At 40.6% G+C, this 132,154-nt stretch overlaps 3 protein-coding genes across 10 annotated transcripts; 2 read left to right on the top strand and 1 right to left on the bottom strand.

Moving 5' to 3' along the window:
- Positions 1-21,553: 21,553 nt before the first annotated feature.
- htr1b (5-hydroxytryptamine (serotonin) receptor 1B) lies at positions 21,554-22,909 on the top strand. The gene has a single exon (XM_061696333.1). It carries the CDS (start codon positions 21,758-21,760, stop codon positions 22,907-22,909), a length of 1,152 nt encoding a protein of 383 aa, XP_061552317.1. The 5' UTR covers positions 21,554-21,757.
- Positions 22,910-42,722: 19,813 nt separating this feature from the next.
- impg1b (interphotoreceptor matrix proteoglycan 1b) lies at positions 42,723-75,757 on the top strand. 4 transcript variants are annotated; one of them, XM_061696769.1, is made up of 19 exons: positions 42,723-43,153; positions 49,867-50,085; positions 51,711-51,877; positions 52,702-52,730; positions 53,145-53,179; positions 53,277-53,323; positions 53,396-53,545; positions 55,520-55,578; positions 55,988-56,172; positions 56,252-56,383; positions 56,465-56,632; positions 56,796-58,309; positions 59,200-59,289; positions 64,034-64,253; positions 67,929-68,139; positions 71,881-72,066; positions 72,149-72,332; positions 73,871-73,954; positions 75,148-75,757. In XM_061696769.1, the coding sequence occupies exons 1-19, from the start codon at positions 43,084-43,086 to the stop codon at positions 75,229-75,231; spliced, it is 3,834 nt and encodes a 1,277-aa protein (XP_061552753.1). In that variant the 5' UTR covers positions 42,723-43,083; the 3' UTR covers positions 75,232-75,757. The 4 variants fall into 4 exon arrangements, with proteins under 4 accessions (XP_061552753.1, XP_061552752.1, XP_061552754.1 ...); XM_061696768.1 differs by having other exon boundaries at positions 56,252-56,632; XM_061696770.1 differs by lacking the exon at positions 59,200-59,289 and having other exon boundaries at positions 56,252-56,632.
- Positions 75,758-76,932: 1,175 nt separating this feature from the next.
- On the bottom strand, positions 76,933-128,563 carry myo6b (myosin VIb). Of its 5 annotated transcripts, XM_061696166.1 has the most exons (33): positions 128,397-128,563; positions 123,363-123,502; positions 115,500-115,569; positions 115,347-115,420; positions 114,839-114,968; positions 114,261-114,366; positions 114,031-114,086; positions 113,850-113,947; positions 113,593-113,757; positions 111,401-111,481; positions 109,777-109,957; positions 109,260-109,404; positions 107,893-108,050; positions 106,886-106,977; positions 106,482-106,554; positions 104,151-104,278; positions 100,764-100,859; positions 100,210-100,380; positions 99,022-99,060; positions 98,839-98,932; positions 98,113-98,243; positions 97,929-98,006; positions 97,714-97,843; positions 97,055-97,145; positions 96,163-96,313; positions 93,464-93,672; positions 93,300-93,378; positions 87,008-87,168; positions 86,785-86,835; positions 83,178-83,281; positions 81,177-81,311; positions 79,550-79,768; positions 76,933-77,566 (listed from the first exon to the last, which is right to left on the bottom strand). In XM_061696166.1, exons 2-33 carry the CDS (start codon positions 123,477-123,479, stop codon positions 77,367-77,369), a joined length of 3,813 nt encoding a protein of 1,270 aa, XP_061552150.1. In that variant the 5' UTR covers positions 123,480-123,502; positions 128,397-128,563; the 3' UTR covers positions 76,933-77,366. The 5 variants fall into 5 exon arrangements, with proteins under 5 accessions (XP_061552150.1, XP_061552151.1, XP_061552152.1 ...); XM_061696167.1 differs by lacking the exon at positions 86,785-86,835; XM_061696168.1 differs by lacking the exons at positions 76,933-77,566; positions 79,550-79,768; positions 81,177-81,311 and adding an exon at positions 81,872-82,954.
- Positions 128,564-132,154: the final 3,591 nt, after the last annotated feature.

Here is a 132,154-nt window from a genome sequence, read left to right as displayed (position 1 = left end):
CATCTGTCTCACAATTCAGAAGTTGTGGGTTCAGTTCTGGGTTCCAACCTTCCTCTGTGGTGTTTGCCTTTTCTCCCCGTGCCTGTGTGTACGGAATACTCGGAGACAACCCACACAGGCACTCTGGTTGTTTGTCTATATGTGTCCTGTGATTAGCACACAACCAGTTCAAGCTGTACCCTGGCTCTTGCTCAAAGTCAGCTGGGATAGGCTCCAGCACACCTGCCACCCTAGTGAGGATAACCACTGGAGAGAACGGATAATACATTTCTGTAGAATTTATTTGGTGAGAGCTGCTCCTGAACTGAAATGTCGTAGAGTTATTCAAATGAAAAAAATGTACAATTCTCGACTTGGAAAATTGAAAAAAATAAAATAAAAATGGATTCTTGTAGTACCCTACTATCATAATCCTAATTGCTAAAATGCTAACCTGCTAATAGTCGGTATCCTAACGTATAAGACGCTAGCAACCTGAGTAGCATAAGTGCCAAGACAAATCATATTTGAAATCTTTCCATGTATTCAGGTACTATTTCTAATGAGATCTGATAAAATGCTAGCATGCTAATCGTTTCTATACGGCATTCAGAAAATTGGCATCCTGAGTAATGAAAGCACCAAGGTGGCCCTGGACCCCACACACTTTTCCAGCGGGATGTGACTGCCAGATCTCCAGGGCCGAGGACTGTTCCCCCCACCTGCTCCCCACATAATTCCTCATCCCAGGACTCATCACCTCATACTCAGCAGGTTGTTCCAAGACTGCAAACCCCAAGGAATCCTCACAGACAGAGGAAACGACCGGGCCCCCTCAGGGATTCTTTTTATGACCCCTCGGGACAAAGGTCTTTGTAAGGGGGGGGGGGGGGGGGGGGGCGTGTAGCAACCCTGCATATTGTTCTTGAGTTCTGTGGTTTCCAATTGTCTGGGGGGCCATGAAGGTACTGGTGCGCGTTTAAGGGGAAGTGAGGAGACGAATGTTGGGGGAAAGGACAGTTGGCTACCACGTTCGTTAATGTTGGTTTGGCGTGACTACGGCCCACAGTAATCATTTTGTTTACATTAAAGAGTTGTTGCTATGCCACTGCTTGTTTTGATTCTTTCTGCAATGAAGTGAAACACTTGAGGCCCCGTGCCTCATAGGAGTGGACTTTCTGAGAGCAGCCCGCTGTGTGTTAGACCTAGGGGAGAACACTCTGGCTTTTCCGGGGGGGGGGGGGGGGGGGGGGGGGGGGGGTCCTATAGTGCCCTGCGATTGGCTGGGGACCGGTTCAGGGTGTACCCCGCCTCCCGCCCCGAAGATAGCTGGGATAGGCTCCAGCAGCCCGCGACCCAAGTGAGGAGAAGCAGTAAAGAAAATGGATGGATGGATTGATCATTATATCCCCTTACATGGGAAAACAACATGTGCAGGTGAAGTCACCGTAAAGCTTAAATACACTTGTTAGCTGTAAAATATAATATTGGAGGAAAAGATACAGATTTAACATAATTTTACCCTTTTTTAATATGGAAATAACGTCAGTAAAAGTCAAAGTAGAGTTTAGAAAAGTGTTTAAACACACTTGTTGTCTAGATAATTGACGGTTGTTGTTAAAGTGCGAAATGAATCAAACTGTGTTGAAATGAGTTGAGTATGAAGGTAATATTTCAGGACAAAAATCTTGATTTAATATCATTTTAACCCTTTTTTAATTGGGAAAGCAATATCAGAAAAAGCTAAAGTGTAGCTTAAATTTGTTTTTAAACATGTCTAAGCTATACTTTGTGGTTTTTCCAGAAAATTATGTTAAAATGTTGACTCAATATTTTTCTGTCCAATGTTATATTTTTATGTCCATAAAGCGCATTTAAATACACATTTTGACGTCCCATGTATATATTAATATATATTTCCTATATCACATCCCTTTTTAGGCTCCTGGGTGTGCTGGAGCAAATCCCAGCTGACTTAGGGTGAGAGGTAGGGTACACCATGGACTGGTAAAAGTTAAAGTATATCTTATTAGTGTGTCTAAATACACTTGTTGGTTGTGGAATATAATATTTGAGATAAAAATATTAATGTGGCATCATTTTAACATAAAGTGCTTTATAAGTAAAGTTGATTTGAGTCTTCAATGAGAAACAAATAGTAAAATTCTAAGTACAGCTTTGAAGTATGATTAATTTCAATGAGTTTTCTGGCTTTAAAAACATAATAGTGGAAAGAATATTGATCAAACATCATTTCAACCTTTTTTTTACTGCGAAAATATCATCAGAAAAAGTCAAAGTAGAGCTTAAACGTGTATTTCAAATCAACTATTGACAATACAAATGTAATATTAGGGGTGACAATCCAAATCCATCTGCCTTCAGACTTTGTAGTGTGAGACATCACTGTGCAGTCACAAATGAATTGTGCGATAATAACACAACAAACAGCATTAGCGTCGGAAAAACAGAAACGGCAAGAGCTGGAGCTCAGCTGTCAGGGAGTGAAATGAAAAGCAATAAAAGTTGACAATATAATACGTGCACACAGGAGGTGCGGAACACCGACAAGTGACAAGTGAAAACACTTGTGTGCAATCAAGTTGGCATGCATCACTGCACTGAGAGCCTGGGCTTCAATTCTGTGACAAATCTCATTGGTAGCAAAAGGCAGGAGTGATAAACTGAAACACGTTTATATATTTATAAACAGGAAAATGTGTTTGTCCCTAAGTCCCTAGCTATTTGTTGTTTGCACATTCAATTCTCAAGACTTATGCGTACGCCATCGAGAATGATGAATTAAATGCACATAATTTTAGTATGTCATATATTAATTTTGCAATTTAAGTTGAAGTGTTCGATGTTGGAAAACCACGGAGGTAAGGCTATGCAGTGACCATAAGCGGGGCCCTGTCTGTGTCCAACACCTGATGCCGAGCTCAGGCTACACAAATGTATGTATGTAATGTTTTGACCCGAGAGAAACGTCGCAAACGTTCACTGTCGTGGTCGATCATTTGTGTTATGACTCCCCGATCGAGCCTCGATACCAGTGTAGTGTGACATAATCAACGATTGCCATTCTGGCGTCCAGGGCACCTCATGACCACGACGCAGAAAGTTTGGCGTGTCAGAATGTTTTTATTTTTTATTTTTTATATGAGGCTACATTCAAATATTGCTAGCAGTTTGAAAACGGCATATTGTCTCCCTGCAAAGGGCCGGTATTTTGCCAAACCAACTTTTTCTAGTATTTGGGATGTAATATCGTCTCTTTGGTTCCTCAGTAAACATGTGAAGTATGAATTAAAATCGTCCACGCATTCCTGAGTTCCAGACATTTTCCTGCCGACAGGCCTGAAATCAGGAAAATCAGCTTATCTACATCACTAGAAAAACTCCCCCTTCCCTTTTCGCTCCCCAGCGCTATCAACATAACAAACACGTGTGCTCTCACAAGTGGGTCTTCTACATGGAGTCAACCAATCAGAGGAAAGGAGGCGGTCTTCGCCAAATATGGACAAAGTGGATAAAAAACTGAACAGAAGTAGCTGTCAGAGGTGCCTTTTCCGGACATGCGTATGACAAAACCAAGGTGTTTTTCTTTAAATATAATTGACACTATTGTAGAGTCACTCTATGGAGGACCTTTAAGTAACATTAGGTTTTTCTATATGAAAAAAAAGTTTATTTTTATGTAAAAAAAATTCCCTAAGTCTTTTCGATCCGAGAAATTGTCTAACAAGAGACAGAGGCTAGAGATTGAGCAGGTTCTGATCACAAAGAATGAATTAGAACAAATACACAAATTAATTTTTGAGCATTTCCCAGGAGAGAATGGTCACTGGTCTGGCCTTGGTTTGGCCTGCAGAGGCTGATGTCATGTCTGGATTTGTTGTTGGACTGGTATACAAATTAGTCGAGTTGAGTCATATCCAGCTGCGGGTGCTTAATTTGTATTATTTCCTGGCGACTCACCCTGCACCCACGTTTGGTTTATGTGTGGGCTACTGTACTGTACATACTTCACTTTCTCCCCAGCATGTGTTTAGAAGGTTTTAATTTAAGTCCTGACAGTTTGTGGGAACCTGTGCTTTTACCATGGCTTTCATCCGTGTCTCCTGTTAAGGTGGCTTCTTGCAACAGCTGGTCCTTGTCTCTTTCTTCACTGTGACCTAATCTGATTCAGTGCCACGCTTCTTAGGTTGATGTCACACAACTTGAGGCTAAACTGGTAAATCCAATAGCAATGGAGTCCCAGCTTTTTGTGGACATCATAATTTTTTTTCAAAAACAATCTAGCTGGAAGATACACAGAAAAGACAGTAGTAAGTTAGCTCAAAATGTGGTAAAGTTTGTGGGCTCCCTCTAAGGGTACATGGGAAAACAATCATTGTCTAAGTGCAGTTCAGTTGTATTTAACTTTGATGTTTAATACATTTGAACCAAATCATTATTTAAGTATTTTTTCCCACGATATTTAAGTGATGTGTTAATGATCAAACTGTGCAGAATACCATAGTGGCTTACAATATTATTAAATATACTCTTTGGAAATAACATCTCTGTCCTGTTTTTACTGAACACGTAGGCCTACTACGCTTGTGTATTTTGTAAACTTGTCATTATGATGGGACTATATTGCGGTTTTACCTGTAATATTTGACTAATAATGTTTTCATTTGACTTTAATTACATATTTTTAATTTGTTACTGTATGGTTTTTTTACATTTAATAATCTCTAATAAAAGGGCTTAACAGTATTAAAAAAGCCTTTACAAATAGAATGAAAATCAGTTTTATATGTTTATTATTGTGGTTGCAGATACTGAGAGCTGTTTGTTTACCTTACCGTAAGAGGGCCGCAATATGAAAACCCTCTCAATATGATGCCGTTATTCTTCACCATGGCAACCACAATAATACATCTACAGTTTTTTCAGTGAGTACCTTTCTGACACTGTCACATGTGCAATTCAATCCATGAGAAATGACAGGAGGAAAGGCCGACTCGCTCACATGCGGAAGGCGATGCATCGGTGTTGTCAGTAGATGATGCGCTGTGCACAAAGCCTCCTTTTACCCAACAGGCAAGCTGTAGACACACATGGCAGCTTGGTCACCATGGAGACCTGCAGGCTTTAGTAACTCGTGGGTAAGAAGCCAAAGCCTATTGAGTGGGAGCCGTGCCTCCGTGAAATACCGAGTGCACCAAAAAAAAAAAAAAAAAAAAAGTTGTCGTCCACTCCCTCCTCGCCTTAATATATATTGACAAGCTTTGCATGAGTGGAGCATTGTCACTGTTCTTGGCTGGTGTGGCAACAGACAATGTGAGCGGGTATACAGAATGCGGTGGTGATAACCACTGGCGACTTGAATATGTCAGTGGACCTCATATCTGTCTGCCTGTGCCTCGATCAGATTCACCAAAATCGCATGAAACCAGCGGTCTTCCCTGCAGTTAAACATGGTCTGAGCGTTTACTTCCCGCTACCTAATTGTCACTCTGCCAGGTGCCTCTCAAAGGACACACCCTCATTAAACTTGGCCCCTACCTTGGCGCAGACCGGTCTGCCATTTTGGCAAACACATACAGCGAGCGTTGCGCTTGCACAAAAATCGGAATCCGTCAGCATTTGACCCCGCCACAGATCCGCTGTATATGAAAATAGAGCCCTCAATTTAAAGTTCAAAAGTGATTCATATTGCAGATGCACCTTGCATATCTAATTTTTTTTTTACTTTGTTAAATGGCACACAAATGTAAAAAGAAGTTAACCTGGAGTAAAGCATTAAAATAATAAACTCTCTACCTGAACTTTGGTGACATCTTTTACTGCTTTGAGTAAAGATGTAAGAAGCATATGATGTTTTTGACCTTTTACTGTGATGTGAATCTCAGTATTTTCCTCATTTGGGTATCGAAATGACTAATAAAAACAAGTTTTCTGAATAAATAAACAAATATTTATTATGTACTGCCTGCTGAAAAATAATAAAACAAGGAACCGACAACATACAGTACAGTGATGGCAGAACTATATATTAAATCCGTTATATATATATTAAATAAAAAATGTCAGTTGGTTGTGTTGTTTTAAATTATTTGTCAGTATATATGAAAAACTGATATAAAAGCTCAAATAAAAATTTTGAATAAAGTTTTCCTTTTTCAGTTACTGTAGATATTGTTGTGGTTTTCTTACAATACTGTAGATAAGTTATTGCGCATGCATCGTGATTTGGTAACGTTGGCAAAATACTTTGATATTGAATGGTGAGTTACTCTCTCCCACGTACTTTGAGTTGTTTATCTTCTCCACATTCTTCTTCTCTTGACAGCCCTTGTTGAGGCTACTCCTTCTTTTGGAATAAGCCAAAAAAAAGGGCCTTTTGTTGACCTGTTTATTCTTGGTGCTAAAGAGGCTGACATTTCACTTGCTAAATATTAAGTTAAAAGCAATGTGGTCCCTCTGGGAAAAGCTTACAAAGTCATTTTAGGACCAAACACAAAAGTACAGTGTAAGGTCAGGATTCTTCTCCCTTGTAGTTGGACCACGTCTGCATTATTTTTAACATGCTTGCAGTCAGAAAGCAAACTGCATGCAGAATCCAATGGAAAAACCAAAGTAGGCGACACACTCTTGTGGAATCTTGGAGGAACTAAATAAGCTACATTTGCACTTAGGTTTACAAAAAGACTACCATACACCCGAGGTCAGTAATGTCAAATGTACGGCCCGTGGGCCAGAACCAGCCGATCAGGTGGCCCAATCCGGCCCGTGGGCATTGTTCTTCCTGTCAGGGAACTTTTAGTTCATTTATACATATGGACTTTTATTTTGAAACTTGCTTTTATTTTGACACAAGCACTGTAGAACCGGAAGTGCTCTGACTCGCGTGACGTGACATGCACGTAACTGAGAGAAAGAAATAAAAGATCGGCGCGGGTGGACCCTTGAATATATTTTTCGCGTCACACTACAGACCGGCTCCAAGTTTTGATACCCCCTGTTGCGTACTGTCAGGTTTAATTGCGTTCACCCCGTTTTACTACGGCTGACTCGGTTTCTCATTTGCGCCGTGACTTTCCATGGCAAATGTTTTGACACTTTCAAGAGCTTGCCGGGCATCTACGGCAATCACCGCCTGACATGTTTGTCCATCTCGTCCCCCTACTTTGTCACGACCAACCCGTTTTGTACACGGTGGCGCGTGACCGCTGGGAACGTAGTGTAAAAAGCCTAAGCAGTAGCTGGCTGCTGCATTAAGGTTTGTAAAACAATTATCTGCTCCAGACGTCTGCACACCATTTTTCAAATGGAAACCTTTGTTACATTAATGATGAACATAATGTAAATGGCTCTTTTTTTTTCTTTTTTTTTCTGGAGCAGGTTTGGGAAATATCTTTCCTATTTGGGGCACCATCAGTTTTAATCGATTTTTCCCCCCACAATTTTTCTTTAACATATCTCATCATTTTAAAAAGATGTAATCCGTGCTTATCAATGTTTTTCATCCCATTGCAATTGTGTATTTCAGGTATCCCTTGATGAATTAGATTTTGTTAAATAAACCCCTAAAAATGTCCCCCCAAAATGCACAATGTGGTTTATTGAAACAAAATGTGATACGCAGATTTACCGAAACTACAGGATTAAGCATGGAAGACATCCACCGTCACATCACACATCGATAAGTTCATGCACAAGAAATGTATGGAGACAAGGACAGTGTTAGATAAAAGGAGGCGTGGATGACCAAATTTAAAAAAGCATCAAACAAACAAATGGAAAACTTGATATACTTCTCATTTTGAAGTAATTTCCAAATATGTGTCAATTAATTTGCTTTTGTAATAAATGTATTAAACTCTAAAGAGAGTTTATGGACACTCTGTACATTAAAGGTCTCATATTTTGGATAGTTAGACCTCCATCGAGTGACACTCTAGCATGGACTGGTCAATTAATAAAAAAAAACACTTTGGTTTTGTCATACCAGTGTCCAGAAAAAGGCCCTCTGACAGCTACTTCTGTTTGAACCAGTTTTGTTTCCGCTTTGTCCATATTTGGCTAAGACCGCCCCCTTTACTCTGATTGGTTGCCTCTGTGTAGAAGCTCCACTTCTGAGAGCGCACGTGTTTGTTATATTGACGTCACTGGCTCGGGAGCGGAAAGAGAAGGTGCAAATCTTCGCTAGCGACGTAGATAAGCTTGAGAAATTCGAATGACCTGATTTCAGGCCTTTCGGCAGAAAAACGTCTAGAGCTCAGGAATGCGTGGATGATTTCGATTCATATTTCACATTTTTACTCAGGCACCATAGAGCCAATATAACATCCCAAATACTAGAAAATGTTGGCTTGGTAAAATATGGTACCTTCAATGTAATATATGTGTTGCAACAATCAAACAAATCTATCCATCCATTTTTCAAAGTCTGGTCACCAATTGCAGGACACATAGGTCAGGACACATACCTGTATAGACAAACAACCACTCGGATTCACACCTATGGACAATGTAGAGTTTGGTTTGTTTGTTTTTGGAATGTGGGAGGAAGGGGGAATCCCCAGAGAAATTAAGAGAACATGCAACTTCCATAGAATTCCAATCCTGAACCGCAGTACTGTGGCAGGCATGCGAACCGCTATTCCATCATGCATGGAAAATAAATAAGTAAATAATGTTGTGTAATACTGATGGTGTAGTGGTACACTCGCCTGACTTTGGTGCAGGCAGCCTGGGTTCAGTTCCCACTCAGTGACGGTGCGAATGGTTGTCCGTGTCTATATGTGCCCTGCGACTGACTGGCGACCAGTTCAGGGTGTAGTCCGCCTTTCGCCCGAAGTCAGCTGGGATAGGCTCCAGCGACCCGCGACCCTAACCAGGATAAGCGGTGTTGAAAATGGATGGATGGATGTTGTGTAATAATATAGTGAATTTGAAAAAATCAATTAGACTGGGAATCCTACAGTATTTTCTTCTATGACAAAAAAATCAATACAGCTGTAGTGTGCCTGGCTTGCGTGAGCTAATTTCAAGTGACAATACAATACTGGGTGGCACGGTAGCCGACTGGTTAGAGCGTCGGCCTCACAGTTCTGAGGACCCGGGTTCAATCCCCGGCCCCGTCTGTGTGGAGTTTGCATGTTCTCCCCGTGCCTGCGTGGGTTTTCTCCGGGCACTCCGGTTTCCTCCCACATCCCAAAAACAAGCATTAATTGGGGACTCTAAAATTGCCCATAGGTGTGACTGTGAGTGCTGTATTGTGTGTTTGTATCTGCCCTGCGATTGTCTGGCAACCAGTTCAGGGTGTACCCCGCCTCCTGCCCGATGATTGCTGGGATAGGCTCCAGCACGCCCGCGACCCTAGTGAGGAGAAGCGGCTCAGAAAATGGATGGATGAATACAAAACTGACTGAAAAACAGAACTTTTTTTTTTTTTTTACATTCATAATTTGATCTTCCATCCTTCCATTTTCTGTACGGCTTATCCCAGCTGACTGGTAAGCCAATCACAGTGCACAGATAGACAAAAAAAAACCAACTAAGAATCTACATCTACATTACGACAGTCACACATGGACAATTTCATCTTCAATGAAGTCAACAGGCATGTTTTTGGAATGTGGGAGGAAAAAAAACATACAAGCACAAGGAGAACATGCAAACTGTGAGGAGCTGAGATTTGAACCCTGAACCTCAAATTGTGAGGCAGATGTGCTAACCTCTCATTCACCATACTGCACTATTTTGATCATTTGCTTGATGAAACATAATGCTTTTATTGACTCAGTATCCATGACCAGGGTGTGTGTTTCTTTGGTGATGTTGAAGTGGGTGCGTGGGTTCAAAAGTTTGGGATATGCTGACCAACGAGCTCAGTTTTTCAGGTGTAAACGCCAACCTTATTCCTCACCTTCTGGCCCAGAACTGATGTGTGATTAGCACACGCCTGCACATCCTGCGTCAGTGCTCTCGTGTGTGCCAACACACGTATGTCATCAGTTGCAAAATGTGACAGCCTATTCTTGCGGGAGGCTGCAAATCAAGCCTCATCTCACGTCGCTCGTATGATTGCGTCTAATTTCGCTCGTACCTCATTGCGACGTGGCATTTACAATGTTTGCAGCATGTGCCGTTGGGTAATCTCCTATTAATTGCTAAAAGGAAGCCATCTGTGGTGCTGTGGTTGATTTCTGGGAATGTTTAGACCTCAAAATGGATAATGCAACCAATTCTGGTTGATTGCCACAATGGTACCACCACAACAATAGGGCCATGGCTTTGATAAATCAATTCCATGCTTTTGCCTCTTTCTCGCCTCCAGCTCGTGGAAACAATCAGCAGTCGGTTTCCCATCTGACCATTCTGCTACGAAATGGACTCAGTCTTTTCCGCACAAGCCGTAACGGGCCCGGCTGCAGTAACACGGCTCATTTCCCGTCTCGTATTCCCTAAAGGGGGATGAAGTTATGCATCACGCTTGGCTTGTGAGATGTGCTTTTGACCTTCGTCTTATTAGGTGGCCTCTAAAAAGTAACACAAGTGCTAATCTACCACTAGCAGACGGTCAGCAAGGCCTTCTCTGTTGCCCTAAACATTATCAGAAGCAGTGACCAACATTTATAGCCTAAATTCTAATATTTGTTTCATTCGTTGTTTTAATTTATTCCCAACAGTCTTTTCTCTTTATTTTGTATCATTTAACTTGCCTGCACTGCTCCTAGCATGTGTGTGTGGATGTAATATTTTTTCCACCAATCAGATTTCAGCCTCTCTGTTGCCATGTCAATCTAATGGTGGCATCTCGGTGCCAAGTACGGAGGTTGCCAAGTATGGAGGTTGGACTAAGGAGTGGAGCTTCATTTAGTCAGGTGATAACATTCTCTAATAGAAAAAAAGTGCTTTGGCACCTGTAGGCAATTCTTTTTTTGGTGGGCATCAAGTACTCACAGATTGTTTTGCTATTCACGGTGAAGCCCCCTAATCAACCCAAAATCCCTAATGAATCGCAGGGGTTCATTGTAGTGCTGGCCGATGTAACTTCAACTGCATTGGCAACGGGATTGTTTCTTTAACCAATCAGATTTCAAATTCGTCCTCAGAAGCGTCATAGAGGACCAGCTCACTGGCATTTTTCGGGCCTCTAAATTGATTGGTCAGAGCAAAACACGTCTGTCGTGAGCTCCACATCCATCCATCCGTTTTCTGAACCGCTTCTCCTCACTCGGGTCACGGGCGTGCTGGAGCCTATTTCAGCTATCATCAGGGCAAGAGGCGGGGTACACCCTGAACTGGTTGCCAGCCAATCGCAGGGCACATACAAACAAACAAAGCATTCGCACTCACAGTCACACCTACGGGCAATTTAGAGTTGTCAATCAACCTACCATGCATGTTTTTGGGATTTGGGAGGAAACCGGAGTGCACGGAGAAAACCCACGCAAGCACTGAGAGAACATGCAAACTCCACACAGGCGGGGCCGGGGATTGAACCCCGGTCCCTCATGAACTGTGAGGCAGACGCTCTAACCAGTCGTCCACCGTGCCACCTGATCTGCACATAATAATCAGCAACTCGGATGAGTATGATGTACTTGTATGATGATTCTGAATTGCTCCAGTATGTGGCACAGCTGCGTGCTGTTAAATGTGTTAAATTATTGTTATTATTATTTTTTTTTGTGGTATTGATGTTTTTTTTATAATTGCGATGTGTTAGTGGTGGTATTAAGAAGTAGTTTAAGTCGGGTAAGTCTCCACTGAAGTGTTCAGTTACCAAATATACTGCCGGCTGCTGTAATCTACATTCAGGGGGTCATCTGAAAATTGGGGCACTGCAAAAAGTGGAACACAGGCCCTTTTTACTCTATCATCATCCCATCTGGAAAATTAGACCTCAACCCCCACACACACACAAAAAAAATATTCGTTCACTTCTAAAGCCGTTATCTTTCGTGTGACACACTTTTAGCAGGCGGATTGGCGGAGCACAAGGCACCATATGCTACCGGACCGGAGCTGGGCCATGCTGCACTGGGGCAGTTCCTGGAACTCAACATCTGGCCTACATTTGTGCCTGACATTGTGACTTTAATCCTTCAGAGAGCGCTCCCTCACACACATCATAACATGGCAATCCTAGACAACTGTTAAAATATAGTAGAACCGCCAAAAGTCGACTCGTAATTGTTGCTATGTGGCACTTCAACAACGGAGTGCGCCATATGCGGCATAAATACACAAATGAATAAACTTCTTTTTACACTTGTGTGACAGTTAGGGAGACTTTAGCAGCCATGTTGACAATAACATGGGGAAAAAAATCTAAAGAACTCTCCGCTATACTGGACACATTTGACCTCTTTTAACATATTAACAGTCCAACCCACACTTAAGGTCACATCTTGGACCTGGTCATATCTGAGGATGTTGAAATTCTATCAATTGACATTGAGGATATGGCTATTTCTGACCATTTTTGTGTATTCTTTGAATTACAGATTATTCCAAACATTCAGACAACCTCTATGTCTATTAAGAAAAATTACATAAATGAGAGTACCGCCACCAAGTTTATGGAGACCATAGCTGTGCCACAAACTGTGAATGCTGAGACAGTTGATGAACTTTTGGATAATTTCACCTGGAAAATCTTAAATGTCATGAATGTTGTCGCTCCTACTAAAACTAAGACAATCTTGAGGCGACCAAGAACACCGTGGAGGAGCACAATAATGGTAAAGACCTCTAAATCAGTGTAGGAAAGGAGAACGTAAGTGGAGAAAAACTAAACTCCAAATTGACTATGACCTCTGCAGACAAAGTCAGGAGTTAGTCAGGGCTAGAGAGCAGCACTTTTCTGAAATCATCAGTAAGAATTTCAACAATACTCGCACTCTGTTTGCTATGGTTGACAAGCTCACAACCCCCCCGAATCAGATAGCTCCAGTACTGCGAACAGCAGATAAATACAATAAATTTGCTTATTTTAGTGAAAAAATAAAATCCATCAGGTTAAATATCAGCACATAATACATCTGAAGCCACCCAGGAAAAACTCTATTACCGTGTCGGAATTTGATACAGTTGACCAAAAAACTAGAGAAAAAGGTTCAGCAGCTGAAACCATCAACGAGCTGTCTTGACTCAATATCCATCCATCCATTTTCTGAGCCGCTTCTCCTCACCAGGGTCGCGGGCGTGCTGGAGCCTATCCCAGCTGTCATCAGGCAGGAGGCGGGGTACACCCTGAACTGGTTGCCATCCAATCGCAGGGCACATAGAAACCTACAACCATTCGCACTCACAGTCATGCCTACGGGCAATTTAGAGTCTCCAATTAATGCATGTTTTTGGGATGTGGGAGGAAACCGGAGTGCCCGGAGAAAACCCACGCAGGCACAGGGAGAACATGCAAACTCCACACAGGCGGGGACGCGGATTGAACCCCGCACCTCAGAACTGTGAGGCTGACGCTCTAACCAGTCCTCCACCGTGCCGCCTGACTCAATATCATCTGACTTTTTCAAAGCTATTGCGAAGTCGGTGCTAGCTGATTTGTAGCAAATAATCAATTGCTCACTTCAATCTGGCGAGTTTCCTAAAGCTCCTGAAGTTGCTGCCATTAAGCCTCTTCTAAAAAATAGAACGCTGAATGCTTCCATGTTAGCAAGCTATAGACCCATCTCAAATCTCCCTTTCATAGCCAAGATTGTTGAGAAAGTTATTTTTAATCAACTCAGCAATTTCTTGAACTTAAATGTACTCCATCCATCCATTTTCTGAGCCGCTTCTCCTCACAAGGGTCGCTGGAGCCAATCCCAGCCATCATCGGGCAGGAGGCGGGGTACACCCTGAACTGGTTGCCAGCCAATCGCAGGGCACATACAAACAAACAACCATTCGCACTCACATTCACACCTACGGGCAATTTAGAGTCTTTAATGAACCTACCATGCATGTTTTTGGGGTGTGGGAGGAAACCGGAGTGCCCGGAGAAAACCCACGCAGGCATGGGGAGAACATGCAAACTCCACACAGGCGGGGTCGGGGATTGAACCCCGGACCTCAGAACTGTGAGGCAGACGCTCTAACCAGTCGTCCACCATACCGCCACTTAAATGGACTTTTTGACAAATCAGGTTCAATCAGGTTTCCGAACTCATCACAGTACAGAATATGCTCTTATTAAAGTGCTAAATGATCTAAGGTTTAATACTGACTCGGGAAAGGTGTCGATTCTGGTCCTGTTGGACCTCAGTGTGGCTTTTGATATGGTAGATCATAATATACTGCTGAACAGGTTGGAAATGGGGGTAGAACTAAATGGAACAGTCCTTAAATAGTTCAGGTCCTACCTGGAGGAAAGGAGTTATTTTGTAACCATTGGAAGTGTTCAATCTCAATGAATGGCAACGACCTATGGGGTTCCTCAATGGTCAGTTCTTGGACCCATCCTGTATATACTACCCTTGGGTCAAATTCTTCAGAACTTTAATGTTGACTATCATAGCTATGCAGATGACACACAATTATATCAAGCAGTGTCTCCGGATGACTACAGTACAATTGAGGTGTTGTGTCAAAAAAACTGTCTAAAACATATAAAACTGGATGAGCCAAAGTTTTCTTCAATTAAACCACAACAAAACTGAGATAATTGTTTTTTGGCAATAAAGAAAAGAGGATTGCTGTTAGTAAATACCAGGAGTCACTCTCTTTAAAAACCAAAGACCAAGTCCGAAACCTTGGTGTTCTGATAGATTCTGACCTGACCTTCAACAGTCATATCAAATCCATCCATCCATAAATTTTCTGAGTCGCTTCTCCTCACTCGGGTTGCGCTGGAGCCTATCCCAGCCAACATCAGGCAGGAGGCGGGGTACACCCTGAACTGGTTGCCAACCAATCGCTGGGCACATACAAACCAACAACCATTCGCACTCACAGTCACACCTATGGGTAATTTAGAGTCTCCAATTAAGGCATGTTTTTGGGATGTGGGAGGAAACCAGAGTGCCCGGAGAAAACCCACACAGGCATGGGGAGAACATGCAAACTTCACACAGGTGGGGCCGGGGATTGAACCCCGGTCCTCAGAACTGTGAGGCTGACGCTCTAACCAGTCGTCCACCGTGCCGCTCATATCAAATCAATTACTAAAATATCAAATCAATTACTAAAATTGCCATCTACCATCTTCTACCAACATATCCAGAGTGAAGGCTTGCATGTGTCAAGCAGACCAGGAGAAGCTCACCCATGCTCTTTCTCAAGTAGTAAATCCACACACTAATTGAAAAAAAAACAATATGTGTAAGTGTTTTCGCCACACTTGCCACGTTCAGCCTCCTAGCTCTGCCCCCAGTCGTCATGGTAACGAAACCTGTTCTCGACATTGGCCCCGCAGTAGAGGTGGCGGGGTGAACATCGGCTCATGTGATGTAGCCCTCTAAATCATAATGGAATCGTGATCTGTCGAGATGACCACATAGTAGAATCTCACTTTAATAGCTATATTTATGATTTGTGATGTGAACCTGCAGAGAATCACAGCCTGACTGAATCATCTTCTCATTTCTTTTTTTGGTTCATCAGTTTCACTTTGTACCAGATGCACTGTGCAGCTGCACAGAATGTGAATGATGCTTTAAAAACAGCCAGCTCAGGACTTCTAGAAAAAACATATGGACTAACCAAAAATGCCAGGTGGTCAGAAACTGTGTCTTCAGACAAATGATATCATGATGCTATTTGAACTATTTGTGAAGGTTTAAGATTAGATAGACATTCACGGAACAATTCATTCGGTAATCCTGCACAATGTAACACGTTTTGAATGACACTGATCGAGAGCCCTCTACATCCATCGTCCATCTGTCCGTCATTCCATCCATACATACATACATACAGTATATCATCCATCCATCCATCCATCCCATAACCCAGGTGACTTCGGGCGAAAGGCAGACTTCTCCCTGGAGTGTTTGCCAGTCAATCTCAGGGAATATGTAGCAGGAGACGACCAGTCACTCACATTCACACTACCACTAAGTGGGAACAGAACCCACATTGCCCCTCACCTGTAGCTAATGTAAGGTAACAAAAATCAAATGTATATCCCCTTTTGCTGTAGTTAAGAAGCACATGTTTTCATCTTTTACATGCTTATTAACAACTTTTGTCCCTTGGTCTCATCACAGTAGTTAACACGGCAAGGATATGCCGCAGCAGGACAGACATATTGCCTGGGGAGCAGTTTTTGGGTCCCGCAGCCATCGGTGTAAACTGATATCCCCAGAGTGACAGGTGGCAATCTGTTCTATGCTCAGTGACATACTGTAGTGTGGATTGCAGATTTTAGCCCCCTAGACTGTGGACCTGGAGTTCTTTGGCCTCTTTTGCCCATACAGTATTCAGCCTTTTTTTCTTCTTCTTCTTTTTCTACCCTTTTGGCCACTGTAGTAAAAGTGTGTCAAAACAAAGCAGGGTTAGAGTGCATTGTCACAAGTCACGTCACGTTTGTGTGTCAGTCTGAAATGGAAAAACCCGCTACTGCGGATCTGTACTTGGAATTACCTCCTAGTCGCTTATAGCCATGATGTACGTAGACTCTTAAATGGGTCGGGTGTGGAGTGCGAAGAGGAGTGCAGAGAGCAGCAGCAGGGGATTTTCGATTGGGCTTGTCATCATTCGCTTCATGGTTCAACTGGAGACTATGCCATTTGAATTTAAGCGAGCGATACACTCTGGACTGTTCGCCAGTCAATCGCAGGGCACATGTAGAGAAACAACCATTTTATGGACAATTTAGAATCTTCAATGAACTCAACTCGCATGGAAAGTGGGAGGAAGCCGAAATACCCAAAGAAAAGTCACCTAAGCACAGGAGGAAATGCAAAGTCCACACAAGTAGCTGATATTCGAATGCAGAATCTTTCAACTGCGAGGCAGACGTATCAACAACTAGTAATTGATCCTTTCTGGTCTTTTTTTTTTTTTTCCTTGTGAAATTTTGCTTTGGGGCAAACACCTCACACCACATTACCGACCACCGGCCCAGCGCATGCATGCTACCACACTGTGCAGCTTTGGCCTAATTTTATGTTCAGTTTGTGGCAAGTTTAACAACAGAAGCTCTTCTCCCATGAAAGAATCCAGTGCAGTTATTTCCCCCACTAATCAAGATATACGCTATAGTGACTAAATAAGGGGACACTACATCACAATGGAATACATTCATCAATTAATCTATAAGGCATTAAGAATAAACTCCTTAATGTTCATCTTCCCAACACGTTTTGGACTATTGCATGCTTCTATTTTTTGGGGGAACAGTTTTGAAAAGGTCTTTTTTTCTGTTCCAGCATGTACAGAACAAAGTCTATAATGGCCTGATTGGATAAGTTTGGTGTTGAAGAATTTGAACACTGACATCGAGTACATCAAACGCTTTTAGAGTGAGAGTTAGGCCCTTCTAGGGTCCAACATAGAGGCAAATGGGGGGCGAGTTTTTGTTTTTTGTTTTTTTGTTGTTGCTATTTTACTCCTACTTTCTTTATTCACTACTGTTTTCTTTATTGTATTCTAATTGTGTTGTGTCCTAAAACCTTTGTACATATGTCAAATTTTGGAAATGTAGGAACGAAGTAAGAGCTTTGAACTGTACCTGTAAGGTAGTATTGCTCAGAAAAATCTCAAAATGTTCGGGAAGTTTACAAGACTAAAAATAAGCCTTTCAGAGTCAGCGGGAGATAGGATAGATAGGATATGTAGTCTGCGACTGTGCTTTGCCCAAATGTGCCCAGAGATGAAGTGTGATTACACAGAGGGGTGCGCAGTTGTCTGAGAAAATGTTGCTGCTGCTGCTGAACTGAATTGTAACCTAAAAATATAATAATAATCATTGGTAATAAGACATCTTTGAATGCAAATAAAGTATCACACTGAGAGCTTTTGTGTAAACTTAACATTTGTTTATCTGCATTTTCATGGAGAGGGAACAGAGTTAGAGCAAGCTGATGGCAGAGGCCAGCGGGCAAGACACAGGGGGACATTGCATGTTTTTGGGTGTCGGAATAAAGGTGTGAAAACAGAAAGTGGATGCTGTAAGAGTGGCTCTGCCACACATCCACGGTGGGTCGGGGACTACAATCGTGAACTCACAGGAGGGTGCACTGACTGTTTCGCAGCATAACAATGCACAAGGGAGCTCATTCATAGGTGCTCAATGCAAATCATTATTTGCAACCAAATCTTCAGCTTTTACTGTTTCTGTCTGAGACCCTTATCTACTCATTGACATGCAAACATGGCCCTCTTCTCTTGTCATCATTCTACACGAGCACCTATTTCCAACATACTGCCATTACCATATATTTCATTCTCAGCCTTTCGGTCTTCTCTCTGCATCTGGCAGTTCTGACTTTTCACGATCTCTTTGTAATAGCCTTTTGTAAGACAAGGAACATGTATGGTCACGTCAAGTCTACTACAAGGCAGCAGAATCATTTGATTCACCTCAGCCAAGTAACAAAGGATAACTAAGTTAATGATAACAATAATAGTAATCATGAAGGAATATCATAAAAGTGTTAGAGATGTGACTGTTAATTTGTAAATTGTTATGCACTGCCCCTTCTTTAAAACAAAATATTATGTACATAAACATACAGTGTGTGAGTTAAATATTAAGTATATTGATAGTTGTATTTGTTGTTTCTAATTTTAAAAAACTCTTTCAGTAGATTGTGTATTTTCCCTCTAAAATAATAATTTTTCAAGGATTTTAATGAGGTGCTTTTAAATGGGGCGCCACGGTGGACGACTTGTTAGAGCGTCTGCCCCACAGTTCTGAGGACCGGGGTTCAATCCCCGGCCCCGCCTGTGTGGAGTTTGCATCTTCTCCCCATGCCTGCGTGGGTTTTCTCCGGGCACTCCGGTTTTCTCCCACATCCCAAAAACATGGGTGGTAGGTTGATTGAAGACTCTACATTGCCCGTAGGTTTGAAAGTGAGTGTGAATGGTTATTTGTTTATGTGTGCCCTGCGATTGCCTGGCAACCAGTTCAGGGTGTACCCCGCCTCCTGCCCGATGATAGCTGGGATAGGCTCCAGCACTCCCGCAACCCCAGTGAGGATAAGCCGCTCAGAAAAATGGATGGATGGATGGATGGATGGAGGCTTTTAAATGGCTGCAAACAAGACGGCTCAGGGGCCTGACTTATCAACTTTGCGTACGCATGGAGTGATTGGTCAGATTTATTTGGTCGTACGTCATTGTAAGCTTTTGTGCATACTATACACTTTTAGCAAGAATCCTGCACACTCTTTAATAAGTGAGGCACCAGGAATAAACAGCACATCTTTTTACAAAGGCCAGACATTTCATAAGGTACACCTACACATTCGAATGAGAGCCAATACTTTGTATCCTCTTCAAGGAGACATATTATGCCTTTTCTCCACGGTTTAAAACCACTCCCAGGTGTCTAAATAACTTGTGCGTAGCATTCTTTAGTGAAGGCCCCAAGGATCAAGTCTTATAGTGCACTCAACGCCCCCTAATTTGTGCCGCGCTGAGATTGTCTGGGTTGAGGGTGCTGTCTCCCGCAAATGATCTGGAAATAAGCAGCTCAGTCTTTGTTTAGTTGGTTGTTTAATTTCACACTGGATGGGTAGGTTGGCACTCCAGGGACATATTTAACTAGTTTTTATACAAACAATAAAAAGTACATTTTCCATAGTACTGTATGTCCCATTTAAAGAAAATAACACCCAATTAATTATTATACAGTATAAACAAAAAGGTAACTAAAACTCTAGAAGAAAAAAAAACACCTCTCAGTGTCATGCAAGGCAAATTACAACAACAATACACATTTAGGTGTCAGTCAAAACTCATTATTATTGTGTTTGTGAAGGAAGCCTTTTAAATCCAGCTCTTGTGCAGGCATACCTAATATTTTGTCCACTGAGTATCGACAGCACAGTGTCCTGTACATGTGGTCCATCTGAGCCTGTCTTTTGCCACGTGGATGCTTTCCCTCCAAACCGTACCATTTCCAGCCGTGCCCTCACATGGCATCGGCATGTTCACAGCCTGGTGTCACTGAGCCATTACTAACATCAGCTCCAGCCGTTTAGGTGCCCAAAGCAGCCAAACTCAAATGTGTGAGCACCAGCTCCTAAATTCACCATGCATGTGTGGAAAAGGAAGAGCGAGCAGGGTGATTCAAGGCTACACGGTGACCGCCGACACGCTTTATGTTCGGGTCTTACTCATGGCTTTATTATTATGGCGTGTATTTTTCTGATAATAAGCTGGTGAGTCAAGGATGAGTCTATTTACCGATGGTGCTGGTGAAGGCCCTTGACACTACAAAAACTCCAAAAGTGTCTTAAAAAACATATATTTGACGGACTACGATCACAATTCAATAACTGAGGTTCTTGTTTTCTTGTACTTTACAATGAAGACACACTCGGAGCTTTTTTCTTGAAAACTGAGCCTGGCAGAGCTGTCAATCCACCCTTCCGCCCGTCCATCCAATCATCAATATAGCCATCCAGATTGAACTGATGACTGACCAATCCTTCCATCCATAACCAAACACCCATGAACCCACTCGCTCAACTGACTCACAATCTGCCTACCTACTTATCCAAACTAACCAACAGAATGACCAACCATCCAGCCATAACAAAGCATCAATATGTCCATAGTCCCATCCACTTACCCAACCAACCAACTGTTCTAGCCATGCGCTCAAACACTCCCCTAAGTGACTGGTGGCCTGTGATCCAATCCTTGATTTGGGATTTCCTCACCTGGATGCTTTGTACCCAGCCTCAGATCCTTAGGTCATTACATCATTATTTTCAAGCTGTATGCGTGTGCGTGCGTGTGTGTCTGTATCCCTCTAGACTAGTGGCGGGACGGATCGATTTTAATATAAGAAAGAAGCACTTTGAGTTGCATTTTATGTATTGAAAGCGCTGCATGAATAAAGTTCGACTTGATTTGAAGCAACCAACCAACCAACCATCTATCCATCCATCCAGTTAAAAATCACAGCAATGACCCTTGAGCTCTGCTACCTTAGTCAACTTGTGCCATAGGTCATTCAAAAATAATCCAATTTTTGCATAGACACTGGACATGCACCATACACTTGAGAGTTTGAAGCACCCTGTGAAGAAAAAAAAACACACACCCTGCAAGCTATAAATCAAATGAAAGCATCGCAAAGCTATTTTTCCATCATCATTTGTAAACATTTTGTATGCTTTTAAACAATTCATGATACAAGACAAGGCTCTACTAAGATATTATTAACACGCGCATACCTTGTAGGAGGTGTGATTGGCATCCTAAAGTGACAACGTCCACGGGCGCTATGACCCAGCAGACAGTCTGGCCCTTCATGGAGACATCAGTTGATGTCACAGAATGTATAAAAAGCAGCACTTTGAGGCTCGCCTCGTCAGTCACCCTCTGCGGGGGCCCAAGGAGGCGCGCGTCTGGAGAACCTTTCACCTTCCATGCGGATTATGTCCCTCACTCGTTGGCGCGGCAGCACATCAGCAGCGTGCGCAGCCACGATGAAGAGTGGTGAATTTTTATCCCCGCGGCGGGGAGTGGATTACAAGTAAAAAAGCCGAATGATTCGTGCCATGGCGTTAAGGAGGACACTTTCTTTGAATCCCCCCCCCAAAGTGCGAGAGGCTGGGCAGAATATGAGCCAAGAGTGACCAGAGAAGTGATGGAGGGCGCCGGTCAAGTGGAGCCCAGCCTGCCGGTCAACGCCTCCAACATCAGCCGGCCCGAGGATGCGTCCGAGGCGGGCTGGGGCGCGCACAGCCTCGCCTACCAGATCGGCCTGGCCTCGGTCCTTTCCGCCATCACGTTGGCCACCAGCCTGTCCAACGCTTTCGTCATCGCCACCATCTCCCAGTCCAAGAAGCTCCAGACGCCCGCGAACTTCCTCATCGCCTCGCTGGCCGTCACCGACCTGCTGGTGTCCATCCTGGTCATGCCCGTGTGCGTCCTCTACACGGTCATCCACGAGTGGACGCTCGGCCAGGTGGTGTGCGACGTGTGGCTGTCGTCGGACATAACCTGCTGCACGGCGTCCATCCTCCACCTGTGCGTCATCGCCCTGGACCGCTACTGGGCCATCACGGACGCAGTGGAGTACTCGAAAAAGCGCACGCCGGGGCGCGCGGCCGGCATGGTGGCCACCGCCTGGGTGATCGCCATCTCCATCTCTCTGCCGCCGCTCTTCTGGAGGCAGGTCAAGGCGGACGAGCTGACCAGCTGCAGCGTCAACACGGACCACATCTTCTACACCATCTACTCCACCTTCGGCGCCTTTTACATCCCCACCCTGCTGCTCATCGTCCTCTACGGGCGCATCTACGTGGAGGCGCGCAAACGCATCCTCAAGCAGTCTCCCAAGAAGAAGAAGAAGGCGGCGGGCAAGAGGCTGACCACCGCGTACTTGCAGGCCACGGGCTCCCCCGGTTCCAATGCCTCCACCAGCCCCTTGCAGGGCGGGAGGCACGAGGCGCCGTCCTGCAGCGACACCAACTCCTCCACTAGCGACAACCAGGTGAAGGTGACTCTGTCGGACGCTGCTTTGGAGAAGAAGCGCATCTCGGCGGCGAGGGAGAGGAAGGCCACCAAGACGCTGGGCATCATTCTGGGCGCCTACATCGTGTGCTGGCTGCCCTTCTTCATCTACACGCTGGTGGTGGCCGCATGCGACGCCTGCGTCATCCCGCAGCTCTTTGACTTCTTTACCTGGCTGGGCTACCTGAACTCGCTCATCAACCCCATCATATACACCATGTCCAACGAGGACTTCAAGAAAGCGTTCCACAAACTGGTGCTCTTCAGATGCTGCAGAGGGTGATCCTTGAAATTGTTTTTGTTTTTTTTTGGAATATAAGCACGAGGCCATAAATAACAGTTCAAAGCCATGGCGGGTGTAGAGGATTAGAAGAAAAAAAAGAGATTCCTATAAGAGGGAATCCACGGATTCATTTATTACATTGGATATGACATTGCTGGAATCATGCACCTGGGAAAAGTACATTTATTTACTAAAAAAAAACCCATCAACATCATTGCAGGCTGACTCTTGTCGTCATGCATAAAAAGACACCAAAAAGGCCACCAAAAGAAAAAATGCATAATCTAACAGATACGCATTTAAAAAATAGAAATCTCCCTTAACAAAGATAATAATGCTAACCTTTGTGTATTAATTTAACAATATTTTTTCTTATTTAATCTATTCTTTTCTATAATGTATGATTTTTTAAATTTTATTTAAAAATTCTTAAATCTAATTTATTTATTTATATTTCTGTTTTTAATCCCTTACGGGCAAATTCTATTTCCACCTAACGTGTAATAATAATTGCATTTATTTATTGTTGAGGTTTGCAGTGTGGTGGGCATACGCAAGTGTTTTTCTCACAAAATCTAATGACACAAATGCATTCAAAATATTAGAAACACAATCAAAATAATACACATTTAGTCAAAAAAGGAGTTAGCTTTATTATTTTTTAAAAAGGCAGAATTATTAGTATTCCTCTTGTATTGGATCATATTAAATCAGGGGTGGGAAACCTATAACTCGTGGGCCATACGTGGCCCGCAAGAGCATTCCATCCGGTCTGCCATGCAATTCTAAAAACAATTAAAACCTCAGCTGAACTGTTATTAAAAAAAAACAACAACCTGAAAACATATATAATAATGCTTAAAATATATAATAATAAACATTTGTTGGAGCATTGTATAAGACTTCATAGTCAATGAAATGGCTGGCCCCTGATAGGAAGGAGGTTCTCCACCCCTGCATTCGATCGTGCGGTGCATCCTCATCGTAAACTTGCGTTGTACAGTTTTGAATCAGATTGTGTATGTGTGCGTATTTTCAGATCACTTTTGATATCATGCTTCTTATGGTTTCAAATGTCACACAGATAAGCTGTGTGAGCTGCTATAGTGTGTGTCTGCAATGTGATGTTTGACCTCCACAGACACACACACACAAACACACACGCACGCACGCACGCACAGACACACACACACACGGATTGATCTCTTTCTTCTCAGAGATGCTGTGCAATAAAGTATTTCAAGTATTACTTTGGCCTGTTCCATGAGTTGTTGTGGGTACGCAGGTCATGTCTGAGTTAGCACCACAGACAGACATAATGCATTTTCCTTTATTTATATATGGACATTGTAATAAATTATGATTAATAGAGCAAGCTCCCAATATGGGACATTAAACTTTGCAGAGCCACTCATTTGCTCGTGGTTTTCACATCACCTTGTAGTCTGATACATCGGAGAAACAACGACAACAACAGGGAGAAATTATAGCTTACATCGGCAATAGTAACTTACATCACCCAGGAAAGGCTGCTCATGACGCCAACACACACACACACACACACACACACACACCTAGACGCACACACACACACACACACACAGACGCACACAGGCGTATAAAGGCGTCTTATTCGACTCTTCATGAATTCGCATAAGGCTCCTCGTGCGTTAGCAATGCACCTGAACAATGAACCGACAGATGTTCCTAACACCATTTTGGGGGATTGACTTCAAGCTCACGCTCCTGCAATCTAATACTGGATAGGATACAAAAATATATGCTTTTATGCCTGGAAAATTAATTCATGCCCAAATAAGGCCATATAAGCAATAAACAAACATATGCGATTTAAATGTTCATCCTTTGATTGTGGACAAACAACCTTATTTCACTAAATATCAGAGATTTTGCAGCATTGCGTTTTAAATAGGAATTGAATAGTCAGTAGAGACAGAGTGAAACAATATACTGTACTGTGATGTCATTTTTATTATGAATGAACTATCTGACAAGCAAGCCATGTAAACATTATAATCTGTATATGTTTTCCATTATGAATGCAATTTTAGAATTAAAAGTTAGAGCAGCAGTGGCCACAAACACTTATGTAGGTAGCACCAATTCGGTAGGCTCGGCCAGTGCTGAAGATTGGGTCGTGGTGGTTCCTGATGTATTGAGCTAAGATCTTGTGGCATCCACCTTGCACCATTGCAGCAAGGTGCTCAAGCCTATCGCGGCCCTAAGCTTAGCAAACCGCCAGGACAGAGAAGCCAAGGAGTTAGCGACACCCCAGTGCCGAGAAACCACTTGGAACCTAGAACCCCCCACCCCACCACCACCAATGCAGCCGAAGCCCTCAGGCACACCGCAAGGGTGCTGGGTTGGTCGGGCCCTAAGGTACACTAACCCTAGGCCTACCACCCGTATAATTAGTACTTTCCGTCCAGTCACACTTACCAAGTCCCAGATTGGCAGATATGACCTTCATGAATCTCCCTGTGAGGACTGCAACGAGCCCTCTGTTGACACGGCATTGCTAGAACAAATACATGAATTACAGTGCCTTTTTCCTCTTAGTGCCATGGCCTGCTTTGCTGCTTTGCATGGAGTGAAGGGCGCATGCCGGTGTTAATGATCACAACACATGGATAATGGAGCCATAAACTATGTCAGCACTCAATGCAGTTTTGGTTAACAGGTTTTATAGTTTTACCTGATGGTGGTGGCAGGAAGCCCTGGAGTCATTCATCACCAGAAATTGAAAATATGCGGTCCCATCTGCTATAAATAAATTGCTCCACCACGGTGAGAACAATTGACCTTGGCATGCGGTGGAATGAGTCAGCAGGTTATCTATTAAGCGGACCAAGAAGGTAAGAAGATTGAACCATTTAGGACTGTCAAACTAACTTTTTCTCATCAATATCATCATTTAATTGCACTGGATTCAATCAAACTGTTGCAGATTTTTGTGACGATTGATCAACTCGTTTCCACTTTTAAATCCTTCTCCCTGGGAAATGAATAAAAAAAAAAAGACTAATTGAAATCAATACCTATTATCAGAAGCCCAAATCTCTTCTCTGCCTTTTCAAACAGTATGTGGCTACAGCAGGGGCTAACGTATGATGGATGTCACCCACAATGCACACTTTAGCTTATTAATTAATATTCATGTGTATAATGTGCACACTTCAATGGACACGTGTGCGCCAAAGGTGCTTTTAAAAGACCCCCGGCACCTCACGTTAGCGCTACTTGTCGCCCATGAAGACAATATATGTTCCTCTGCTTTTTTGAATCACACAATTGGACACGCTGGATGTGGCTTGCTGTAAAGGATCGCAGTTATAAAGAAAAAAAATAATAATAATAAAAAGAAAAAAATCTCACAGCTATATTGACCCACTCGACAGGCCATTGCCCGTGTTTCCGCTTGTGGGGGCGCCTACGCTGCACTACAAGGAGCTCACAGCCGAAATGTATCACATTTCACAGCCACTCACACGTCCAAAGGCACAATGCCATAAAACTTGTTATGTGGATATGTGTGGCATAGTGGTGGAGGAGCCATAATGGCCACCTTGAGAGGAAAAAGCAGATTCTACTTGGCTATATTGGTCCAACAACTAAAGTTGTAACTTTATCATCAATACATATATATTTTTTTTATTTTTAGCAAACACAGAAAAATCAATTTAATTTATTAGAATTCAATACATTTTTGTTTTACCTTGTTTCAAGAATGACATAACCTACAGTTCTTTAATTGTGTTGTATTGTGAAGACACTGTATTCGATTATTTTTCTTTCCAGTGGATAGAAAGATTGTAAATTCTTTTATTAATTATTTTATTTGGAATGTCCTGTAACAATCACGTGTGTCTGACATAAATGGCAATACGAGATATGGCCAGACATGCAGCAAAATAATTTTAATTGTATATTTGTGTGGCTCCTTAAAGTTATGGCTCTTTACTTACACTACTCACAAAAAGTTAGGGATATTCAGCTTTTAGCTGTAATTCCAGGATGAACCTAAAGTGACGTACAACACTGCACAATGACCCAGCCTTACCCGAATTAAGTGGACCATCGCAAAATAACTTACTCCTGGCGACTCTTTACCGCACACCAAGTCATTAATTATTGCATTATTGCAGATCCATCGGCATGCTGCAACGGAAAAATTACCACCCTGTATCGGATTTTAATGCTCCTCATACAGTAACCTGTACTGTATTATTTTGTATTAAACCACAAAAACATTGCTTTGTTGTCAAGGAAGAAGTGGACGGCCACAAAAAAAAAAAAAAAAAGATAAAGGTCATAGTGATGATATTTCGGGAGGCTGTTGGGGAATCATTGATGGCTCCATTTAATGATTGCATCCGTGCATTTTGGCGACAGATACTCTTCATGCATTGTTTTCTAGCCACAAGTACAAATGAAATTATAAATATAATTGAGTATTATTGTCAAACACAATATACTGTGTATATATATATATATATATATATATACATTTTCTACCGGGTCGAGGGGGTAGTAGCTTTAGCAGGGACGCCCAGACTTCCCTCTCAGATTTGGAGGTGCTGATTCTCATCCCAACCTTCACAGTCTGCTGCGAACTGCTCCTGCGCCAACAGAACCACATCATCTGCAAAAAGCAGCGATGCAATACTGAGGCCATCAAACTGGACCCCCTCTACGCCTCGGCTGAGCCTAGAAATTCTGTCCATAAAAGTTATGAACAGAATCGGTGACAAAGGGGAGCCTTGGCGCAGTCCAACCCTCAGCGGGAACGAGTCCGACTTACTGACTCTGACTCCTGTCGTACTCTGAATGTTGTTAAAAGACAAAGTGATGTAACACAGTGGTAAACATAACCGTGTCCCAGCTTTTTTGGAACGTGTTGCAGCCATAAACGTCCAAGTTAATAATTATTTGCTAAAAACAATAAAGTTGATGAGTTTGAACATTAAATATCTCGTCATTGTAGTGTATTCAATTAAATATAGGTCGAACATGATTTGCAAATCATTGTATTCTGTTTTTATTCATGTTTAACACAAGGTCCCAACTTCATTGGAATTGGGGTTGTAGTTCATTCGGACCTTCACAGAGGAAAAATAATATATTACAGACAAAAGGAACAATGAGCTGTCTTGTTCTTTTCTGCCATTGAACGCAGCCCCACTTATGGGTCAAGCTCACAGTTTCATCCTGAACTGCTTTAAAATGCAGAGCGTTGACTCCTCCGCAACATGGAAGACAGCGCGTCAAGAACTTGCCCTTTCTCACACAATGCAGAATAGATTGAGATTTAGATGCTAGAAGTTAAAACGAGAGTAGAACAGTGTGGCAAATATAAGAGTGGGTTAGCGTTGTCACGCACTTACGTACAAGTAAAGTATGTACTGTAGCTGTTGCATAGTTATTGTACATTCTTAGTATGTACTAATTCCTAGTGTGTATTGTACAGTATGTGCATACGATGGCGTCTTTGGAAAAAGATCAAAATAAAACATCAGACGGGTGGACTTGGACATGGCGGAGAGCCTGCACGAATAGCAATGAGGGCTTTCCCTGCACCTTGAGGCTCCATTTACATATTGTCTATTAACCTTTTGATATTAAGTATGAAGAAGGTGCATTGAGACGGAAACCCGACGAGTGTGTTTGTAATTTCTCAATTTCACATGCAATAACAACACCAAATGTCACAGCGGCTATTAGCATGAAATTTGCTTGACGCGAGCCTAATTCGGCGCTCTCCTCATCGGCCTCCAAAGCCTCCAGCTTGTTGTCAACGCGCATTTTCCGTGCCGCCCGCAGACGTCCTGCTGCTGTCAGATGCTTTGACACAGGTTTGGTTTTTGGAACAGCTTCAGGGGCGCTTTACCTGGAAGACACTACATTTAAAATTCATCATCCACTGCATCAACATCCATTGTTGGTTTCGTTGATTAAAAATCACATTGATTCCTCCTGTGGATCCTCTTGTAACAATTTTTATTTGCACTTTCCATCATGGTTACTTTTTCAAGGTTCGCTTCGTGTCTGCTAAGCTTCTAGAAACTAATTTTTATGGTTATGAAGAAACAACTCGTGCTCGCAGTGCGACAAAGCAATCAAGACTCGACGAGGAGGGAAAAAAAATCATTTGATACATGCATGCAGGGCATGTGAGTCATGAAAAGCCTGCTAATAGCGTAAAGAAATGCTGTTCTTTTATGTGACAAAGTCATCGCTGAAGGTTGGATGAGGATCAGAAGGGACAAGTGGCTAGTAAGCATATACGGCATGGACAAAAGTATTGGGACACAAGCCACTTTCTACACATACTGGAACCTCCAAGGTCAAACACGATCTTTTACAGTTGTTCTTATTTTAAAAACGTTTTCCCAGAGGAAATAATGGAAAGGAAATTCCTCTGTGCCAGGGTCAAATTTTCATAAATTACACAGGGTTATAATTTTTTTTTTTGGGGGGGGATACGTTTATTTTGTGACATTATTGGCTGATTTTTGGAAAGATTTCTCATCAAGATAGTTTTTAAGAGAAAAAAATATATAAGCACAAATATACCAATATAAGCAAGCTGTTGATGCAGTAAGCAATGGAACAACACAATCTTCTTTCCATGGCATGGTATTATGTCCTGTACCATGTTACTATATTGTATTTCATTTAGTTAAATTGTATGTGACACTGATGGAGATCATCCTTACCACATAGTCATATTCACCTTTGATAAGCTGCCACTCACTTCGAGCTCTTTCTCAGCTTCATGTGCTACGCGTCCCCGCTCCTTGCTATTACTTTTCCCATCCGCCCCTCTGCTTTTATGTGCCTGCCTCCCTTTCACGACATCCTGCTTCTTCACTTTTTCCTCCTCTGTTGGCCCATTGTCCTTCACTTGCTTCTTATCACCACCACACACATCAGCTTTGCTTTACTCCACGGTCCTGCTTGATGAAATGAACCCTGCCCACTGGGGATATTACACACTGGATAGCACGATTCATGGCTCCGTCTTCTCTCTACCTGCACAACACCGCCTCCTCCTCCTCCTCCTCCAACGTCTCCTTCAATAGATGCCGAAATCCCTTCAGGGCCGAGACGTGAGTGTTTCATCCACCTGTGGTCTGTATTATAAGCAGCGAAGGATATGGGTCCTCACGTGAGCCCCATTCAGGCACCCGTGTGACGGCTTTGGGCCACTTATTTCCTCATCATAAAGCATCTTGTCACTGAACCGTCTTAATCAGAGGTTCTTCAGCACAAATTTCCCCGGTGTCACAATTAATGTCATCTCTGGGATCTCATTTTCCTCCTCGTAAAATAGTGTCTCTTATCAGGTTAGCTTGACATGTGCTTGCGTGTTGGTTTTCATAAGCTCTATAAGGTTGACATACATTAGAATGAATATCTCTCAAGTTGATGCTGTTTTGATTGGATTTGGTTTTAGAGGCTCTCTGTGCTTTTTATGCAACACAAACTCAAAGTACGCTGTGTTGAGATCATCATCCATCTGTCTTAATAGTAGATGCCAGGAAAGCCAATCTCCCAGTACGTTTCCAAATGTATGCCATCCACGCCAAGTGCATGCATCATCCCAAACTCGCCCCTTGTCGGAGGTCTCCTTTTGTTAACGCGGGGTGCACACATACTGATAATTGGGCCTAATTAAAATTGAAGGAATGTGAGGTCCAGGGAGGATGAAGATCTGAGAGAGTGGGAGGGTACAGCAACGTGAAGGAGATCAGCAAGATATGGTGGAGTGAGGTTATTGATGGCCTTGAAGGTGCAGATCAGTATTTTATATTGGATGCAGCACTGGACAGAGAGCCAGTGGAGTTGCAGGGCTGAAGTAATCTGGTGAGTAGAGGGGTCCTTGTGGTCATATGCGCGACAGAGTTCTGGAGAAGGTGTAGTTTTTGTAGTGACTTGTGGGGGAGACCAAACAGGAGACAGTTGCAATAATCCAGGCCGAGAGTGACGAGGCTATGAACAAGGAAAAAAAAGCAGTGTGGCGGGTGAGGGATGGCCGGAGGCGATTTATGTTTTGTAAGTGAAAGTATGCAGAATGGGTAATGTTGTTTATGTGTGCTTGGAAGGAGTGCTATCGAGGATGACACCCAGACTCTTGAACTGAGGGGAGGGGGAAACAGAGGAATTATCAACTCTAATGTAAACATTTTTACAATTTACAATTGTGTCTACCGTGTAGGATTTCGGTTTTATCACTGTTGAGTTGTAGAAAGTTGAATGAGAAACAGTGTTTGAGTTCAGAGAAGCAGTCAGTAAGGGAGGAGGTAGTAAGTGTGGCGGTGGGCTTGGTGGAGAAGTACAGCCGGGTGTCATCTGCTTAACAGTCAAAATGTACGTTGAATTTACAGAAAATATTACCAAGAGATACCGATGGAGGTGAGTAGATTTTTTTAGGTGTACTTTTATACTTCTAATTATTGGGTTAGTTTTATTCTAAGTGGTTATGAGAAAGAAGTTAGAAGAAAAGTCACTTTTTTTTCAAAGAAGTCGAACTTCATTGACAGTAATGTATAATGAAATGTTTTTTTCTTTAAGAAAAAGTTGAAATCTTGTGAAAAAGTTGTAATGAGAACAAAAAAAAAGTTGTTTTATAGAAAATAGTGAAAACCTGGGAGACAAAATCTTATTAGAATAAGGCTGTCAGCTGTCATCGGGCAGGAGGCGGGGTACACCCTGAACTGGTTGCCAGCCAATCGCAGGGCACATACAAACAGACAACCATTCATACTCACAGTCACACCTACGGGCAATTTAGAGTCTCTAATTTATGCGTGTTTTTTTGGGATGTGGGAGGAAACCGGAGTGCCCGGAGAAAACCCACACAGGTATGGGGAGAACATGCAAACTCCACACAGGCGGGGCCGGGGATTGAACCCGGGTCCTCAGAACTGTGAGGCTGACGCTCGAACCAGTCGCCCACCGTGCCGCCAGAATAAAGTTGTTGATTTTGCAAAATACCTTTTTGGTGAATGTTTTGTATTTTTAATGCATAATAATACAATTTGATATGATTATTAGGTGGGGCTAACAAACAAACAAGCAAACAAAGAAAAACAAAGAGGCTGCTGCAGCTAAGTGTGATTGTGGAGGATAATACTGATACACAACAAGATACAATATTAACATTTGCCTTTATTTTCTTCATTAATAGATATATTATTCAATATAATATTCAAATTGTGAGGATATGTTTCTGTGTCTTTGTCTGTCTGTCCCAGATCAAATCTACAATGATACAAGTACACTACCCAAGTTTTTTGAAAGATGGAATGCATGACAATATGTGCATGTTTCCTGGTATTCCTTTGATCGAAAGATAAGAAATAATCAAAGTTAAATTTATGGGGATCCTTTTCTGGAAGGATGTCATACTCCCACCCTGGGAACATCTCTCCCAAAAAAGAATCTCATCGTGAGCCGCTACTCATGCACTGCCACTCTGCTTGAGTCATGTAAAAGAAAAACTCCCGAATTTTGATATTAGCATAATTGTTTCTTTTTAAAATAAATTGATTGACAACATGCTGGAAGAGAACCTTAAGCAAATGACTCACTCCACTTTGCTTGCTTGTGGCCTTCCAGGCGGGGAACAGGCCAGCAGAAGCATTATAAGCCATTTAATTGCCTCCTGCTTCCTGACGGTTGTCCATTGATACATGCTTCCACTTTTGATACTTATCATCCACTTAACAGGCTGCCAGGCCGGGCCTTACCACTTGGGGGCCGATTGATCAAACAGCTACTACTCTTATGAGCAGATCTTCATCACAGGTTAAGGGAGATTAGGACAATCCTCACGTACAAAGTAAAGTAGCCGAGGTGTCGATGTTGGCACTTTAACGCCACACGGTTGATGACTGTTGATGCCACAAGCAGTGAAAGTGTGGATTTCCCTCGCTGGACTTTCCCAAAGAGAAGCGTTACGACAATCACGGCTATATGAGGCCGTTAGCCTCCTCTTCTCCAATTTGGACAACTGTGACGTCACTGCAACGCCATCGTTACAATACAGAGGTAGACCCTCAGTACGGAAACACAATTATGTTGGCAATTATCTGAAGTTGCATCGCTACAGTGTACTTATGTAATATGCTTATATAAAACTTCCGGAAAAGGGTAACATTTTAGGAAATCGTCAAAATCTTACCAGAATAAAGTCATAATATAAGAAAAAAGTCATATTCTTTGAGGAAAAAGTATTTTTATTATGAGTGTAGTCACAAATGTAATGTAAATAAGGCACTCTATTATGTTATAATGAAAATAGAGATATAATTTGATATATCTTGTGAGATGTAATGTATGAAGAAAGTTCCATTTTTAAAACATAAAATTAAGAATATTATGAGAAAAAAATCATATTTTTTTTATCAAGGAAAAAGTTTACATCATGATAATACAAAGTCTTTTTTCCCTTTTTTTTTACATGAACTCATACATTGACAGAAAATATATTTTCCCCCCCAAGTATAATATTTTGATCCTGCGAGAAAGTCATATTATTACAAGAAAAAAAAGTTTGGTTTCCTAGGACAAAATAGAATTTCTGAGTAAAAAGTTAATATATGAAAAATATCAGCGTTGTGAAAATTTTATGAGACTTTTTTTTAAAATTGTATCTTGGAAAAGTCACAATGTTTCAAGGATAGTGTTGTAATTTGAATAAATAAATGAATACATTTATGTATGTATTTGTAAATGAATACATTTATATATGTATATATTTATATATAATATGCCTCAAAGTTCAAAGTTCTAGCCTTCCTGTGTGGGATTTGCATGTTCTCCTAGTGCTTGTGTGGGTTTTCTCCAGGTACTCTGGTTTCCTCCCACATTCTAAAAACATGTTTGTTAGGTTCATTGAAGAAGAATTGTCTGGAGGTGTGAATGTTGATTGTTAATGTTTTTTTTCCCCGTCTGTATGTGCCCTGCGATTGGTTGTCAATCAGTCCAGGGTTGACCAAAGTCCAAGCCCAAAGTCAGATGGAATAGGCTTCGACACACCTGCGACCCTAATGAGGATAAGCAACATAGAAAATGGATGGATAATACCACTAGTACTACTACTACTAATACTATTACTACCACTAATAATAATAAATGGTGGGGCAGAAGGTTCTAGTGCCTTTGGTACTCTAATGAAAGGACAAGAAAAGTCTGATAAAAGTTTTGAACCCTGAACGGCAGAATGGTGAGGCAGGCACTATTCCACCATGCAGCACAGATAAATTAAATCAAATTCAATTAAATGTGTACCCTAGGTCTAGGATTTCCACATTGTCACTGCAGCAACAAATAAATAAAAGGAAATCAATCACACAAACTACCCCCAAAGTGCCGAAGGCGCACCGCCATCACTCTTCCCTGCCTACCATGCATCTCCATTGTTCTCAGCGTAGAGGATTTCATGCAATAAGTATTGTGCATTGCAGTGTAAGATAATTTCTCCTTTGGAATAAATAAAGTACAACAAATAGAATAAAATCCAAATGCAAAGCTACAGAGGAGGGATGTAAGCACTTAAAGAATAATAGCACATGGAGGCATTTGCAACAGTGAAATAAGTCCTCCTGACAGATGGCAAAGTGGCCTCTGTAATTGCATTATGATTCAAGTCGTCATCCTGCATGAGAAGGCAACGTTTGTCGGCATCAAATCGTGGTTCAGCTTCACGTTTTTTTGTTTTTTTTTTCAATGGCAAAATGAATGCACTCCAATTAGGTCGTGTTCATGCGAAGTTGAATGAAGTAAAAACAACGACGCAGCACGAGTGTCGCGTTTGCACGTGAAGCCCGCGGGCCGAGTGATATTGTTAATCCTCATCTTTGACTTCATCTTGACTCTGATCCTAATCCTGAGAGATGAGGGTCACTTTTGTGTACTTGATGTACACACTGCACTAACTGTGTTATGTACAGTATGCTCAGCCAGGAATGCAGCAACATCTGACTTCTCGGGAGGAACATATACCGCACTTTGGTGCTCAAGTATTTGGACAGTATGTACATCCACACAATAAATTTGAAAAAAAACAATCAAGATGTAAAATGTCAGTTTTAATTTAAGAGGTTTCACAAAAACATGCTATTTGTAAATTACAGACATTTGATCCCGTATACCTTCACTTTCAGGGGCTCCAAAGAATGAAAGCGTACAATATAGTTGCTTTCCTTGGAATTTGTATGTATTTTTTTCCAACGAATAGATCATCAGACCTCTGCTATTTGCAAATTTCCCCGAATGCTGTAAATAACACTCCCCTTAAAGTGAACATAATTGTCTATATTAATAGTCTAACACTGGCCCTTAGGCAGCGCTTGTTTGTGGCCCCTGAACAGTTACGGCCGTATGTGAGATGGGCAGTGCTCAGAGTACTTCACTTCGCACACCTCAGTGCATAGTCGATCAATCCATTCATTGTGTATGTGAGCCTGGATGAGCGTGGGGTGGGCACCTGTCGCGTGGCAGGCGCGCCCAAATTCAAAAATGTTTTCCTTCACTCTGTATTTTAGTTGGGTCAGCACGTTTTATACCGGGACCCCTCTCCATGCCAACGATACTCAGACAGCCTGTTACTGGGTCACTGAGTTCACTGCCGTGACTTTCACTGACACTTTTACATGTGTAGGAGCCTAGATTGCACGAAAATGACATGTTTCAAGTTCACTGGTAAGAGAAAAGTGGACAGTGAAAATCAACAATTCAAAGAAAAATGGACTGAAGCATTTGCATTCATTCTCCTTCCAACCAGCAAAAGACCACTGTGCTTAATATTCTAGGAGGCTGTAGTGGCGATGAAGATTTCCAGTTTGAAATAGAATTTTGAAATGGAGCATAGGAATTTTGAAGCGACATTTACTCAAAATTCAGAGGTATGAACAAGAAAAATAAATGCACTTACATTTTATCGTCGTATCAGACTGCAAGCAGGTGCAACAAAAAGCAACTGAGTGTTCACTTGTGGGCAAGTCCAAGAAGCCAATCTCAGCTTCCATCCATCCATTTTCTGAGCCGCTTCTCCTCACTAGGGTCGCGGGCGTGCTGGAGCCTATCCCAGCTGTCATCCGGCAGGAGGCGGGGTACACCCTGAACTGGTTGCCAGTCAATCGCAGGGCACATACAAACAAACAACCATTCGCACTCACATTCACATTCACATTCACATTCACACCTACAGGCAATTTAGAGTCTCCAATTAATGCATGTTTTTGGGATGTGGGAGGAAACCGGAGTGCCTGGAGAAAACCCACGCAGGCACGGGGAGAACATGCAAACTCCACACAGGCGGGACCTGGGGATTGAACCCGGGTCCTCAGAACTGTGAGGCTGACGCTCTAACCAGTCGCCCACCGTGCCGCCCAATCTCAGTTTCAAAAGTAATAAAAAGTATGTATGGCTAATGTGATGGAGATAATAGGCTGAAGGCAAACCAAAAGCGAAAATGACAGCAAAAATTAACTAATCCCCCCTCTTAGATTTCACAGCAATCAGATGCACTGAAGTATTGACTGGTGAGCTATTTAAGCAGCTGTGTGGTGGAATGAAAAACGCAGATTGCATTTCCCTATCTTTGGTTAAGTCCACTGACACCAGTTATAATTCTCAGCTGATGGGGTTTATGAGGCACAGTAGAATCCTGCTATTTGTAGGGGATTTGTAGGGGAGAACTGTGAATAGAGAAAATCCATGAATAATGAATGCGCATTATAATTGCGTTGAAAATTTTGTTGTTGTCGTTTTAAACCTCAAAATTCTGGAATAAATAGGGATTAACAGCAGTTTAGCATTTTGGGGGTTGGTTTTCCCACAAAAAAAAAAAAATAAAAAAAAAAATAAAATAATATATATTTTTTTAATTGGAAAAACATTTGAAAAAAATTGAAAGATTGGATGAATAGATGAATCTGTGGGTGCCGAACCGCGAATATACGGGGTTGCACTGTATAATGATGAGTCACAAAGGGAGTTTGTTGGGCACATCAAAATGATAAAGACATTTCATTTTAGTTTGTATTTTTGTGGTTGTTTTGAATAAAACTGACATGTTTTGAATATTACAATATCATCGCATATGCCCTAACCGACTTGAAATTAATAGACCTTTGACTCATTGAAAAACTTATTTCTAGCCCTTCAAGATTTGTATTTGAATAGGCTACTCCTGCTCTAATCCACAAATATACCACAAACTATGATTGCAAAACATTTTAATAGCATTTCAAATGCTTACAAACATATTCAAACACAACTGTACTGGTGCCCCTTAAAATACAGTACAATAACCAGTTTACAGGTTAACATACAGAAACAATGTACAATACCTGTGCATAAACATTAAGAATAGAGCTATGCAGGGTTGCTACAGCATCTTTCTATCTATCTATCTATCTGAGTCTTCCGAGAAGTGTACTTGAGAATGGTGTGCTTGTTTACGTTTATGTACTTACTGTATTTGGCATATCAAGTCTGCACTAAGTAGTTCATTTAATCTAGCTTCAACTACACTAATATTGAACTTCTTAGTTCATGTTGATGACATCATTCTGTTACCTGTGTGGCGTATATTACCAAGTAATGGGTACAGTTAAGCTAATGCTCTTTTTGTATTGTGGATAAGTGATATTCCTGCCACTTGGCAGCTCCTGAAAGTAACTAAAAAAGTTACTTGTAATCTAACTTCGTTACGTTTAAGATCAAGTAATCAGGCAAGTAAGTATGTTACTTTTTCAAGGTAACTGGGGCAACACTGAAATATAGTAGTGCAGTCTGGAGCAAAAAAATGAACATTTGACTGATAGCAAAGCAAAGGAGTTACAGTACATCGATGGTCCCGGCGCTCCTGAAGGATGGAGCCACAGCAAACACTGGCACTACCATATTTATCCCACTGTCAATCACAAATCTAACTCTCTGTTAGGCGGAGTTTCAGCCTTCTGCTTTCCGCTACAGAGGTTTGGTTGAGTGGACAACTACTTAGATGTTTATTTGGCGTGTTTACAGCTCACGGTAACCACTCATTGTTTCAACGAAAGAGATGATACAATACAATAATGACTGAATTTGGGGACAGTATGTTGTCATGAAAATAAATGAATAATTTCAAAATCGCGAATAGGCAAATTTTCCGTGAATAACAGAGGATGGTTCCAGAAAAATAAATAAATCTGTGAATAGGTGAAAACGCAAATGCAGAACCACCAATATGTGGAGGTCCACTGTACTGTGATCATCCCTATACTATTAATGACATCATGCTGCTTTAAGTGTTGTTAACACAATTAAATGATTTATAACTTTGCAAATGCTGACAGAATGTGTTAATAATGGTGAAGCGCGTCTAAACCCCAACACCTAACCTTGATATTTATTTATCAGACATAGATTGATATTTGTCATACGTGAACTGCTTTCCTAAAGGTCCCAAATTATATAATAAATATTTTTTTCTGTTTACAGGCAACATCGTAATGTAATGAGAAATATAGAAAAAAATATTTTGCAGCAACATGGAGTAAAAAAAAAAAAAAAAAAACTAGAAAACTAGAAAAAAAAACTAAAAAATAGACAAGAATGTCATTTGTCCATCCATTTTCCATAGTGATGGTTCGTTAGTTAGTAGTTAGTAAATTAAACAGCATTCAGCAAGTCATTTTTGTTTTTTCTTTACAACAGCGTAATGTAATAAGAAATAAGTTTTTTTATGAAAGCTTAAAAAAAAAGTTTTTTCATAAATTACATAAATAATCCGCCGGCACGACTGGTTAGAACATCTGCCTCACAGTTCTGGGGACCGGGGTTCAAATCCCGGCCCCGTCTGTGGAGAGTTTGCATGTTCTCTCCGGTGCCTGGGTGGGTTTTCTCCGAGCACTCCGGTTTCCTCCTACATCCCAAAAACATGCATGGTCGGTTAATTGAAGACTCTGAATTCCCCATAGGTGTGAATGTGAGTGCGAATAGGTTGTTTGTTTCTATGTGCCCTGCGATTGGCTAGTGACCGGTTCAGAGTGTACCTCGCCTCTCGCCCGAAGATAGCTTGGATAGGCTCCAGCAGCCCGCGACCCTAGTGAGGATAAGCGGTAAAGAAAGAAATAGAATGAAATAGATAAATAATCCCAAATATTTAGACATTTCGCACATGTCTAATAGAAATGGAAAAGGTGGGCACAGGTGGAGACAGGCTTCAGCAAAGAGACGTGGAATGTGGGATGAATTTCAGAGACTGTGGAAGCTTCAATTGGACGGAAGTGTGATTGATGATCTCGGTAATGGGGAAGGGACCAATGAAACACGGCGGGAGTTTCCAAGACTCTGTCTGAAGTGGGAGGTCGTGAGAAGAAACCCAGACAGATTGGTCCACCTTGTATTCGGGTGTCAGTAGCGATGACTGTGATGTTCTTCAAGGGAGCAGGAGAAAATGAGAATGTCATCCAAATGGACAAAAACAAACTGGTTCAACATATCACGGAGGAAGCGGCTCAGAAAATGGATGGATGGATGGATGGATATCATTGAGACCACGGTAGTCGATACATGGGAGAAGAGTGGTGTCTGTCTTTTCAACAAAAAAGAAGCCGGCCCCTACTGGAGAAGAGGAAGGTCGTATGAGTCCGGAAGCCAGAGAGTCATGGATATCGTCCTCCTTTGCCTTTTTCTCAGGTCGGGAAAAGTTGTAGAGACGGCTGGAAGGAAGAGGGGCCCCCGGCAGCAGATAAATTGCGCAGTCATACGGGCGGTGGGGTGGGTAGAGAAATGGCCAGGTCTTTGCTGAACACCGGAGAGAGATCATGGTATTCTTCAGGGACTCGGGAGAGGTCAACGGGCGTGGAAGAGGGTGGTGATTTATCAGGGGGCGGTATAGCTGAGAGCAGGCAGCGTGAGTGGCAGTGATGGCCCCATCCGGTGATGGCTAAGTGTGTCCAGGCGCTGGTGGGGTTGTGTTTTTTCAGCCAGGGAATTCCGAGGACTAATTGGGTATCAGGGGAAGGGATAACAAAAAGTGAGATGTTCTCACGGTGATTACCCGAAATGAGCAAGGTGAATGGCTGGTGGGTAACAGGGGAGATGATTCGGCCATCCAGGGCTGTGACTTTCTTCGGGGACGGAAGTGGTTGGAGAGGGATTTGGAGCTGGTGAATTGCTTCATGAATGAAGTTGTCATCGGCACCGGAATCTATAAGGGCAGTAAGGAGGTTCGTGACATATGCTACTTTGGAACGTTCGGTGGGATAACTGTACGGTTGGAGACTGAATAAGAGTGAGCAATTAAGAATAAACTGGCTACATGCCCCTAGGCCCCCGGAGTAGGGCTCGGGCGGAGGGACATGAGGTTCTTTGTACAGGAAGCGGGGTGGCTCGGAGGCTGCGTGCTCGGGAGGAGTACTTACAGGGGGTTGAATGGATTGCATCTTTTGGGAAAGGAGGGAGACATGTTGCGAAAGGGAGTGTTTCGGTGATTTCTTGCAGGTTTTTGTCCTGTCGTCCAATGTGGGCGCCTTGGAGGGTTAGTGCGTTCTTCAGAGCCTCCGGAGTTGCCGGGTCTATAGTGGCCTAAGTATTCTGTCACGTATGGGGAGTAGCTGGATCCGAGAGCAGGCGGAGGCAGATGTAAAATGATGAACAGTTTATTGAGGAAAGGCTATGGAGGTGGTCCTGGATGCGTTGGCAGGCGGCGGCGGCGTGGACAGGTGCCAGGCAGTGGACAGAACAGGCGGCTTGGTGGCAGGAGTGACGAGTGTCAGGAACACAGGGGAGCACTGGGAATGAGGAGACACAAGAGTTAACAAGGGAAGCGAGGAACAGTATAGCTTACTTGACATAAGGTGGGCCATGGTGCCGCTAGGAGAGGCTGCAATACTTAGGTGAGGATTTCCAGGAACAGCCAGGCTTATATACACCGGTGGTGATGAGGCTGATTGAAGACAGGTGCTGAAAACAGAGAGGGGAGGGGAGAGAGAGAGAGGACACTTAGCGCCCTCCTGGCTCCAATAATGGAACTGCAGGGCAGTATATGACACTACTACTACTATTGCTACTACAACTACTACTAATGCAATTGATGAACATAAACAATAAGGTAAAGAATAAAATTATTTGCCTGTTTGTATTTTATGGTTTAATCTCCACATCATAAGAAATCTGTATACAATACAAATATGAAAAGAAATACACTTTAACTCTAAAATGAAGGCTATTTAAAAACTATTTTATGGACAATCTTTGGGCTGAAAGCTAGAGGAAAGCTGTAAAAAGTGAAAAAGAGATAACATTACACCAAAAAAATGCAATACACCGTTAATACTGTTTTGTAATTTTCTGTATTTAGTTTTTAGTTATATTGTTTCTTTTATTTATTTATTTAGGTTATTTTAGGTATGGGGTTAGCACTTTTATCTCACAGTTGAGATATTCTGGGGTGTATCGCAATATTTACGGGTACTCCAGCTTCTCCCCGCATTCAAATTTAATGACAATAACATACGTGTTAGTTTAATTGAAGATTCAAAATTGTCTGTAGTTAAGAATGTGAGTGTAAATGGTAGCTCGTTTATATTTGCCCTGCGATTGGCTGCGGACGAGTTCACGGTGTACTTCGTTTCTCAAGCAGAGTCACCTGGGTTAGGTTCCAGCTCACGTGCGACAAGCTCCGAAAATGGCGAGACACACACATCCAGACTTACAAGTAATATAATAAAACATGCACGTACAAACAGTCCTGCACGCGCGCACACACATACTCGCCACACTATTGAATATTGCTTCACAATGTGTCACGCATCAGCCTTTGCTGGTTCCAAATTGAGATTAGTGTGTCAGAAAAGTGCCAGGAGGGATCAGGCTGCTCTTGAAGAGGCTTATTTACAGCAGCAATTTGTTAGCAACTAACATGAGCGGCTAATCCTCTTCACAGCAGGAGATGAGGGGAGGGCGGAGACTTGCCACACGGAGACTTCCCGCCCTGATACGCCCCAACGACAGCCGAGGCCGCACGCCAACACGTTTGTGTCGCTCTACCAAAACCGAAACTGTGGCTGGAGAGCGATGACGTTCCACATTGTTGTTGTCTGTCATTTAGCCTGTGACATGACAGAACACCTAGACAAGAAAAGTAGTTTCGCAAAGGGATGACGGATGGATGGATCTATTTCACTGAACACCGATAAAAGCATGTAGACTGGGAAGTTTCACTTTTTGGTATTATGAGAGGGGACATTCATTCATTCATTCATAAATTAGAGGGAATCCACAGCAAATATTTGGAAATGAAGAAGCCTTTTGGTTTAAAGGTTGAACGTCTTCAACAAATAAGAACAATCCAGTGGCTGTTAGCGATAACAGATGCTAGCATGTTGTTTTAAAGGGGACTGGCACAGAGAAAGGATGAAAACAGCAATAAGAAAAGACAGCAATGGTAATAACACCTAAAGTGGAGAGAAAGGAGCCTACAAAAAGAGATAACCATTAGCTTCAAGTAGGAAAGTGCAAGAATCTGTTTTAAATGGACTTCATCCAGCAGAGGTTCCAGCATGCAACACCTTGTAGCTCACACGGTCTTCTAAGCCACACGTTTGGTTGTGTAAGGAGCGGGAGTAAAGCTCATTGTGTGCGTGCATAAAGAGAGGCCTTCTGTCCTACTTTGCTCCGCAGTTTGTCTCAGCAGGACCAGGGGACAGGCCGGAGTGGGCAGCGCCATTGAGCAGGTTGTTTGGAACTGGCCCAAACGTGTGCTCAGCTGGCAGTGCTCGCTCGTGTCCAGAAGGTGGCTAACGGGATGAGGCCGGCCGGCCACGTGGCGGATTACGAGCAGCGAGAAGAAGGTAAAGAGATTAGACCCGAAACGGAATCTGCTGTTTTAACCTCATCACGGTTGCCGCTCTGACGGGAAGCGGCCTGAACTCGAGCCTGGATTCCGAGCGTGCCCCACCCCGTCTCTCCTCTTTCCCCCCTTTTGTTGCCTCTGCTCGTCCATCCATGCGGCCGCAGCTCCCGTCCACCGGGATCCGACCGCGGCACCCAGAAACGTAGACCACAACTTGAACGGCACTAATGAGGACACTTATACACACTCTGCAAGAGAAGACATCCTGGAGATCTACCCCCTCGGAAATTAACCCACCATGTTTTTTAAATTGGGACTATTCTTCTTCATTTGGTGTCTGCTCGGCCTCCAAGCAAGCCAACTTAAAGGTAAGACTGCCTCAAAGAGTACGTTTGCTCGTTTTTGGCAAATAGTTTGCATCGTTTTCAGAGGAAGGTGTGAACATTCAGTACCTACACAATCTAATGAATCTAGTTGATCAAACCATTCAGTCTTTACATAGACATTCATGTTTTGATAGCGAGAGGTAGGGATCCATCTCCCATGGTGTCAGAAGTGGGATCCATTGGATGACTGGTAATTGATCATTCTGATTTTCCTGCCAAGATAGCGAAAACCACCTTAAATTTTGCAGTTTTATTACCTTTGGTAAGTTCGATTTGAGTGTGAGTCATTGTGAGCCAGTCTAAACTGTAAATCAGCGATGAAAGTTAATGGAGAGTTTCTGCTAATAATGAAAGATAAAAAGAGAAATAAAATGTGAGGAAAGAAAATTATATTATACTGGTGTATGACAATAAAATAAGGGGAATAGCCTTGTAATGCAATATGATACATTTCTGTCTTTACAATTTAAAAATGATTTTATTTTGTTACTATGCAATGCAATAATGTTCTTATTGCGGTTGTATATTGCAGTAGTTTAGAACTTTACTGCATTGAATCGAGAGTTGTTTTTCATATTTAGGATTGTGGCACTATAACGATAAAGTGCCTTTGTTGTGCTCATCAGACTCACTCAGTAATCCTGAAAATGTAGTAGAAATAATAAAACACTGAAGCTTTATTTTAAGTGGCCAAACATTTTCAAATATACCAGCACAAAGATAATTCTCTTAACATGTTTTCCCTTCATTATATACCATTTATATACATGAAAATGCTGTGACAGAATAATATCATTGCAAAATAAAACTCTTACTCTTATGTATGGAAATTTTCATCATATTGTTGATGTTGTCAAGCTTAACATGTCCACTCTGTCATCGTGAAATGTCAATTGATATCAAAACCTTTCAGAAATGCAAAATATATTCTTAAACAGTACATAGCCAGCTTGCTAACAGAATCATGTTGCTAAGTGAAAGGCTACCATTAAAGGCAAACATTAGCCAAAAATTGTCAGCAAGCTCACATATTTTGCTGTTTGCGTATACATTGTCTGCTCTGAGTTAATTTATAAAAGAGTGGGAGCTTGACCAATATGCATTTCTAACAGCATAACATCTACGTAATACCATGAAAATGAAGTTTAATGGAAAAGCTAAACTTCATGTCGAATGCCCTTCCTGACGCAACCCACCCATTTTTATCCGGGCTTGGGAGTGGCAATGGCTGAGAATTGGTGCACTATATTGTTTTTATTTATTTTATCTTTAAGTAACATTTTTATGATTGTAAGTAAGTAACATTCTTATGATTGTTAATAACAAAATACATAAAAAGCATTTAATTATAAGTGCCTTTTAAAACAACTTTCCAGCACAGGTTAAACAAAAACAACAGATAAAATATGAAAAATAAATGAAAAATGATAATTAAGTAGAACATGTCAATATAAAAAGATGGAGTGCACATTTTTATTTCATTACAGGGGAGGAGCAAAATATCAGAACTGTCATAGTGTAATGCAGTGAAGTTGCACATCAGTGCAAACTACAATCACAATAATAATTCACTAAATAATGCCAATCAATGCTGAGCAAAAGGCAGAATATTTGATACCGCTCATGTGTTGAGAGGTTGCAGGTGTACCTAATGTTTTGGGCAGTGGTATTTACTAGCACGATCAAGGGCCAACACTGCGGAATGAAATTAGAACATTTTTAATTACAGCACAAAAGCTAGTTGAAGCACACAAGTTTTCTGCATGAACAAAACAAGTGGCTCTGTGTGCGTAGATAGTAAAATGTGATAACATCTAGTGTCTTGATTGGTGTGATGTGCCCGCTTGAGCTCATTATGCCAAAGGAAACAAAAACCATTCTGTTCCCGGCGTCACAGGACGCTAATCTTTTTTGGCTTGTAACTCCGCCAGGCGGCCTCGTGTGCCTGCGTCCGCCATTAAGGCCTCCCATCCCTCCTCCCCACTCTCATCCCCGTGGCTGAGCATGTGCACAACAAAACAATAACAACAAAAAAACACCCTCATTTGAAGGTTGTCTTATCAAAAAAGAAAAAAATCATGCAAGACCACCTTTAATGCTAATACTTCGTCAAATTAGCGTGTTTTGCCTGGAGCCAAAAGACAGGGGCTGGTAGCCCAGATGAGAATCCATCCATAATTTTTCATTACATTTTTCTAGAATTTTTGTTCTTATTAGGGCTGCGGATGAGCTGAAGCATGTCCAAGCTGACTTGAGGTGAGAGTTGAGGCATATAATATAAATGAATACAAATTCAATAAATGTGCAGGTCGGGTCTAACATTCCCCATTGTGACTGCAGCCACAAATAAATAAATGGAACTCCACACAGAGATGTTCCAACAGAGATTCAAGCCCCGATCACCTGACTCTGATACTGACAACCACACCGCACTGAATGTCATATCTATTATGATATTTTTTCTTTAAAAAAAAAAAAAGCCTAAAAACTGTTTTTGTAGAAAACAAAATGTAAAGAAAAAGTAGCCAGAACAGAAGAAAAAAAAAATCATGATTTTGTGAAAAGAAGTTGTAATGATATGAGGGAAAACATTTTTTTTCTTTAAAATAAAAATCTACCGCTTACAAAAACAAAAATGCTTATGTTTTAGTTGAAGGGTACTGCTTTGAAAGTGCTTCATGATTAAATATGATTTGATTACTGTGTAGGGTAGCCGAGCCCACAGATTCAACCCCACAAATGCTCCCTTACAACAAGCACAAAAGTGTGACCTGTGGCATCCCCTGATAATGATTCTTTGAAAATTCTTGGCTTGAAACCATTTCTGATCTGGATTTGTGAGCGCGTGTTTGTGCAAGGCAATGTACTCACCATTGTCCATTGCCTTTCATACATGATGTCAAGGACGTCAATAATACAATACACCGTGCTCATGTACTGCAAAGACATGGGGGGGGGGGGGGGGGGGGGAAGAATTGAATGAAGAGACAAAATGGGCATCAACAAAAGTTTAGTTCATTGGCCAATGTTCCCTCACACGGCATGTCAGAGGTGCACTATTCACTTTCCCAATGACATGCCGCTGCTCATTCACGTGGAAATCTGAAGGACGTGCTTTGGAGTGTCGATCTTCAAGGCTGACGTAGGGGGAAAACACACCCACGCAGCATCCTTTCTCTCTAAGTCACATTGGGAAAATTTTTATCGGCTTTCCTTTTCACCCGATGAATTAGCAGAATGATGCTTGAGAAAAATATTGTCAGAATCAGAATCATCTTTGTGACCTTGTGTCCATCACGTCATGTCAGAACTCTGCACAAACCTTAGGCAGCCTTAGTTTAAAAAAAAAATCGTTTTACATATTTTAGCAGTGCTGTGAGCCTGTGATCACATACAGTACAAAAAAACATTGCCAGTGTGCATTGAATGCAATTGAATGCAATCAGAAAACAAACAAATATCTACACAAAAAACAAAAATTACACATACTGTAGTTGCTGTATATTTGTACTGTATATATTCCTAAGAATCTGCATGACAAAGTGAACTAGTGTCTAACAAATAGACACAATGAAGACCAGTCCACGGTATACCTCGCCTCTCACACAAAGTCAGTTTGGCTACGCGGCAGCTCAACCGCGACCCTAATGAGGATAGGCGCAATAGGAAATGGATAAATGAATGGATGGAGGAAGGCAAAATACCAACTGAACAAATTGAACCTTGAACGCTCAGGTTGCAGGTCGGATTTATAAACAATTTGTCCGTTAGAAAATGATGGAAATAATATATATAATATTATAATAATCTATTCCAGGTTCAAACCTTGGACATCATAAAGCCTTTAATAATGTCATAAGAAGGACAAAAAATTACTCGGATATTAATATAAAAACAAATAAACAAAAATTAAAACAATGCATCCCATGAAACAGTGGCCACTATAAAGCCTTTAATAACTAGATGTTACAGACATTTTTAATGGAATATTTGCATTTTCTCAAATGATATAGTTTTAAATTTAATGCTCCATCATTTCATGCACCTCGGTGTCACATCCTTAACAGTTAATAACTATTATTAAAAATGGACATTGAAATGGACATTGAAATCAGAATCAGCTTTACTGGCCAAGTATGTTACAAGACACACAAGGAATTTGTCTAATCTGTTCTAGGGTCAAACTCTCGCACCATAATAAATGTAAAGGCATTTTCGGTCGTTGTTTTCACACTAGTCTAAAACAAGTCTATTCATCAATTTTAGGCCGATATGCAACATTTTGAGTAATAAGTTAACCACTGCAAATTTTGAAGTGTAAAAACAAGAAAACAATAGTGCTAGTGGATTTTTTAAAATACTGTTAATAGTAAAACAAAAACAACAATCTACCTGAACTTTACACAAGTTACAATGTGTATTGCTGGATTTATTAAATCCTGTATCGGTCTGTTTCCTAGAGCTGTGTCCAGTCTAATGTCAAAGTGAATTTTGTGTAGAAGACCATTAAAACAACAAAGCTAGTGTTCATCTCAGACGTTTGCACAACACAATCTGAGTGCTCTGTGCTCCACACTGTTTGTCCACTGTCTCCACATGAGCGTGCATGAGTCCATCTCGCTTGCCAGATTCTAAAGAGGATCACGTTGCAGAATTGATCTCTCGTTTTATTTTCCTCCTCCAAAACAACAAAGAACAACAACACAAAAATCTTTCGTTTTCTGCAAGCTTGTTTGGTAATCCATAGGAGGCCCGTTTGTTATATGGGTCTGATGACTTCCTGTCTGTGTTTGGGGGCTCATAAATCCTGGCTTATTGTCTTAAGGATCACTCTGAGGCCACCTGGCATCACAATGAAGGCTTTTCTTCTCAAACAGCTCGGGTGCAATACCGACAACTTGTGCACTGGCTTGTGTAACAGTGGCGAATTAGCTTCTGCTCGTACTCGCCGTGCGAGCTGAGGTCTACTGTACGTGGGCACGTGTCGCACCTCGTCCGTGCCCACATGTTGGTGTTATGCGTCATATTTGTTGATCTTCATAATCTCTCTTGGGCACTGGTTGTTCATGTAATCCAACCGTATGCTGTCGACTGGTTATTCCAGTGACATTTGACATTCATCATAATGATTGACATGTTTCTGGCCAGCGAAGAAGTACTACTGGTAATGACTGACAATTACAGCAGTAATGACTGACAATTACAGCAGCTGATGACAAGAATTGTGTTGTAGAACTGCTATTGAAGGTGCGGCCTCAAGACATCTTAATTTGTATCCTTATCAGCATAATGTTAGTAATTTGGCCAATGAAGCGTTAATGACACATGACTATTGTTGTTTGGGATTGACAATGAGTTCTGTCAAAGACCACGCAATAACGTGTTGAAGAAATGCTGATGAATGTGGGGACAAAAGAAACATTTGGAATCAGAATCAGATGTTTGTTTTATTTGTCATTTGTGGAAGCACCGCATTGGAAGACAGTAATAAACAAAATAGAACGCGCAAGAGCAGCAATAAAACTTGGAAGGAGAAAACATGGCCGCTTGTGGAAAAGGCTAATAATCGCCTTACAGAAGGATACATTACCATACAGAATAAATTACCAAAGAGAACAAAAATTATTCCCAGGCTTACAACACCTGCAAGATACAGTGCCAGACAATAGACAAATCATTTGTATTTCATTGTGAGTTGTTCTGGCTACGCACGACACAGTGGAAGAAACTCTCAGCAAAACGAGAGGTGGATCATTTAATAGAATGGGAACGTTTGCCTGAAGGGAGAAAAACAAAAAGGCTGCCAGCAGGAAGACCTGTAGGGTTATTTACGATACTTAAGGCATGAGACCAAAGCCTGGCACAGTATGTATCATTCAGTTCGGGCAGATCGATGCCGGACGTTCTGCGTGCGAGGAGCACAACTCTGTCAAGGGATTTCTTCATTTACAGTGCAGCTACCAGACCACACGATGATTGAGCTAGACAGGATGCTCTCAATTACGCATCAATGCGCTTTGCAAAATATGACGATTCAGATTGCGTTCCTTCAGTCTACGTAGGAAAAAAAGCCATTGTGGCTTTATAACAATGATTACTTGTGTTTAAGTAACGGTTAACAGCGAAAAACTAAAAATTACTCACCATCTTGATCTCAGTGACGGGATGTTGAGGGGCAGAACAATCAGGTAATCAAGTACAGGAAGCGAAAAAGCATTCGTATTCAGACTGATAAAATACTGAGTGAAGTGTACAGTAGACTGGTCAATGAAGAGTGAATGCCATAGCTAACCAATAACTAGTGCTGCCTTGAGTGACTGACAATTGGACCAGCCAATGATGGTCTCCACAGTAAAAGACCATGCAAGGTGATCAGTGGCGGTAAAGTGTGTGGTCACACAGGACAGCACGGCTGATGGCATGATGGCTTGAATGCACTTAATGACTGGAGGTTTTACAGCTTTTTTTCAATTGGGGGGTTGTGGGGTTCCAGATGGAAGTCTTCCAACCTCGAAATTCTTTGTCTATTTGGGCACCTCTTAACAACGTTTGGGAAAATGTATAGGGGGACATCTGTTGTTGCCCACCAAACCACATTTGGATGCCCCCACCCCTTTGTATGCTACTGGTAAAAAGTGCTACATAAATTATATGTATTATAGAATTACAAATATTTCTGTCCCTCCTCCTTTCAGACATCCAGGATCATGGTATTTCTGGACTCAGGGATGTGAGGTACCGGCACTTTTTAGAAGCCTCTAGAACAACTAAATACAACAGTCACAAAGTAAGAGCCAGCGAGGATGGATATCGGAGGAAGAGGTCGACCATTCTCATGACTGGTGTCAAAGTATGTCCCCAGGAGTCCGTGAAAGCTGTCATCGGCAGCCATCGAGCGTACTACAAGCTCCGAGGTATATGTGGTCATTTTTTTCCTTTTTTTTGAAAAATTAATTTATTATTTTTCATTTTATTTCATGTATTTATTTTGAACATTATATTTGTCATTAAAATTTATTGTGTAAATTGGTGTTGTTTTCCTTTTGGTCAGTGTTGCCTTTCACCTCTTGATCTTTAGAAAACCTTTGAATAACCAATCATCTTGCAGATTGCCCTACCGAGCTGTGTCCCTGCCCTGTGTGTTCTTGTTTTGCTTCAAGAAGGTTGCTGCCAGGCGGCACGGTGGCCGACTGGTTAGAGCGTCAGCCTCACAGTTCTGAAGACCCTGGTTCAATCCCCGGCCCCGCCTGTGTGGAGTTTGCATGTTCTCCCCGTGCCTGCGTGGGTTTATCTCCGGGCACTCTGGTTTCCTCCCACATCCCAAAAACATGCATGAATTGGAGACTCTAAATTGCCCGTAGGCATGACTGTGAGTACAAATGGTTGTTTGTTCCTATGTGCCCTGCGATTGGCTGGCAACCAGTTCAGGGTGTACCCTGCCTCCTGCCCGATGACAGCTGGGATAGGCTCCAGCACGCCCGCGACCCTAGTGAGGAGAAGCGGCTCAGAAAATGGATGGATGGATGGAGGTTGCTGCCAAAAGTCAGCCTTGTCTTTTAGTTGAGTCGTTTTTGTCAAGATGTGCTCGCACTTTTCACCAAAAATCTTTAAAAAAAAAAAAATCTTATATTTAAGAAGAATACAGATTGTTAGCTTCTGTGTCGTGCCTGTCTGATCCCAACGCATATATGTACATTCCGCCCATCAATGTTCCCATACAAACAGCTGCAAGTGCTGTACTAAAACAAGAAGAAAGATGACTTTGGCGTTGTGGCCATTATTGCTGCATGCAGAAATGAATTTGCCAGAGAATAAAGATGGTGTTGGACAATTTGGACCATGTAGGCACAAAAAGACTCCATCGTGTTTGGGATATTTATATTGATAAAGATATGCAAATGCAGCAAATTAAAAACATGAAGAAGTCGAACTTTATAGAATTGGACCAACTACTTTTAGTATATTATTTATATTATTATATTTTGTTTGGAGTTATGCTCAAGCACTTTTAGGAGGAGTTCCAGTCTGTTCTGTGGATTTACAGATGTATAATTACATTAATGAATATATGAATAATGATCAGAATGCAATAATTAATCCAAAGTAATTAATTCTCCCTTTTCTCATAAAATTTATGCATATTGCACATAATGTTTCGGTGCTACAATTTTCTCACGAAGAAAACTGTAAGAAGATATGAGATTATTTCATAATCACACATTTACAATTGATACTGAATGCCAATAAAGGTTGGAAAATAGACCTGTGCAATCAAGTTAAAATAAATCATGGTCTTATGGGCAACAATTCCTTTAGAAGTATAAAAAGTGTGCACGTCCGCAAAAAATATTATTTTTTTAAATCAGCTTTTTAGTTTCTTACAGCATTCAGTATTTTAGGATTGAAGTGGCACCTTGCAATCTTATTTACCCAATTGTCCTTGCAAGAGTGCTCCTAATCGGTCAATTGTCCGAAAATGGTCCCCTTCTGCCCGCCCCACAAATTTTCACCAGAATTTATGTCTGGGCTTTCTTTTCAGTTTGTCAGGAAGCCATTTGGGAGGCCTTTCGTATCTTCCTGGACAGAGTACCAAAGACAGAGGAGTACCGATCGTGGGTTTACACCTGCCAACATGAAAACCTCTGCATGGACGACCTGGCTCAGAATTTCAGTAGTTCTCAGGAGCATCTGGACATGGTGGCCCGAGTGAGTGCTACTTTACTTTACTTACTGTAAAAAATAAAAAAGTTAATACTATACAGTCACATTTTTCATTAATACACAATTTTGCCAAAAGTAATTGCTCACCTGCCTTGACTCGCATATGAATTTAGGTGATATCCCATTCTTAATCCATAGGATTTAATATGACATCAGTCCACCCTTTGCAGCTATAACATATTAAACTCTTGTGAGAAGGCTTTCAACGTTTAGGAGTGAATTTATTGGAATCTATGACCATTTTTCCAGGAACATATTTGTGAGATTATACACCGATGTTGGACGAGAAGCCCTGGTTCTCAGTCTACGCTCTAATTCATCCAAAAGTGTTCAATAGGGTTGAGGTCAGGATTGTGCATGCCAAGTCAAGAAATGTCACATAAAATTCTCTCATCCGTGTCTTTATGAACCTTGATTTGTGCACTGATGCACAGTCATGTTGGAACAGGAAGGGGCCATCTCCAAACTGTTCCCACAAAGTTGGAAATGTCCAAAATCTCTTGCTAAACTGAAGCATTCAGAGTTCCTTTCACTGGAGCTCAGGGGCTAATATTTTTACATGCATTTTATTTTTCCTTCTTGTTTTTGATAAAAACAAATAAAACAAAACTTTGCCTGTTACAATTATTTTTTAAATGTTCTATTAGATCCTAATGAATTGCAAATGTGTTGAACTTAAATGTTAAGTACAACTGAACTGCACTTAAGGGGTGATTTTCTCATGTACCCCTACAGGGAGCTTGCACACCATTAGTGGTACACATACCACACTTTGAGAATCAGTGATCAAACGTTTGTTTGTCTTTCAGAGAGTGGCCGAGCAGGCTGAACTTGAAGGGTACGTGCATGTTCATCTTCTTAAGTACCTTTTTTGTTTGTGTTTGTTGTCATTTATTTAAGGTTACTTTTATGTTTCGGTATGTACATTGACCAAGTAAGACTGATGCATTTAGTTTTTTTAAAGTACAGTTTTCTCTGATGTTATAAGAATACATGTACTGTATCTTGTTGGTTGTGTCATCAAATGTTTTATACCTTAACCCATACATTTCAATACTTATTAAATAATAAAAAATGTAACATCCAAACTATTGTTGTACATTATGGAGTAAGATGTCTTATTTAAAAAAATGTGAAGCATGTGGTGTCCATTTTAATTTAAGTTTATATTACCAAATATGTTTTTTTGCTTAATATTTTGCTTTTGTAAAATGTTCATGTTCTAATGACTATTATCTTGTCGTTTTACCAGTGTGGTAATGGAAACACCAGAACCGGGAGTGGAATGTGAGTTAAAAAGAAGTGAGCTGATGACTTACCAATAAGTGTTTTTAACATTGGTTGACTAACTGTATGTTAACTTGCATATTTAATTTGGTCTCAGGTACCTGGACCCCAGCGGTTATTCTCATTCCAACAGAAGATGATATGGTATTAAAACCATTTCAGCTTTATTTTTTAAATGAAAACAGTTTCTCTCAATAACAACTTCATCTTTGCCAGATAAAAGAGGAGCCAAACTTGATAAAAGACAACTACGGGGAGTACATTGTGGAGTTCAATGCCACCATTGTGGAGCCATCATACATCGAGCTGATGCATGACCCCCAGGCAGCTGATGCTGATGACATCACTGGAGAAATAACCGAAAAGGTACGATCTCATGAGGGATCCACAGATTTTGAAAACTTTAGTCTACCTATTAAACTATTTGGATAAATTTGATTCTTGCAAGAAGCATAGAATTGTCCAAACTATCAAACAGTTGCAGTCTGACCTAAATAAATGTCACTTGATCTTCAGGCTATATTGGCCTTGCTTTGTAGACTGTAGCTACTGTATGACCTGGACTGAAACCAAGTAGCTATTTTCCCTTACAGCCACAACGGGATGGCTGAGTGTGTCCACTTTACTCTTGGCCCAAACACATTCATGAATCTATGTCCACAGGTGGTCCTGTGGCCTGCAAGCCAGAAGGTTAGGTGTCGGGCTAATTATGTGAATAAGTACTCCAGTGTCACCTGATACTCTCACTGGTGAGCGAAGGATACCATCTTTGACATGATTTAATACCCTATCAATTCAGATTTTTAGCCTTTGGCAGTGCAGCGCTTCGGGTGGACTGTAAACTCATTGATGTATTTGGGCCACACATCTCTTGGCAAGCCCAGCGTTGCTATGGAAATGGAAGCAATCAATTAGAGGCACTGACACGGTAGTGATAGTTCCATGCTGGGAGTTCAGATTTGGGGGAGGGGTTAGGGGAAGTAGGGGAGTTGGATTATCGGCATTTCTGCAAAGAAGTGTTTTTAATTGGGTTTTAAATCAGTGGAGTGATTTAGAGCTGGAAGATGTTGTCTTGATTGGGGCAGCAATGTCAAAGGCAATGTCATCCCTGAGTTGCTGTGTTTGGTCCCAGTGATAGGGGTCAGAAGGTTTATATCAGATGGTGGTGTGTTGGGGTGTCACATTGGAGGAACTCCTTGAGGTATTGGCGAACAAGCTTATATGAGCCTGTGCTGTACAAAGAGCAAATGAATATGTTGGAAGATGCTTTTAATGTGTTCTGGGATTTGACGGTACTACATTTCAGTTAGGTACTTTATTTGTCATAGGGACAGTAAAATTAGTTGTCATTATTTAACCCATCCATGAGGATTAGTGGGCATAATCCAGATTTTGTGTCAGCATCAGCACCTTGTTTAATGGCTGGAAGTGAACGCTAGCCGTTATTAGTTGTGCCCAACAATTGACTGGCCACCGGTCCAGGGTGTACCCCACCTCTCGCCCATAGTCAGATGGAAAAGACTTCCTGTTACCCGCGACCCTAATGACTACAAGCACATTAGAAAATGGATGATTGTTTAGTTTAATCAAAGGGGGACAGATATTAGCAGTTATGATTTTAGTGGAGCTGGAAATCTGTGGATCATCAGTATCATAGTCCATAAGAAATGTCCAAGGGGAAGCATAGAGTTGAAGATCAGAGGGGGGCCAAGAACTGAAGTTTATGGACACTGTGAGTAACTGAGGCTGAGGAAGATGTGCAATTACTGATGGAAAGTTAAATCTATCCAAGATATAGGATCAGTTAGTCAGATTAAACATGATTAAGTTTTATCCATCCATCCATCCATTTTCTGAGCTGCTTATCCTGACAAGGGTCACGAGAGTGCTGGAGCCTATCCCAGCTGTCATCGGGCAGGAGGCCGGGTACACCCTAAACTGGTCTCCAGCCAATCGCAGGGCGCATATAAACAAACAACCATTCGCACTGACAGTCACACCTACGGGCAATTTAGAGTCTTCAATTAACCTACCATGCATGTTTTTGGGGTGCGGGAGGAAACCGGAGTGCCCGGAGAAAACCCACGCAGGCACGGGGAGAACATGCAAACTCCACACAGGCGGGGCCGGGTATTGAACCCCGGTCCTCAGAACAGTGAGGCGTCTGTGGCACAGTGGACGACTGGTTAGAGCTTCTGCTCTAAGAGCTTCTGCTCTAACCAGTCGTCGACTGTGCCGCTGACTAAGTTTTAAATTTATGAAAACAATAGTACGGAGAAACTTTTTAAAACATATCTAGTTGGATTGTATTTGAGTTTATGCCTCTTCTTCTTTTGGTAGATGCTTCATGCGCTTAAAAAAATTCCAGGATTCAAAGAAATTCGCATGTTGGGATTCAGGTGAGTTTATCGTGGTTTTATTAAAAGTTAAATAGTATCAAGCTTGCATTGTAACTAATGATTAGTACAAAAACACAGTGAATATAACAGAATTGGTGCACACATACAGTATGATATTTGTTCCCGAAATACACTTCGTAGGGGTTTGTTGAATTGTCAATGTAGCCCATTATCCCAAAACAGTCTGTCACCTTCCCGTGGTATGGTATGGTATGGTATTGGAGCAATTTATTGTCAGATCTCAATGTGTGGAACATACAGAGGGCCAAAATTACTTTTCTAAGAGGCAACTGCTACAAAAACACTTTAAAAAACAAACAACAAACAAACAAAAAAACTTAAAACATCCATTCATACATGCTCTTTTTTGTATGAAGTTTGTGGCTTTGTGACTTGTTGTGTGCATCAGCTCAGAGGATGTGATTGTGCACTATGCTGCGGTCTTTGATGGAAACACTGAGCTCAGTGATGACCCAGAGACTCCAGACGGGCAGACGAATATGAATGCTCCTAAACTGAGGCACATGATAGTGAAAGCTTTCCAAAAAGAGCCATCGCTTCTGCTGGACATCCGGAATCTAACCTTTCAAGCTGGTGAGCACAATTTTCACATTGTTCAAGCAGAGCTGCTGAAGAAAAAGTTTAATCTATTTTTTTATGTGTTTCTTCTCAGTAACAACAGCTTACCCAGATGCAGAGCTCAGCATGTACACCACTGGGAGCGGGGATGTCATCAAGGTTATGGAAGAGGACAGCACCTCAAAGTTCTTCCCCACAGTGGCAGCAACCGAAAATACCTTTGAAAGTACCAAAATCCAACCTCAAATACACACCGCTGTGCCTTCCGAACTGACCACCCTCCCAGAATCCACCTTTGCACCCACAGCCCTCAATGAGGCGCCAGTGGCAGCAGCAGTGGAGGAAGCGTCTGCAGGTGATCCGTCAGGGGAGATGAGTGATGTACCCCCTCCAACTCCAGCACCAGAAGCTATCCTAGAGCAGGAACAAGAGGTGGCGGTGAAGGACACAGGTCCATTGGAAATTAACAGTGGAGGTAAGCCTTTAATCAGTTTATTTGAATTTTTTTCATTTTAACCATGTGTATTTCAACACATGAAATACACATGGTTAAAAAAGCCAGAATTAGCCAGAAGGCTAAGTTAATAATTTCTCTTAGGGTAAACACTAAATTAAAGTCTTTTTTTTCCTTTTGCTAGAATCTGAAGGGGCAGACACAGGAGAGAATGATTACTTAACCTCGTCACCACCAGACTCCCATTCTGAAATAGTGATCATTGATGAAGCTCACCTCTCTGGCACAGAATCTGCATTGCTGTTTCATGAGGATGCAATTATAGGCATGGAACCAGAGCTCGACATGCAGCCCATATCGTCACCTGCAGACAAAGGCGATTCCCCCATAGAAGTCACAAATGAATTATCAAGCATTGCCTCCACCAACGCCCCAACCGAAGTCTCCAGTGGAGCCAACAGCAACTCTCCCAATGAAGTTTCTATTGAAGTACTCAGCAAAATCCTTAATGAAGCCCCCAGCGAGGCCTCCAACAAAGTTTCTAATGAAGTCTTTAGTGAAACTCCCAGCGACATCCCTACCAAGAGCTCCAGTAAAGACCCTAGTGATGTTCCTAGTGTTGTCCCCAACAAGGTCTCCAGTGAAGCCCCGAGTGAAGCCTTCATCAAGCTCCCCAGCATAGTCCATGACAAAGTCTCCACTGAAGTACCCAGTGAATCCCCCATGGAAGTCCCCAGTGCAGTCCCTATCAATGTGCCCAACAAGGTCTCCAGTGAAGCTCCTAGTGATCTCAGCACCAAGGTCCCCAGTGAAGCCTCCGGCGAGACCCCTAGGGAGGTTCACGACAAAGTCTCCATTGAAGCCCCCGATGAAGTAATTAGTGAAGCTCCAGGTGATGTCTCCACAGAATCCACCAGGGAAGCCCCCAGCATTGTCCCCAGTGCAGCCTCCATTGAAGTCCCCAGTGAAGGCCCCAGTGAATCATCCAGCAATGTGCCCACTGAAGTCTTCAGCGAGGCCCACAGCGGGCCCCAAGTCGAAGTCTCCAACAATGTCGCCACGGGAGAGCCCATCATTACCCACAACAAAGCTACCAGTGAAGCTCCCAGCAAGGACCACAGTAAAGCCACCAACGCAGTGTCCAGTGAAGCCCCCAACATTGTCCCCACTGAACTTCCTAGTGAAGTCTCCAGCAAAGTCTCAAGTGAAGGTCCCATCGAGGTCTACATCCAAGTCTCCAACCCAGTCCCAACAGAAACCCCCAGCATTGTCTCCAGTGAAGCCACCAGTGAAGTATTCAGTGAGACCCCTGGGGAATCCCCCAGCCCAGGCCCCAGTGAAGGAGAAGGAGCTGATTCTAGTGGAGGACACAACGGTGTCACCCCAGCCTTGGCGGACCTTCCTTCAGAAAACTCCAACATCCAAGACGATGTAGAGCCGAAACAGGGTGGGACAGAACTGACTGAGCCTCTGGAGATGGAAAGCAGTAGTGTTAGATACCCTTCAGAGGCTGACGAGCGGTCCACAGCTGCCCCAGCCTCAAAACAAGCCAGCACTCCCATAATGGCTGCGGTGCAGCAGAGCAGAGAGTTGGTGGTTTTCTTTAGCTTGAGGGTGACAAACATGATGTTTTCTGATGACCTGTTCAACAAGACCTCCCCAGAATATAGATCACTGGAGAATACCTTTCTTGAGCTGGTAGGTACACAAGCTTTTGTGCTGGATGTAATATTGATGCATACTACCTTTTGGTATTTTCTTTTATGAACACATCAGTGTGATGAAAATGTTTATTTACTATTTGACGAGGTCATTGGAGCTTAATATAGACTTTGTGAGGATGCACTTTGTAGCAAGCCTTATCCTCACAGCTGCCAATCGAACCAAACATATCGTAAGACATTTCAATTTTTTCCTCAAATTATATATATATACTGTAGATTTCTTTTATAAAAGTTGCAAAGTATGATATGGTGGTGTTGTTAAGCAATGGCCAAATTCCTAATAGTGTGCTGTTGCCACCAAATTATATAACTATTGAGCACTGGACCGTAACAGTGATTTACAGTAGGAAAAAAGGCACAAAACTCAATAAGAAACTTGTTTGTTTTCATTTTGTCTTTTTACTTCGTGGCTGCCCCTACAGTTGTGAAGTACACCTACTTTTTCTACGGTGTTGAAATGCAAATTGACTGTGGCAATCATTTATTTGCTGACAAAGACCCAGTCCAGAGCTGAAAGAAACTAAAGAAGCCAAGCCAATGAATGTACATGCTAAACACTAACAAAACTTACATAAACATTGTGTGATCATGTTAGCATGCATATCAAAGTACCGCCACAACTCCTGACAGTGACGTTAGCACAGACACTAGCGCTAATACAATAGGAGCAGTGTCCTGGCTGGTTCAAAATATTTTAGACTACTACTGCAGATGACTTGGGGTCGGTTCTGTCTTGTCATCTCATTACAAGCCAGCGTTTCAGCACAAATGACTTAATAACTCTTATTTTAAGGTCAAAGGATTACTTAGTTCAAGTCAAGTGTTGGAATGAACAAGGTCTTCATATAATTGTGTTTCACTCAGACTCAACATTCTGGGCCTAGAAAGCTGCCAAATCCTGGAGCATCCAGTAAATCTGGGCCTAGGAGACAGACGACTTTAGCCTCCATACCGGTATTTTTCTTCCATATTGGAACTCACATGTGTGACGTCTCAGAGAGAGCGCAAACCTTTCTACCTAACACACCTTTCCTAACTCAGTATGACAAATTAAAGGCACACTAACACACTTTTCACCGTAGAGATCACTGTAGCTGCTGACATTTTTTTTTTTATCTAGCTTTGGTTCGTCCTGAGTGTGTTGGTGTTTTTCTTTTTCTTTTTTTTTGCCTTAATTCTGTCTTCAGCATATAGAAACATGTTTGATCAACGGTCTCTGTTATATGTAATATAAATATATGTATATATGTTTTAATCAAAATCATCTCTAATCCTCATTATTTGGCATGCTACATTGTGATTTTTAACCTGTGTGCAAATGAGAATGAACAAGAAATGTGAAAGCATGCTGATTTTTCATAATTCGCAAATATTCATTCAAGCTCCAAACCAAATAGGGGGCAGCACACATTTTGTTGCAAGACAAAATAATGAGAAATAATCACAAAATTTATGTTACAAAATAAACTTTTAAAAAGATTATTGAGGCTAATAATCTCTACAGATCATGCATTTTAAAAACCGTATGTATACATCAATACAAATGAATTTAACTTGCTATGCTGGCTTTTTAGCCTAAACATAGCTAACCCATTTTTCATCAATCTGGGAGATCAAATGAGCAGAATTTAGACTTAAATGGCTCAATATCTTATATGAAATAAAGCTATTTTTTTGCAGTTGAATTTCACTATAATGCAGTACAGTATGATTTATTTGTTTTTGTTTTTGCAGGGGGTGGAGTGAAACGTGCTCAGATTTGTTCCAGTGTATCATAACATTGATGTGTTGGGGCCTTATTAATAATAAGGAGTCATGTTCTTGCGATAGATTAGTAGGATTTTGTGAAAATAGTAATGCACTGTAATTCCAATAATGTCAATTTGTGCATTCAGTGCAAAATCGTAATCTTTTTATTAATAAATTGTTTGATTCCTATTCCTAAGACCATAACCATTTTCAAAAGATGGCTAAAATACAGCACTGCTTGTCCGCCATTTGGAGTAAGTCAGACATTACTAGCATTCAGTCATTCATCTTCCGTTCCGCTTATCCTCACTAGGGTCGCGGGCGTGCTGGAGCCTATCCCAGCTATCTTCGGGCGAGAGTGGTGGGGTACACCCTGATCTGGTTGCCAGCCAATCGCAGGGCACATATAAACAAACAACCATTCGCACTCACATTCACACTTTATTTATTTAACAATTTAGAGTCTTCCCTTAATAGATGTTTTTGGTATGTGGGAGGAAATCAGAGTGCCCGGAGAAAACCCACCTCGGCACGGGGAGAACATGCAAACTCCACACAGGCGGGGCCGGGATTTGAACCACGGTCCTTACAACTATGAAGCAGATGTGCTAACCAGTCGCTCACCGTACCGCCATTACAACCATATTTCCTTAAATAGTGTCCGTTCCTTTAATAGCATATTTTTCTATAATATTTTTTAAACTCCATGACATAGATCTGCATCTCCATCTGTAGTTGAGTAATGCCACTATTAGTAGAAATACATTATTAATATTGAATAGTTGTTATAGAAAAGAAATTGGTGCTTGAGATTTAGTACTATTATTATTATTATTATGGTTATTATAATAACCATTAGGAGTGAGGGTTCCCATCCTTTATATGTTTTGGGGTGCTAAAGGTGTGTTGTTTGTTGGTGTTTGGGGTTGCAAACCGGCCCACGCACTGTAGTCTGAATCACGAGACCTTGGCTTGCCTTAGTCATTGTGGAGGTTTGTCATTTGTGCATGCTAAGAAGCTTTCTGTTATTCAGGTCAGTTCCTGCCCTACACACATACTGTGTACACACACACACACACACACACACACACACACACACACACATTACAAGCTGCTTTTGTGCCATGTGTGGACATCTGCATGCATGTTGGCACACTCTACCCCATGAGTGCTTGTTTAGATATGAAGACAAACATGATGTAAGTTCTAATGTAAATAAAGGTGAACAATTGTTACTGGTTGAGGCTTTTGGCTGGTGGAGCATTTGTTGAGTCACTCATGTGGGAGAACATACAGGACTTTATATCTATAGTAATCAGCACTACCAGAGAGCGTAAACCTCTGAGGGCCACACAATCCGATTTGTTTGAATTGGGTAACAATACTACTCCGTAACTGTAAAGATGCGTCATTGACTCATACAAGTTAAGGAAGGCTTATGCAAAATCATTTTTGTGACTCCTTTCTGTCATGTTCAAGTATGATAGCAAATGTAAGTAGAGTCTTTATTGACGAAGGCATGATGGGATGGTGAGTTTCCTTATGAATCTCACTTTTTGACATTCTCAACTGTCATAAACGTAAAAAGAAGTTAACTGCAGCTAAATGTAAAAACAACAACAAAACACTCTTAAATGAATAATAATGAAGACATAATACAAGTATGAATCACACCATTTCAAGCATCTCACTGTTTAATGTTCTTGTCAAACAAGTGTAGAGACGTTAATCTAAGAGGTAAAACTGTTCATAGTCACTGTTCTTAGCAAAATATAAAAACAATAAAACTCCTAATTAGGAAGGCATAATGTTGAAGGGAGTGGTATCGCTTAATGCATTTTACTTCTTCATATTCTTACTTCTAATACATGTGTAAAAAGGCGTTAACCTGTAAAAACCTAAATTTGATGTAAAATTTTATGATGATTTAAAGCTTTTCTTTCTCCCCAAGAATTCAACCGAATTTTGAATTGTATGACCTCAGGTGTATTGGACTTTAGAGGCTCCATTGTTTGAGGGGTTTACCATTTTGTCAAGGTGTGCGAATGCAAAGGAGCAGAAATAATGCATGTAATCGAAGTTGTTTTTCAGTCTGAGGTGAGCCTTTAGGCCTTGCAGCTGATTACTTCTCAAAACACTGTCGGTTTACTCTTAGTTTCTCTCTGAAATGAATTGATCTTGTTGACAATGTTGATTTATTTTGAAACAGATAAGCAATGCCATTCCTGAATGTCTGACATCATATTATCAAATTGTCAAAGGAAATGATAAGAATTCATGAACAAATGTGAAAAAAAAAAATGCCTCTCCATCTCCAATCTTTAATGGTTGCCCAAACAAAGGTTTGTGCAGTTCTCCTCATCATTCCTTGCTTACTGGAAGTACAAACCATAATGTGGTCAGACGATTGAGATGGTAAGTATTTACTGTCTTTAATCAGTAATAGCCCATTAGACTAGTCCTTTAAGTGGGCTATTTGGAAAAAGAAGGAAACATTTGAATGTGACATAAAACAGCCCATTTAAATGGTTTTGCCAGACCCCCATTAGTGATGCTGCACACCCAGTTTGACATGTATAGATCTGTATAAATGAAGCTTTTTTTTTTTTTTTTTTTAACTCCTCCATTACTATACTCCCGTACCTACTGGTTTGTGAAGCAACCACTAAAAACTGGACATGGAGGTTGGAATGACTCATGGACAATGATACAATTTTTGAATAGCAGGTTCCTATTCGTTGTAACGTTTGGCCTTGTGACAACAGAGAAGAGATGTTTCACTGGGAACCAGTAGATACAAGCAGTAGTAGTTTCTCCTGCCTAGATGGCCATGCGCCTGTAGTGGGGTTTTGCGATAAAACGACCACTTCGATCTTACGCACGTGAGGCTGCAGAGGCAATGATTGCTCTCTAATCCATTGTTCACGGATAATGTTTACATTGGCGCTCGGAGACGAATGGTTGGGAATGGTGGATAACATCCTCGCCATTCCTACCGGAGACTATTAGCTGCAGGGAAGTGGTTATCATTAACGTGTCGACCGGCAAGATGTGAAGTAACCCCATCAGAGGTGAGCGACTTAAGGGCCTTCTTATCTCCCGTTCCACAGCCTGTCCAGCTAAGGTCGAATCTCCTCCCTCTTAGTGTTTGCCTTCATCTGCAGCCCCACATGAAGCGGCTGGGGAGAGGGAGTGCGATCAATTCCCATTAATGCGGGGGCAGTACTTGAGCCGGTTGACTTCCTCCTCCGCTAAATATTGCCAGCATCATCAGTCTATAGTTTAATAGGTTGTTTTTTTCCCTCCCCTAGTATCACAGCTACAGGCCCGAGCCACTGGGGCTCCTTTAAATGAAAGCAACGTTTGTGGTCTGCAGTGTGTGTGTGTGTGTGTGCGTTAGTTTATTTTTGCCTTTGCATGCGAGGCCTTGCTTGTTATGCGTGTCTTTTGCTAAGTGGATGATCCCTCTCCTTCTCTATATTCCGCGAACACAATTAGCACGTTCTGTGCCGTGCTACTAACACGACCCCTAATTTCGCCTCTCGATCTTATGATGCAGAGCGCCATCATGGCGGGATTTCATGCTCGCATTAAAAATTCAATCACAAACTATTCATAGCGAGCACACTGTAAAATGTGACCCAAATTGTTTCTGGAACGGACGATGCAGTGCCAACCTCAACCTTCAGACGATTCACAGTAGATCCTGTTGCTGTGATCTTCTTCTCAGGGGGGGACATAGATGTTGAATGGGTCTTGTCTTCTCAGGATCAAGACACAATTCCTATTTGCTCTGATCTTACCTCACAGCCCCTTTTTCCACATTCAGTTTTTCTTCAGTACTAACCAAGCTTTTAACCACATATAAAGCTAAGAAAATCATATCATGCTTCTACTTTAGTCAGGACAAACTCAAGTAAAACTAATTTACCTCCTCATCATCCTACAGCTTTTACCTTACCTTGAGTCCAATCTGACCGGATTCAAACAGCTTAAAATCCTCAACTTCCGTAACGGCAGCGTGGTGGTTAACAGCAGGCTGAAGCTGGACAAGGAGGTGCCGTACAACGTGACTGAGGCAGTGCACTGCGTGCTCGAAGACTTCTGTAGCGCCGCGTCCAAGCGACTCGACATCGAGATTGATAGCCGCTCCCTGGAGATAGAACAAGGTGAGATGTCCTTGCTGATAGAATCTCTGCTACACACTCTGTTTTTGTATTCTCTCTCCTTTCAAGAGTACAACCGCAAAAACTAGCGCAACTCCAAGTAAAAGAAAAAGCTTCACTCAGTTGCATCTTAATGCTGAACTGTCTTGAGAAAGTAATAGTTTGTATGTCTTAAGGCCCTGTCACATACTTGTTTTTCAATCTATGATCATCTATGATTTGCAAGTGAATGCAATTTGCATGATAGACATGTCCACCCAATTTTGTGTCGATCGGTCAAACCGGTGTCTGGGGCAACATTTTCTAGCTGCCCAGGGGCCCCTACTGAGTGAGTGCCACAGGTCATGTTCGGGGTCACTTAAAATGCATCCATTTTTACCAGGCAACGCACAGTTAAAAACAATTGGTGATCTTTTGGGCAAGTTGAAGCTCCTAAAATGGTGATCTATTTGAAGAATTATGATAAATAATTACTCCAAGACCTACACATTGCCTGGTGTTTGAGCCCAAAATAAAAGTTGCAGTCCCCTCAGCCCTCTCCTTGAGCCGTCACCTTTTCGTGGCGGAGGGGTTTGTGTGTCCCAATGATCCTAGGAGCTAAGTTGTCTGGGGCGTCACGCACCTGGTAGGGTCACCCATGGCAAACGGGTCCTAGGCGAGGGACCAGACAAAGCAGGGCTCCAAAAACCCCTATGACGAACAAAATATATGGATCTAGGTTTACCTTGTCCGGACGCGGGTCACCGGGGCCCCCATCTGGAGCCAGGCCTGAAGGTGCGGCTCGATGACGAGCGCCTGGTGGCCGGGCCTGCACCCATGGGGCCCGGCCGGCCACAGCCCGAAAGGGTAACGTGGGTCCCCCTTCCCATGGGCTCACCACCTGTGATAGGTGCCATTGGGATCGGGTGCAGTGTGAGCTGGGCGGTGGCCGAAGGCGGGGACCTTGGCGATCCGATTCCCGGCTACAGAAGCTGGTTCTAGGGACCTGGAATGTCACCTCTCTGGCAGGGAAGGAGACCAAGCTGGTGTGTGAGGTCGAGAAGTTCCGACTAGATATAGTCGGGCTCGCCTCCACACACGGCTCTTGATAGGGTTTGGACTCTTTTCCACTCTGGAGTTGACCACGGTGAGAGCGCCTGTACGTTGGGGTTCACCCAGGTGGACGAGAGGGTAGCCTCCCTCCGCCTTCGGGTGGGGGGACGGGATCTGACTGTTATTTTTGCCTATGCACCAAACAGCAGTTCAGAGTACCCACCCTTTTTGGAGTCCTTAGAGGGGGTGCTGGAGAGCGCTCCCGCTGGGGACTCCATCGTTCTGCTGGGGGACTTCAATGCTCACGTGGGCAATGACAGTGAGACCTGGAAGGGCGTGATTGGGAGGAACGGCCCTCCCTCCCCCGATCAGAACCCGAGCGGTGTTCTGTTATTGGACTTCTGTTCTCACCACGGATTGTTCTCACCATAACGAGCACCATGTTCAAGCATAAGGGTGTCCACACGTGCACTTGGCACCAGGACACCCTAGGTCGCCGTTCGATGATCGGCTTTGTGGTCGTGTCATTGGACTTGGGCCGCATGTCTTGGACACTCGGGTGAGGAGTGGGGCGGAGCTGTCAACTGATCACCACCTGGTGGTGATTTGGCTCCGATGGTGGGGGAAGATGCCGGTCTGACGTGGCAGGCCCAAACGTATTGTGAGGGTCTGCTGGGAACGTCTGGCAGAATCCCCTGTCAGAAGGAGTTTCAACTCCCACCTCCGGCAGAACTTCACCCACGTTCTGGGGGAGGCGGGGGATATTGAATCCGAGTGGACCATGTTCCGCGGCTCTATTGCGAGGCGGCCGACCGGAGCTGTGACCGTAAGGTAGTCGGTGCCTGTCGTGGCGGCAATCCCCGAACCCGTTGGTGGACACCAGCGGCGAGGGATGCCGTCAAACTGAAGAAGCAGTCCTATCAGGCCTTTTTGGACTGTGGCACTTAAAAAACAACAACAACAACCTTAGCTATAATAAAGTGCTGTAAATAAAGATTGAACACAAATAGAAAGCCTTAATTGTCATTGCAACAACATTTGGGTTATGAAAACATAAAACATCCAATAGCAAAAGGATAACAAGCATATACTACTGGTAGGATCAATGCTCTCACGGCGGAAGAGTTTCTCGATCCTTCATGAGTGGGGCTTCATGACGGGAAGCGGCTGGCATCAGCTCGGCTAGCCAGAGGCAAGCAGCACTGAGCGGGGAGGGAGAGGTAAAGGGAGACGGAGTTTTGACCACCTCCTCTTGTTGTTGCAATGGTGAAATTGTCTCGGCAAATGTTAACTGTTCATCTCCTTTGTAGCACCGGGTCACTGTTAAACGTGTTAAAATAAAAATCCAAATTAAATCGCTGAACATAACGGGCGACAAACTACACTGTTGGCTGGAAGAGCTATCCCCTCGTCTTTAAAAGGTAAAACGTTCTGATGACATTTCGGCCTCCAAAAGTACCTCCACCGAACAATTGAATATATTGCCCCGACTACACAACCCCACATTATCACACATTTAAAGAATGAGGTTATTTTTTCCATCAGATGGAGCTCAGTAGCTTGAAACAAAAAGACACTTGAAATTAGTACACAACCTAATCTTTTCACCGGAAATGTTCTTTCCGTGCATGTGGTCCATTGGGCATATAAACGTATGACTGGATGCTTTGTGACCTTGCTGAAAATGTCAAATTTGCATATGAAAATGGAGAGAAGCTGTTATTAAAGTGATATTGAGAAATAAATAAATGAAACCACGTTGATAAGGCATGACTGGACGTTTTGTAACCACATAGCAATGCTCGGGCATCATTGTCATTCAGTGCATGATTAACTCACAGCATAGCATGCAAATATCCTTCTGGCCATGCCATGGCAGACTGTGATTTCCACATTTCCAGACCCATCTATTTTCTGTACTGCATGTCCTCATTCGGGTCATGGGTGAGCTAGAGCTTATCCCAGCTGATTGTGGGTGAGAGGCAAGATGAAATTTATTTATTAAAAATTTATATGGGTTCGCAGTCATAATGGGCCTTCGAGGGAAACCATAACTACAATGTGGCCGTGACAAAGATGAGTTTGACACCCCTGAAAAGTCTTCGATTAAACTAACATGAAGGTTTTTGTAATGTGGGAGGAAGCCGGACTAGCTGGGGAAAACCCACGCAAGCACAGGGACGACATGCAAACTTCACACAGGAAGGCCTGAGCTGAGATTAGAACCTTCAACCTCAGAACTGTGAGGCAGATGTGCTCACAACTCGGCGTGTGGTGTTTTGACTGAGAAAACGTTATTGTATTGACTTCACAGCCTATGGCGCGGTGATGAATAATAATGTCCAATTTACGGAGCTTGACTTGTTCTTCTCTAATGAAGTTTAGTCAGTTCTGGACTCAAGTCGTATGGTTAGTCATGCCACAAGGTCAAAGTCCCCAGTCGTCCCCCCTCCTCATAAACGTGATGCATCTTGTTTGCACGCACGAGCTCCCAACTGTATTATCTTATTAAAAGTCGACGCCTCGCTGTTCATCGATCAAAGCGCCCTTTCATTTATTCTCTGAACCTAGGGATGGCGTTTGGCTGGCTGGCTGACTATGTACGCCGCGTTCATGTTAATGTCGCTCTCCTGCTTTTTCCCGCAGCTGACGAAGCAGACCCGTGCAGGTTTCTGGCCTGTAATGAATTTTCACGCTGTGTGGAGAACAGTTGGAACAACGAAGCTGAGTGTCTATGTGAGCCAGGCTACAGCGCTGTGGATGGCCTTCCGTGTCAGAGCGCATGCGACCTGCAGCCAGACTACTGCCTTAATGGAGGCCTGTGTGAAATCATTCCAGGCCATGGAGCCACATGCAGGTGCAATACTCAGAAAAAAAACACCAGCTAATTGCAGGGCACATATATATACGAACATGGACAAACAACTATTTATACTCACATTGACACCTAAGACAATGGACTTTTTGCAGATAGCGCCATGACGTCATATCCGCTGCGGGTAATACGTTTGACCCTCTTCTGGTTCGGTGAACTACGAGAGCCTTGTATTCATAATCTCGAGTAAAATAACGAGTATGAGCCTTATTAAACATTTTAGATTTTTTTTCATTCCAAAAGCAGCACAATCTATACCATGAACATTGTTGTGCACATCGTCATTCAAATTTGATGACGTTTTAAGCAACCAAAGATTTTCAAGCAATGTTTGACTTGCCTGTGATTACGTGTCTCAGAACTTGCTTTCCTGGATACCGCAGTGCATACAAGCATTACATTAATAGGAGAAATAGACGTGTTCTGGGAACTGAAAATAAACTCTACATTTGTAATACAAATACATTTTGTACTGTACTGGTGTTTTTAGGCCACAAAAAAGTGCTTCAAATTTACAGACAATCTGATTTAATGGACGACCCCTCCCCCTTATTAGTCTGTTCCACTGTACTTATATATGCATAGAATACAAAGGTCGATATTTTCTGCTTAAATACCGTAATTTCTCGTGTATAATGCGCACCCATGTATAATACGCTCCCCCAAAGTTGACCTAAAAATTCTGGAAAACCCTTCTACCTATGTATAATGCATTTTTACAATGCATGATTTTGCTTCTGCCCATATGATCAAAACATTAAGTATTATCTGTATTTTGTTATTTTTAAAAAAATGTTTTTTTTTTTAAGTTCAGCACTTTATTTGAACACGTAATACTTTCTTTTTTAATTACTTGCTATCATTTTGAAATTCACAGGCCTACCTTTATTTAGTAAATTAGAAAACACACAGTTTTACTCATATGTTTGATTACCCAGGCAGAATTTGTAAGATGGGTACAATTCTTTAAAGAAAATATGAAGGGCCAGGCGAAACACATTTAACTTGATTTTAATGGGATTCACATTATACGGTCAAGCATTTCAGAAAAGGATTATCATTAAACAAAACATAACCATAAAGAAATTAATGATGGTTGTTGTTCAGTCATCAGTCATATTTGAAAAAAAAAAAAAAACATTTCACAAATTCTGCCAGGGTATGTACAGTGGCGGAGCTAGTCTTTTATCCTTGGGGTGGCCAGGGGGTGGCCAAGGCTATTTCAGAGGGTCCACAGACTATGACAATGAATTTGTTTCTCGACCACTGAATTGCAATCCGAGTCTCTAAATGTTGCAATGTACATACTAAGCACACAGAAGATGAGGTTTGTGCGCATAAAGTTTATTAACAATATCTACAACACAATGTACATAGAAACACAACTGCAACATTTTTTCAATAATCACAGAATAACCCACTCACAGTTATCCACTCTCTCTCTTGCTCTCTCTCTCTCTCTCTCTCTCTCTCTCTCTCACACACACACACACACACATACAGAGAGAATTACCCACTCACAGTTACTCACACGAGCTATTCACTCACACTCTCTCTGTCCACCTTACCGTAGCCTGACTTGCTTCTATTTAAAAAGCAGTTATATATCTGTCTTTTCATTTCTCAACGGACCCTATGAAAAATAAAGACCCGTTTTGTTACTCTGACCATCACTTACAATTGTACAATGTTATCAAATCCCCACTTCAAGCCGAAACAATGCCAGGGGAAATAAACCACTGTAGATGTAAGTTTAATATTCAAACTTTCAGCTACTCAGTGGTTCCCAACTGGTTTTGCCTCAGGACCCAAAATTTACCTTATTCATTAAGTTGCAACCCAAATGTTTGACATTCTTTACCAACTCAAATTTATTTCACAAAAAAATAGCCCAGTAATACAAAAGCCTTTATGCACTGTTGAAAACATGAAAACAGTTGATTGTAAATGAAAAAACATGACAAATATGAAATAAAAGGCACACTTTTTATGAAGTAAATAAAAAGGCTGACTTCTTGAATCAAATAATAAAATAAAACAGACAAAATACTTAATTACAAAGGCAGAATTCACAGGTATGCTATACCTATTTTAAACAAGCTACACCGGTGATACTGGTGAAATTTCAGAAATCAAAATGAAAAATAAAGCCAGAATTCACTTGAATCACAATATTTGTGCTTTTTAAAACAGTTACACTTGTGATGCTCATTAACAGCACTTTTGTGATGCCCTCAACTCTTCAAGTTTTCATTGAAAGCACTCCAGAAGTTTGTCTTAAATGTGTTTTTAGCTAGCCTGTTGTGCATTACTTTATGCATGGAATAAGATGCTGCATAGAAGAGAAAAAAAATGCACCACTTTTGACACTGTAGCGGTGTCAGTTTTTAAGCTTTTAAACAAACATATCAGTATACCAACACTTTAGAGACATAACAAAGGGCAAAACACGAAGAATAATGCCCCAGCCACCTTCACGTCATATTTCATTGAAGACAACAGCTAGTTTCATTCCTCTAAAATCATAGGAGAAACACGTCAATATGAGCAGCAACCCGAATTTAAATGCAGACGTTAATGTGGAGTGGCTGTTGGAAGCTGACACTGGTCATGTGTCGACACCAAACCTGATACCCCGGTTTTATAATAGTAAAGCGGCTGTGCTAAACACTTGTCCACCGCCTCTATATATTCATTAATTGTAATTACATTGCCCCCAAACTTGGCAGGATGTCAGATGTCGGCTGACTTACCCTGAATGCACAATCAGATCAACAAAACCATCCATTCATCCATTTTCCATAGCGCATGTCCTCATTAGGGCCTCGGATGAGCAGGAGCCAATCCCAGCTAGTCAATAAACACTTTTAGAGCCCTCAACTGGATGAAAGATGGCCTGAACTGAGATTCAGACTTTGGACCTATTGGCTGTGAGGCTAACCACAACTCCAGTATGCTGCCTCAACCAAAAGAGCTGTTTAACATTTTAGCATGAAAATGCATGTTTAATCTACATGCATTTTCATTAACTTGGGAATGTCCAATGAAATGCAAATTTCTCAACATTCTAAGAAAAAGCATTTTTTTTAATTGTAAAAAACAAAAAACAAAAAATTGGAGATCCATGCTTTTAATTGGACAGCACTGTTATGTAATTTTATATCTCAGGGGGATATGTGGCTGTCTCAGGGGAAGTCAAAGATTTGTGTGGTTCACGTTGGTGTAAATTTTCCAAAATAGCCAAAGGAAAAGCAAAACAGTAATTGTTTTGTTAATTGCTAAAAGTTATTAATGGGAAAACACACTAATCGGGGAGGAGGCAGGGTTGGTGCCCACCACGTTTAGCAAATGGTGCTTTTTATTTCTTTCGATACATATTTTACAGACTTGTGATTCAGTTGAAAAATCTATTTCCTTAGGGTCTGTCTGTCTGACTTCCTGTTTCTGCTAGATTCTGAGCCAATTTGTTGATCTATGTTTCTGCATATTTAAAATGTATGTCAGCTGTGTAGTTCAGAATGAGCTACGGACGTTTGTGTTATTTTGTATATTGACTGTGAAGAAAAATGGGAATTAAAGAAAATATAGCCATGACATGCACATATATAGGGTTTCCTTGATTTTAACCCACTGTGGGTCCCCCCCAACATTTGTTCTTCCCATAAAGTGGTTTGTTGTATATGTGCCCTATTCTCCCTAACCTAGATTATTTCCATGTTCCAGATGCCCTGCAGGAAAATACTGGCACTACCATGGAGAGCGCTGCAGCGAGCTGGTGTCGGTACCACTCGACCCGTCGCTAATTATAACCTGCCTCGTGGGGAGCCTCTGCCTCGTTTGCGCCATCATCGGCATTCTGGTGTTCATTAACAAGAAGTGCACAGCGACGAGGAAGGCAGTGACTTTGGTGTAAGTTAGAAACGCTTCAGTGTTCCTGTTATTTATGTGATGTGAGGCTTTTTTTAAAAAACGTTTTCCCACCCCCCACTAGGCACAGCCTTGCTCCCTATGCATTTGAAAATACTTTGAGGGTGAACCCAGTATATGAGAGTGACGATGGCATCTTAAGCCAAGTGTCCACATTGCCGTGTCCCTCCAGTTCATCCTCACCCCACTCTCACCAGTCTGAGCAGGAAGTGTATGCCTCAGTTGAAAACATACATCTCAGTATTGAGGTACACAGTGCTGAGCGGCACGAGCACTTGAACTAACCGCCACGCTACTAACCGCTCAAGTAGCCGACTCACTGCTCTAACACACTCTCAGGCATTTTTTTTTTTTTACATCAGAACCTCGAATTCCCAATTGGTTTGGGTTTTGAAATAGTTTTTCCCATAGGTAAAAAAGGCAACAAAAATAATCCATTCTAGGTTCACACTGTAGAGCTAATGCTGAGGTCTTGCACAATAACCTGAGGTCTCAAAGGAAGTCATGCACGACAACAGTCCATTGTTTTGAGAAAAAAAAAAAAAAAAAAGCCACAAAGATCCAAATAAAAAAGCAAAAAGCAATAACACCACCAAATGCATTAATCATTTCCATATATAGATACAATCTTTTGATGCTCAGTTGTTTTTGAACTGAGCTCAAATGTCAAGCAGAAAATGAAGAAGGATGACAGCAGTCCAAATCAGAAAGCCACAAAAAGCCAAATAAAAAAACAAAGGTTAATCACTAAAAGCGGCTAATTTTGAAAAAATTCTTAGGTGCGGGTTTGAGGGCTGTGGCTCACCAGATTTAGTAGAGGACATTGTAGTTGATATTTAAAACAGAACAGCGATTGCAAAAACTTTTCGCAATTGTTTGTTTCTGACTTCCTGTTCCGACACGCCAGTCTTTGATCATAGCTTGTCATTCAAATAGCCAATTGGGTGTGACCGCTACTTGACATTGTTTTTCCCCAAAGGGCCATAAATTCTGACAAGCAACAAATGACAAATGAACACGAACAGGAATCCATGCAATTATGCCAGCAATTATATCAGTCTATGTTACTGTAAATATTAGAGCTCGGAATAACCCTCTTGTTATTTGTGTTGACAGTAACGAATGACTTCCAAATCAGAATGAAATTGTTACTCCTCCTTGTACTATGCCGAAAGAAAGAGATGTTATCTTCCAACTCATGAAATATCCAATTAGATTATTTGAAAACTATCTATGGAACCAGAAAGAGAGTACGCTGGTGCGTTTTGGCTGCCACTTCATCCAGAAATGTTTTTCTTTTTAGTTTAAAATGGCTTACTTTAACCAGGATGCCATGTCGTACCATGACCATAGGTAGAATCCGGGTTGGCTTTGTGCCCGTTTCAGTGCCGTAAATCCTGGCTGGGGACACCTGACTCCTTTCTAGCTATACAGCTGGCTCGCTATTTTTCATGAAGAATACCAATCCCGACTTTAGAGGCTCCGCTGTATTTGCGTCGAAGTGTGTAAGGACCTGCTCTGAAGATGCAAAACACAGATGAGGCTCCCTACAATGTCACAAAACATCCAAATCTGCGGTGCAAAACCCTCCAAAGATGACATCTGCTGTGTAGTTATAGCTGTAGGTCAAAATGCTTGTTGTACTGTAGCGCTCGTCACTTTTTATTTACTCTCCATCTGCTTACGTGCTCTCCAGGCACCTCTGCTGGCATGAGAAATTAATGAAGTGTGTTGTAAACACAGCAGGTGCTCACTTTGTGTGCATGTGTGTTTGTCTTTCCCTTAGATCCCCAGACAACTCTACACCACAAGATCCGAAAAGTTAGTGTCGGAGCTGGTGGACTTCCATCAATGCATCCCGCACAATGAGGTGAGAAACAACACACTGTCAAATGACACCCGGGGATAGTAGAGAATGAGTGGGAATGAGATGGATTTATGATTAAACAATGCTTTGCTCCCTTCAGGTTAAATATGCACTTTATCTCCAAGTAGGCATGTAAATATTTTATCACGTTTGCATGAAATATTGTATAGCTCTATAAAACATGCAAAGCAAAATGTGTGCATGAGACGAACCCAATTCTTCCCAACAAGTAGTGCATTGCTCAATTGTTTTGTGCATTAGCAATCTGCTCAGAACAAAGAAATAGTTTTAGGACCACCCCTTAGATTTTCAACTGGATTTATGTACATCTGGTCTTGGGCACGGCCTCTCCAAAACTGGACCACTGGAAAAATTCATGTATGTTTTTGGCAATTTTAGCCTGATTTGGATGTTTTCCTACTCCGTCGCACCGCTCGACCCTCTCATTCAGACTTCAAACAATATGGTAAATTGTTGTCATATATAGCATACAGCCAGTACTTGCCAGAAATACATGCAACGCCTTGTTGCTGTCAGCCTCTTCATAGCCTTCCTGATCAGGTTTCTCTAATCCACAAAAAGCCACTCCGCCACAAAAAATGACAAAGAAAATCCCAGATAGATGACAAAAAGGAGATTTGTTGTCACTCAACATGTTGGACACAGCCAATTCACCAATTCTTGCAGCTTCTTTAATGTTGCTGTCGGCCTGCTTGCAGCCTCTCTGACCAATTGTGTCGCAAAATGTGACAAAAATGCCCAAAAAGCTCAGACATATGACAAATGGAATAGATTGTTGTCACATGAAGGAGACAACCAATCCCTGCCAGAAATTCCAGCAGCTACTTCAATGCTGCTGTAGGCCTCCTCGTAGCCTCCCTGAAGAGTTTTATTTTCTCCTTTAATCCATTTTCTGGGGAGGTCCAATTTTTAGTAACATCAATGTGTTCCATTGTACAGTATATCTAATACCTTGTAAATTCCTTTGTGCCTTGTCCTGACTGATACCTTTTAAACATGTTGGCTTTTGGAAATGGAAGGAAAATCCCAAAACAACAGTGGAACTTTGTCTGGGATTAATCAGAGAGTGTGCATTGTGCAGAGTTGCATTCAATGTGGAAACAATTCTAAATGATTGTGCAACCAGAGTGTGTGGCCTTCTTTTTATCTATTGTATCTCTCCTTTCTTCTCTCAGACGTGGCGACTGCCAGATGAATACAGAGCATGTTTTCTTCTGTGGACATCAGACAGCGAAGGCGATGAGGCCACCGTGGTGTGATGGCGTGGTGGCGTCCTGGGGCCGCAGTTGCCACAGCAACAAACCGAGCGAAGGATCTATGCTTAACTGTATCTTTGATGCCACGCCCCCTACTCCCCGAAGCCCTCGTAGAGCGTTAGGTCATGAATTGTTCATAGTGACGAATGTGTCGTGCTAGACAGAGCGCTATGGATATTCCAATGTGTGCGGATTGATGTTGTTTTCATGAGGAATCGAATATTTATTACACATAATGAATGGTAGGAAAATTTCCTGTACGGCAGTTCTTTCCTCACAATGAGGTATTTATTATTTACAAAGTGGCACACTTTTGGTATTTCACTTTAGACATTCATTTTATACGCCATTGTCGCATCCCAAAAATAAGTGAATAAATGTATTAGCTGATAATATCTTCAAAAAATGGTTTAGGAGTTGTAAAAGATCTTTAAAGCTTCTCTGAGTCTGATCATTCATCTTTGAGGATTTGGGCTTTTTGTACACATTTTACTCTTAAAATAAAGAATGAAATGTTTTTGCAATAAGTATTGGCTTTTTTTTTTTTTTTTTTTTTCATGGCAGCTGGAAGGGTAGCAATACATATATTGCATCTCCAATAATAAATGTCATGCCTCAATTAATTGTTGGGTGCTTTGTCCACAGAAAGAAAGAAATGGCACGTTTTTTTCCTGTCAGGTAAAAATATTCCTGCTAACAGATGCCAGGCTGCAAATTCATACTTGGAAGGTGTGTCATCCATTGAAAAAAATAAACACCACCTTTCCCAATCATAAAAAAATATTTTTGCGAACAGACGCCATGCCTCCGCGAACAGACGCCATGCCTCAAAGTTGTGCCGTCCGCTGAAACAAACTCTCTTCTCAAAAAGAGAGCTCTTTTTTTTCCTGGGAAAAATATAACCGTTAAGAGATGCCATGCTTCAAATAATCCCTGGCTGTTTCTTCGATCAAAACAAATAAATGCCTCACCTCAAATATTTCCCCCCCCCAACAGGATCTTTTCCCCCCCTTGCAGGAAAATAATATTTCTGCTAATGGATGCAATACAAAAATATCAGGGTGTGTTGTCCACTGAAGCAAATAAAAGCCTCAAGTCAAATAGAACCCCATTTTTTGTTTTTTCCACAGAAAAAAATTAAGACCACTTCAAATAGATGACACCTCTTTTTTTCACGAGAATTTTTTTTTTCCACTCCCCAAATGCCCGTTGAGCATGTTGTCCCCTCAAACAAGTAAATATCTTACCTCATATAATGGCCTACTTTTTTCAAATCAGGGAAAAAAACACCAGCCAGAAAAGTAAGTAACAATTCCCCTTTGCAAATAACCAGACGGCAAGCATTTGGACATACGTTAATTGAGACCAATTATTGCTTTGATGAAATAATTGACTGTGTTTAGCTTGTTCAAGCACACTAAAGGCGCAACTTCAAGAACGAACGCCTGCAGTGAACCTTTAATCTGCTTTAATGCCGCTGATCACCTGCGTGCGCGCGAGCATCGGATGAACAACAGCCGTACATTTGCCTTCGTTTTAAATAATCTGTACGTTAAACTCGTTTGCCGCAATTCCGATTAGGACGTCAAGTCCAGTTAGGAGTTACTTCCGAGTAAATGCTGCCCTACTCACGATTCTTCATATTTTGACTTTAGTGAGCTCAGGCGCTACAGCATGAAGAATAAAAACATACAATGAAGAATATAAGGGTAATATATTTTATTCTCTACAGTGTTGCATTGAAAATACAAACAAAACACAAAGATGAGAGATGATGTGTGAGCGTTTTGAACAAGCAAACAAACACACTGCAAACGTGAAAAGCAAAAAGGTCCTCCTACATATCAAGTGGGCATCAATACAAAAAAAGGTTAAAGGATGAGATTAAAAGATGAACGTAAAACGATGTTTTAAGCTCAAGAAACAACATAAGACCCTTACACACATAATTAAAACAACAATTCATGTCCCGCTCATTAAGGTCTCAGGTTGAACTTTTTGGTGAGGTGCAATTTTAAGGCCTCTTCAAAGGTGGTGAGCACAACATCTCCAAACAACACAGCATGAAAGGAAACTGGTAAGATTGCATCATCTGTCACATCCCGCTTGCCTTCTGACACGTGTTGCTTTGCACGAGTTCACTTGAGGAGATTCTGCAGCATGGCGGTGGCGTACGTGGGCCGCGCCTGCTTGTTTTCAATGGCTTTCTTCAGGTAATGGATTCCGTCGCAGCGCTCCCAGATTTCCTCGAACTGCCTGGGCAGGATCTCGGCACCCCTCTTTCTGGTCAGACCGGTCTCTTCAAGACTCAGCTCGCACATCTCCATATCATCTTTCCCTGAGGAGGGAGACAATTCCAAATGGACAAAATTCTCATTCCCTCAAGAAACTGAGTGTGAAGATACAAGACGACGAAATGTGAAAGAAAGAAAGAAAGAAAAAAGAATTGAGGACTGTATAGCTGGACTTTCACACAGCATATTATAAATACAGCAATCCCAAAATGCAGGGCTTTTGGACATTTTGAGGCAATGCAATGACGTCATTCCCTCATCACTTTGCTTCTCTGCCCATAATCTCAATTTTGATCTTTCTGGAGTAAAATCCAATATTTTGTAACCAATAAGGAGGTTGAGGAAAAAAAAAAATAAATCATAAAATATCATAAAAAAAACCAAACGTTTTGTTACACTGATTTTAAATGTGTTGAGTCAAGGCTTTTAGCTGCAGTGATAACAGCATAAATATGCTTGTTGCTCACATTCAGAGAAAAAAAATATGTTTCATTGACAAGTGATGATTTACACCTGGTCCTTAACTAATTTATTGATGTGGATGTTTAAATTGGTCAACTGGAATCCAACCGTTTACTGCTAGCAATGCATATTTGTCAAGTATAGTATGTAGTATGGATTCTGCCTGACGGCAGCGATATGAAACACACAATGAACAGACAATATCTAGATAATGTATGTAAGGGATGGCAAACTATTGTAGTACAGGGGCAACACACAACCTAATTTGATGTCAAAGGGACCGGACCACAAAAATCATACCATATATATAATAAGAAATAATAAAACCCCAAACATGTACAGTACATTAGGAAAATCTTTAGATTTAATGTCTTTAAAAAAAAAAAAAATCATTTTACAAAACATCCTCAGATTTCTTGAGAAATCTTTGCTTCAGTTTGTCATCTGCATGTGTTCATAATAACTGATCACAGTGATTGTATTTTAAGGCACAAAACTCAAAGGAATTATTACCATTCCATTTTCTACATGAGCATAATAAATTGTCCTTAGTTCAACAATATTATGTATTTTGTCACTTCCAAATGAATACTGAAAGCAGGATTGTCCCACTAGTGGGCCTGTTTTGGCCCACAGGCCATATGTTTGACCACACCCCACAGTATATACTGTATTTGTGATGGTGATGGCTGGGTTCCGCTTACGTTTAAAACCCAGAAGCTTTTTGTGTGTAAAAGCTCATGTGCATTTTTTGATTTACTGTTGAAATCGATTATTTAAAAAAAAATCAGATTAATCACACTTTTGAATTTTGAGTAACTGCAATTAATCACATGCGCCAAATATTTCACAAATACAGTAGTACCACATTTTGCTTCGAGATAGTATTTTAAAAAATGAATGAAAAGAGAGTTCAGCGCTGCACTATATGCAAATTACCTTTGTTTTTTGGGAAGTCCTATCGGGGTGACTTTTCAAGCAAAATTCGCCGTTGAGCACACCAGTCTCAGTCTCCTCACTTATCTTTGCACTGGTGTAAGCATGGCCACCTGGTCACTGACCTTACAGCAAACCCGCACCACATTTCAGATATCCATCCCCGGTTAAGGTAAACGAGTGTTTGTGGTCAAAATAAATTGTGTGATTAATCTGAGTTAATACATGATTCATGCAATATTTTTTTTTGTGTGATTAATCATGAGTGAAGGCTTTACCTTTTCCAGCCCTATTATTTACACAAGGTATAAAAAATGGATGGACATTTTTAAGTAGTATTCACCTTTGGATTAAGAACTGCTGTTAAACAACTAGTTCACACCCATGCCCGTCAACTCCTGGCCTGGTATGCATATTATATTGTTGTCAGTTGTTTTTACATATATACATACATATATATATATATACATACATACATACATACATATATATATATATATATATATATATATATATATATATATATATTTATTTTTTTGACAATGTTTTGATCTGCACACATAACATTTTAAACACCCAAATTCCTGTCTTTATTACATTCTTGTAGTGTAAATGTACTCGTGACTCACCCGCCACCAACACAATGGGCCGTTTGTCCGGGTGCAGCTCCATCTGCCGGGCGATCCACGGCCCGTCAAAGTGGGCATACCACCAGCCCTTCTTCTTATTGTGCGGGTCCTTGTACTGGTCGGCCGGCCGGATGAAAGGAATGCGGAAGTAGCGCTGCTGTCGGTTTATGGCCACTTCTTGGTGCTGGGGCATCATGGCGGGGGTTGGGTTCTGTTGTGCTGTAGGGGGGAGCACAGAGCGCAACATGTCAGTGAATTGAGTGTAAAATTATCCCGTCGCATCATCTCACAAGCAAATGTCTGAGTGTCATGAAAGTTGGAGATGATGACCAATTGTGTGAAGTATTGCTTCTGTTGAGCCATGTTCAATGCTGGATTTATTTCGGTAGGTTTCTAATTCTTTTTTTTGTTTGTTTGTGTTGGACTTTTGTAAAAAAATAAAATAAAATAAATAAAAATAAAAAAATAAACGAAATTTGGATCTGTGCGGTCTAGTGTTGTGCATTTGAGTCCATCTGTTTGTGAGAGGGATCGAGTAAAGATAGACATAAGACAAGCATCAAAGTCTAGCCAGCTGCCATATGACTTCCATCAAAAGGTAGTGTTTTAAATGTGTTTCATTTGACATTACGCTAGTGGTTAATTGCTTTTTATACTTGTGTGATAGATACTGTTAAAAAAATTTATGTGTGATGCTTATAAGCCCCCCATAGTTAATCATTAAAGCTAAGAGCATTTTAATGGTGTTTTGTCCTTTCTAACATATTACTATTAGGCTCCCTAACATCTGATTACACTAGTTTGACAATGAAAATGTGAAAATGTTACTGAAAAACATTACAGTACCTGTACTGTTAACAAGGTTTTATGATTCTGATCACTTAGATTGGAAGAAATAATTCCAAATACAATTGATCTCAAAGGGATGGATTGGATGACAAATTACTTTTTATGCAAATTATAAATATTAACTAAATTCTTCTGAAAACAGTCTCCAGAGAGTTGAGAATCATCATAAAATATTGAACGTGAGAAAAGAAGCATGGAAAAGTTGAACATATCCCCATTCATTATCAGCATCAAAAATCCATTTTGAATAAAATTGTGTAAAATGCCAAAATGCAGATCAGCAGTATGCTTCCATGCAGCAAAACAACTTGTGTTTGTGCGCGCGCGCTTGTGGCACAGAGCAAAGCAGTGAACTGTCATATTAGCGTCTGCTGAACCTGACAAAGCATGACCGGTAGTTACTTGTTAATTACAATAAATATTTTTCAGGCATTGCCCTGTGATTGGCTTGCGACCAGTTCAGGGTGTACCCTGCCTCTCGCCCGAAGATAGCTGGGATAGGCTCCAGCAAGCCTGCGACCCTTGTGAGGATAAAGCGGTACAGGAAATGAAAAAAAATAAATTCATCATATAGGAGGCGGCTGCATTTTCTGGCCGCTGTATTTTGGAGACTAATTGAATTTTCCAAAGCACAGACATCTTATTTACAGACAGGTCATTAATCCCTGCCAATGAATGTGAGGGACGGGAGAGAGACGGAGAAAATAAACAAAACCCTGCTCATGAAGTATCCAAATGCATTGGAATGAAGATGGACAGAAACATTTCCAGAACCGACCATAGTCAGTGACAGACTTTGGAGCCCTCTGATCGCTTCCGTCATCATTGCGTTTCCGATTCTTGGACTTCCATGCATGATAGACCTTCAGGCGCCGGTGGAACTCTTCTCTACAGGCCGCCAAGAGGTCAATGTCTGTCCAAACAAAACATAGCGTTATACATACAATAGATTAGGGGTTACCAACATTTTCTTGGGTACGGATTAATGCGAAATGCTACCAGGTTGATACAAATTAGCTCAAATTCCTTTTAATTATGTTATTTATAATTAATGATATTCTTCTATGTGAAGACACTGACCATGTTAATAATTTCTCACAATAATCAACAATGATTTAAATAATTTTTATGATATTGGGAGTTCAATTTCACTGATGAGTTATTTATAGAACAGGCCTACAGGTGAATTGTGGGCCTTGGTGACCCCTGATATTATATATATATATATATATATATATATATATATATATATTTCTTAACTTATTTATATACGTTTTAGGCCACCTCTAGTTTTGTTGTGGTGATGACCCTTGACACAAAAGTCACTTTGAACTTAGTTAACAAATAAAAAGACTGCTTGCATAATTATGCAAGTTTTATAGGCAGCGCTAAGGAAGAAAGCATTAAATTTTGGTGAACATCTGGATAAAGGTACAGCTACAGGAAGGTATGTGTTTATCCATCCATCCATTTTCTGAGCCGCTTATCCTCACAAGGGTCGCGGGAGTGCTGGAGCCTATCCCAGCTATCATCGGGCAGTTTATTTGGCATCAATGGAACAGTTGCCACCATAAACTGGAACGCAGCTGGCTAACTAACAAACAGATGGACAAATGAACATAAACATAAGAGTTGTTAATGAACAGGTCTGCACTCCACTGAGTGACATTTTAGTTCTATATGGTCATTAAAGAATTGCTTAAGCAGCAAATATAATGGAGCGTCTAATCAAATGGAGTTTTGCATCGTACTGTATATTATGAACCGTAAAGGTTGTTCAATGGATCAATCCAATCCAAGCGCAAATGAAAGGTAACTTTTTGAATGTCACTCAATCCATGAGGGGAAAAAATTTATAACTTTGTTTGATGCAAGTTGAGATCTGATACTGTTACAAACGCACTACATTTAAACGTGATGCAGATAAAACTGACACGTGTTCGACACACAAAAACTTTGTGTTGATGCAAAGGGATGACTATGAATCCAAGGGTGGCTCTGGTGGGATACAATAATGAAATTCTTCATGAGCAAAACACAAATTGATGTGATTATGCTGGACAGCGATATGAATGTCTGAAAAAGTTAAAATTGCTGAAAAATTAGCAACTCGTATGGAACTTTAATAAACATTAATTACAGTTGAGGAAAAATCATCATTTATCAGGAACATTCTTGGAATTAAAAAAATAAAGCGGGTTGATATACCCAAAATTGTAAGTTGAACACAAAGATCCTCCTTGGTGGAGGTAATCAACTCTTGAGCAGTTGGATGAGAAAATATTAGGCTCAAATTCATTGGCCTTCAAGAACTGATTTATGTAAGCAGCGGCATAACATGAAATAGCTTCCACAGATTATCCAGATGTCCTTGGGATCCCACAGGAAGTATCCGAGTTGCTTGATATAACAGTTTCCGCCATAAAGACATAAGCTGGGCAGCCAGTGGAAAGTCATCTGCTCTTCATGCTGACAGAGTAGAAGTTGGCTCAGAATGAGCCGGAAGGGCAGAGGTCCATCATCCTCCATAATGGCGATACCTTCCTTTCTGTGCCACTTTAAAAAAAAAAAAAAAGCCAGCCTAATGAGCAGCTGTCGGAGCACCGAGCGATCAGTCTTTATTTATTGGGCGCAAAATCTTTACTGTCCGCACGCTCCGTGCAGCTGCAGGCTCAGCTTTTTTGGCAACCACACTAGATACTTGTAAGAAATAACTGAGAGAAATCCTCAAAAGTGCTGCAAATGATACACACAAACAAGGGAGCTGGGTTTCTCTCACCACAGGAAGTGTTGATGACATCTCGCAGCTCAGCATACTTCCACTTGCTGAGGTCGTACTTTTTCACGCCTGCAGCGGCTTTGGTTGCCTGCACCTGAGGGCCCCTGTAGGTGAAGACCAGGTGATGATGGGTGTGCGTGCGACGCATACAGATGGAGACAATGACAGTGCACAAAAGGTACACTGCCTCCCAATGCGGAGGAAATACGAGGTCATGGTGTGAGGCTGTTACAATAGTACATATTTCACCTTTCATGAGCAAGAGTTGTATTCTTAACAACCAGCATAAACATCAGCACCGCAATGATTTTAGTCGAAGCACTCTAAAGTATAATTAAGGATTTATTCAGGCAACATAAGTGGTAGTACCGTTTTTAGACAAAAACACATGGGAGAGATGGAGACTGAAACAGGATCACTTGCTTTCTATGACGATATTCCTCTCCCGCTTTACAAGGTGTTTTTTGTCTGAAAACCGTACGAATTTATGCCAGGCCAATAGTTAGTGATGAACATGTGTGAGTACAAACATATTGTTAATGTATTCAATATAATATCCTTTTGTTAGTGTATATGTGGGTTTAAAATTTTACATGTAATTAACGGGGACGGGCAGCACGGTAGAATGTGGTTAGCCCATCTGCCTCACAATTGAGAGGTTTTTGATTCAAATTCTGTCTCCAGCCTTTCACGTTACAGTTTAAATGTTTTCCTCCTGCTTGTGTGGGTTTTCTCCAGACGCTCTGGCTTCTTCTCACATCACAAAAACATGTATATTAGATTCATTGAAGACCCTAAATTGTGTAAAATGTGAGTGTGAATGTGAACAGGTCTTTGACTAGCTATGTCGTCACCCACCCTAATAGGGACAAGTGGTATAGGAGATGGATCAATAATTAATGCTGGACACATTAGCAGTGTAATAAATTCGCACTTTGGTTATAATCACAAATGCTACAACAGCGCTGCAGTGATTTATTGTTGTTTTGATCACAACAATGACTTTGAAACAAATATTAATATTTCCAGGCTTGAAACAACAAACAAAAAAAGGAACAATCTAGTCTAAACTGTCACTTAGGATTTTCCCGCCTCAAAATGTTTAAGGACTGGGCCCACTCTGACAGCCTTCTTATTCATTGGACAGTTACCAGACGTCTGCAGGAGGGCAGCCACCCTGTGCCTGCAGTCGATGAAGATATAAAGACATCCCGCAAAGTGTGAGCTAATGTCTCATGTGTTAGCTAACACACATTTTACGCATGCTCAATTCATTTATTGGCTTCTTTGGTCAATCGGTTGCTTCAACAATAGATTCGTCACAATCGGTCCACAAAAAAAAAAAACAACAACAAAAAAAGCAATGCTTCTCACGGGATTCAATCAAGCATGTCACCAGGAGGGCAACGCAGCACTTTGCCCCCCACCTTTGCTGCTGACTGTTTCAGTGTGTTTACAACCTGCTCGACGACAATGTGCATCTGCTGGCTTTTAGCTCTGTAGTTTTATTTATGAATCAAATGGGAGGCGCAGATCTTCAGACAGTTAACAGCAGGTCTGCACTCACATCCCCAAGATTTCCTGCAGTGTCGAGGCTGCTAATTCAATAATACTGAAGAATTAAGTCCTCTATTTACAGCTGCTAATGTCTAAGAGAAGAGGATGGCTGATCTAATCATCCAGATTACCACTTATAATGAATGTTGACTAAAAAGTTGTGAGAACCATCATCATCAGTCTAGCTGGGACATTGGAAAAAGCATGATCAGGAAGATTGTGCAGGCAGGAAACAAAGCGATGGGCCATTGCTAATAGGAAATGGTTGATTGGTGCAATAAGGGAACAGAGAGAGTCCAAATGGTTATTTTGTTTACTCATAATACACAGTAAGACTACACAAGCAAAGCCAAGAAGTGGGTATACGTGTACTCCATGTACGTATAACTAAGTGTGTTGAGCTTTGTGTGCTATATATGCAAGCACATGTGCATCGGCATATTTGTGGGTACACTCCTTCTGCTAGATCAGGGGTGGCCAACCCGCGGCTCGCGAGCCTCATGGGGCTCTTTAACTAGTTTCATGCGGCTCTTCAGGAGCTGTCACATGACATGCGTCAAAAATGAACTGAGAGTTTGTGTGTGTGAGACAGTGCACACAATGTTAACTGTTGAAAATTACTGATATTATCATGTTGGTGTGGTTATTTTCATTAGATCTGGCTCAGCAGAGGTCTGTGTATGCGTGCATACATGATTAAAAGATGATGTTCCATGTGTATGACGTGGCTCTTTGCAGTAACACAGAAAAAAAAGTGGCTCTTAGTCTCTGACTAGTTGGCCACCCCTGTGCTAGATGAACAAGAGTCTCCTTTATAATTATGATTGTTTATGATTTCAGACACGAGGAGACTGAGGGCACCAAGTCTGATTTCATACACGAGCAGACTGAGGGCAGCAAGAAAATGGAACTCAACGGAAAAGTAGAGACTGTGGAGTGTCATATTGCAGCATTCCGAGCTTAAGGATCAGCGAACGTTAGCTATTTTGTCATTCCTTGCTGTGTATAATAACAATAATACTAACAACAACAAAATAATGACAATAATAATTGCTTACATGTGTATAGTGCCTTTCAAGGGATCCAATAGCGCTTAAAAATAACTCATAGGTGTAATTAAAACATTATCTTAATGGTACCATGTTAGCAAAGGAGTAATTAGCGTTGGCCACGAGCTGATAACTGGCTAGCTTGACACTGAACAGCAGCATGATGGATGATTGAAGTGGAAGTCAGACAAGAAGGTGAGGCTTCTTGTGGGGTTAACATGGGACAAAGCAGGGTGGTAAAGAGAAAGAGAAAGGTCCTTATATTTACAGTATTAATAATAATTTAAAAAAAGAGTATATCTATGTATCACTGAGTTGGTATTTTGACAGGTTGCTAAGCGGCAACATACACGCCAGCGTCCTCGCACTTCCGTAACTCAAAAGGTACAACGCAGCGTTAGTGAATTTGCTCGACAGTAGATGGGTGACCAGTAGTGACTTACGTCACTCATACAGTATGACATCTATAAATGATACCTTGCAATATCTAGGTGTGCCAATTGAAAAGCATCATTTAGTGAGCAGGTACTATGCTGTGGAAAAATGAATGTATTTGTCCAGTTGCTGGGTCGCAACAGCAAAAAGAACACTGTCTCATTTTTTAATGCAATCATCATCGATTCACGCAAAATTAAGATGCAAATCAAGTGAAATAAAAGAACTCAACCGGCGCCCATATTGAGTAGTTTAAATCCATCTTCAGAGGACGTGATGCCTAAACATCAACGTGTGAGCAAAAGAGCAAACTGAGCAAACACGGAGCGTAAGCAGTGTGTTTGATTGGAATAGCACATCCAGTGATTCTAGCTAATCAAAAACTCTATTGTTACATTTGATAGGTGACTGTGGGTTTGGTGACAAGGGCTTTGCTTTGGTGATGTACTCAAAGCAAATCAGAGCTATGCATAGAACTATGATCGGGGTTATGGAACTAATGGAACTAAAGTAAGAGAATAAGTGAATGATTTTTACACCACTATAAAGTTGTGCTGAGTTCTTACATGGCTTTGGCTGAGGATGCAGAGATAGGAAGATCCGAAAAAGCCTCATCACTAAGAGAGGACAGAGTAATAGGAGAAAAGCAGTTACACTTGCATGCAAATCAGCCAGACAGTAGGTTCAATATGGGCTTTGATGCTCGTTCATTCACATCATTGTAAAACTAATGCAACCATGTGCATTTTCCCCTTTTTTCTTTTTTAAATTTTATTTTACATTTAATACCTGCGCAGACTGGGGTCCATCTGACCATCTTCAGTGATCAGCTCGGCCTCGCTCTGAGCAATCCTCATGGCAAGCTCCCTGTCACGTCTCTCCTGCTCCAGCATGGCAGTCCGCTGGACCTGCTCCTCACGCTCCAGAGCAAACTGGATTTCAAGCTCCGTCTGTAAAATCATCCACAAACACAAACACACAAACCGCATGCTGGCTTAATATGGATGGTCTCTACTTTGCCAGAATCTATAAAACAAAACTCTGGTATGTGCTCACGCCTGATTAAAGCTATTACGGTAATCCACTATTAAGAAAGCTTTATTGGTCATGTGTCTAGACAAACACATCAATAGCAGTTTGAGAGTGCTTTCACAACAATAGTTTTCTCCAGATGGATTGACTGGGAATGTCTTCAAAGAATGTGTAGGCCGGTGTCTTCACTAAGATCTTTAAGATCTTTAATGCGTCACTGACCCAGACCCTCACCCCACCGTGCCTGAAGTTGGCTACTGTTGCCCCCCCCCACACCAAAATAAAACAAACAAAAAAAACACCATCAGCCTCAATGACTAATGACCAGACAAGTCGCTCTGACACCAATTAATTAATTTTTTTGACCAACCCGTCTGATGTCACCTCGTGTTCTGTCTCCCAATCATAGTCAATGCACATCAGTTTGCATACAGAACTAACAGATCGTCAGAGGATCCCATTGTCACAGCACTCGACACTGCCATCTCCCACCTGGAACAGCAGCAATTTCACATTGACTAAGTCAATTCATGAGTACATTGAGAGAAGATAATCATTTATTTTGGTATTTTTGTTTGGTGGTGTACTGGAGGATTATTATTTTTTTAAATGTAAAATTGGTGCCTTGCCTCAATAAAGGTTGGAAAACTGCTCTACTGTACACACAACTCAGCACGCACCAAGGCAACCCGCTCATTAAATTTGCAGACGACACCACCATGGGTCTCATCTCTGGTGACAATGAGACTGCATACAGGGATGAGGTCCAGAGGTTGGTGGGCCGGTGGTGTGCGGACAACAACTTGGTCCTTAATACGCTTAAGACCAAAGAACTAACTACTCTAATTATTTGGGGTAAATCATTTCATCGTTGTTGCACCCGCTACCTTGTCTCAACAAACACTATGGTTTTGTCATGCCCTACAATACTGACCTTTGAACTACAGGCCTTCATTAATAAATAATAAAATATTCATTTTAAATATTGTAATTTCCAAATTTACCCCAATGCAAGTGTGATTAAAAATCTCTCTTATTTTTTAAAATAGTAACAGAAGAAAAGAAGACAGTACAAAAAAAATTTCCATCCGTATACCGCTCTCTCAAAAATTATTTTCCTCTCAAACAGTTGTACAACAACAGTTAAGATACACCAACTTTGAGTGCAATAATACATCGGGCAAATTTCTTGCAAATCAACTTCAACGCAATAAAGAAAAATGATTAAATACAGTCAATCAAGATTCAAACAACAATTGTACATAGTCACCCCTAGAATTAAATGAAATATTTAACATTATAGCAGCTGATATGCATCTCTGAACAACCCAGACCAACAAGTAATGGAAACGTTTCTTAATGATCAAAAAATTCCTCAATTAAACAGAAACTAAGGACAGTGTCGACACCCCGTTAACCATCACAGAATTATATTACAGTGATTTAAAAAATATGCAGTCAGGAAGAGAGCCTGGTCGGGACGGAATTTCGGTTGAATTTATTAAACATTTCTGGTCAATACTTGCGCTTCTATTTTGCAGAACAATGAAGGAGATAAAAGATAAAGGTCCAATTAATAACCATGTGAACACAGCTGCAATCACGCTACTACTAAAACCAGGCAAAGACCCCACTCTCTCGGCTAATTATTGGCCCTTATCACTGATTAATATAGATATCGAGATTATATCTAAAGCCCTTGCAGCAAGACTTCAGTCGATAATCCACTGTGACCAGACAGGTTTCATTAATGATTGAAGTTCCACAAATAATGTCAGACGTCGACTAAATTTAATAAGCATGTCACAGCGTAAAAAATTTAAAAGCAATCATCATGTGACTTGACGCAGATAAGGCTTTCAATAAAGTTAAGTGGTCGTTCCTATTTGCAGTACTTTGCAAATTTGGGATTGGAGACTTATTTATACATTAGATAGCAGCATTATCCAACTTGCCAAAAGCGACAGTCACCACGAACAGAATCAAATCACAAAGTTTTTCTCGACAAAGCTGAACCAGACAAGGGTCCCCACTTTCACTAATGCTATTTGCAATATTCATCAAAACAGTAGCAACTGCTATACATCAAAGAGCTAGTATTGAAGGTATCTGCTCGCCAATAGCAGAACACAAAATCAATTTGTACGCGGCTGACCTTTATTTACAAAAACCCAAGTCATCTCTTCACGCTGTCTTCAATCTTATAAATACATTTTCACAATTATCAGATTACTGCATCATCCATCCATCCATTTTATTTACCGCTTATCCTCACTAGGGTCGTGGGCTGCTGGAGCCTATCCCAGCTATCTATGGGAGGGAGGAGGTGTACAACCTGTGCATGGCACATAGAAGCAAACAACCATTCGCACTCACATTCACACCTATGGGCAATTTGGAGTCTTCATTTAACCGAGCACGCATGTTTTTGAGATGTGGGAGGAAACCGGAGTGCCCAGAGAAAACCCACCCAGGCACGGGGAGAACATGCAAACTCCCCACAGGCGGGGGCCTAAATGCTCCCAACTTTAAACACTATTATTTAACTAACCAATAACAATACCTTATCAAATGGATGCACCACAATGAGGAGCATCATTCTTGGCAGGAATTGGATTGCAATAATATCAAACTCTCAAAACTCCCATTTATTTCTACAAGTCTCAAACGGCATAACTGTTTCAAGAACCCAGTAATTGCATCCACCTTAACCGGTTGGTGGAAAAGTCTAGAAGCTACAGAATCTCAATTTGCTTCCAGGATACTCTCCCCATTCTGGCACAATCCAGATTTAAAAATTAACAACATATCCATTTATTTTAGTACATGGGAATAATTTGGAATTGACCATCAACAACAACCATTTAACAATGCTATTTTTGTGACGTGATGAATTGTTCCAAGAATTTAAAATAAGAAGCGGAAACTTCCTTGAATACAATAAATTAAAAACAGCAATAATAATTAAAAAAAAGAATCCCCAAAACTTCAGAGCACCCTTCAACTGCTGGGGTTTGTTAAGCAAATAGAGGAGTTTTGTGAAATTAATTACAGGTACAATATCAATGTACTTACCAATCACTAAATGGGAAGAAGACCTTTCTAAGTCTGCTGACCATAGTTACTGGATGCATATATGTAACAATACATTTAGGATGACAAAAAATACAAATTTACAGCTTATACAATATAAAGTGCTCACAGAACACACGTTACACAATACACTATGCATAAAATGGGCTTCTCTCCATTTAACATATGCACACACTGCACTAAAAATACTCCAGACACCTATTTTCATGGGAATGCACAGCAACTCAATGCTTTTGGACTTTGGTCACGCAGAAACTCTCATATATTTTGAACTGCAGAATACCACTTCCCCCAAGTTTGTGCATAATCGCCTACTTAAGCATAATCGAACTCTCAAATAAATATTCACAATCAATACTCGTGTTAGCTATCGCTAAGAAAACAATTTTACTAAACTGGAAAAATAAACTATCAATAATAATCACTGTTGAAATCTCATCATAGAATATATTTCATTAGAAAACATCAATTACATAATTAAACAAATAGCTGGTCACCCTTCTTCAACATGCTGAACCTAGATCTTTCATTCATCTGCCAAGGTAAAATGCAATCTGATAATAACATTATATTGTAAAGGTAATAGTAAAGTTTTGCCTTCTGTATCCTTTGTTGTTGTTTATGTTGTTTTACTTTCTCATTTATTTATTTACTTTTTGTCTTTCTCACAATTTCACACAGGCTCTGTTGGGGGTGGGGGGAGGCGGTGGCGGTGGGGTCCTCAGCCCCCACGGTGCAGGCCACAAGTCACTTCTGAATGTTATTGTGCATGCAAGATGGCGTCAATTTACTTACCCGAGTCCACAGATGCTCACCTCTAGACTTATTCGTTTGGTGTGGGGCCACTCACTCATTGTGATAAATTGCTCGTAACTATACGAACCTCCTTAGTATGCCCTCACCTGCACTCTATTTCTAAAGATGTTTCGAATTTACATTAGTCACTCCCACCACACTTCAGTTGTACAGCCAGGTCCACTACCTCTGTCCTGCATGCTTCCCCTCCTGTCCAGCCCTGTCCTATTTTGTCCTGTCTTTCCTTCACAAGGTGTATGTAGCACTACTGCCCCATAAAACACTCAAATCTAATGTGTTATTGTACGAGGCATCTAATGATTTACTATCCTCATCTTTATTACAGTTAATGTCCTGCCTTTTGTTGTCTTATCTTCCTATATCTTTATTTATCTTTTCACTGTGTTTCCCCTTTATTTTTTTCTGTCACTCCCCTTTAAAACCTTGTTCTGGCCAACTGAAATTTTCAATAAAAATCCATCAAAATACAAAGAACCACAGTGGCAGCTTAAAAAGTCCACGGTGGGACATTAAAACTGTTCCGGCATAGATTCTGTTTGACCTAACAGGCAAACAGGACAAAAAAAATAAAAAAAACGTTGTCTTCATTTGGGCAGAAAGTGATAATGTGGGAAAATGTTAGAAAAACACACTGTTCAAAAAATAAAGACACACATAATAATCTCAGTCGAACTCAAAGTCAAGCCCAATGATGGGCTATCAAGTTGTCCAGTTAGGAAGCAATAAACATTGTAAATCAATTTCACCTAAATATTGTGCAAATTGGACAGACAACAAGTGGGAAGCTATTGCAATTTACAAGACAAACTCTATGAAGGAATGGTTTTGCAGGGGGTGCCATCTAGAGCCCACAGAATTGCTTAGATGGTGCAGATCGTACAGCATCGCACTATGACTCCTAGCACACTGTAGTACCAAGCCATTGGGAGGGCAGCACAAAGCTCCAGTGTGAGATCATTACTTTATGTTCTCAACCAATTATACTATGTAATACAATAAAAAATTGATAAATAAATACAAATCATTAAATTGTGAGATGTGTGATTTAGTTTCCCTGTTTTTTAAGTCTGATCAGTGTACTGTATGTATAGTTTTCAATACCAATTTAACGGAGACGACTCGAACTACATTCTTGGAAGGAAATGGCAGACTCGTTATGTAAGACGTGATGTGCTGTCAAAAATAAATAAATAAAACAAGCTTTCCCCTTTTTACACAAATACCTTTTCCTATTGGCCTGCTAATGCGTTTGTATAACATATACTGCTTCACTGTATACCATGTTCCAATTGCTGCTTTCTAAATGTATCTATTTACTGCAGTGCAGTTGTTTTATGTCCGGCTTTCTCTGGGAAACTTCAGCGTGTACTGTTGTCCAAATAAAAAGATATGAGAGCAGTGGGAGTGAACACAATACAGTCAATTTGTTGCATGGAGCAGTATAAAGCCAGTCACAATTCCCTAGTACACTCTTAATTTAAAGTAATTTTAAACTTTATTATATACTCATTACAATACCCCAAGGGGAAATTCAATTAGCAGCTATATTTTACTTGCAAGCCACATGGAGAAGTAGCTCAAAGATATGCAGCATGCAGGGAGAGGTCAGCGTGATGGGTTACTAAACTCCTGAGCTGGATTTTGAGGGCATGGGTTTGGGGCTGCTTCCCTCCAAGACCTCGACAGTCTTTAGGATGCAGACTAGCATGCCTATAACAAATAGTTTTTAAGACTAAATGCTTACAGATGAGGTACTGCTACCCCAACATTGGTGAGCAAGTCATAAGAAAGGAAAATCATCCCGTGTATTGCTGGGTTGATTTTTGTGAGGCCACTGAGGTAAAACAGTAACATTTCCTAAATACATGATACTGCTTTCAAGAAAGCTCCTGATGAACCCATGATTAGAGTGCAATTCTGTGTGAATGACAAGTAGATTTGACTGGGTTTAAGCATTTTTTCTAGGAAGGGGAGTAGGTAGTAGTGCTCTTCTTAAGCGAGATTAATGCAGTCCGGACAGAGTATGTTCTTTTATTCAAACACAATTTTGGGGGCTTTTCTTAACTTGTGCAGTTGTCCTGCAGACATCAATTTGTTGAATACAAAACAGACAAATATAACAAATGACAGCTGCCCAAACCTGCAGAACCTTCTCCTCTTCCTCTCGATTTTTCCTATCCTCCTCTTCCTTTTTCCGCTTTAGCTCCATCTCTGATTTCCTAGAGAGTTGAGACATATTATGACCAAACCCTGAACACATTCACAAAATATTTCATGCAAATATTTCCCCTTGTTGCCACATACAGTCTTCGTTCCTCTTCCTCTTGCTCGCGTTGTTGCTCTTCCTTCTCCCGCCGCTTCCTCTCTTTCTCCAAATCCTCCTCTATGCGCTTCAGCCTCTCAGATTCCTCCTCCTGCTGTTTCTTCTTCTGCATGGAGGACAGCAGCCGCTCTGAGCGTTTCACTAACACCTGGTACTCTGTGTCAATCTCTTTCCGGTTCATAACTGAACTCTGTTGGAGGCGAGAAGAGGTCAAAAGATGAAGATCAGTGATACTGTAGCTCACTGACATACAGTATATCTATGGCTGTGGTCACTTATCAGGTTTGGTTCAGTTAAAATTTATTCTCATGGGATTGCTCTGCTAGTGCGCTTCATTTACAGTAGCCAAATGTGAACGCTATTATTTGAACTGTGGTGCACACAAAGACTGATGTTGTCTCAGCCTGCTCGAACTCTTGGTTCATATTCATTCATCATTGATGACTTGGGGGCTCAAATGTATCTACCCCTAGCTAGGCCCCTAGTCATAATGGTAACCTGCCTAAAAGTTAATTGGACAGGAAATTGATAATAAAACAATTGCCTGTACAGTTACTGAATGTATTATGATGGCAAGAGTTTGATTGGAACAGATATTTTCATATTGTGAAATGCAGCCCTACTTTTATTTAGTAAATGAGAGAACATTACACAGTTGTGCTCATGTTTGATTACCAGTGCACAATTTGTAATGTGTAATTATGCTTTAATATCATTATATCCGTGAATAATAATAAAAAAAAAACACTTCAACAATACTATCGTTTATCGTGAATGTTTTTGAAAAAATATGTTGTTCTAAAAAAAAATGCTATCGTGGCATAATATACTGATAGAGAGAAAGAGCAATGGATAACAAAAATATTGTCCAAACAGTTTAAAAGAGAGTAACAACTGCAATAAAAATCTGTAATATAGCAGTACTGTGGAGCAAGAACCGTGATATAGCGGAGGATTACTGTATCTGTATTCTGTGATGATAAATTCCAGGAACTGATTGTTCCAGGACTGGAACTCATTGTTTCCATGACATGTGCATTCTGGGACTCATATAGTCTCAAGTGTAAAATGATATATATATTTTTAACCATTTCTATTGAAAAAGATTTAAGATTTTGAGACCGATATTGAGACCCACAAAAACTGCTATAAAAAAAAAAACCATAACGTTTTCAGAGGTAATAAAATTGGAATAATCTTTTTTTTTTTTTTTTTTTTTTTTTTTAGATGAAAGTTATCTCCAACTTTGAAATACTTTTAGTGACTGTATGACGTTTGTTTGGTGCCAAAAATAGGCTCCAGCACGCCTGTGACCCTAGTGAGCATAAGCGGTTCGGAAAATGAATGAATGCATTTTATCATGCAGCAACAAAGCGAATGAAATTTTTTTTTACTGACTGCCTGCAGTACTTGTCAATTAATGAGGGGAGGAGAGGTCAGTATATTGTGCAGATTCATTAGAGTGAGTCACTAACAGGAACACAAAGATGGGAGGTGACAAGGCCTTGTCCCCAATGTATGGAGAGGTGAATGACAGGCATTGCATCCCATAAATTATTCACTCAGCGACGCAGTGCTCAGAGCATTGTGAGTGTTGACGTTGGTCTGCTAATAGGCTAACGGAAGAATAAGGGGGTTGAGAGGCTGACTGTGATGACGCGGGGATAGGAAGGGTCAGGACTCAACATTGCGTCACTGTCAGCAAGGACGCCGCAGGCATCATCACCACTCACTTATTGTAGCTGCTAATGGTGCATGAGGAGCAACAGTTTGAAGAAAACCGGCACTTGCGGGGAATGCTCACTGAATGGGATGTTGATTGGTTGGTGATTTGCTGTACAGTTCTTGGCAGCTGCAATAAAAGTTGTGTTTATTGCCAAAGGGTGAACTGGGATTTCACTAATCAAGTTTGATCATATAAGGAACAGCCACACTAAATGACATTATTGAAGAAAGGCTTTCTTCCACATGAGCCGATTGAAAATATCGATTGAGAGAGAAAACATGAGGATTGGGCACTTGGCAAGGAAGACTTCTGTGTGCACAAGTGTAAACATATAACATTCATGAGTGTTGAAGCAAACTCAAAACAAAATAGTTAATGCACACCTCAATCCACTATATGGGGAACATCACATGACCAAATACCGTAAACAAGTTAGCGGACTTCCTGTGTATGCCTTGATAACTAGCATAACAATGGGATGATGACAGGATCGGTTGAACCCAAACTGGCTAAAATTTTGTTTTCTATATGGCTGGTGTCTTCAGACAAAAGTTAATTACATGCATATCATTTATTCATAAAAATATGATATATGTAAACACAAACAACACCTAAACGTGATATTGTCATCATTTGGTAGCTCTAGAAGACATTTTGTGTGAAGCAAATGACATTGTAGACATTTAAAGCTTCCATGGGTCCTTTGTTCCAGTCTCCTGCTATACGGTTCCGAGATTTGTCCGAGCCGGAAGAAGCGACCTGTTTTGCCGAATGTGGGATTTGGTTTCGCATATACCCAATGCTAAGCCTGAATAAAAAGTAGAGAATCTGACTGATGAAGACTGATAGCATACAGTAAGCAGCTTTACAGTCCCTATAAAAAGATCAGTCTTTATAACTGGACAATAATCGTTGTATGCCATAAGAAGGAAGGGCATATTCATGATGACTCACCTTTATCATGGATAACAGAGAGTCTATGCTGGTTGCCAGCACCTGGACCTGCTTGGCCATCTCCTGTTTGCCCTCCTTCAGCCCACTGACCACCTCGTTGAAGCGCTCTATGTGCTTCTTCAGGTTTTTCACCTTTACCATACCATCGATGCTATAATGACATATAACCAGATTTTCTGAATGGCTGCCTTTACCAGCTTTTTAAAATAGAACCAAATAAAGAGAACAGTGGGATTCTTTTATAAAGGCAAAGTAAGACATTCATTCTCAATGACATTCCAAAAAGACATTTTGGAGTACTGTGTAAAAAAACAAACATATACAATTTAATTATACAGTATGAGGACCCACTCAACTTGCACGGCAATAATTTGTGCAATTTGTTGAAAATCTATTACAATGGTGAGATTGGACATGACTTTCCTTTGGCATTATGCCTTTAGTATTGAAGTTCAGGATTATTTATCTATTTATAAACTTTGTCGCTGACCAATGGAAATCATGTCCAAATTTGTTAATGTTAAAAATGTTCCATGTACAGTTAATACAAGTTTAATAATGGTGTCAGTTTGCAACCAGAATGAATTATTTAAATTTTTAATATTTATAGTATATGGGAAACCCGGTTTTGAAATCCCAACAAAGCGGAGGTGACCAGAGTCTGTACCAGTGTCTGGTTTTAGGACCTTAGAGGTTCCACGGTACATTATTTATTACAGTATACTCCATTTTATTTATTTATTTTTTAAATTTCAAGTTCTATGAAGGGACCTGGCCCAGTAAAAATGTCTTTGCTTTGTAAAACCGCTGTGTTTCTGCTCAGCCTATGACAATAAAGTGACAATAGTGAGTCTTGAATTACTAAAGTGGGTATACCGAGGGGGAGACTCACCGTGGCTTGTGCTTCCGCTTACATAACCACATGCGCACCGTCTTCTGAATCTTAATGCATGCCAAAGCTCTGTAGCTCATCTTGTTCTTGACTGGCGACAGTGGAAAAAGAGAAACACAATAGATTTGTAACCTAAGCAAAAATGTTCTATCACAGAGAAATCTGACACCATCATACATGCTGTAATGGGATTCAGCATTAACGCCCCTAAAAGCATATCTAACCCCTGTGGGAAATCACATTTTTCTTACACACTCACACACGCATGGGCGCACGCGCACACACACAAAATAAAATAAATGACTACTGAAATACAATACAGTACTTATATGGTCTGTTACTGCAGGAAGTCCCTCATCAAGCAGGCAATTTTCTTCCATAATTTAATTGAATGCTTTCAAAACAAAGAGCAGAATGTTTGCTGTAAAATAGTAGGATTCCACAAGCAAGCACAGTATCAAGTGCTGCAGTGCTGACTGCTTTGAGAGTAAAATTTAAAATTGCTTCAAGCTACTTTCCACATTACGAATAAATTCAAGGGTGTGAAGTATGACTTTAGTAACGCCATCAGGGCACTATAATTTACTGGAGGGGAGTGACTATGCTGCAGATTTGTGACACTTGTGTAGGAGACATTATGTGTGGTCGACTGGACCCACGTTTGATCACTGACAGGCTACACCACTGGACCTTCTTCCAACGGCTGCACACCAGCCACTTGTTGACTTTCTTCAAAAGCTCTGCCAGGTGGTCAGGATCTGACTTCATGATCTGGTCAAACTCAGCAAACTGAGAACACACAATCAACAATTACTTTAATTGGGCCATTTTAGGGCATATTTGTGTTTTACAGGACATCAGCTTTTTCGGTTACCTTTCCCGGGCGGAAGAACACTCTGGTCAACCCGAATTTAAAGTCATTGTCATTCAGTCCAAACGCTTTGAACAAAGCCTACAGAACAACATATACATAATAGTAAACATCGAAATACTGTCCATCTTAATCACTTGTGTTATCTAAATATAACTGGGCATCACTGAGGGAGAAAGTATTGCACCTTGCAGAAAAGTCGTGGGTTCAGTCGCGTAAGCTTATCAGGCATGTACTGTTTATACATGGTGTAAAGCTCATGGAAGGGGGCTCTGGAGGGGAACCCGCCCTGCATCAGGTCTAGCACAGACACCATTCCTGAGTGAAATAAAAACATCTTGAAATGCAGTAGGCTAAAAAACAGGCGGATGATGACCTGACAAAAACAATGCACTAAAACTTAGTAGTATTTCATGTTCAAGTGTTTACTCCACAAGATTGAGTTTTATTTATTTTACATTCATTTTGGGGAATTTTGTTATTTTTCTAGCTTATATTTTATTTTGTATTCATTTTAAAATATTTTTAAATATATTATTTTAAGGATTTTGTATGTCCCTCACATCTCTGTCTACCTATCAGCTTTCTGCCACTCTCCAGCGCTCTTACCTATGTCTTGTTTTGTAATTAGTCTAAGTATTAGCTGCCACTCTTTCACAATAATTTTCCATTCAAAACATGATTTTTATTTGGCTGATTCATTTCTCGTCGATTGTTCCTACTGTTTTTACGCTTGCTTCAAGCCTGACAATTCTTGCTTTTTGGAGTCTTTTGTTAAAAAGAGTCAATCTGCATCCTTTTGACTATTAATTGATTTATAAAATACATTTTGACTGTTCGTTTAAGTCTAGCTGATTACATTCCAACACAACAGTAGGCACTATACTATCAGACAGCCGTAAAAACATGTTACCTGAGCACTGCAGCTGTGAGAGAATGAGAGCTCCTTCAAAGTGGTGGCTGACCATTTTCAGGTTGGGTTTGACACAGCGGATAAAACTGGAGCCCTGCACGGAAAGAGGGCAACCATTAGAAAATGCATCTGCCAGTAGAAGTTTTGATTTGAGTCTACAATGCCATGGTGATTATAACTCACAGTGCTACGAAGCTTTTCCAGCAGTAAGTTGAGCTGCGTCTGCGAACAAAAGTAGACAAGGACTCATAATTCTTTTGTTTGAGGAATGTGATATGAAGTTGAGCCGGCCACATAGGTTGTGGGCGCCACACATCCTCTGCAACACTCTTGGGCCACCAGCACCTTATTGAACGGCATTGTCTTTGTGCGAGAGTCCGTGTTTGGTGCATTAGTGATGAAAGCCCTGCGGCATTCGCAGCAGTGATAAAGTCTGTTGAAAAACACATCGCGTAGTTTGTACCTGACGGAGGGAGTGGGGGTGGGGGTGGGGGAGATGACTGGGGGGGTCAGACTCCCTCTTTTTGAAACAAACAGATGACGTGAACACTGTGTGCTTTTGGTTCAATAAACACTCTTTTGTGAGTGTCTCATTTCAGGTGTTTTTTTCCAACCTTCTTTTCAATTTTCCCATCACTGCTCTGTAATACCTGAAGCTGACTTAATTCAGCTGTATTCTCTCACAAAGAGGCTGAGATGTCTAGAAATTAGAAGAAGTATACTCCACTGAAGAAGGGAGAGGAAAAAGTATCTAGAAAAGGAGAATAAAGTGGAAGCTCTAAAGTCGAATACAATCTATTCTATCACCCTGATTGTTACTTTTCTAAATAATGTAAAGTAACCTAATTAATCCCAGACTCTCTATCTCCATCGTAAAACAATAATTGACTATATTTACAGAGAAGTAAACCACAGTATATCCATCTAGAGCTTGTCCTCATTAGGTTCTCGGAATAGCTGGACCCTGGACTAGTTCAGCCAATCGCAGGGCTCATACAGTATTAATAATATTTTTTTTTTTTAAATCAATAAAAATAAAATCATTCACACTCACATTTACACCTACGTACCATTTAGAGTCTTCCATGAACCTAAAATGTATGTTTATGGAATGCGGGATGAAGCAGGAGGACCCGGAGAAAAGCCAACTTCTGAATGGCTTAATAAAAAACTAAATGAATAAAATAAATAAATAAATAAAAATTTGGAGGTTAACACAATTCAGTTCTATCAATTATTCATGAATATTCAGATTCATCATTCCGATTTCTTTTATACCTATTCATCTTTTGATAATATTAATCGCTTAACAGGAGGAGCTTGTTTACTTCCTTGTGTGTTTAATATGACAAACTCTGGGGCCTCTCTGACCTTGAATTTGTTTCCAACGCTGATGAAGCTGAGTTTTCCCGCCTTGTGTTTGGAGTCCTTGTTAAACGTGGAGGTCTCAAACAGCTGTCGAACAAAGTTGTCCTTAGATTCGCAAACTAAGCTCTCCAAGGACATGTGGAGGGCGTCATTGTTCTTCTCCACAAAACGAGTCTGTTGACACAAACACAATCAGTATTTGACTTTCCGTTAAAAAAAATGCAATAAGTCGCAGATATAAAGCAGCTTCTAGTGCTATCTGTCAATACACACAGCTGACATCAATACACACAGCTGACATCAACTTTATTCATATTAACTTTCTTATAGAGTCATTGATGCGAAAATGACAAATGTGTTTTAAAATGAGAAGCTGGATCCAGATTTGACACCCATTTAGAATCTGCTGTAATATTTCATCAACAACTCCGAACTGCATTGCTCCGTTAATTTTCCACTGTAGTTTGCACTGCTTGCTGTCGTCACTGTATAACGCATGCTTGCATATTTAAGATGGCAACACTACTCCATATATTAGAGACTGTGGGACAAATTACCGTTTCATAGCAGACAGCTCCAGCAAAGTGCCTGATGATAAAGCCTTCATCATCCCGGAGATTCCGATGAATAGTCAGTTTTGACTTCCTAGGAACCTGAGAGGCAGAGCAAGAGACATCAAATCTGCTATATTGACAGTGTTGAACCACAAATGTAATGATTTCACTCTTGACTTATCCATCACTGTCTATGCAGTAGAACATTGTTTATCAACTGCATGCTGCAACAGTATTGATTGAGGAAGGCTGGTTTGGCTCAGCGGAGTTGGACTGAAAAACGACAAAGATGCCATCCGTTATATAGCGCCGTAGTGAGTATAATCTTTAAAAAAGTGTAATTTGCATTAATTTGACTGCTTGGCTGCTTGCATAAATCAAGTTGTCTTGCACATGTACTACAAGGTACACTTAAAGTGCATTACCATACATGTATATAATTATCCATTACATCTCGGCTTTATAAGAGGACTTGCATAATTAGTACTTGTAAAAAGGTAGCACATTTGGCTTGGCTCAGATAGTGGAGTGGTTGTCTCTCCAACTGAAGGTTGTTGCTTTGATCCCTGAGAAAGATATCGAGCCCTCAGATGTTCCCTCCATGGCAACATATGCCACCATCAATATTCAGTTGGTGAACGAGGTGACATTAAAAGTGTTTCAAGCACCTTGAAGGCAGAAAAGCACTAGAAAACTGAAGCCAATTTCCCAGGCAATGAACCATATTTGGTCATTTAAGTAGGGATTCAAAATTGACCCTTTTGGACAAAATTTAACACATAGAAATGCATGATTTCTCCTAGCCGAAAAAAAAAAATTGACAATAAAATAGGGGGCGTTTACTTACTGCAGAGAGGACCAAGCGTCTATTATGGGTAAGCCCTTTACTTGTACATATTGTTATCATAATGTTTTAAATGTCTTACGGTAGTAATATTCTTTCAACATATAAGAATGATGTTGAGTTCAGTTGCTATGGCCGTGGCATAATATGAGGGACCGTTAGGGACATAATTCAGGATTAGCTCTCACACTCTCATACGCATGGCAAAGTCTTGCTCTCACAAACACTAGTCAAACGCGCTCTCAGGAGCATGTCACTTGCGATCACGCACACGTCAGTGGCGCTCGCATGTCACTGACACTCACGTGCGCATGTCGTTGACGCTCGCACGCATGTCAATCACATTCACACGCAGGTCGATTATGCTCACACTCGAATAGTGTAAATCTGAATTAAGTTAGGTAGTTCAGGTGAAAAGGTGAAACTCATTATAGAGATGCACTGCAAACACTCAGTGTTAAATATTTCATATTTAAAATATTTATGTATAATTTGGATGATTATAGCAGATAGCAAACAAAAACCCCAAATTCCCCATCGCTTGAAACTAAAATATAACGTGGAAATAAATAAATAATTAACTCAAGAAATAAAGTGATTTTTAACATAGAAATTAGGCAGGAATTTGCCCTCTGAAAAGTATGCCAGTGTTTCATGAATCTATGAGTACTCGGGGGGAAAAAAAGACTTTTTGACCATACTCTAATCTATTGAGATGTACCTACAGTATATAAAACAAAATCATGAAATATTTGACTGTGAGTGTGTGTAGTCTCTAGTGCATCTCTATTACACGAGTTTCACTTTTTGAATTAAACTTCCTAACAATATAATGCTTTTGGCACTAATATAATTTATAGAGATGTACCTGTATTTAATTATTTCTTTGATTAGGACAATCCACATTAATGAACACATCAGAAAAGATCAATAGATAGATAGATAGATAGATATATTTGTATTATATATATACAATATATATATATATATATATATATATATATATATATATATATTGTATATATATAATACAAATATATATATATATATATATATATATATATATTATATATATAAATATTTCACTCTGAGTGTGTGCAGTACATCTCTATAATATCTGGGTGACTGGTTAGAGCGTCAGCCTCACAGTTCTGAGGACCTGGGTTCAATCCCCGGCCCCGCCTGTCTGGAGTTTGCATTTTCTCATGTGCGAATGGTTGTTTGTTTGTATGTGCCCTGCGATTGGCTAGCAACCAGTTCAGGGTGTACCCCGCCTCCTGCCCGATGAGCTCCAGCACGCCCGCGACCCTAGTGAGGAGAAGTGGCTCAGAAAATGGATGGATGGATGAATTGAACTACCTAACTAATTTAAGATTTACACTATTCGCGTGTGAGCATAATCGACGTGCGCGTGAACGTGTTTGACATGCCTGCGTGAGTGTCAGTGACATGAACGCGTGAGCGCCAGTGACGTGCCTGCGTGACCGCCAGTGACGTGCGTGTGAATGTGATTGATGCGCATGCTTGGGCGTCAGTGACATGCGCACGTGAATGTCAGAAACATGCTCGCGTGAGCGCCAGTGACATGCTCCTGTGCGCGCATTTCAATAGTGTTTATGAGAGCTAGACTTTTAGTCTTGCATATGGGTGTTTGACAGTGTTTGTAAGAGCGTTTTATAAGTGCTCATGAGCACATTTGACTTGTGATAATGAGAGCCTTTCAGTAGTTTGTGTGTGTGAGAGCATTTGAATAGTAGGTGTGAGAGCTAATTCTGAATAATGTCCCTAACGGCCCCTCATATATTCTTACGCGGCTGCACAAAAATTGCACTCTGTTCTTAACCTCGAAACGTTTTACGTATGTCGGTACCATAGTAACCCTTGGACCCTCTGTACTGTTTATTACAACATGTTAAGTGAAACTGGTGTTTAAGAAAAAAAAATTACTATATGGAGATAAAGCAGTGCAACAACAAGAGTTTAGGCAAACTGGACAGAGGCAGACTTGGAGAACCTAATCTGAATGTTGTAATCTGAAGGAACAACGGCAAAGGCAAAAGATGTTTCCTCACAACATAATAGCATCTCTACTACGCATGCATCTCATTTAAAAACTCTGAGTGGCAGCCGGTAAAACGCCACACTTTTCAGTTAATCTGAGAGACTGTTTACGTGTCTGGGAAGGTGCTGTTTTGGTTATCAACAGATTATCTTTTCATCGATATATGGTTACCTTTTTTAAAGATAATATTTCAATGAGTTCCTTTTAAAGAAGAAGAATTCAATCTAACAGGATTTCAAGCTTGCAAAGAGATGGCTGAGACAAACGAGAGCAGCAAAAGCAGAGAAAGGCAGGGAGTAAGAGTGTGCGCGTCAGTCATGTAACTGCTGTAGCACACAGGTCTGGTAATATTGATCGTAAAGATGAAACCAATGTGGAGGCGATCTCACCGCCCACACAATGGCAGAGAATGACAATAGAAGACAACTAGACGCGTGTCTTCGTGTGTCTGAGTGTTGAGGCGCAAGGAGTTAAGATGTGGAACCGTAAGTCTGAAGTGGTCTTTATGCTTGCTGTGGACAGCCAGTGCAAAGTGTTGGTCGCTGGGTTGAGGAAGACGGTTGTCTTCATCCAGAATGTCCAGAATGCCCACGAGTTTTGCTTCAACGAGATCTGGAAACGAATGCCGATCTATTAGCAACAAGAATCCTGTAACATTTATTAGAAATGTCCACTCTGCGTGACTACTCAAAGCACAAAATGTGCTCATCAGGATGCTAATTTAGTATCATGGCTGAATTATTCATATGGCATGCTGTGTTATATATATATCATCTAATAGCCAAGGACCTCCCAGAAAAATTTGCATGAACAAGCACCTGTGCATGAATCCTGAAGACTGATGAGTGAATTAATACGCGGCCCAAATGGTCATTTGCAAGTCATAAATGTTATTCATGGCTGTCAGTTAACCTCACACCTGAATAATCACAGCCTTTGAAATACAAAATCAAAATGCTTCACCTTGATACACGGACAACTTCATCTAATTAATTCTGGAATTTATTTGACATGTAGGACAACAAGAAACAAGATTGTATAATTTCTCCCGCCTTCATTTGCCACTAAAAAATCCACAAAAGCCACAAAGATTCATTATATGGCCTCCCTTGAGACACACATTTCTTGGATAATGAGAAATCTGTGCTTTTGTAGCAGTGACAGGTACACTTTTGCCACTCTGACAGAAGTCTGAGCAAGAAAAATGGTCTAAATGAAACCCACGTGGGCGAACTCATGTCATACTTTAAGCATCCTTGGTACTGTGGTGTGTGTGGCTCTAATGTTGGCTCTCCAGGCAGTTTATGCACAAAGACTATCTGTCTGTGCATTCTTGCAGAATTTGCATATCTCAGCCCTCATAAGCATACCTTCAACTTAATAGTGTCCCCGAGTGGCTTGTTTTAATGTCAGAAGACCACCAAAGGTAAAAATACATGGTTAGTGCACTTAGTCCTGTATGCATGACTGTGAGTTATGATATTAAAAAAAGCAGCACTGCCCCAGACCAGAGGGTGTGGTCCCTTGTTGAAAATCACTAGCAGGGGAATGTATGCATGCAGAATAAGATAACAGTGAACCCTCAAAAGTGACTTTTGGATTAAATGTATTGTTACTCTAATCTAATATTTACGTACTGTATAATCTATGGGATAAGGTCACTTTCTATTGTTCTGTATTGGTTTACTTTTACTAACGAGAGCATGTGTTCCCTTTTCAGTTAATATAATTTGAATACCTATTTAAAATTTAAATGCCGTTACTTCTTCAGTTTATTTATTTACATATCTATATAACTGTAGGTGTAATCCGGAAAAGTATTGGATGGGTGAAAGAATAATCAGGCAAAACCAATAAGGTCCTTTCTCTCACATAAAGCAACAATCCATAGTAGTTTACGAGAATCTTGTTTAAATATTGTGACACCAATTGAGAACTAAACCTTTTACCTCAGCTCCCCAAGCCATTTGGTATATACATTAAATGTAATTCTTAAAAAAGTAGTATTAACGGGCACACTGGGAGGATATAAAATAATAATGGATATGATGAATGAAGAATGAATGAGAATGAAGTCAAAATATTACGAGAAAAAAAAGTGTATTTTCTGAGAGAGAAAAAGTTGTAATATTACAAGAATAAATTCAGAATATTAATAGGAAATTAATAAGGAAACGGTTGGAATACTGCAAACCCAAATGTGTAGCTATGTTAACAAGTAACACTTTAGTATGTTTTGTCATAACACCATCATTGGTGGTTGAATGTGATTGTATAAATGTTTGTGTGTATTCGTGAGAAAGGACTACACACACTGAAATCTTCTGTTAGGTCTGTCCATCAACCAGGAGTGTTTTTAAAAATATATATTTAACAATATTACCCATTATTAATACTGAACTGTATGAATATGGTCATAGTGGCAGCTGGGCTCAGACTGTTATGTTTAGGCTTGTGTGGGGATATTGACATTCACTTGTTAAAAATTAAAAATGTTACTAGTATAAGATTACATTATTGTTTTAGCACTTTTATAATGGTAAACATTTTCTAGACATTTGACATTTATTTCTTTTACGTGTGATCCTAATACAGTTAAATATATAGGATTTTGGTTTTGAGCTCCCAAAGTCAAAATTGATTATGAATTGTTAGTAGCTCATATATAAATACGTAATCGGTACGAAAAAAAATAAATATATCGAGCACCGTCACATTGTGATGACAACAGTAATCATTATATAACAGCTATCATTTAAATATAGTTCCTTTGCGCAGCGTCCCTGTTGTTCACATAGAATGAAAGTGAACCTACCAATACAGTCCTGGTTGTCAACATAATGCACTTCGTTCACTCCCAGTCCTTCCCTTTGATAGAGCTCTTGTTCCTGCACAAAAAGTCCAAAAGTAGTCCGAAATCTATATCATAAATCGGTGAAAGTCCCTGAAGTAACTTCCAAACTGTACTCCTTTAATTGGAGTCCTTAGAAGAAAATAACATTAAGAGATTACAGGAGAGAAACAAGTCTCAAGTCTCTCATCACATCTATTAGCATTAGAATTAGCATTCTAATTTCGTCTGGAACACGAGACAAATACAGAACAGAAGGGAAGCTGTCATCCACCGTGTCCTGCTGCATTTAAAGAGTAAATAAGTTGTGAGTTTGAGACATGACAGAGAAGGTTTCTGAGGACGACTAAAACATGCTGCCTATTTACCTCTTTCAGGATGCGCTCATTGAAGAACTGCTGTAATTTCTCATTGCAGTAATTGATGCAGAACTGCTCAAAGCTGTTGTGTTCAAAGTACTCTGAGAAAATGAAATATTACAGTATGAAAGAACTTAAATTCTTTAAAGATTAATACGGACACATGTCACATTTACCTGCATTTCATGAGATTATACTTACCCTGGTCGTCGAGTATACACATTCTAATGTATTTAATAATGAGACATGACACACAGAGTTCCCTTATGAGAATTAATTCTAAACAAAGAACTGTACAGTGGATTCCCTCCCAAGGATTTTGATATTCAGGATTAACGCCACAAAAGTGTTTGGCTTTTTATTTAGTTTTTTTTCCGAGTTTGATATGACGTTAGCACAGGAGGGCACTAGTGAAAGCAAAGGGGAACAATTTAATGATCCTGAACACGGAACCAGAAGTGCACCTTTTACTGAAGCAAAGGAAAGTGCCTCGCTTCCCAGTACAATAGGAGCAATACAATTCGATCAAACACTGCAATTCTACCAAGCAGATGCTCTCATAAATGCACTGATACACCACACAACACTAACTATCCATGCACTTTCAATTAACACTACAAAAACAAGAAGACCTGATATAATATGCCACTAAGCGCAAACATCTTCCCATTCCCTCATCATTACATTTCTGTCAGGGGTCTTCAAAGTGTGAGTACTTTAACTTGATTTTTAGTTGAATTATACCGAGGTAAAATATTTGTTATGCTTGAACAACATCTAGAAATGCTAAAGTGTTACTTAAAATGCTGCCTGCAGCGTTGATGAAGTTTTATGATTGTGACAGTTTAATACACTTTTACATTATTTCCTATGGGAAATTTGTATTGAAATTAGAAGCTCTTGGAAGTCAACCTTGCATCACGGAAAATATTTGGAGGTTCCACTGAACTACAAAGCTGTTTAAAGTAATTTGGAAGAAGCATTTAGTCACTCTTTATTTAATTGAGGATATTTACCAAAGCCAGCGATGTCCAGCACCCCGATGAAGCTTGAGGAGGACTTGAAAGGGAAACACTGGTTCACTCGTTTGACCACATGATCAAAGAGGCGGCTGTACACCGCCTTGGCAAGGGCATCGCGGGCATTGTTAGCTTGTTCCACCTTTAGAGGCACCCTAGAGGGGCACATGCTATGGTAAGACAGGCAGCCTAGAAGTGGGACAGCCATCTCTCCACTTAACTACTTTTCGATAGAAAGTTAGAAACCTTTTTTTTATTTCCAACAAAACTTTGTGTTGCCAGTTGTTGTCGTCTCTTCAGCTGTTTTTTTTGCGTAGCAGTCAAGTTTCAAGTCAAATTTCTTAGCCAAAGATGAATGGAAAGTGCAGTGTGAACCTTGAACTTCACTTGACTTTCATCTGGCATTTAAAACATTTTTTTAAAATTCATTATTTATCAGGGTTGATGGCGAGGACAAAGCGCAGGCCCACAGTGACAGAGTTCAACTTGGATATTCCAGCTGGGAGAACTGGGGAAATTTAATATTAATATATGTGCCTTTTAGCCATCGGTTCTCTGTTTAAAAAAAAAAAAAAAAAAGGTCTGAGTCTGCCAATCATTCACTTTCTCCATTTTGTAACAGTGCCATTTAAATGTCGCAGGTCGTATAAAACACATCCGATGTTAGAGAGATCTGACGAGCATTCTTATCCATGGCAATGTTTCACATCCCCCCTGGAGAGAGACTCAGGCATAAGTGATACAATAACAGCGTCCACAGCTTTATGCTGCAGTCAAACACCCCAAGGCAGAGTGAATCAGTTTGGGCCTTTATGACAAAGGCAGGCCCCACCTCCCTCGTCCAGACAGTGGAGGCCTTTTTTGTATGATGTTGAAGCCACACTTGCCTTTCTCCTCAGATATCAGATGCATTATTCATATTGGAGAAACACTTCCAGGCCAGGCCAGCATCTGGCTGTCTTCAAATATTAATTGACCAAGCCCGGTCCGATCATTCAAACACCACATCCCCACTACATGTACATGGGAGCAATGTCAGTATGGACTGTTACGTATTCTGTACCGAATAAGTGATATATGGACAAAATACAATAAGCAAGACATCTAAAGCAGGATCCACTATTTTAGTTTTATGAGTACTTGGGCGCTTAAGGAATGTCTGAAACTCAAAAAGGATATTATCAATACAACAGATGCAATCAATCTTTTGTCAATACTTAAAAGCATTTAAGAAAAAACCTCTAACTCCTCTACTTATTTCATGAATTTACAATTCTTTCAAATAATTTTTGGCTCTATAATGGCCTTTCTGCCTAAAGCAAATTCATACATCAAGTGGCAGACCACAATGCGTCAGGTCTTACTTGATAACCGTTCCTTTGGCGCCCCCTGCCGTCGTGAGCATCACCCTCGTTGTGAGGCTGACCTTCAAATCATCCTGGTCCAGACCCAGCAGATCGGCGCAATACTCCAGAGTCAGTCTGGATTGATTCTTCAGAACGCAGCCCCCTGGAAGATACGGACAAATACACCAACTTTAATACAAAATAATCAAATTACTGTTTGGTCCTACTTGGTTCATTCCTCAAATGGGTTAGATGAAACTCAATTTCAATGTAAACATCTAATATAAAAATAAATGTAAAAAATGTAAATTAAAATCAAGTTACATTTTATTGAAATATAAATGTATACATCTAAACTAAAATAAAAGCAAGATATAAATGAATAAAACTAACACATTTAAATCAAAATGTCTAAAACTGAATAACATTTTAAAATATATATTTATATGTAAATATAAAAATGATTAATTGAAAATAAAACCAAATAAAATGTTAATTAATTTAAAAACAAATTCTTTAACCCAATCTGTACAACCTGAGCTACTTCCCGTTTCCTCAAAGTCAATATTGCCGAGGTGCAGAACGCCAGCAACCACCCTAAACAGGTCCAGCTTCTCTGTGTCATCCAGACCAATCTTTTTCATAGCCACACACATCCTATTAAAGTCACCCTGGTCATCGAGAAGAGGGTCCTTCAGTGCGCCCACATTCACATGCTGCACACAGAAGTAGAGGAGAAAGTGATTATGAAAATAAAGCGTGTGACGGGCTCTATACTTCAATGCTTTCATCAGCAGACCGCATCCCAAAGATAAACAGCACACACCAAACACACTCCTTCCAAATGGACTTACTGCTACCTACCTAAGCTTATTATAGTTCATGCATAAATAATGAGAGAAGAGGCATGCACTGTGAAATGTGATGGCTTCATCACACAATCACAATTAACAAGGTCTGCTCCACAAGGACTGTATTGTTAAGTACCCTATAACCCCTAAGGAATCAAAGTTGCATATCTATACTATGCTAAATTTAAAATTTCAACACAACAAAACCAGAAAAAGTAGAAAAGACACCACCCGGCATGCAATTCTTCACATCTGCAGTACAAAAAACAGCATGGGAAAAACTTAAGTCTCACAAAAAAAGTAAATAAATCAATAATTAAAAAATAATAATAATTCACATTCAAAAAGACATCACCTTGTCGTCCTTTACATCACAAATACGATGCGGGATAGACAAATACTCAATTGGCAGACCTTATAAAAAAATGCACTTAAGACAACATGTTACAACATGGAAATTGTGCAAAATAATGAGGTGAAGAATAATGGTTATGAAAACAAACCACATCCAGTCCGACATTGACCAATAGAGCATAGGGATGGGCATTTGACTAACGGTCTTTGATTGACTTTAGGGAAAATGAACCATCAATCCATTTAAATTTTTGATGACAATGGGATGGGAAACTCTTTCTCTGAATTTCTTTATCTCCTGGTTCCATGCCATTGTTGTATGGAACATAATAATTCTGCATGGTGTTCTTAGGCCATAGTTCTTTCTGGATGTAGCTCAACTTTCCATAACTAATGTTACTTTGGTCTTTTTTGACAGAAAACGTGCTGATTCGGAGTCAAGAGTGCATCTGCTAATTACACATAAGTATTGTACTCCATTCTCAAGGCGCCATGAATCCAACAATTCCACACATAATTCAACAAGATCAATTAATCGATAAGCAATGCCCATCTCTAACAGAGCGTAATAGGTATTACTCATTTCACATTTGACAAGACATTAGGAATGGAATGTTTCTTTGTTTACCACTATTTCACTATATAATACAACTCCATCATGAAATAAAGTACTCCCTTGACTTACTCGTGGAGTGCAACATACTGTGTTACACTTATATATTCAATAGTTTCAAGATATTCGTTTCCGCGTGTCCTCCACGCTTCAATTATATCAATAAATATTGAGCAAACATACTTTGCATTTTAGCCTTTGCTGCTGATATTGTGCTCTCAGCATGCCCCGCTTTCTTACCATTGACGGGAAAACGATTTACCCCATTGGAAAGGATAGCAGGCTTTTTTGTTTTGTTTTTTTGCAAGGTGAATACATGCAAGCAGTGAAAATTACTTTACCTCAGGACTCTTGCGGTTCTGCATGATTTGCTTATCAGAATTTGTGCTGGCAAAATATCTGGTGCAGCCTCGGTTCAAATACTGCAACGTAGAAAGAAAACAAATTCAAATATTCTAATACAATTATCTGTACATAATTAGCAGCACGGTTGATGACTGGTTAGAGCGTCTGCCTCATAGTTCTGAGGACCGGGGTTCGTTCCCCGGCCCCGCCTGTGTGGAGTTTGCATGTTCTCTCCGTGCCTGCGTGGGTTTTCTCCGGGCACTCCGGTGTCCTCCCACATCCCAAAAACATGCATGGTAAGTTAATTGAAGACTCTAAATTGCCCATAGGTGTGAATGTGAGTGCGAATGGTCGCTTGTTTATATGTACCCTGCGATTGGCTGGCAACCAGTTCAGGGTGTACCCCGCCAACTCCCCGATTATTGCTGGGATGGGCTCCGGTACTCCCGCGATCCTTGTGAGGATAAGCGGCTCAGAAAATGGATGGATGGATGTTCATAATTAAATCTCAATTTAGCATGAACACATTTCACCCATGTGGGAAAACCTGAGGCAGACATTCCTATTGATTGTCACCATGTGAAAGATTTACTCTCATCTGTAGATATTGCCTCTCACAGTTGACTGGAGGATGATAATATGAATTGCCTCTGTTGATGTTGCTGCCACTTAGGGACCTGATTTAATGACAAATATCTAAATCAAGAGAAGTAGCTGCTTGTTGGTGTTATTTTAGCAACCAAATGAACATGTTGTGGCTGGGATGAGCATGTTTAATATGATCTATTGAGTATGCACCCCTTGAGCTGATTATTGCTCTAAATATATTTAATTCACAAATCATCTTTTAATTCTAAATTAGGAAGATTTGGAATTAGAGAGAACTGAATGAAGATTGACATAGTTGTCACAGTGGTGTTATGTACCTGTGCCTCACAGTGGAGAGTTTCTGGGCTAGAATCTCGGCTTAAACTCAACTGTTTGCATGTTCTCCACATGGTGATGTATTTTTTCTTCTTCTTCTCTGAGTACTCCAGTTTCCTAGGTTAACTGGTTAACTGAAAACTCTCAACTTTCCATCGTTGTAAATGTGCTATATAACGTGAGTGTGAATGGTTGTTTGTCTATATGTCTCCTGTAATTGGCTGGAGACCAGTCCAGGAAGTACCCCACTTCTAGCCCAAAGTCAGCTGGGTTAAACTCCAATGAGGACAAGCACAATAAAAAATGGATGGAGAGATTGGAAACAATATCACAAACATTTACCGCTCTGACATCTAGTGGCCTTTTACAGAATTGACTATTCACCTCCACTCCCTTTAAAATAACCTGTATACATAATTTGTAAATAAAAACTGTATGCATATCATCAACAAGGAGTCTTAGGGACTCAATGAAAAAATACTTATGTGAATTTCAGAATGAATTCATAATTACCAAAACAAAAAGTACTTTTATAAGAATGATGTTTGTAGTATCCATTCATCCATTTTCTAAACTGCTTGTTCTCATTAGAGTCAGAGGTAACTGGAGCCTATGCCAGGTGACTTCCGGCAAGAGGCGGTCTTCAACGAACATAGCATGCATGTTTTTGCAATGTGGGAAGAAACTGGAGTAGCTGAGAAAACATCGTTAACAAGGGAGAAAACATCCGACGGATATTCAAACTCAGCTGATCGGACTGTGAGTGTATGCAGATATGCTCACCACTAGGTAACTGTGCTGCTCTAGTTGTAATATTATAAGAAAAATGTTTTAATTTTTGACAATAAAGTTGGAATTTTATGAGAATAAAGTCATATTTTTTTCTAGAAAAACATCTTGAGGAAAAAAAAAGTTGTAATATTATGAGGATAAAATAGCAATATTACGAATGAAGTTGTACTATGACCATGAACAGGATAATACGCACAAAACTGATAGCTAGATAAAGTTGTAATATTATTAAAAATTACATGAATAAAGTCCTCATTTTAAGAGAGAAAATGTTGCATATTGTGAAGAAAATGTTATTTCATGAGAATACAATTGTAATATTACAAGAAAAAGAGGTGACATTAAAAATATGACTTTATTTCACAACTTTAGGTAAGTTGTCAGCTCTAATACTCCACCATACATCTTAATGTAAGTATAAAGTGAGATCATCTTAATGCTAATGTTAGCAGTGAATGCTCAATGCACTAACTCTGAAGCCGTCTGGAGAGTTGAGGTGCAGTTTCTTTTTGATGTCCTCAGATGCTCCAGCACAAAGCCTGTAGAAAATGTGGTAGTTCCTCTCGTCGTTACTTTGCATGCAAATCCTTGACTTTTCCAGCAAATAATGGGAGACAAATCCACCTACAACTGCATTCTGGCAACATGAGAGGAAAACCATGCAGATTTAATTTTGTCTGCCTACACACAGAATAGCAGTCTGAGCAAAAGGATATCATCTTCTATCACCTTCTCATTGAAGTGGATTTCAACAAACTTCCCAAAGCGACTGCTGTTATTATTCCGGACTGTTTTAGCATTTCCGAATGCCTCCAAGAGGGGATTTGCTGAAGCGGGAAGAACACACTGTACGGTCAAGATCACACTGGCCATCTGTGGTACATTAAGCTCTTTGTGAATATATTTTTACCTTCGACAATTCTCTCATCAATATCTTGACCACTTCCATAAGTTGTAGTTAGATATCTACAGGACGGAGATGCAGTTAAGATGACAAAAACAAATGACAATGAAAAACAAAGAGATGAATGCAGATAGCATAGACAGGACACCACTTGCACTGTACATTATAGACAGTCAGCATGGAGTCTGATTGAACGGGTCAGAGGGCAAAATGCCTCTTCTCTTTAAGAATCATACCTGAGAACAAACTTGGTGTTTTCAGTTTTGCCAGCACCTGATTCACCAGAAACAATGATGGATTGACTCATCTTTAGTACCTTCATGTCCCTGTAGGCTTTGTCAGCTAAAGTAAGTGAGAAAAAAAATAAAAATGAATAAAAACATCACGTAAATAACTTTCTGTGCCAATAACAGCATACTCCTATGTGGTACAATTAGGCAATACATAATTTGGTGATTATTTAGTTTTGTGGCTTATTAATAACATTTCCATAAATAAACATCATGTTGTCATACCATTGACATAGCAAAAAAAAAAACACCCCAGACACAGAATATCGTGCCTGAACTCCACCTTTGAGGTGCTTAACTTTGGAAGTTCCACTGTTTAAAGCTAGATCCCTTACCTTGACCTTTGTTTTGAAGTACAGTTTTACAAATAAGTTATTGTGCTAATATTACTATAAAACAAAGTTACCGCAGCTTTTTTATTTGTGACTGCTCAAACACAAATTTTTAAAATAAATGTGGTACATTCATTATAGAATTTTTTAAAATTATATATATATATATATATATAAGGTGTGAGCGCTCACCTATTGCATAGACGTGAGGGGGCTGAGTCCCCAAAGACTTCCCCTGGTATGACTTGATGGCTTCAGGGCCGTACAGTTTGGGGATATCAGAGTAAGGATTGACAGCTATCAATATATTAGCCACATAAGTCTGTAAAAGAAACAATAAAAGGCAGATTAGAGCGGCCAAAACATAAATTATAGAATCTTTGTGAGACATCGATGTTAGAGAAACCACATTGACTTGCTTCCTTGCCTTTGCTTACATTTTTACCAGCTGTCCCTCATTTCTTAAGTGAGTGACTGGGATCGGTATACTGTTTGACAGTCACTCTGTCAACCTCAGCTGACTGCCCTTTCCTCTTTACCACCTGGACGTTTGCCCCCTTGGTTAATGATAGAAATCCTCTTTCTCCCTCTGCCTTCTAACCTGCAGTTTGCTTTTGTAATGGTAATGCGGGCAGCAGATGTGATGCCAAGGTGGCATATAATGTCAGTAAGTGTAAGAGCATAAAAAAAAAAACCATACATAAATATATTCCTTATTGTATCGGACTTTGACGTTGTTGAGGAGAGTGGCTTCATTCAAATACATCAGGGAGCCTAAAAAGACAAAAGAAATAATATGTTTAGCTGTATGACAACAGGAACAGAGCTGAACACAACACAGAGTTTAACTTACAGTTGTCCTCAACATGTTTGTTGACGTCATCTTCTGCTGGGAACACTTGGCTTAGCGGAGAAAGGAACGTCTGCAATAGGATGGGTATAATAATTTATTAATCAGTTGTTATAAGAATTCAGTCAATTGTGCAGACTTTATTATTATTATCCCAATTTTTATCGAGCCAAGGCACCCAATTAAAATGAGAAAAATCTCATGAGATACCACCAAACAAAGATGTCACAGTAACTATGAATATTGAAATAATAATGATCTTGTCGCGGCACAGTGGGCGACTGGTTAGAGCGTCTGCCTCACAGTTCTGAGGACTGGGGTTCAATCCCCGGCCTCACCTGTGTGGAGTTTGCATGTTCTCCCCGTGCCTGCGTGGGTTTTCTCTGGGCACTCCGGTTTCCACCCACATCCCAAAAACATGCATGGTAGGTTAATTGACAGCTCTAAATTGCCTGTAAGCGTGCATGTGTGTGCGAATGGTTGTTTGTTTATATCTGCCCTGTGATTGGCTGGCAACTAGTTCAGGGTGTACTCCGCCTCCTGCCCGATGATAGCTGGGATAGGCTCCAGCACTCCCGTGACCCTTGTGAGGATAAGCGGCTCAGAAAATGGATGGATGTATGGATGAGCTTGTCTCAATTTACTTACAAATTTACCAACTCATTCAATATTGAACACAGTTAATATTCTGTTGTTTGAATGGCAACAGGTGGATACACAGTTTTATTGGAACTTCTGCCATCTAACGGAAGAGCATTTAATTGTTCTCGCTGGCATAGATATATAAACAAAGATATGCTTGCAATAAATAATTTGTTTCAGACAAATTAAGTGAAACTTTATAATTACCCACAGCACCCCTGATGAAGAGAACGCCTGCCAACACACTACACTTAACAATCAGCACTTAAATTCTAGCAACAACAATAAAACACCACTAGGAAAGAGAGAGTCAGACTGTTAGGCAAAGGGTAAACAGTTTTTCACTTCAAATTTCATTATTTTGTGGTTAACTTTTCTTTAGACAAAGATGACCGTAAAAAATGTCAAAATGATACACAAAACATTGCCTGTACACTTATTTTATTGTAAAATGTTGACCTAGAACAAACAGTTTTTATTTCCATTATGTTATGACCCTGGGTAATTTGTGTGCTATTGTCTCTCCCTGTCCGAGGGTGGTGCTGCCACCTTTAGGCTGTCCTTCTGTTTCCCAGGTGCAAAATTATTTTAAAATTAGAACTGTGTCACGTAAAGACCATGTTCAACTTTGGATGATGCACTGTAATCAGTTAATTGATGAGGATTATTTCCCCATAATCAATCAAGGAAATCTGGATGAAAACAATATCCATCTCTTGTTTGAAACACAGATAATACGTATATTTGTCTTAAAGAAATTATCAAAAGTCGATAGAGCGTATTATACATAGCTATAAGGAAAATGTTTTTTTGCCACATTGGATAAACGTATGCCGGTAACCTAAGTGGTTGTAAAAAAAAGTGTATTTTCATTCATATGATATATAATGTCCAACGTTATAAATGTATATATAATATGGTAATTTTTCCAAAATTCAATCTGACACCCTAACTCTTCTCTGAGTGTGCACGTGTTCCACACATTCCAACAACATTTTGAGTTTCCTAACGGTCCAGAGTGTAGAAGGAGGATATTTCCAAATGCACCGCAAGAATCATGACCATAGCAGACGACACCATGTTGCCGTTTCCCGGCATTGGATTTAGCTTCTTTGGCTGTTAAAAAATTGTTGAGTTAAAGAACAACAAGTTACTCTGCTGCTTTTAAGAAGAAAGCTATCACTGTTGCCGAGTCAGAAGGGAACCGTGAAGTAGCTCGGCCGTTCGAAACTAATGCAGGAAATCCAAGGAGAAGCTCCTACCCGGTAAGGTACCACTTTTCAAATTATTTTTAACAAACTAGTTGTTTCTTTATTGTTGTGTGTTGCTTTGAGGGGTTGTTGGAGCATGATGTGTTCTGTTGGGCTTAGCGCTGTTATTTATGAGTGGTTTTGAACGTATCCCACTGCTTGGTGTGTGGGAATGGGGGAGGAGAGAGAGAGAGAGAGAGAGAGAGACTGGCGGAGCGAGCAAGCTAACTGTCACGTTCTGCAAGGTTTGTTCTGTTGTGTCTGGTGTAGGCTATGGCCCACAGTAGCTGTTGTTTCACAATAAACCCCAAGATAAATGGAATAGTGTCTCCCGTGGTCATTAAAGACGCTACAGTACTATTAAAATGTTATACTTATCATATAATTGAGCACTGATTTCACCAACTTTGTTCTTTATTAATATGAGAACAGGAGTAGAAATTCATGCTGAGGAAGCAACACGAACATCAGCGCATGCAGACAAAGCAAAATATTTCTTTGAAAAACTTTATAAATTACAGATAATACTTCTTGTTTTTAGCATGGACACCAGCAAATCGATGGTGCATATTATACAGAGGTAGAACGTAATTCCTGATTTGTGGGGGGGGGGGGGGGGGGGTCGACTTTAGGGTGTGTATTATTGTTCATTATAGTTCTGGAAAAATGAGCGAAATCATACATTAAAAAAATAACTGAAGTATGCATAATCATGAATCATTCATCATACTTTAATATTACAGTGATGGCATCTTGAGGAACACGTTCCCAGGCAAGTGATATTCTCTCTCTATTGTGGAGAGTTAATGGAAATAAACTCAATAGAACAAGCCAGCTGTGAGAGAAACAAGGACAGACATGGCCCTCTGATGAATAATTTGGTGTGAAGTGCAACTGGATCTGAACACCTGACTGATTGAGTGTGCAAGATGATGGTAGCACGCTGTGCTGGTCCTGTGGGAACCAATAAAGTCTATGCATTGTTAAAATAAGACAGACTCCCAATTTAACAATTACACAGCTGGAGTAAATTCACAAATATTCTGTCTCTACCTGTATAATACAGTGGAACCTGAATTGCCTTAAAGCCCATAAAATTTGGAGTGTGTATACAATTATTATTATTATTTTTAAAATGTGCCTTAAATGTTGTAAAAAGAACTGTGTTTGTGTGATTTACTATTTGCAACCTTTTTTCCTGAAAGAAGGTTCAAGTTAAGAGAAGTAGACTATCTATTGGAAGTTAGGGGAAAGGGAGCAGAGTAATTTAAAGGAGACATAAAATGCTTTATTTTTTCCTCTCCCCATTTTACATCGCCAAACACAAATATCCCCCACTCCCACGGCATTATTAATATTGGAGCTAGTAATGGTAACATGGTTAGCTAATGCCAATCTGTGCCAACACTGCAGCTGCTTTTGGCTTTGACATGATTGCGATGATTGATTCAAAGTGATTCTTTTAATCTGGAATTACGTCCGGTCTTGCTGATAAATTTTCAATAATATGTCCCCTTTAGAGCAGACATTTTTATGGCGTTGTCTGAGTACTTTTGTCCAGCATTACCGAATGTTTTGGTATCCTGATAGTTTGAGACTGTCACCAGGTGGAGTTGTACCATTGTCATGAAGCAATCAGACCCAGCGACATGATTGCAAATGAACAACAAATGAGGGTTACCTTCAGGTTCCTGTTGTTCAAACACTCTGCACTGATGCATGGTTTATCACAAAATAGACTGGAAGCATACACAGAAATACACCTTGTGCATTCGCTTTACTAACTTGGTTTGATTTGACCACGATAAAAAACACATGACAAATGCCTAGGCAATCAAAGTGACAAACAGCGGCATCCAGGCCGATGGTTGTGTACTGAGCTCAGCCACTAATGAGCTCAGCACTGCAATCAAGAGAAAGTGAAAGAGAGAGAGATACTCAATGGGCCTTTCATTACCTCACTGAATGGAACATAGTTTATGCTTTGCACGAAAGCATAAACTGATGATCAAGTTCATGGCCATTCCAAGTGAGGCTTCATTCAGTGCATTCTAGCTGAGTGCAGTGGTCCTTAAATTTCAGTCATGACAGAGTTATTCAGTGGGAACGATGCTTTAAGATTATGTAGTCAGATGGGCAACACTGTTACTGGGAACGATGCTTTAAGATTATGTAGTCAGATGGGCAACACTGTTACTGGGAACGATGCTTTAAGATTATGTAGTCAGATGGGCAACACTGTTACTGGTAGGGTTGAACTATATTTTACTTAAAAATCCTATAATTATTAGGCTTTACACGATCAGGATTTTTGGGGCCGATCACCAATCAGCGAGTTTAAAAAAACGATACCCGATCACATGATAGAGGAATCGAAACTTTAGAGCATGATTCGACAGAACGGCAGCATGTTTATGTCCAACCGTTCGTGCTAGCAGTAGCTTGCTAGGCTACATAACGTTTTGTTGCCTGCTTGCGAGCCGTATTGTATTAAAAGTACGGGAACATACCTCAAGCAAGCCTTAAACGAACTTCCTCTCCTGTCCTGAGCACCGGTGACCACCAACTCACGTTTTTCCCCATTTAGTTTTATAATACAGTCGGGGCAATCCACTCTTGTTGTCGTCGCCACGGTAACGAGTGTATCCAGTCGCATTTGAGTTGATAAGATAAAGCCTACTGATCGTAAAAAACGGAATGCGGTGGTATCAGAATACAAGATTTTATTGCAGTAGTCTGACATAGTGCAATCGTGAAAGAGCAAATTTGTCTTGTAGTCTCATCGGGCATTATGTGTTGTCTGTCTCAGACGTGTTGTCTGTTCCACACCGCGGTTTTGTTTTTTAAAATAACTATTGGCCCTCAGATATTTACAGGTCTACATCAAAGGATACGCAACAAGGCTAAAAATAAACTACCTTTTGGATTCAAATATACTGTGCATGATGGCGACGCAGAGAAAATGTCTTTTGCGGAGCCAATCAATGATGTCATTGATCGGATCGGCGAATTATGACATTAAAGCCGATCAGCATAAATTGCTAATTGTCGTCCGATACCGATAAGGCCGATAAAATTGGTGTAAAGTCTAATAATTATATAGGTTTTCTCTGGAGATCGTCATAATAAATCAATACATTTTAAGAATTGTGTTGATTTTGTGGAACTGTTAATTAACCGTGTCTTGAAGCAACTGAGTCAAAATGGCGTGCACTACAGTGAACCCCCAAAGTTCGCGGTTTGGTGTGACCAAAATTCACTTAGTCACAGATTTTTGGGGGGGAATTTATCCTCTATGATAGCTGAAAAACTCACCTGTTTGCATTTTCTATGTTCAGGCCAAAGCCATTAAAGTGTTACTTTGGCACGATCTTGTGTAATATTGTTGTTCCTGTTGTAAAGTTTAAGTCATTAATGGCGTTTTTTGTGTGTGTTTGAACTGCAGTCATCTGGAGACACTGCTAGATATAACTGTGTCATCTGCATTGCTATGATAGTCAAAATTAAAGTTCTGAAGAATTTGACCCAAGGGTAGCATATACAGGCTGAACAGGAGGGGTCCAAGAACTGACCCTTGAGGGACCCCATAGGTCATTGCCATTCGATGAGATTGAACACAGATTAGGCTTCAGATGTAGTATAATTTTATCATTTTGTTGATTTGTGCTGATATTTAACCTGATGGATTGTATATTTTCACTAAAATAACAAGCAAATTCATTGACTTTACCTATTGTTAGGAGTTCTGGCGCTATCTGATTCGGGGGGGGGGGGTCTGAGCTTGTCTTTTGGAGTAAATGTCTTTTGTGGACCTGATCAAGATCAGCAAATTATAACATTAAAACCGATCAGCGTAAAATCCTAATTATACAGTTCAAGCTGATCAGATGGGTGTAAAGTCTAACGTAGTTATTTCGTAGGTGTTGTTCATCTGCGAGTTGGATGGATTGAGATAAGATTGATTTCTCACCACAATTCATACGGACCATATGATTGGGTCTACACTCAAGTTTCATTACTATGTTCACACTTTACAAATCTTACTGCACTAAGATGGAGAATGAACTAGAATTGAATAAAGGTTGCAAATGTGAAAGCACCCTCACTTTTCTAACTGTTTCTGTTTTACTAAAAAGTTCACCATCACTCCAACAATGGGTTTTTACCAGCTTGGAGATTACTAACAGTCGCAGAGATGGGAACTGGGGATGTAACAATATTCACAATACCGCGATGTCACGAAATTAAAAGTGCCTCGATATCATCGTGGTCTTGTCTCAGTATAAAATAATGAGCCGCTGTGTTTATAATTCAGTTTTGGGCCAGCTAAACGCAGTCACACTGCTTAGCCAGGCTGCTACAGCCAGACGACAGTGCTCCACTTCCTCATTAAGAGTATAAACGCACCCGATTAGTCGCATAACCCATGTGGGTATGTCACAAAAAAATACACTGATTGGCTGACTGGCTCACGTGACCAAAAGGCTGCATTGGGGAGGATGCAGAAACAACCCGGTGCCCCGAGTCCCTCCCAAGGCTACAGCATAGCCGCTATGCCGGTCTGAGCGTCGTGCCGCAATCGATTGGGCGAGAGGCACCTTGTTGTTCGCGCCAGCCTCCGTCCCAGCAAACGCTGACCCACGGGGCCATCATCGGCTGCTTGTGGACCTCCACTTTACGAAGCCACATCCCAGCCCACCACCGCTTCCCCTCAAAGAGATGAACTGCCAAATTATTTAAGCTTATTGTAAAAGCAGCACTCTTTAGTGGTTTACGAGTGAGGGTTTGTCTCAAGTTGAAGGTCGTGGGTGAAAGAACACCACATGGAGAGAGAATAACGAATCAGACTTCCCATTACAACATATCCCTCCGCCAATACATTGCAATAGTCCCAATAATGAAATAGGTCCACTCCATACAAATTCAAATATCAATGCAGAAATAAATCTGACATTATTCCCTCTCTTCAAATTAAATGTCCACATTTCAAAAGAAAACAGAGGCTGCTCAGAAAAACAAATCATCCTACAATATCACTAAGCGGAGGAAAATAAACGTATTTCTTATGCCTTTAACAGTGCTCCTGCATTTATGACTTCACTTGAATTTTTGGACTCAAGCAAAGAAATCACTGTTAGTAGGCAGTATTTAATTTCTAATGTTATCAATAAAACATGGCAATACAGTAAATACTATTAAAGTATTGAATGGACAATTTCTTAATGTGAGCATATATTATTGCTGCAGCACTAATACTGTTTTGGAGGTAGAGTATATGAATGTAAACATTGGATGGACGGGGATAGAAGTACGTGGTAACATATGATTTGAAGCTGTCTTTTTCACAAAAACTTGTGGGAAAACGGACACAAACTACTAAAACCTATTGAGAAGGACTCGGCAAGAGTCAAGAAGAGCAAGAAAAAGAGAGGTGTTTCGGTTCTTCTGTTTCACCTCTTTTCCCCAGCTGTACCGTGAACCTTCCTGCAATGCCGTGAGTCTTCTTGCAATACCGTGACCTTTCCCACAATATCGTACTGTGAGATTAATAACGTGATAAAACCGAACTGTGAAATATAGATATTATTACATCCCCAATGGGAACACTTGAAAAAAAAATGCTGTTGTAAACATGTAAGGTACGTGACAGTTCAGGTGCAACAGGTGGCCTCCATCGTCTAATGAGCAGCTCTTATTGGCAACACTATCAGACACCTGCTGCTTCTCCCTTTATTTATTCATGCCCGTGAAAATGTGCTCTCTCTCGTGTTTCATTTATTACACATTGTTTTGTTGTTACCTATCTAACATAGATAGTAGCGGCAATTTACTGTAAGCTTGTATTTTTGTCATCATGAAATGTGGTTATTCCTGCAAAACATTTGAATATGATTATTCAGTACTGAAGGGCTCATGTTGCAATTCTCCATCATGCATCACACTTATTCCTGCTTTTCCATGTCCGATAACCCACCTTGCCATTCTGGCTCAGCGGATCTATGGTGAGCGTGTCGGCTCCGATATCGACAATGGTGCCCAGCTGGAACCCGTCTGCGGGGTGGGGGGCCCACACTGGCTTCCCATCCTCCATGACTTGGCTGCGGTCAGCACGGCCTTGCAAATGAATGCAGGAACACACATTGTTACAGGAAATACTTATATTTTGCTTCCCTTTTATGGCTACCTAACTACAATAAAAGGGGTACACGAGCACTGTTAAAATAAATAATGAAAGAACATTTTAAGTTCAAGTCAATATTGACCAATTCCACCAGTCGAGCTTTCAGTGATGAATTATGAAATATTCTGGTAAAAACCTTCATACCTCCTTTTTTTTTTCTCCTTGATGGACTATGATGAAAAATTATTCAATTTGTATTATTTCTAATTGGATAGGAGAATGTGTCTCTGAATGTTCTGAACTCCTGCTTCAATGCCAGTGTTGTAGTGAGAGGAATGCTCTAGCCCTAGGTCAACTTCTCATAGCTTACATCATGTTGTAGTTCTTTAGACAGCAATTAGTTGCAACTGAATTAACAGCGCCTGTGCTTGCTGCAACCAAGTATTGCTTAAATTGCTTCAAGAGATGGTTAATGAACCATTCCATTGATGACATTCTTCATGATCAATTTATTGATTATAACCATGATTAAATATTTTCTCGTCATTCGATCTATTGTCCATTTTTTTAACTGTGCCATAGAAAACGCAAAAACATCTGATGCACACCCGAAAACCTCTATGAAAACTTACAAATTATGTGATTATCAAGGCTTCATTATTCATTCATAGGTTATAGTTATGATTAGGTTATATGTTATAATTGGTAAAAAACCTAATGTCAAGTCGCATTTGTGCGTGTCTTGTGCGTGTCTTGTACTCAACCAGCTCCCGCGCACTGGTTCTTTCCATGAACCTGTTATTCTCTTAGCGATTATAAGAGAGGATTTTCTTGGCGCTTGATTTGAAATGGCCCCTTAGGGACTGAAGATACAATTAGGAGAATCTCTTGCTTTTCTGTCTTAGTTTGGTGAAAAAAATAAAGCGCCATAACCCACAGCTAACAAGATGTTTAGTTATTTCAGTATGGGACATGTTATGGACCTCAATTAAAGCTTTGCTGAAGCTGTGGTTTGGTCTACTACACGACAGACTACTACTACTACTACTACTACTCTACCAGTATCTTGTTGTGTTGTTGTATTAAATTCAGTAATATAAAAGATGACCACAGAATAGATTACAATCAATTGGGTAACTAATTTCTGTCTAAATCACGTTGAAAGTCTCACCGGCCGCACTGTTAGTGTGAACGCTTTATATCAATGTCATTAACAGCTCTCGAGAGTTAATCCTAAAACGACCACATCACCACAAAAATCTGACGTTATGCTGGAGTATCCAATTAGGTGAGAGATTGTGGTCAAAAGTCAAAGGGGATTGGTGCGGGAAAGGGCTGACGCAGCCTTCAAACACAAATTAATTCAGTAGGTTAACTTACTCAGCAGATTCAATGTGAGCAGTAACTTGTAGTCTATGTACATACACTTTTGTCCTTGCTTGGGGACATACAGTACTCAGAATTACAGTAAATCCACATTTATTTTGCCCTTTCTTTTGGACATACTGCATGTATCTCAAATTAATGTAGATAGCGCAGATAAAGCAAAAATAAAAAATAAAAATAAAAACTATATTAAAATGCACAGCCTTAAATATCCCTAGTCTACTTGAGTTATTTTTTTTTTCTTTCCAAGAGGTTATGGATTAACAGAGTACACTACTTGGCCATCAATTGCTGGTAATTCTGTCTCAACAAAAAACAACTTGTTGTAGTTTAGGAGCCACAAAAAGCCTAATGTGATGTTAAAGTGGTAAGACCTCTAAAATCTTAACATATCTAATATAATAATAAATAGAAATGAGTTTTACCTATTTTTTGAATGCAAAACAAATCAAATACATTAGGAAAATCTATATATTTAATAATTTTATTTTTTTTTAAATCATTTTACACAACAACCTCAGATTTCTTTTTTGCTTCAGTTTGTCATCTACTGTACAATATGCGCAGACTAACTGATCACAGTGATTGTATTTTAAGGCACAAAACTTTAAGTCACAGGTATTTGGAACTGTAAAATATAGTATTGCACTTTAAAATTTAATCAACTTATGAGGACATAATTATTACCATTCCATTTTTTAAAGGAGCATACTAATCCTCAAACTTATCCTTAAACTCCCCACCACCACCACCACAATGTCTTTTGTATTTTTTCAATTTAAAATCCATTCTGTGGTCCGAATTGTATCCCATAGGGCCTGTATGACACACCTGGTTTAAGATATATCCACATTCAGGCAACTCATACGCAGCATTATTCTGCTTAATACAATAGTGGTAAAACAGAAGTTTAGAACATTCAGAGATATACTCTCCTCCTTTGAAAAATAACACTGTATTTAAAAAGAATACAGTTTCTCTATTAAGGTGACAGAACAGGCTAATTTGTTTGGATTTTGGATTGTTAAAGTTTGTTTCATTACACATGTTGTTAACAAAAGCTGAATACAAATGTTTACATTTCGTTGACCTCCACAACCTCAAATTAGCATTACAAAGCGAAAAGCTACCAGAGTCAACAGAACTATAGAGGAAGTCAGTGACGCTAAACAAATTTTCTCTGGAACAGAGATTACAACTAGATGAGGGGAAGGTATCACGAATATGACTTTTGCATTAACAGAATGCCACTGTCTTAACACAGTCATGCAGTATGAGCAATGGCGAAAATAAAAAAATATACATGCTTTTTATGTACCAGAAAGATAACAGCTTTTTTTTCTTTTTCCTGTGTGTTATCTTCAACCTCCACAAGTGAGATCAAGGCTGAAGTACTTCAGATTTCCCCCAGTTGTCTACCTCAAATGCTTTCTTTGAGAAAAGGACTTTATTTGTGCTATAATTGTGTATAGGTGGCACTAGACACTGTTGTGTTGTTACTTCCATGTTAAAATGAGAATGAAACATGTACAGTGGACCCCCACTATTCGTGGGGGATAGGGACCTGTCTGGACCGCAAATAGTCAAAATCTGATAGTAATGAAAATAATTGACAGACATTTTTTTTAAATCCCCAAAATTCTTGAATAAGCGGGGATAAACCACCAATAGCGTTTTTTGTTTTTTTTTCATGGTGGGTTCCAATCCTGGGGGAAAAAAAAAACCTAAAGGGAAACATGTGAAAACCTTTTGAAAAAAATGTGTAAAAAAAAAAAAAACATCAGCAAAAAGGTAAATCTGCAAGTGCTGAACCGCAAATATGCGGGGCTCCACTGTAACTGCCTTACATCACTTTCTTTTAGTGTCTTTTTTATTCTATGTTGCTATCAATAATGCAGTGCAAATGGAGTCTGAACTAATTGTCCCTTGCTTGAGTTGCCATCACATATAGTAGTGTGATAGACACACCTCTATAAACAGCACAAACTTGGCAGACAGATGTGAGGGACTGGCAAAGTGTATTCAATTCCATTTATTTCTACTTATGCCAAAGCTGTAACACCATGCAGATGTGTAGTTTGTTTGTTATAATATTTTGTATTAAATAAGTGATTTGTTGTTGTTGTTTTCAACAATCTTCTCATGGGTTGGTTTGGTGTAAACAATAAAATCTTTTTAACAAAGAACAGTCGATTTGTGTGCTAAAGAACAGGATGATAACAAAATAGCCTTTAAGAAAAGCAGTAGGTTAGGATTTAAAGATGGCTGTGTTTCATATTTACTGAGAATATCCACACCACGCACTTGTGTTTATTCACTAGCTATCCACTTTTCTGTTGCTGATGTCATGGTATTTACAGCGCTCAAGCATCTCATGCAAACGCTAACAAAATCAGCGTATAGTGTGGGGAGCCAAACTGTACCACTTGGGTGACTGGAAACATAGCTGTAGCTACCAAGTGGCACTAAACATTATTTTTTTTCTTGAGTGGAAAAATGGGGGCATCTATTTGAGGTGAGGTGTTAATTCAATTAACTAGTAACTTTAAATGAACACGTAATTGAGGCAATTAAGGTACAATCCACTTTCGATGACTTACGGTACATGATTGTTGATGATTCACAGTAATGGGGCTTAGGTATCTACATGTGCTACATTCGAGGGAAACCACCATACACTATGGTACAATATATGACTTTAAGGAGGGCCTCATCCTAAAAGCGACATCTTGAACCAAATGCGTCGGTGCTTTGCTCACGCCTTAAATCCTATTAGTATCTGACCCTAATCCAGACAATGGAGGTTAGTGAGGCTTCGGGGGGGATGTCTAAAACCTAACAAATAAAAAGTCAAGTAATTATTTTAATAAATGCAAATCAGTGGGACATCTCCGATGATGCAGTGGGAAATACAAACATGGGAATGGATAGTGCCTGACAGGAACACACTCTCTTGTTTCCTGCCTCCTGCTTCCTGTTCCCTACTGATCAAATGTACATGGAAAATGCATCAGGATGAAGAGAGACGTACACATAGGTTGTGTTTTCTGACGTGTGCATCTTTAAAAGAGAGTAGAACACAGAGTCCATGCAAGATGGCACTTAATGACAATAAAGGTGATACAAGTGATTAAATAATAATAATTATTATTATGTAAAAAAAAGCATTCACTTGACGAATAAAGTATAACACTTTCAGAACACGCCAGGGCAGAGGTTTTCAAAACATTGATTTTAATGCGGCAGGAGTGAGGTGAGTGACCCTTCTTTCTATAAACCCCTTAAATCTCTAGCAGCACCCCTGCCTCGTTCTGACGTCATCAGAGTTCAAAATTCGTAGTTTTGGTCAAGTCGTCAATCGCAGACTAAGTCAGTACAAAAATGGAATTAATTTGGCTAATTCATTGTGATGATTTGCCCAACAACGTCAAAATAATTCGGGGTCAATTCACTAAAGTAAGTCAAGTAACCGAGTTTAGTAAAGAGACAAGCGTAGCCTACCTGTTGCTGCGGCTATCCTCCAAGTTTTGGCCGGGTATCCTTTAATCAGTACAATTGACGTTTTTGCTGGGGCGCTGGAGACGACTTCAAGGTCCCTGACAAGCGCAAATGATGTTTCTCGTCCCCAGGACCGAGCGACCTGACTGTTGTGTGGGTGACAGCAGACAGTCGAGCAATCACAGGAAAGGAGAGATAGCTCGCGGCCACGGTGCATTTAAGTGCAGCTCGGAATATCCTGTGTCACGTATTTTCTTTTTTTTGTGCCTGTGTTTTTACTCCCAACTCAATATCCTGGTGGGACATTTACACCATTAACAAATGATTGTTAATGGTGATTAGCTTAATTAACTGAAACATTAATTAGATTTGACATCTGTTATATTGGCATAGTGCCTTGTGTCTTCGGACAGATTTTATTAGTTCTTAGCCACAATTCAGTACATTATTGTATTTTATTTTATTCAATGTCTGACCTTCTAATATTACCTGAGGGGTGTTCAGAGGTGTGTATATGCCCATGACCTTTTCCTGCTATTTTTAATTCATGTCAAAATAAGATTTTGTTTTTAAATTTAAATTTTTTTTTTTTGCTCAACTGTTAGTTCACCGAATTAGCTGTCAATCCCAGATGTCAGTACAGATTCGAACCCCATATACCTTCTTAAATAGTGCATTATCTGGTGTATTTTTGTCCAGCTCTTTTCTGCATACATATTTATTTATTTATTAGTTTTTTTGGGGGGGGGGGTTACACAAAAGCAACAGTACGGACAATGACATTTATATAAAAGTGTATTCAAAACTAGAATTGCAATGCAGCGATACCCCTGTGAATCTTACGCTTCCATACTTGCATGTCCCATGTATTCATAACTGAGCGTATATACTTTCTTCTTCTTTTCCTTTCGACTTGTCCCTTTAGGGGTCGCCACAGCATGTCATCCTTTTCCATGTAAGCCTATCTCTTGCATCCTCCTCTCGAAAACCAACTGCCCTAATGTCTTCCCTCATGACATCCATCAACCTTCTCTTTGGTCTTCCTCTCGCTCTCTTGCCTGGCAGCTCAATCCTCATCATGCTTCTACCAATATACTCACTATTTCTCCTCTGTACGTGTGCAAACAGTCGAAGTCTGCTCTCTCTAACTTTGTCTCCAAAACATCGAACCTCGGCTGTCCCTCTGATGAGCTCATTTCTAATTTTATCCAACCTGGTCACTCCGAGAGTGAGTGACCAGGCTGACTAATCTTCATTCCTCTTCTTTCCAGTGCATGCCTCCATCTTTCTAACTGTTCCTCCACCTGCTCCCTGCTTTCACTGCAGATCACAATGTCATCTGCAAACATTATGGTCCATGGGGATTCCAGTCTAACCTCATCTGTCAGCCTATCCATCACCACTGCAAACAGGAAGGGGCTCAGGTCTGATCCCTGATGCACTCCCAGCTCCACCTTAAATTCGTCTGTCACACTTACAGCACACCTCACCACTGTTCTGCTGCCGTCGTACATGTCCTGTATTATTCTAACATACTTCTCTGCCACTCCAAACTTCCGCTTGCAGTACCACAGGTTCCTCTCTGGGTACTCTGTCATAGGCTTTCTCTAGATCTACAAAGACACAATGTAGCTCCTTCTGACCTTCTCTGTACTTTTCCATCAACATACTGAAGGCAAATAATGCATCTTTGGTACCCTTTCTAGGCATGAAACCATACTGTTGCTCGCAAATACTCACTTCTGTCCTGAGTCTAGCCTCCACTACTCTTTCCCATAACGTCATTGTGTGGCTCATCAACTTTATTCCTCTATAGTTACCACAGCTCTGCACATCACCCTTGTTCTTAAAAATGGGCACCAGCACACTTTTCCTCCATTCCTCAGGCATCTTCTTACATGCTAGAATTCTATTGAACAAGCTGGTCATAAACTCCACAGCCACCTCTCCTAGATGATACCATACCTCCACAGGAATGTCATCAGGACCAACTGCCTTTCCATTTTTCATCCTCTTTAATGCCTTTCTAACTTCCCCCTTACAAATCATTGCCACTTCCTGCTCCACCACACTTGCCTCTTCTACTCTCCCTTCTCTCTCATTTTCCTCATTCATCAACTCCTCGAAGTATTATTTCCATCTATCTAGCACACTACTGGCACCAGTCAACATATTTTCATCTCTATCCTTAATCACCCTAACCTGCTGCACATCCTTCCCATCTCTATCCCCCTGTCTGGCCAACCTGTATAGATCCTTTTCTCCTTCCTTAGTGTCCAACCTGCCAAACATGTCATCATATGCCTCTTGTTTGGCCTTTGCCACCTCTACCTTTGCCCTATGTCACATCTCAATGTATTCCTTTTGCCTCTCAGTGTCCCACTTCTTCTTAGCTAACCCTTTTGCTTGTATGATTTCCTGTACTGTGAGGTTCCATCACCAAGTCTCCTTCTCTCCTTTCCTGCCAGAAGATAAACCAAGTACTCTCCTGCCTGCCTCTCTGATCACCTTGGCTGCAGTGATCCAGTCTTCTGGAAGCTCCTCCTATCCACCGAGAGCCTGTCTCACCTCTTCCCGAAAGTCTGCACAACACTCGTCCTGTCTCAGCTTCCACCACATGGTTCTCTGCTCTGCCTTTGTCTTCCTAATCTTCCTCCCCACCACCAGAGTCATCTTACACACCACCATCCTATGCTGTCTAGCCACACTCTCCCCTACCACTACCTTACAGTAGGTAACCTCCTTCAGATTACATCGTCTGCACAAAATGTAATCCACCTGCGTGCTTCTACCTCCACTCTTGTAGGTCACCCTATGTTCCTGTCTCTTCTGGAAAAAAGTGTTCACTACAGCCATTTGCATCCTTTTTGTAAAGTCTACCACCATCTGTCCCTCCAAGTTGCTTTCCTGGATGCCGTACTTACCCATCACTTCTTCATCACCAACATGTCTATTACAATCTGCACCAATCACGACTCTCTCTCTGTCTGGCATGCTCAGAAATACTTCGTCTAGCTCCTTCCAGACTTTCTCTTTCACCTCTAGGTCACATCCTACCTGTGGGGCATAGCCAGTAATGACATTATACATAACATCCTCAATTTCCAGTTTCAGGCTCATCACTCGATCTGATACTCTTTTCACCTCCAAGACATTCTTAGCCAACCCTTCTTTTAGAATAACCCATTCCATTTCTCTTCCCATCTACACCATGGTAAAATAATTAAAACCCCGCCCCTAAACTTCTAGCCTGAATGCCTTGCCACCTGGTCTCCTGGACACACAATATATCAACCTTTCTCCTAATCATCATATCAACCAACTCCTTAGATTTTCCTGTCTTAGTCCCAACATTCAAAGTCCCCACATTCAGTTCTTGGCTCTGTGCTTTTCTCTTCTCTTTCTGCCAAAGAACCCGCTTTCCACCTCTTCTTCTTCTTTGACTTCTTACATTAGTAAAATACACTTTGTCATCCCCGTCCATCCATATCTCATCCAACTGATTGTTCATGTTGATTAGCTGAATTAACAGAAACATTAATTAGATTTGACATCTGTTGTATCGGCATGGTGCATATATACTTTAAACCTATTACATAATTAGATCATCTTTCAAAGGGGAACTGGGAGACAAAATTGAAACACAATTGCAATTAAAAGATCGCAAATGTTCCCTTGAGAGTCATGAATACTTTATAGGTATGTTACCAAAAACCTTTAGGATGATTTTTGAAGGAGACACCCAATCCACCTTTGAAATC

The sequence above is a fragment of the Phycodurus eques genome, chromosome 14, assembly GCF_024500275.1.
Source record: "Phycodurus eques isolate BA_2022a chromosome 14, UOR_Pequ_1.1, whole genome shotgun sequence".
Lineage (NCBI taxonomy): Eukaryota > Metazoa > Chordata > Actinopteri > Syngnathiformes > Syngnathidae > Phycodurus > Phycodurus eques.
This window is presented reverse-complemented; position numbering and strand designations above follow the sequence as displayed.

Coding starts and splice junctions, on each gene's coding strand:
- htr1b (XM_061696333.1), top strand. CDS start 21,758: ATGGAGGGCGCCGGTCAAGTGGAGCCCAGCCTGCCGGTCAACGCCTCC.
- myo6b (XM_061696166.1), bottom strand. CDS start 123,479: ATGGAGGATGGGAAGCCAGTGTGGGCCCCCCACCCCGCAGACGGGTTC. Junction 106,978..107,892: donor GCTGGACATCGCTGGCTTTG/GTAAATATCCTC, acceptor TCATTTTCTCAG/AGTACTTTGAACACAACAGC. Junction 104,279..106,481: donor TGACAACCAGGACTGTATTG/GTAGGTTCACTT, acceptor ATTCGTTTCCAG/ATCTCGTTGAAGCAAAACTC.
- impg1b (XM_061696768.1), top strand. CDS start 43,084: ATGTTTTTTAAATTGGGACTATTCTTCTTCATTTGGTGTCTGCTCGGC. Junction 52,731..53,144: donor GAGCAGGCTGAACTTGAAGG/GTACGTGCATGT, acceptor TCGTTTTACCAG/TGTGGTAATGGAAACACCAG. Junction 56,633..56,795: donor ATTGGAAATTAACAGTGGAG/GTAAGCCTTTAA, acceptor TCCTTTTGCTAG/AATCTGAAGGGGCAGACACA.